Raw genomic sequence first — 144,179 nt, 5'->3', positions numbered from 1 at the left:
GAAATCCCATTAGCTGCATCCATGTTACCCTCGTGCCAGGCCACGAGTTCCCAATTAACTGTGGGTCGCAGCACGGCTGGAAAAATTCCTTCCGCTTCCAAGCAGGACTTGAACCTGGTACCCTCTGTTTCTCAATCATGGTCTTAGACCATCCCACTATGCCTGCCTGCATTGGCTTATACAAGTGATAATATACATGACTGCACACTCAGGGAGAGGTGATCGCAGCTCGAGAGAGTATTCGATGAACCTAGGTGCAGAGCCTTACACACATACGAAGAAGGAAACAAAGCGTTTCTGCTGTATCTGAGTTTCACGCTGTGTTTGAGCTGCCTGATAATCAGTAAAACCGAGAAACTCGGAGATACTCAGTATACCATAAAGCGTTGTTCCTTCTTGTTATGTCTTCACATGACTGCATGCACTGAATTTATATCTTCCAATCTACCCAATGCTGTAGACAGCAAGCTGTCGGCCATCTAGGCCGCATCAGTACAGCTAAGAGCTTTAGGGAAGCCGAGCTACCAGCCATGGTGCAAAGGAGGCATCACAGACATTAAGATAGCTCGTCGCTCTAGGGCTAGAGTGCTCCAACTACTAAAAGAAGTGGGCAATGCGTATTGCAGCAGCACTAGAGCATCCTACCGAGAGTGCGCAACAAGACGAATGTCGAGGAGCATAATACCTTATCTTCCAATCTACAAATTTACAGAAAAGAAAAAGGACCAAGGAACTACAATCCGAGTCCAATCTACAAATTGTAGGGTATTCTTGAATGAGAAATGTGTGACAGTGACAGACGCAGGTGAGTGCAGGAATACTACAAGGGTATGTGTAAATGCTTGCAATGCTGCCTCTCCGGGGGCTTTGAAGAAACATGTAGTGGTAGCTACCTCGGATATAAAAAAGGCGCTAGAGGGACAAAATGTTACGAGTTATGACTAACTGTCCACCAACGTAACCAGATCTTATACAGTCAGCGAGTGCGACAAGATAGCATAAACCTGAAAAGTAGTACTGAGACATTCAACGACCTGACACCTAGCTTTAACACTTCTACGAGGCGCAAACCAACAACCTTCCAACTTGGAAGGCTCAGGTTAGGAAGGGTCTAAGAGGGGAAGGAAAGCGCAACGAAGAGGAGCACAAACTAAGTACTAGTATCACGGCAGCAAAGAACGCCGACCGTTACATGGATGATGACGAAACTGAGTGAAGTACAACAATTGGATGTGCGTAACCTTTCCTGAGCCTTCCAAGTTGGAAAGTCGTTGGTTTCCTCCTCGTAGAAGTGTTAGAGCTAGGTGCCATGTCGTTGAATGCCTCCGTTGTTGTGCCTTCATGTCGCACTAGCTGACTGTATAATTATGATCTGACTATGTTGGTGGACAGCTAGTCATAGCTCGTACCATTTTGTCCTTGTCCATTTTATCCCATGACTACATTGGCTCACCATCCGAGTTGAAATACCTCGGACATGCTAGCTTAGTCTCAACATTGGTGTTGCGGTGTTTCGAAGTGTCGTTCGCCCAGATATTGGACTGTTGGTGTTGATTTAGAACTAGTACAAGGACACACCATCGAGATCGGTGCATTGAACGAACAACGAAAACTATACTGACACATAGGCCTTTGCGGATAATGCCGGCAGAAGAATTGGCAGAATTCGGTACTTTTTCTGGTAAGTTTCATGCATTTTTGGTATGTGGATAAAGAAATGGAGCAGAATTCGAGGAATTACCCGCCATAAGGTTTGTATGGTTCTGCCAATTTCACTGCTTTTCAAGCAGAATCTGCCACCTTTTCGAGCATTATCCGCCAATGCCTACTGATACATGCAGATCCATCTGGCATAATAATGATGTACTGAGATTGAGCGAGTAACGTCCTCGCATATGCGTGATCGCACTGGCTATCAAACCTTAGCTTGGGATGCCATCGTTTTGACACTCCATGCAACCCATCTGCACGACCCATCTGCGCCTCTGTCACTGTCATGTCTGCTACTTTGAGGAATAGCTATTCTTTCAGGGCTGACTAATTCCATTTTGTCACCACCTGTCAATTACGACATTTTAAATGTCTATTATCGCAATGAATAGAGCAAGATTGGCACCAACACCAAGGACCATGGCTTATTCTAACGTGTTTGTTTCCTGAATACCGGTAATACCGAATCAGTATCACGTCCATATTAAAATTTTCCTGAACATGTGCCTTTCCTCATGGCTTACTGTATCAATGTTTTGATTGTGCAAGATCGTGTGCTAGCAGTGGTAATCATAGTACATACCGGTAGTGCGTTTTGTCCAGCTGCAGTTTTCCTGATGCCTGCCTCATCAACCTGGGGCGAGCGTGGCCATGGTTACAAGCATAATTATCCATGAGCACTCTGTCTCTGGCAAGGTACGTTCGGGCCTGGCTTTGGAAATTTTATTTTTTTTTGCGATCAGGTTCCGCCTCATTTTCTCTGTGATGCGCTGATGAGTCCACAAAAGACGAAACAATTCTGTCCGCAGGGAGATGAGTTATACCAGTATTAATCGGCGGGGGACTAGTAGCGGCGTTGAACTCTGAAACGCCGGAATATAAAATGATTTCCATCACGGATGAGCAGATGTTTTCGAGATACAATCATGTAACTTGATGTAAGCATCAGCATGTGAAACAGTCCTCAGGGCAAGTTTCACCTTGACTCCCAGCTGGCAGCTGTTCATTTACACAAACCGTACGTCATCTCTGCGTAATGGTTCAGTACCTGTTATATAGAAAATACAAGTCAGAAGCGTTGTGTGGGTAGAGCTAGAGAGAGGAGTTTGTATACAAGTTCAGTAATAATAATTATTGAACCTGTCACGGAAGTGCCGAGCTTGGAGAACGACGTGTGTGACTATGGATTTTGGAAACCGTGACTCTTCAATGCGACCACACAGGCCTAGGCCCAGGGCTGAATAATGGTGTAAATCTCGGCGGTCATGCCATGGCATGGCTTTCTCAAATGAGTCAAAGGCCATGTCGATGATTGATCCGCAAGTCCGGTCTTTTCGAGCTGCTAGTGCTAGCGATGTCGTCGGCTCAGACGTGCCTGGATCCTCCTCGCTTTGCGGCGAACCACGACAGCGCGGACACGTGCAGCTGCAACAGCTTTCCCATGGCTCTTATTATGTACACAGACAGTTCACTCGAAAGCGGCTGAGCCAGAGGCAGAGGCAGAGGCAACGCAATCGCAGCCCTAGGCCTGGGTGCTGGGCCAGGATAGCACAATCATATACTTGAACACATTCTGCACAGCTTAGCGACCCGAATTTTCTGCATCTCTCTTTCAATGGGCGGATTCGAACATAATAAACACACGATCAGTTTCGTTTGCCGCAGAACACGAGGTTTGGGTAAACGCTCCATAGTCGTACTCCAGGTCTTGAATCTCTCCCAAAAGCCCCTCTTTAGGCTCTTACTGCTGCCGAGGGCAAGCTTCTAGCTTGCCTCTTCGGAGACAAGGACGTCTGGCACAAGTCTGGGGGAGATACCCTGTTTATCATTTTGTATCAGCGAGTGTTTGGACTGTGACGGCTCGCCCTGTCGCATGTCGCATGGTGTTTGCCGCTCACGCTCTCTGAACTCGATCCTATGCTACGTGTTATTGGTGAACGAATGTTGCGCATCCGTGCTCGGTGAAGGTAAGCTGAATGGTTAGGCGGCCGATCATGGCATGGGCATGACGGGGTCTGCTGTCGTTGATGACAGAAATTCTTCGTAAAACATAGTAATATTCACTAACAGCTAAACGATCATTGGTTCCGTAAAAATCATGCACCTCTCCTGACTGGTCCCAAATGGAGTACCGGTATCATCACAGACCACATAGACACGGTCAGCTGTTCCCATAAGCATGTCGCAGTCTGGCAATCATCAGCCAGAGCAGGAAACAACCATGCAAATAACATTACATGGGTCACAGCAGTGATGTTGCGCAATAGGTATGTGTGTATGTAATGGGCCATGTGGGCAGTGCTCAAGAGTCTGTGCCTCCCCCCATTCAGTCAACCCAAGTGCTGTCCTGTCTGGCCAACACCATGGTTGTCTGCATGCAGTGACTGAGCATCCAGGCAGGCTCAGAAAGTCCAGAGACATAATGTGGCAGAGCAGAAAGCTGCATGGGCGGATATTTGGCATCATGTATAATCGCATTGCTGCCACCACAATGACAGCCTGTACAGTGTAAGCACTATTGAAGGGGGAACGATGGACAAAACACCTAATTTTCAGCCACAGAGGGTCGCTTTGCAGTTAGACAACTGTGCTGGCTATACTGTGGCATGCGTGGACTGTGCCCGTAGAAGTCGACTATGTCCTAAGCTCTGTCTATTATAACATTGAGCATTCTCTGCAGCTCGGGGGATCAATGACACTGTGTAGGCTGCATGCATCCATGTTTACCCGGCACAGGTAACATGATGGCAGCCAGTCACGGACATTCTCCAACCCCCAAGTATTTCGCTGGCTGTAAGGACACGCCCACTTCTATACAAGCAATACAACACTCACACCACAATGACACAATCAAGTCCTTTTCTGCCGTTACTCAGAGTTTCGTGTAAAGAAGCACTCATCAGACAGCATGGTGTATTACAGGCTCTGTGCACTGAACATAGAACACTATACGCAGCCTGAGGATCTTAGACAACCGTCTACACAAGCAACGTACATCAGGGCTATCCTCTACTCAGATCTGTATCTTTGTACGGTTTTAACAAACTATCTTCCACCATGGTTCCTTGCCACTCACAACCAACAACATCGACTCTGCCGCCTTGTATGCTACATGAACATCTTTCACCCAGCAGCCAATGCAAACTGTACAGGGTACTTCCATTCCATGTCTCTATTGTATGACGCAGCAGCAGCAGCGGCAAAGTATTGCCAGTCGGGCTTGGACAATTTCCATGCCATTTCACACTAGAATACAGGTCTACCCTCGTTAATACGACTTCGATTATAAGAAAAACCTCATTAGTATTCAATGGTCCAAAATTCCCTGACACCATAAATTCGGACATTCAATTCCGCATAGTAGATAATACTCGCTAAAAGACAAACATGTTGAAACCCCCGGGGTTGTCTACTTACGAGGCTAGACCTGTATTCGGAAAGCCAGGTGTAAGGCCTCCAACAACTGGATGTTTTGTGTTGTGTTCATATACTTCTCTTGCAATAGTCATGTAAAAGCTAAAAGTAAAAATAAAATGTTCACGGTTTGCGTGAGACTCGGCTGTAAGCCGAGTTTTCCGCATCCGCCGTGGGAACGCCACCACCCTCTAGGATCAAAGGCGTAGCTGCAGCGCCTAAACGTAAAGCTAAGATTCATGATAAATCAAGTATGACTGTTCAGTGGCAATATGCTTCCAATTCCAGTCTGTTCACATTCATATTCCTGTCTGTTCACATTCATATTCCTGGAATTGACTTTCATAAAGAGTAGTTGGAACATTGTTTTTAAAGTGTGGTATTGAAGAGGGCAATCCGTGTTCAAAATGTATCTCCTTAGCCCCCCGTCCACCTCTGAGATGTGTCCTTTCTATGTTCAGCACTGGGCGTTACAGTGATGTGTCTATTAAATATGTGCATGTGCTTCCAAAAGTGTCCTTCCTATAAATGTCTTTCCAACATGACCTTTGATTGTGCTCTTCCAACATGCATCCTTCCAACATGTGTCCTTCCTACGTGGCATTGTGTCCTTTCCAGATGTGTGTAATTTCATTTGTACTACAAGTACCGTTATGCTCTCCAAATGATAACTTTTACTTCAAAATACTCCAGACAGGAATTTGGTTAATTCCTATCCTCCACTTTACCATGCACTAACATTGGGGCAGCTAAACGGCAGGTCGTAGAATGTCAGCACCACTTGTCAGGACTGTGCCAACAGTCCTACATGCTGGTTCAGTTTCGAACAGCTATGGATAATTATTTACTTGTTAGGCTCTGGTCTTCGTATGTAAACGATTAACCGACGCACAACTTTAAACTACATGATTGTATTCATAGTGTTTTTTTATTACACTGTTCTATGACACAGGAAGGACATCCGCACTTCACTATCCGGCCAGTCTGTTTTCTGCAACTTTACTCAAGCAGGCACGTCCTCGCGACTAATGATATGGAAACATTACCGCCACGCACAGCCAGACGTAGGCCGCAGTCACTCCATGGCCATGCCAGCGGTCAGTATCGTGAACGTACCAATTCTGATCCCAGACTGGTGATGCAAACAAGCCCTCACAAGGATCCGTTCACCGTGCACCAACGAGGGTCATGCCGGCGAGTCCATAATGTAAGTTTATAAGCCATGTACCTTCCCTCAGTAAACTTCAGCTGGAAATCTTCCTGAGTCCCTTGATTGTGATCTTGTTAAATGGTCACTGCAAGAATACTACTTTTGACCATGCAACGGATCTCCAGGTTTTTCTGTTCTGATGCAGCACCAATGGCACATGTATTTTTCATTGCATTTGTCGGGAGCACACAAGAGCACTCCCACTAGCCACACAGGAGTACTCCTTTGAATTCTAACAGCTACCCACTACTCAATAAATCTGATTCCTGCTTGGTCGAAAAGCTCTGTTGGTACACCATGAAAATTTGCACAGAAAAATTGTGAAATAAGCTTCTTGAGACCAAAATGCAATCACAATTAGGAAAAACAAAGTTCAGTCTCCTCACAAGCAACGTTTTTTGATAAACTCCGCCTGATGAGACAGTACATGGGTGGTAAAATTTCGAATATGTTGTTTATCAGTAGCCTGAATATTTGTTCTTTCCCTAAGCGTGATCCGGGAATGCATGCAATGTACCATTATCGTTTTCAGAGTGAAGAACCTCCGCTTGTTTCCAGCAGTCCTGTTCCACCGCCGAGAAGTGCTGTGTCTCTCAGCAGCACAGATTTGGACAAGACGAATGGCGTTGGCCCGATGAATCATCCAGTGTCAACACAGAAGGTGTGTGCTAGAAGGAGTGATGATCGAGTTCTAGGTGCTCTACATACATGCAATGCTAATCACTTGTGCTATTGCTCACCTCTTTATCAGTCCAGGACTTCAAAGAGATACCCGGTGCCATATTTTTATGGGACTCTGAGTGCAGGCCTGTTCATGGGTCAAGTAACTCGTTAGTTGACAGATAACTACATGCAGCCTAGCCTAGTTCTCTTCACTGTCAAGTGATGTGCTTGGCCTGGCCAGAATGGTCAGAGTGCAGCATGCTGACTCCAATGTGGGTTATTTGTGCATTCCGTGTTTTTGTTAGCAGGCCACCCTGGATACACCTGCACACCGCATGACCCGATCTGCCAGCTATGGACATCAGCCACGGTCACACAGTCGAGAGGAGCCCCGCCATGAGCCAGTAGTTCATCGACAACCGCATCACAGTGCTGGAAATGTACGTATACATGTACACCTTTAGCAGGGAACGTGTACCCAGTTGGTTAGAAATCCTGGAGCAGACACTGTACTGCCCTGTGTACACAACTCTGTGCTGTGCTCATTACGACACTAGTCAGGGTTCTAGCCAGGTCAAAGTAGTGGGGAAGGGTGGGGGGGGGGGGAGGGCAGGGAGAACAGCTACCCAGTAACCATTTTTTTCCATTTTCAAGATACATGTAATTGTCTGGCAATGCGAAATGCAATGTACGGGGCAAACACCTGACTTCACCCCAGACAAATGTGCCTTTATGAACCCTGTAGTACTGGCTATCGACTGCATTTTCATTGAATGGCATGAAAACACAAAAACGGAAAAAGGAGTAGGGGGGCGGCACTTTTTCACAGGGGGGCACAAACAGAGTAGGGGATGGGGCACTGCCCCCCCCCCCCCCTACCCTTTGGCTAGAACCCTAATAGTTCTGCATGTTCTAGGATGGCCGGCTCTCAAACATAGAATTATTTAGAGAGTGGCCATAGTGTTGGTCTTCTTGTATTGATGCGCCTTGATCCACAGAGGGTGGTAGCGTTCCTACGGATGCGAAAAGCTCGGCCTCTAGCCGAGTCACACGCGAACCGTGAATTTTTTGTGTGTTGATCTTCACCGCAGGTGATTGTATCTTCTCGCATGACCAGGTCGATCAGTATGAGTAGTGGTCCAAGCTCACGGCTATCGGGTCAGGACATGAACCGCTACGGCACTATGCCGGCCGCGGTGGACACAAGACCACCGTACGGTTCCGGGGATTCGGACCTGCTCGATGAAGCCGATCCTGGGGCATATTTGGACTTTCAACCTGACGCTGATGTGAGTACGCCTGCGGAGCAAGTCTGAGTAGTGAATACCGTATTTTCCGCAGCAGAAGCCGCACTTTCAATACATACAATTCACCAAAAAATTATGGGTGCGTCTTATACTCCAAAGATCAAATTAACGGTAATAAATAGGGTAGATGTCTGTGTTTCGTGGCAACAAAAGGGGGGGGGGTGCGGCTTATACCCCGGAAACTACGGTACTAGTATATAAAGTAAAGACCATCAACCTCTGTCTTACACTTTTATAACTGCATCTCTGCCATGCTCAAAAGCCTTCATCCTACTCTTTCTCTTCTCCCACCCCTTTCTTTTTCCGTTTCTTCCCCTCTCTCTGTCTGTCCCTCCATCCATTTTGCCGCTGGATACTTCAGCGGTGGCAACCGGAATCCGACCTCTGTTTCTTTGTTTAATGTACAAGCTAAATGAATCATAGCAAGGGGTATAACAGCTTCATGCGCCTGGAATGCCAGCAAAGCATGAAGATCACTTTCTGGCACTCATTTTCTGATTTTGCATATGACTCTGTACCACTACGAGCCTGTGTACCACAGTACTGCGAACCTCTCCATATCGTTTCTAGTGTAAATGAACTGATACGGCATGGATACAGTACAAACGTTCAGGTTTATATGCATGCACTGTCCATGCTTTGAGGCTGGTGTTGTCGCGTGCCGTGGGAGTGCACCACTGCCGGGGTTGGAGTATACCACTGTAGTTATAATCTTAAAGGGGAAGTGCATCGATTTTTTTCAAGTAGGGTTCAGATGAAGGACAATTTTATATCGGTTCGAATTGCATATCTCTCGCTGACATACGATAAGCCAAACTCGCCAAATCGCCAATTGTATTATATACGTTGCCATAGCGACCAGCGCAGTGATGACGTACGATCGGCTTAGCTACACCAGGGAAGGGCGATCACTACGAGAATGTGGTCATTTTCAATTGTCTTATTGTATTCACGATGTGAAAGAAGTGCTGCGTTCAATGCTGTCAGTGCCGTGAACTGTTTATCGGCCTTCTCCTGCATTTCCCGCGCCTCAGCTTTCTCCTGTGGGTGTCACGTCCCAGTACACAACGGAGAGGGGTACTACTTGGCGATTTGGCAAGTTTGGCTTCTCGTATGCAAGCGAGAGATATGCCATTCGAACCGATATCAAATTGTCTTTCATCTGAGCTCTACTTGAAAAATTGATGCACTTTCCCTTTAACAAAAGTAGACTTTGGGGTTAGTCTCCAGGATATTCTGGATGTCTTCAAGCGACATAGAGCACTTTCCAATTTTACATGATGCTGCTGATGTTGTTAATTGCAGAAAATGTCCAGTACAGGCAGCATAAACCGTAAGCCAAGTTCAACCAGCTCGGGCTGCAGCTCCAGCCCGCGGATGTTGAATCGCGACGGGTCCTATCCCGGACTGGTGGCACCCAGACCAGAGCCAAGACAGCACCATCTCAGCTCAATAGACTCGGGCGTGGTGGATGCACCTTGGGTTAGTACTGAGTTAGTCACATTATTGTAACTCTTGTGCTTTTTAACCTCTCTCCATACAAAGTGAAATCAACACCTTACAGCAAACTAAGCTCCGCTATGTTGATGAGAACTCAGGTCGACCCATGCATGTTGGAATGTCCATATTGGGAGTCTCAAGCTGCATAGACTGTGGCTATGGCAAGGCATTTGCAAATATTCCTTGTTCCAGAAGGATACTACACACTAGCACTAGCCATATAGTGAGCAACATTAGAGTTGTAGAATCAGTTATTATACATTGCTAAATGAATAGAAATGAAAAATCCATACAATGAATAGGTTGCCGTCAACAACAGCTGCAAATCAGGTTGAACTCATCACCTACATCAGAATCCCTGGTTATTGTGACCTGATCTGGGATGCGAAAACAAGTCAGCAACGCGTTCTCTACTCAGTCTTTCTTGTACTCATTCTGTACTGGTTTCACGAGTGGCTGATCTCTCTATTGTCTGTGTTCATCCATTTTATATAGCATCAAGGACATAGTCAGAGACTAGCCACGGGCTCAGGCAGCTCCCAGCCTCTGCCCGACACAAAGCTGAGTCAGAACCTGGATGAGGAGGATGAGGATTGCGAGGACGCGTTTGACCTCGCTCCAAATGCGGTCTTCTCGCCACGCCCCGGCAACAAGCCAGTGCCGAGCACCGCGACCAGACAGACATTTGAAAACGGTGGACGTCCTCACTACAGACCTCTGGACTCGGACCCAAGCAGTGGCAGCACTCGCAATCCGGCGTACGTGAGTGCCAGAGGGATCACGATGGATAATTCAGAACGACGAGGTCTCGCCCGACCAGTCACCGCCGGTGTCATTCTGCAGGACTCGTCGACGCAAATCAGCAGAGATTCCAAGTACAGCAACCCAAAGGAATGGGCTAACGAATGTTTACAGGATTTTGATGATGAAGAAAAGGAAGAAGAGGCGGAAGAGGTGAAGGAAGCGTTGGGAGCTGAATGGCATGAAGAAGGGAGAGGTCACACATCACCAGCTTGGGATGACGGCAGACCAAGTCTTTTACATGATGAAGGTAAGCATGCTGCTTCTTATGTACTCCTCCTATCCTAGTGTGTTTTTAGTCCGCCTACCTGTACTTAGTAATTCATACTCTCGGCGATGTTGAATTAGTAATAATTGCCATAAGTGATGCTTCCTTCTAGTACTGCAGAAACGGGTAATTTTAGCGACGTAAAAACCCTAGCGAATTTAGCGATCGACTCATTTTCGCTAAAGTTTCAAGTCGCTAATCCGTTGAGCCATAGTAGTGCACCGGTGATCCGTGAGTAAAATCGCTGAAAATCGCTAAAATAAAACGTCGCTAACTGGTTGACAATGGGAAAACGCTAAAATTAATAGTCGCTAAAAATTACCCGTTCCACAGCACCTGTGTTAGTTCCTCTACGTGAACGCACTCATTGTATCATATCTAAGAAACTCCGTCCTGGGTCACTCCACACCTATTCTGTTTTGATATTGCCCTAAAATGAATGGCTCTGCCATTCCCTCCCTTGCATAGTCATTTGATACCAGCGCTGGTCTATGAACCTCATGTTGAAGACAGAACAAGGTTCCCTGCCCAAAGAAGAAAAACCCTGTTCTGCCTTCTGTGCCTTAATAAGAAAGCTCTAGCCATTGTGGTATTTCGTACTGTGTGAACAGATAAAGTAGTCTCTACTGAGTATGCACCTTATGTATAGTACATACGAGGTTCAGGGCTTTTCTGGGTAGAAGAAGTCTATGAGACATACAGTAGTGTCTGCCTCATGTAGAAGCCTGTCTTGAATACAAGCCTGATTTTCAAGACACACTGTGGGCACATGAGCCTGGTTTTAATGTTGACACACATAGAATACCTGGTTTGCATAGAATCCTGGTTTGCATAGTATCCTGTTGTGAATAGAAGCCTAGCCCTGACATCTGCTTCTACAGGAATAAGCCCGGCTTTGATATGCGACATTACAGTAAGCAATGGCTGTCGGCGTTGTGTTTTGTTTTGTATTGTTTGTGTATTTACTGGGGCATTCCCAACAGACCCTAAGGTCTTCTTACAGGGTGCCCAAGGTGAATGTATGTATTCTTCTCTGCCCGTCTCAGATTCCGGCCAATCACCAAGGGAGCATTTGATTCTGGAGTTCATTCGTTCAGAGGAGGAATACGCACACGACTTGCAACGCTGTGTTAATGAGTACTTAGAGCCACTTGAATCCACAGTAAGGTTGCAATGTGTGTAGCTATTCTTGAAATTTAGGCTTTGTCCGGACAGCAGCTCCGTTTAGCCAGCCAGTTGACATGGTCCAGTGTAACATTCTGGATTAGTCACAGCTCTGCGAAACAGTACCTCTCAGTGTACTGTCCACGTACACATATGCGCTGTTGCATCCCTTGGCCACCTGAGACGTTCATGATAGTAGAACATTGTGTTATGTCATGCATAATATAGGATGTGCCGTTTCCCGCGAGGACGTGAAAAGGACTTGGCGGTTGTTAGTTCCCGTGCATGAGTTGAGTTAAGTCAGGGTTTTGTTGATTTGTATCACGTAGGAATAAGGAATGCCACACTCCAGGATTATAATGCTAGCCAGCTAATGCAAATTCAAATGTAGTAACCACTAAAACAACTTAAGCCATGCCTCCCTACGCTTTGCGAGAACATTCTGGCCGAAGTCTTAAGATTCCGAGATTGTGCCACGCCAAACATGTCGACCCAATGTATAACAACCCCAACACTACTGCACGGGTGTGAGATCATGCGTAACTGCCATGTACATGTACGTGAAGAGACATGGGAGGCAATAATCATCGCACAAAGCTGCTAGATCTTCACAGCAGGCGTAAAGTCATTGTTCAGAAGCTCTCTAGTCCATTCCACCAGTGGATACATATGGGTTAGAGACAACAAGTGAGAGGAGTTCAATATAATTATAAACCATGGAGTGATAACACCAGGTACAACCGTTAAACCTTCATTCACTATAATGTCATGGAGAAACACAGAGGATAGAAATGGCAGAAGTTTCTAGACATCACCCATTTCCTTGCTCTGTCTCATGTTCTTACATGTGTGTATGCTTTTGTGCATGCTTTTTTTCAGGAATTTGTTATGACGGAGATTCTCTTCGGCAATATTGAGAACCTTCTCGAAGTTGCGCAAACGCTGCTGAGGCAACTGCGGAGGAGTACGCAGCATGGCACAGGTGAGGACTGGTGTATTGGCAACTGCTTCACGGACATGCACCGGAACCTTGCCATCGCTTACCAGATGTACTGCAGCAACTACAGCGAGGCCTGCAAACTACTGTGTGAGGTGAGGGTGCCCTTCAAGAGCCGCATTAGCTACTGCGAGGAATTTTCTTGTGTGCCATTGTGTTTGTAAAACAAGTATGGCCAACTCGGTATCCAGCAGCATACATGTACATCGACATACCCAGTAGTGCACAGTAAGGTCTTAAACACAGCTGTTGTTTCTACAGTATTATCTCTAATATAAGCACAGTCTCCAATAATAGCACATCTCCAATAATGGAACACCTTGGGGCGGCATTCAAAAAACAAAGTGCTCAGTCCCCATTATAAGCACACTGTGTAAATTCATTATCTGTACCGGCGAAAAAAACCCTGACATGTGTGTGTCATACATGAATTTGGCATGGCAACATCAGTGTCTGCTCCAGCGCCGGGTGAGCCGGGTAATTCACCCGGTTGGGCGGCGCTTGGACCCGGTTGAAAATATAGTACCGGGTCACCTGTGACCCGGTTGGTACTTTACACTTTCGAACTTTGAAAGAACTGACCACATGGCTTGTATGTGTCAGATACTTCTTCTTCTTTCGTACTTTTATAATTCCTGTCCTGAGTGTCCTCTCTTTTCTAAATGCGGCTTATCCATTCGCCTTTATATCATTGGGCCTAGTTCCCGTTTATTGTCCGAATTAAAATAAACCAACCAACCGGTTAAAGCATGTGACTCGGCTGGTGAGACAGCGCCAGGTACATGTGTACCCGGCTCCGACCCGGTTGAAATGGTTGCACCAGGTACACGTGCACCCGGCTGTCCTACAATCCTAGAGCAGACACTGAACATGCCTCTGAAATGAGGTTGAAATAATAATGGAACAGTCTCCAATAAAGGAACGTCTCCATTAATAGCACGGGGCGGAGGTACATTGAAAAAATAAAGGACCCTGCTTATATTAGAGATAATACGGTATGCAAGCCTGTATTTGCACGAAAGCAAGGCCTGGGTTTGAGATAGACATTTTCAAAAGAAATCTTTCTCCTATTGATTGTTGGGTCGGTTAAATTAGCTTACTGTAAAAGCAGAAATTTTCGGTGGTGTTTATTTTCGATGCAGGCAGGCATAGTGTGATGGTCTAAGATCATAATTGAGAAACAGAGGGTACCAGGTTCAATCCCTGCTTGGAAGCGGAAGGATTTTTTCCAGCCGTGCTGCGACCCACAGTTAATTGGGAACTCGTGGCCTGGCACGAAGAAAACATGGATGCAGTGAATGGGATTTTCGGTCTTTGACCACTTGCTGGTGAGCTGATCTACTCACCTCCCACCGCTTTAGGAGCTGCATCTGCGCCTTGATCCTTGAAGGGTGGTGGCGTTCCTACGGATGCGGAAAGCCCGGCTTCCAGCCGAGTCTCACGCGAACCGTGAATTTTTATATTTTTTATATTTTCGGTGGTGTTTATTTTCGGTAACTTTGGTTAATGGCAATAAATAAGATAAATTGTGCACTCATAACAACAGCAAAAATGAAGAAAGTCAAGTTCCATAACGTTTTCTTGTGACTGTCATCAGTGGAACGCTGTCACATAAAAATGTAATAACTAAAACACACACTTATATACATGTAGCTAATATGGTTTCAGGTAGAAATACAGCAGCTAACAAGTACAAAAAGCGAAGTTTGCACCTTTGCAATGTGTGAATATAGTGTATGTGAGAAAGGTAGTGGCAGATGAATGTGATACTGTGTGAATGAATGTAATGGTGCGTGTGTATTACTTGAAGAGTGTGAGTGATACAACATTTTCTTTCTGTTTACATAGCACAGGGTCACGAGTACGAATATACACAGCTTCCTACACCTGCAATTGCTTGAAGAAACGTGCGCAACGAATAACACTAAACCAGGAATCGTCAAACACCTTACGACATTCTGGACTGGACACCAAATGCTTGTACACTGCAGACTTCCTCTTGTCAACATCAAACTCCTCCTCATCACTACTCTCATCCTCCACCTCCATTCCAATGCCGCCGTCCATCCCATCGCACTCGTATTCGTCGTCATCAGTCTCCATCTCCTCGCGACACCGCTTCCCTCTCCTTGATTCGTTCTGTGCCGTGCCTGTGCTTCCTCCTGCGTCTCCTTGCCTTGTGTTCTCCACTTGTCTCAGTCGTGCCTCTGCTAGTCTCTTGCTTCTCCTCGGTTCTGCTCTGTTTTCAAGTTGTTCGCCTTCCGCTCTTACCGTTGTAGCAACATGGTTTGTCGAGGAGCGACCGTCCGGCGGCCTCCCTTGCCGTGGTCCGGTTTCCGAGGGGGGAACCAGATTAGTCTGCTCGTTCTCCATGGAAGTAGTCGGTGTTTCTGTTTCCGAATTGTGAGCCGTGCTAGGTGTAGAAATAGGCAGCGGATGTTTTCGTGGTCTCCCACGCTTCGGCCTGCTTAACCTGGCAGCCTGGGACAACAATGATAATGGGACGTGCTGCTTGATGCGTTCGAACAAGTGTTGAAGCGTCCTGCCAACATACCGACTACCACATTGTCGGCATTCAAATTGATAAATGAGATGGCTCAAATGGTGGGTTGGCAGGACGTCCTTCAACACTGTGAACGAACGCACCGTTGTAAAGACAGTAACTACATTCACTGCATAGTATGTCTTTTGCACGATCGATTTTCTTCAAGTAATACACACGCACCATTACATTCATTCACACAGTATCACATTCATCTGCCACTACCTTTCTCACATACACTATATTCACACATTGCAAAGGTGCAAACTTCGCTTTTTGTACTTGTTAGCTGCTGTATTTCTACCTGAAACCATATTAGCTACATGTATATAAGTGTGTGTTTTAGTTATTACATTTTTATGTGACGGCGTTCCACTGATGACAGTCACAAGAAAACGTTATGGAACTTGACTTTCTTCATTTTTGCTGTTGTTATGAGTGCACAATTTATCTTATTTATTGCCATTTTACGACTATTGTCTCCTCGTCGATTGTTTAAAAACTTTGGTTCCGGCAATTTTTACTGATAATAAAATTCAGCGAAATTTTCGGCACTACCGGTACTGTGTACACGTAGCACTAGTACACTTACCTAGAAAATGGGTTTTACCGAAAATTTCCCTCCACTGAACCGCCGATTTTGGAGAACACTGAAAATATTACTGAAGTACACCACCGAAAATTTCTGCTTTTACAGTACTCTGTAACAGTACCTTCAGGAGGTATTCTTGGCTGTTCACTGGCCTTTTGTCATGCTTCAGCTGCACTTCAATCCAGACTTTCATGACGCATTGCTGAGGCTGAATGATGAACAAAGTGATGATGGCAGAAGACAGCAGCACCAGCATCAGCGGAGTGCAAGAGACCTGCGGAGAAGCTTGGCACTGCCCACGCTCCATTTGCTGATGTACCCGATGAAGTTGCAAGAACTGTATGAGGTTAGAGTGAAAGGAGACAGAGTTCTTGTGTGTAATATCAGCTGCAACATTTTAAATTATGTTTAAAATCACGATTTGCTGTTGAACAATGTTCTTAGAGAAATCAAGCTTATACTTGCAAGACAAAGTACAAATTTCAAGCTCTTTACCGTCAAGAATTTCAATAACCAGTTTCATGCTTTCCCATCAAGTGAATTACTAGTAACCAGAACCAATGACACATTTCCTATTGCCCCTTCCTTTTGAAAGCCATTTAAAAAATGGCAAATTAAATGTGTGTGGGTGTACCCATGGCTAGAAGGTGAGAACATGTTCCCTACACGTTTATGATACACTTACCGAGTGGATCACACTGGTGGCACACGGTTGACGGCAACCTAAATGCTTAGTAAAAGTGGATAATAAAATGTACGCATTGCTAATTAGTCGACGTGGAGACAACAATATCTAAAAATAGAAATAAAGTTAACAAATTCTGCCGTCATTGCCACACAACAACGAAGTCATGATTTTTTCCCAAAATCGATTTTCATGTCACATTCATCACTGGATTGCCATAGCTGAAAGCCATCCATGCAAGAAAATGATGTTTCAAGTATACATTCGAAAATGTGTTACGACAATCCACTGATGAATGTACACATTGTCATTTATCTTTGTCTGCTTCATGATGTGTGCTTTCAGTTCACACCCAAGACTCACCCAGATCGCAGGGTGCTGAGGGAAGCCATTGTGTTCCTCGAGGACATGTCCTTTGTAATAACAAGCATCAAGAGAAGGAAGGCACTGCGTAAGTTCGGTAGAAGTAGAAGTTTGTGCTGCAGGGCATGGCAATATTCATTGTGTCCATTGGCATGCAGTGCAACTGTTTTAGTACACACCCCGAGTCATAAGACATCATCAACATAAAAGACGGTATCGTATTTTCCCCATAAAACGTGCATGTCTCCAATACTAGTTTACTGCACGTCTCCAATTATTGCAGTACATGCTCAGTGTGGATCAAAAATATAAAAGGACACGTCTCTCATAGTAGTACAGGCAGACCTCGCTTAACCGCACATATCTGTTTTCCACAAAAATATCCGGATAGGCGAGGGAACCGGATAACTGAAAACACATACTGTATATGCATGTGGCATGTCAAAAGCAGTGACATCGTACATACATGTACATGTGGACTAGACGGGTCCTTTGCAGTACAACTAGCGTGCACAGTATGTAAAACAAGCGAGAAAAATGACAAGTGCATGCAACTGAGTGCTGTCCGCATGCACCCAGCAGGTCAAGGACCTCATTTGCTTGCACAACTCCCTGATTCTAGCTTCTGCAAGCCACATGCAACCGGATACGACGAAGCTTTTTGTACACATTTTTACCAGTTTGTACACAAAATCATGCACCGGTATGCGGATCGCGAGGTCCGGTTATGTTGTATGCATAACATATGCTGCACATCGGTAACCAGCGATTTTCTTCCGGATGGCGAGGGATCCGGATAAACGAGGGCCGGATAAGCGAGGTCTGACTGTACAGGCCGGAATGATGTGATGGGCATTACTGGGGTACAGGGACTAGGGTCCACTGTACTTCGTTCTTCTTACCCGTTCATCATCATTGTGTCTTTGTACACTGATTTTTATCATGATTGGACTTATGTACAGCCTTACAGCATCAATATCACGAGTTATTTGCGACCCAACCCAGGCAATCAACCTTTCCAGAAACAATAAAAGTGGACGTCTCCAATACTAGTATGGTCTCCTAAGTATAGTAGTGCAGGTCTGACCACCTTTGACAAATTAAAAGTACTGTGCATTTATTGGGGAAAATACGGTATGTCAGGATTAGAAGTATGGCTAATAATACTACGAAGTAAGTGCACTCTCCTACTGCCCATGTGTGTGCGTCTTATCAGAGATCCACTGTGCTTTCTATACAATAGCATTAGATCATCAGAAGCACATTGGTTTGACCTCCACCATATGTTCTAAAAAGCCAGTAAAAAGATTACATTGTTTGGCTTTGCATTTAGACCAAGTAAAATTGTTGAATGTTCATCACCCCGAATTATTCGTCCTCCCAGCCAGTTGGTTATACATTTTTAGCGCCTGTATATGTGCTGAATGTATACAATCTACGATGTACTGTAAATATACAAATTCTCGGCAGCTATTTAATTTCGGCTATATTCGGCACCGACCCAAAACACCTAAATTAAAACGCCGATGACATTTTTCACAGCATCTGTCGCACTATACCATGCCCTCTACCCCACGCCGAAAATAAATCGCCGCCGAAATGTCAAAAATCGTGAAGTGCCGAAATTTTGCAGCGCCGAAATTTTGTATATTTACAGTATGCTTTCAGTATTGCACTGCCCGGCCTGCACTCATGACCTCTACTCAGCATAGCTGGAGATCTTCGAAGGCAAAGTGCACAGATTGAATAAACCATAGGCGCTGTGGGCTTGAAAAAGTAAACCTGATTTGCCAGAATGATTTCTTTGTTTGTCCGAAGTAACAAATTGTTTCTTGTCACTTTCACCACATCCTCAGGAGTGTTTTGCGCTGAAATGCTATTCATGGCTGACAACTTGGCGGCATAACATCGATTTATCTCATTCAGCACCAAAACGGCTTCAAAAGGGGAACTTCGGACTGAAGAGAGAAAAGTGACATATCTGGGGTTGTGAGCAGCCACTCTACAACTGCCAAAAAATGAATCCTCCCGTCCGGCCCGAACTCTCGGGAAAATCTGACGCTAGACAACTTATGCCGGTTTATTTTATATGACCTATTCTATATCATTCACGCCGGAACTGCTGCTGCATAGCCTCAAGTCTAAAGACTTAGCAACTTCACGCCTGCACCTGACTCGTGCGCTATGATTCCCCTCAGTACTTCTCACCTTGCTCGCCCTTATGTTCAGGCTGCCCGTTTTGGAGCCATCAGTTGCCTGATGATCGTAGTAATACGTGAAAGTCAGAGTTGCGACACAGCTTCCAATCTCTCTCTGGTGTATTATACATGCCCTTAACTTAACAGAGGGTACCAGGTTCAAGTCCTGCTTGGAAGTGGAAGGATTTTTCCAGCCGTGCTGCGACCCACAGGTAATTGGGAACTCGTGCCCTGGCACGAGGGAAACATGGATGCAGTGAATGGGATTTTCGGTCTTTGACCACTTTGTGGTGGGTCTCATCTACTCACCTCCCACCGCTTAGGAGCTGCATCTGCGCCTTGATCCAAGAGGGTGGCGGCGTTCCCGCGGATGCGGAAAACTGGGCCTTTGGCCGAGTCTCAAGCGAACCGTGAAAATTTAAAAATTTAACTCAGGTATGGTGTAACTCAATGGCAGCAAGTGTGAGGTGGGTGAGGTAAATGAGTGTTGCTTTTAAGCAACACGTCTCCTTCCCAACATAAAATTAATCATGGGGCAAGGAACGAGAGAAATATAATTACGATGTTAATGTTAAATGGCAATAAATAAGATGTTAATGTTACGAGTTGTATTCTATATTTTGCACTCTGCAGTAGAGGTGCGAAGTTTGACAGTTTCTCGACTAATCTTTCTGCACCTATTTTTTGTTTTTTCTCTTTTCCCTGTGCAGGTGATGGGGACGATGTCGGAGTGGACAGTGTATGCTCTAAAGAATTCGTGAGTGAAATAATTATGAATTTAGAAGTAAATTCAACTCAGATGGTGAGCTAGATGTCAGGTCTCCGAATGTCTCAGTACTCCTTGTCAGTTTTGTGCCATTTCGTCGCACTCGCTGACGGCATAAGATCTGGTTACGTTGGTGGACAGTTAGTCATAACTCGTAACATTTTTTCCTTCTTCTTTTTCACCATAATTTAGAAGTAGTGACTTCGGCGATATTAGTGGACAAAATTGTTTGTTCCTACATGGAGCTCACACTTCCCGCTGCCTGTTTTTCAGCGGCTTGAGGAAAGAGTGATGCTTTCATGCAGGTTACCGAGTGGGAGGCTTGAAGGACTCCTCGTGTGCTCTGGATGGCGACCATGAGTCAGTCGAGTGTCAGTTTGGCAGGAACCTTGTACCCAGCATGTGTTTGATCAATTCTTCCACCGCCACCGGATTTTCCATGCTTGGCTCTGGGTATTTTTCTCCATTAGCGTTGCTATGGTTGCTCTAACTAGCATGTATGCACTAGCAGTCTGCTGGACACTCTGCAGCTGGAAGCATATTCCAGATAAGCAAGGGTGAACAAGATTGCATCCTAACCAATGCACTGAATGCCATATCACCTGGTCTCATCCATATGTGTGTGTGTATGTGTTTGTGTATATTTGTGTGTGTGCACGCGTGCATGTGTGTATGTGCGTGTGTGTGTCTGTGTGTGCATGCGTGCATGTGTGCATGCATGCATGTGTGTATGTGTGCACGCGTGCATGCACGTGTGTGAGTGTGCATGCATGTGTATGTGCATGTGTGTATGTGTGTTCCACTATCCCTGCCTAGGAGCGGGTACTGGATAACTATGTAGCATCACTGAGCAGCCCACCGACTGACAAGACACCCGCCGGATCTCAGCGTTCATCCACTATAGGACGGCAGGCTAGCCAGCATGCATTCAGCTCTCCACAGAGAGGGTAGGCACGAAGTAATAGGTGTATTTTTTCAGTTTCACATGGTTTCCTTGCTGCTTACAGGTTTGAGATATTCAGTCTAATGAGTTCACGTTGAGGAAGAAAACAATACTGTCTTCCAATTGAGAAAGGATTAGTGCTTGCAAGCTTCCATCCTGATGATGAAAACAGACGAATTCGCGTGACATTGGACCAGCGATCATTGCGCTGTCTATACGACGCATTGCTAGTTGTAATTTGACAGTTGTAATTTACCTGAAGCTACCAGTAGCTTTTCTCTTCCTTCAGAATGCATTTTGTCAATTTATTCTCCTGTTCAATACAGGCTTTCCGATGTGAGGGAGGAGAGACTGAAGGGCATGGAGAATGATGTTCCACCTCCGACAGCACCCCGCATCACGGGCGGCGACCGGTTCCCACCACTGCCCGTGCGCCAAGAACGCCCAATGTTTGCAGACGACGGCGTTGAAGAAGTGGAGCCGGAGATGCATGAAGACCCATCTGCATGGTTCAACTAGATGTGCTACGATCTAAGAAGGACAAGTAGACTGAGTTGAGGATGGCGTGGTGACTTGTATTCTCTGTGAGCTGTATGCTACTAAGCTGTATACTGTAAATTTACAAAATTTCGGCCCTGCAAAATTTCAGCACTTGAGGATTTGTGACATTTCGGCGGCGATTTATTTTCGGCATGGGGTAGAGGGCATGGTATAGTGCGACAGATGCTGGGAAAAATTTCATCGGCGTTTTAATTTAGGCGTTTTGGGTCGGTGCCGAATATAGCCGAAATTAAATAGCTGCCGAAAATTTGTATATTTACAGTATTTGTCCACGCCGGCCTTCACTTTTTGTAAACGTGTGAAAGTGAACGTGCAAGCAAGTTTCACAATTCACACTGTTTACTTTGAAGTACTTCAGTAGATGTAATGCTTCTTGTAATGCAGGCAGTTTGGGCGCACAAAGCCAATCACATTTTTCACTCTAAAACTTTTCATGTGAGTGGTATTTTAGAGTTTATTTTTATTTTTTATTTCTTGCCTTATCTCCCAGGTAGATACTGCTGACTTGATCAACTGCATCTTCAGAATATTAACTCTATCTAAACCTTGCATTTCTAGCCCACACGCTCAGGCTATACATTTGAACGGCTGTGACCTGGAGTGCAATGGCTACACTATTGTGAACAGAAAAGTTACATTTACTTCAGTAGGCTAGGATTTGTAGATAATATTCACTGGTTTGAGGGGAAGACGCAACAAGTGCTCGTTAATCTGCTATTGTTGTGTTTATTGTTTTTCTTCTATAAAAAGCTATTTACATTGCTTGCGCTGCTATCGCTGCTGCTTTTTTGCCATTTTGCTTAAATACAGGTTTCACTCACTGTGTTTTGATGGGAGATGCTAACGGAGGCGTTCATTGTTATTCTTACATGTACATAGAAAGGAAAAGGACATATGGAAACGAGTTTAAAAGAGTAACTCTCCACCACTGTAACTAGATATTATACAGTCAGAAAGTGCAACAACTAGGCACAAAACTGACAGAGTACTGAGACATTCGACGTCCTGACACCTAACTTGTTAGCTTCAACACATCTCCGTAGCGCTAACCGACAGCCTTCCAACTTGGAAGGTTCAAGGTTATGGAAAGACCAAACAGGGGAAGGCAAGCGCAACGAAAACGAGCACAAGCTACAGTCCCAACGGAACAAAGAATGTCGATTGTTACTGGACGATGCACTTTCTGACTGTATATAGTATCTAGTTACAGTGGTGGAGAGTTACTCATAACTCGTTTCCATAATTATGTCCTTTTCCTTTCTACTTTTATTATTGACTCAATACCCGAGTTTCAATTAATTGCATATTATGTACATGTTGATCTATAGTGAAACCTGTCAAGGCGACCACCCGGATAAGGCGACCACCTGTCCCAGACTGCCACAAGGGACTGGAGGATAATGCCGGCAGAAAATTCGGCAGAAAACGCCACACTGACGAGAGAGCAGAATTTGGCAGAACTGACCCTTGAAGAAGCAGAATATCTATCCCGAGTCCTAAGACTCCAGTCCTAACGAACTTCAAGGCTTTCCCTTGCTCTCAGCTGAGTACCTTTTTTAGCACTGCAGTTCAAGCTATCGCTTGTGCTTGACAGAGGGCGCTAGCACTGCGCTTTTGCCAAGTCTTGGGGCCGACACACAGCGCTACATCATCCAGTCCGCAAGCCGCAGTACAAGTGGCAGCCACCGGTGCTTGACTTCGTGCTAGCGTCCAAGTACACATGTACTTGCACACGTAAAAAAACCCATCTACATACGAGTACACAGTAAATCCTGTTGCAAGACGACCGCGCTAGCGCTCAAAGCCAAGGTCCTCGGCGAAAGAAGCTGCTTTTCAGTCTGCTCGATGGACATGGGCCATAATTATTATTATGAGGTTCTGCTGATTTTTATGCTCAAAAAGTGCTCACCCGATTGATTATTATTATCCTACAGTCATAATTATAATTTATATTTAGAAAAATTGAGGAGCCGCCATATTCAGTGCGTGGTAGACCGTACATAATCATGATAATGGCGTAGTCTATCGCGTGAGTGCTGAAACAGACATACCGGTAGTCAGTGCAGTTTGACCACTGGCACTGGACTGAACTACAGCATAGCATGCTAGATGCTGTACTTCAGTACAGAGGGCTTTTTTTACTTCTATTCATTTCATCCATGCACACTTCACACATCCTTTCAAAGCATTCGTCTAGGGATTCGTCTAGGGATTGAGTTGAATCTTTTACACAACCTTGTTACATTTGTGAAAAGAAGAAGGACAAAATGTTACGAGTTACTAACTGTCCACCAACGTAACCAGATCTTATACAGTCAGCCAGTGCGACAAAATGGCACAACCTGACAAGGAGTACTGAGACATTCGGCGACCTGACACCAAGCTCCAACACTCCTCCGAGGCGCAAACCAACAACCTTCCAACTTGGAAGGCTCAGGTTCGGAAAGGTTCAAGAGGGGAAGGAAAGCGCAACGAAGAAGAGCAGGAGCTACGCATCACGGCAACAAAGAATGCCGAAAGTTACTGGATGATGACGAAACTAGTAAGACTATTGGACATACCGGCCTTACTACCTGAGCCTTCCAAGTTGGAAGGTTGTTGGTTTGCGCCTCGGAGGAGTGTTGGAGCTAGGTGTCAGGTCGCCGAATGTCTCAGTACTCCTTGTCAGTTTGTGCCATTTTGTCGCACTGGCTGACTGTATAAGATCTGGTTACGTTGGTGGACAGTTACTGAGTTAGTCATAACTCGTAACATTTTGTCCTTCTTCTTTTCACAATTATTTAATTGGCTCACCATCCGAGTTACATTTTGTTACATTTGCCTTGAGTTTCTTTGGATTATACTTTTTTCAAATTTTCATTTTGATTTCATCGTCGAGTTTCATCCCTTGAATCTTTGGTTTTCTTCCTTCTTTCCATGTGTGTGTGTTCCATGTCGTATTGTTTGAATAAATCCGCTTTGAGTAGTACAGAGGTCAAAGTTCGTTTGAGGTTTTCATGTAGAGTTTCTCGTAGCGATGCGGCCACACGTTTCTTTGGAAACGATTGGTTCTAATTTTGACCGTTCTGTCTTTGGAATGTTTCTTCGCGCCCCGTGCGTTCATTTCGCCCCAAACCTGGCCATGCAGAGGAGGAAGACGAGGCAGAAGGCGCTAGGTCCGTCAATTACTGCCTGGAAGATAATAATTATTATTATTAATTTTGGCCATAGCTTGCTGTTGGCGATTTTTGATTTCTTGGATACGACAGCTCTTGGCTAAAACTGGGCCTTGGACGGTCTTTCGTGGATATCAACCCAGGACGTGCCCCATTGGGCGTGTTGGTCATGAACGTATCGCCATCGCTTTAATTAAGCCACACCCTTCTGCTGATTGAAACCAATGGCGAAAGTAAAGTTCATCGCAACTGCTCTGCTGAAAGTGCGAACGCAAATTGCTTCGCAAATCTTTGTGCACTTGCATGCAATTTTCAATGCGACCAAAACGATTCGCTTGCTAGTTCCTTTGTCCAGGTGTACTCCACAACGAGGAAAATAGAATTCTTGAAGGCAAGAGACCTCAGTGCATGATTCAAGTCTAACGACATTCTGCATGTTCCGGAGACAACCAGTTTGCCTATCGTGCCAACAGCTCCTGTAAGGACTGCCTGGCCCTAGCTGGTGATGAATGGGTAAAGGCTCTTGATGAGATCGAGTTCTGTGGCGTAGTATGTGCCCACATGAGCAAAGCAAGATTTGACAGAGGGAACCATCAAGGCCTAATCAATGAACTGCAGAATGCGGGGATATCTGGCACCGCCCTTGCATGTTTTGCAAGCTACCTAACAAACCGCGTTCAGAGAGTTAGAGTGTGACAGGAACTTGGTGATGCCCGTCCATGCACAAGAGGCGTCCCTCAAGGCTCCGTGCTTGGGCCATTGCTCTTTCGTATACTACATGTGTACATCCGCGATGCACCACAATGCTTCAGGCATTCATCTTACAAACTCTTCGCAGATGATAATAATAGCCTTCCATATCCGTAGCCATTCCTGTCAAACAGTAACTACTCGACTGCGTGAGGACCTGGCTGCTCTCGATGGCTATCTTGAAAGGAAAGGACGTTATTTAACTTTATTGAATCCATCTAGATCCAGCTTTTAATACTTCGTCGCCCTGGTAAAGAGCTGCACCTGGTACAGCAGCTCTCTGTCGTGATACACCCATTTCCCCCTCTGCTTCCGCCCGCTATTTAGGAATATTGGTTGATGAGCATCTATCCTGTTCTGACCAAGTAGCAGCCATGTGTACATCTGTTAACAAGAAAGTAGGAGCCTTTGTGCATGCAGAACAGAATATCATGCAGTATCTTTGGCAAGCGACTGTTCTACCTCTCTGTAATTCAGTCTACGCTTGAGTATGGTAGCACTGCATAATATTACACTGTTTGTCGCAAGCTCTTTATAATCAACGTCTTGCTGCAAGCCGTTTAGCGCTAAAGATAATTTTTTCCTTGGATAGAATGATCCCAACTGGCCTTCGCTACAGTCACACGAATGTATACACCCTTGAACAACGCCTCAATTTCAAGACCCAAGTATTTGTGTATCGCTGCATGAATGGCCTTGTTTGCTCTCTCCTTCAAAACCGCTTTACTCTTCGTGCTCAAGGTGCTCACGCTGCTGCCCTTACCCGTGGTCAGGTGTCTGCTGCGTTTGTTTTAGCCCCTGCTATAGCACACGCTGTGGTTTCAGTGCAATGTCTTACTTAGGCGCTGACAGGTGGAATGCACTGCCACCTGCTTACTGGCTGTCTAATTCACCTGCTGAATTTCGATCATCCATCAAGACTTTCTTAGGGTTCCCTGTAAAATGGCGATAACGCCTGTGGAGAATTCCCTAGGAAAAAAAATAAAATAAAAATAATTGTTAAAAGTAACACTTCTTTGATATCGTTCAAGACCAGTACGGAACCAGTAACATGCATCAACACTTCAAGCTTCCGTTGTCACTTGAGGCCCATATACGGTTCGGATTAGGTAAAGCAAATTATCATGTCCGTTCCCGAAGTGAACTCATCATGGCCGCTAACATCCGGTAAATTCTAGGGGCAGATGCAGCGCCTAACGGTGGACAACGGTTCGGATTGCCACTCAGTAATTCGGCAAAAGGACTGTGCAGCTGTTCTGGTCAACGTCTTGAAGTCAACCCTGCGATGATTTGCCTGGCATGGTGGTCGCAGAAGCGACTTTCGGTTTTCACGTATCAACCTGCTTAACCAGCAGCACACTGCGCTCCCATTGACATTGGCATTGTTGGGTATGCCGGGAATGCCTAGCCTGACTAATTGGTCTGCGGCAAGTTGCTTGGCATGTGGATGCAGGTCCAAGTCGGTGCGGGGGTAGTCGCCGTGCTTCTGCTTGTCCATGTCCACCGTTATCTCGCGGTAGAAGTTACAGAACTGCGGCATCATCACCGCCATGTAGGCGTTTAGCATGTATGCCGACGCCCACCAGGTGACGTTGTCCAGGCGTGTTTCGTATGGCGGCAGCACGTCGACGGCAGTGCGATGCATCGCCACCAGCATGTGGTCCTTAACGCAGCGCTGTACACATGTTGCATTGTCTTGGTCGTCCTCGATAACGTCGTTGTCAGATATGCCCGCAACAAAAGGTGTATCTTGCATCAGCAGTGTGAGTAGCCGTCGAAATGCGAAGTCGTCATTCTCTTCCAGGACTATTGTTTTGAAGCGTCCAAGGTTTCGGACACCCAGCGAAACATCTTCGTCGAGGTAGATGACAAATTCGAACCGCCAGCCCTGGTCCACTTCCACGTCCTTCATCAGCTCCATTTGCCGATTTCGTGCAGTTGCCCAGGTACTTCTTGGCATGTATAAATATCTGAATTTGGGCCCCGTGATCCTGTCACGGAGCAGTGATCTTGAAACATTCTCTCTCCAGGAGACGTAGACAAGAGAGGTTCGTGGCCATCTCGAGCGTCTCACCCACTTCTTGGCAGGGTACGCTTCTCCCAGGATCAGATAGGCAAACGATCCATTGCAGATCTGTTTTGTGAGCCCGGCCGCCTCGTCTTGTTTTGCAGGCTGATGCTGAGGTCGCCACCGACTACTAGATGTATTGGCAGAAGTAGCTGCAGGCCTGGAACTTCCGAAGCTCTGCCATGCGCTATTAAGTAGCAACAAAAAGCACAGCGTTCCTGCGAAGAGTATGCCTCTTGTATAGTACCCCGGCCAGTAATTCATCACGACCTTGTCTGCAAAGCGCCTGGCCTGGCAGGGTCAACACTACCTCGGCTTGCAGAATCAGATTCAAGGCGCTTACAATCCTGAATAGTGCCTGCTTCTCTCATCAAGTCAGCAAAACAATACTGCTCTATGATCAGAGCAAGCTAGTGAAGTACTACAGGCTGCGTTATACTTATAGGCCATTCACACTGCGTGATCATGCAGCCGCGTCAAGTTTCTCGGTTTGACTGCTGTGCGACTGTGCGGCAGGGACATTCACGCCAGCATTTGAAACCGGGTGCGGGTGTGCGTTTTTGTCGCGACTGACCAAGTACGTACTACTACTAGTTTAGTAACTACTAGTAGTACTAGCAAGAGTACATAACCAAAAGGGTTATGTACTCTTGGTACTAGTTGTAGCTAGTTCAGGGCTCACAGTACTACTACTAGTACTAGGCATGTAGCAGGATGGACAAAAGCGTCGTGCAAGGGCGGGTTTGGTATACTGCATATCACCTTATTTTCGGTGTTGTAAAATTTCGGTGAAAGCCAACCCCTGACCTTTCGGTGTAAGGATAAATTCGGTATGTGGCACCAAAAAAAATAATAATAAAAAAATAAATAAAAACGGCTCTTGCACTAATACTGTAATAGGTAGGTTCCACATCCATGTACATGTACAAGTTGTTATGTATAATTATGTCATGTACTATACCAGTATACAAGTTGATTTTTTTTTAATTCGACAGTGATTTTCATGATTTTACATATTTTTGGTATTTTGGAAAATTTAGGTGTAATGTTAAATTAGGTGATCCAAGTCCAGTACCGAAGTTACCGAAATTTAAATTACACCCAAATAAAGGTGTTATACAGTACGTGAGTCGCTGTGACCCCGAGAGAGCACCGATCGTGTACATCCCACGCATCCCAACAGAACAGAGAAGAGAAAAAACCTTGACTTGCAAGCTTGAGTTGAAGCCTGTCATGTTCTCGTAGTCTTACTCTTAGTCTTAGGGTGCGTTCTTAAATTCTCCAGCTTCTAGAAGAAGAAGAAAAGAGAAGTCGAAGAAACTGGGATTCTTCAAGAACGGGTCTCGAAGAATTCGGAGATATTTTGCAGATGTCAAGCAAAATGGAGCGCCAAAGGGACCGTGATCTTGAGTGCCACGAAAATAGTATGCGCTGTGCGTATGCGAAAAGGGAAATGCGTACACTCATGATCAACACGTGGCTTTTAGCCTAGTTCGCATGCGCTGATCCGAAACCGCGGGAATCTCCGAGTTTCAACCACCTCTGAAGCTTGGAGAGCTTCGAGAGCTTTGGAGAGCCTCCTAAAATTCGGAGAGGATATAAGAACAGCTCTCGAGCTTTTCGGAGAGTCTCCAACTTTTCCGAGAGGATTTAAGAACGCACCCTTAGACTGAGCCGATGTTCGCGATAATTTTGGTCGGACCTGTCGTTTCCTCGCTTCTCTCGGCACGCAGTGTAACAGTTTTCCTCTCCACGCTATGTTACCATGGTTATGTCGTGCCTTTTAGGCCTCTACGGGACAAGTATGCCTTATTTAGGTGTCTAATTATTTATCTATCTCCCGTAAACGGGTTCATAATCGTCTTTATTTTATATCTTCACACAAGGCCTGGGGCCTTCCTTATTTAGTATACGCTGTTATTTCCCCACATGGCTCCCGCTCTTTATGCAACAGTTTTTTTTGTTTTTGTTTTTTGTTTGTTTGTGTGTTTGTTATTTTTTTTATTTTTTTGTAAATTGACCAAAAAGAAACAAAGAAAAATGATGGCACCTATGTACAGGGGATGGCCCACGCCTGGTATAAAGTAAACGTAAAAGAGAAAAAAGAAAAAGATGAAGGAAAAGAAAAGATAACAAAGAAAGAGAGGTAAGCAACTCCATGTACATCCACCGTACTTGTGTCATACGCTTACAATGAACACTCAGCAGCCGCCAGAACAGCCGAGTGAACAGGGAGTGGCACTGAAGAGCGCCGGTAGCCGCGCAGACTAGCAACCATGGCTCTCACTAGGCTGAAGGACAGTTTGGTCCGGACGAAAGCCATGGTGACGGAAAAAAGCTCGTTGCGCTTGTTGCTCAGTTTGCTGGCAATCCTGGCAAACAGCGCAGATGAGGCCTTTCCCTGTCCACCAGTGGTGGAGAAGACAATGGGCACAAAGGAGGAGTGCTCTACCTCCAGAACTCGCCGCTCATATTTCCTCCGCTTCTCCTGCTCATGCTTTCTGTAGACAGACGGGAGTGTAAGGTTTCGATTTGAGGGGACAAAAGGGTTGAACACCCGAACATCAAACATTGTCCTCTCAAACCTACTCCCATACAACCCCCGCGCTGCCACATCCAGCCTAGCATGGTCTTCGATGTTGGTCGACCGAAGAGGGAACATTTCACCGGACAGGGGCTCCAGTGCAGGCTCCACACAAACATCGTGGGCTACTTCCCGCAGCAAATTGGCGGTGAGGTCGCGAATCTCATTGTGCCGCATTCCAGGGAAGCCACCAACCGAACACGACAGTGCATGCGTCGTGTCAAACTGCTTGCCGCAGACGCAATGAGTCGGCAGTCGGGGAGGTGTCCAGCCGTATCGTAGGCACAAGGCATCGCGAAATCCCGACTTTGGCATTGTGAATTGAAAGCGGCGAGATGGCCGACACGTGAGCCAACTTGAGGCGCCCTTCTCCGCAGCCAGATCCAAGATCCTTTGATCGTCCAGGCTGAGCTGGTCCCTGAAGGAGGACAGGGCCACAGCTTGATCATGGCGTGCGGTCACACGTACATCCAACTTGGCGGCTTTGATGGCAGCAAACACGTCTTCAGTGGATTCCTCCTGCTTCAGTAGCCTCTCCACTAGTGGTTTGGTGATGGAGACAGAGGCGGAGTACTGGCTGGATAAACCGGTGGGGATGATGAGTCCCAGGCCACCATTGTGACAGGGGAGCGATAGCATCATGCGCTCGCTTTCACCCGGAGCTTGGCGACCAGTGAGTGCTGGCAGAAAGATGAGGCGGATGGCTTGTTCCAGGGGCACAAGGAGATCAGAGATAGCAGGCATGGTCCTGGCCAGAAAAGACCACTTGTGCCGTAGGGCATGAGTGAAGACGGCATAGGCTGCTTGAGGCTGGGATGCTGCGTACTTGGCCAAGACGTGTATTTCGTTGCACCACGATGCGACCTTCTGGGACACGTACTCAGAGCAGAATTGATCTGTGCCCAGACCAGCACCGAGATGACGATAGCCATCCGTCCTGATGTCAACCCCAGTGTTGGCAAAGAGTTCTCTTGCCAATTCCAGGAAACGAGGCTTGACAAGCAGGACCGACTTGGACGGATTGATGTTGTAACCGTACTTGCTACCTCGATCAATCAGGATGGACAACCATGTACGTATCCTGCGCAGGAATCCAGCTGATGTGGCATCATCTGCATACCATGAATGTATTGTGCCAGCAGTTGAGGCTTCCCTGATGAGAGGCACCGTACCTAGTGCATACAATGGCATCGCAAGGGGGTCGCCCTGCGTTGTGCCTTCCGATGACATAATAACTTCTCCTCCAACATAGAGTTGAGCAGGTGACCGGTAAGTGTTGATAAGCGCTGGTGCCAGCTCCGGACATAGTCGCTGCACATTGCGCAGGCATACTGCACGGTTGATGCAGTTGAAGGCGTTGGCTGCATCTGCGAATAGGACACCCTCCGTCTCGTCATCATCGTAGGTCGATTTGATTGCATGGATGGCAGCCTCTACACCACCCGCTTGACCTCCACATAGTTGTAGGCATCCAACAGCACTCTCCACTGCTGGTCCAACGACTTTGAGGATCGCCTTGCCAATAATGCGACGGACGGTTCTCGAAAGTCACGCTCCCCTGCGTGAAGTCAGAATCTCCACCAGGAGGACTCCCCCGCCATGGTCCGACCGTGATCTATTCCAACTGAACATGCGCAAGAATAGACTTCACCGAAAGTGGCTACGAGATAAGATTAACGTGCATCTACATGAGGAGTACAAGCGAGCCCGTGCAGAAGCCTCAAATGCTTACCGGCGAAAACGCAATCAGCATTTCCAACAGCAGTGTCGTGATCACTCCTCCAACCTGCGGAAGATGTGGTCCGTGATCAACTCTGTCACTAGCCGTTCTCGTCAACATCATCAGCCAACGTGCGACATCACAGAAGTCTCGGATGCCTTCCACAGCATTGTACATGATCCGTCCCGTCCGGCGCAGCTCCAGATTCCCATTGGTCCACAGCCGCAAGGCTCAATGCTGACCTTCCAGTCAACTACCCCAGATGAGGTCAAGCACCTCCTGGAACGGACAAATCCCTGCAAAGCCACAGGCAGTGATGGGATTCCTGGGTGTCTGCTACGTGCTTGCGCTGACCTGTTGGCTCCATCGCTTTCAGTGCTCTTCAGCTCATCGCTGAGGCATGGTGAAGTCCCTCTGGCTTTCAAACATGCTGTAATAAGCCCTCTCTTCAAAGCTGGCGATCCATCGGTAGCTGCGAATTATCGTCCTGTGTCGCTCCTGCCGATCGTATCCAAACTACTCGAGAAGATAGTCCAGAAGCAACTTGTTGCACATCTAGAGCGATCATGTGCCATACCACCGACTCAGTTTGCCTTCCGCCGTGAGCACTCCACAGAGGACGCCCTAGTTGTAGCAACAGATGCCATCTTAAAGGCCCGGGACGACAAGTTGACCACAGGCGTCTGCCTAATCGACATGTCAAAAGCCTTTGACAAGGTCAATCACAGCCAACTGGTCCGGGACCTATTCGATCTTGGCCTGGACAATGCCTCCCTTCGCTGGTTCTGCAGCTACTTAAGCGATCGAACCCAGCAAGTGCGCATTGGCCCCACCTACAGTGTTGCTGCTAAGTGCTCATCTGGTGTACCTCAGGGCTCGGTCCTAGGTCCGATCCTGTTTAGCATGTACACCCGTGATGTCCCTGCCATAGCCCATCCTGCTCCATCTCTGCAATTTGCCGATGACATTGCAGTGCACTGCCACAGAAAATCAGTGCTAGCCACATCAGCCTGCCTGTCAGGGGCCGTCACCAACGTCGCTGACTGGCTCAAGCATCGACATCTGCTACTAAATGACAAGAAGAGCCAGGTCCTGTCAATTGTACCACAACGCAATGCGGGTCAGCATGTCGCTGTCCGCTGCAACCAGACAGAGCTTCCCCTGAGCCCAACAGCAAGGTACCTCGGCGTGACCCTTGACGCCGCTGTGAAGTGGGACCCCCATGTTGACGCGATGGCGAAGAAAGTTGTGCAGAAGATTGGAGCATTGTGGCGGTCCCGCAGATGTCTGAGCCTCAGTAGTCGCATCCAGTATGTGAGGTCAGTCATCATGCCTGACCTCCTATATGGGTCTAACGCCTTCTCTTCCTCTCTCAAGGTTTCGCAGCTTGATCGCCTTCAGGTCCTGCAGAACCGAGCGGCGAGAGCGGTATACGGTTTGCCGCCTCACACCTCGGCTCAGCCTCTGCTCGAACGGATGTCCCTGTACAGAGTTCGGGAGTGCTACGCCCAGAAGCGGCTCGTCCTGGTGTGGCGCTGTGTCAATGGGAAAGCCAGCAGTGTCCTCCAGGACCTATTCTCACCATCAGCTGGCAGCACCACCCGGCACCAGGTTTCCAGGGGCCTCACTGTCCCCTCGGCACAGTCAGAAGCCGGCAGATCTCGCCTGGCCTTTCAGGCAGCCTTGGCCTGGAACGCTCTCCCAAGGAGTGTAAGGGAGATCAAGGCTGCTCAGCAATTTAAGCTTGCCTCCATCCCCTACACCTTGCAATGAATGCTCTGTCTGACTTTTCCCGTCCACACACCACGTCATTTACTCTTCTCTGCGTGCTTGTGCGCTTATGAACTCTTTGTGTTCCCTCTGTTGACGCTTCAAAATCGCTCTATTGACACTGCAAAATCGCTCTGTTAACGCTACAAAATTGCTCTGCGTGCTTGTGCGCTTATGAACTCTTTGTGTTCCCTCTGTTGACGCTTCAAAATCGCTCTATTGACACTGCAAAATCGCTCTGTTAACGCTACAAAATTGCTCTGCGTGCTTGTGCGCTTATGAACTCTTTGTGTTCCCTCTGTTGACGCTTCAAAATCGCTCTATTGACACTGCAAAATCGCTCTGTTGACGCTCCAAAATTGCTTATCATCTCCCTCCCTCCCCCTCCCCCTCCCCCCTCTCTCTCTCTCTCTCTCTCTCTCTCTCCCTCTCTCTCTCTCTCTCTCTCTCCCCGTAGCTCTCTCCCTTTTGAAATTCGCTTCCATAGAATTGGGCACCATTGCCCGTTTGGCCTTGCGAAGCAAAATAAAAATCAACAACAACACAACTGACCACTTCGCCTATTCCGATCGGCCGAACACCAGGCTTCTTGTCCAACGGCACCAGACGACAGGCCACATATGTGTCGTATCCATACGATTGGCACGTGCCTTTTAGGCCTCTACGGGACAAGTATGCCTTAATAGTTGTTTTATTATTTATCTATCTCCCGTAAACGGGTTCATAATCGTCTTTATTTTATATTTCCCCACATGGCTCCCGCTCTTTATGCAACAGTTCGTACGCATATTTATTACGGTGATACGCTATTGCATGCGGGACCAGGAATCTCGTGGCCATGGATTTCCATGGCCACAACTAGATTGGAAAGGCTTCCTGTCTGAAGCCTTTCCATACTGGTACTCGATGTTCCAGTTTTGTAGGGAGGTTCTGCTCTACGTTTTGGGAACGCGACGCAAAGAATCACGCGAACTTTCTTCGCGTTCCCGTAACGTAAAGAAATCCTGTTCTGCTCTACGTTTCACCTAGAGAAGTCACGTGGAATGTGTACTGGGATTTTCCCCTTCCATATTTGGCAATTTTCTGCATGGCAGTAATCGATACCCAGCAAATCCGTACGCATTTTCTCTGCGTGTGCCACAACGTAGAGAACCTCATCTCCGCGTAGAAATCTGGAGCCAAAACACGCGAAGCCGTAGACTCTAACCCAGACACCTGCTCTCTACGTGATTTCTCTACGTTTCACGTATAGCAGAACCTCCCTTGTGACACGAGAATGGCACGAGAATTAGTGTACCGCTGAGTGTACCGCTATACACGTGGTCTACACGTAGTCGACACTTTGTTGATACTTTTTTGACACGTGACCCCGTCAACGGTCTGCTTTGTGCCAATGCCACTCGGTAAACGCCGATGTCGCGTACGACAAAGACGACTATCCCGTACGCGAAATAGTTGAGAACTGCATGACGTGGACCTGACGGCAAGGACAACTGCGAGGAGGCCCCTTTCGGTACCCCTGACGGGAAGGAGAACTGCAGAAGTCGACGAAGTCGAACGAGGAGGCCCCTTTTCCGTACCCCATACTGCAAAGTGCCATTGATGGATACCTTTTGCACCTGGAACGACCCCTTAAACGCTGTCGCGGCGACTATCCCGTACGCGAAATAGTTGAGAACTGCTGACGTGGACCTTTTGCACCTGGAACGGCCCCGTAAACGCTGTCGTGTCGGCGGAGTGAATGTGCAGGGTACTAGGGTGAAAAGAATTGCTGCAAAGACGTCCCCTCTACTAGGCTCTAGGCCTTTGCCTTTGGAGACATCGTCGGCGAACTGAATGCGCAGGGCGAAAAGAATTGCTGCAAAGACGTCCGCTCTAGGCCTTTGGAGACATCGTGGGAACTCCTTCCGGTACTGTACAAACTGCTGACGTGGCCGTGGACATGTACATGGAGAGTCATGGTGGGACTTCATGTACATGGATACATGGTGGGAATTCCTTCCTGCACCCCCGTACCGCAAAGCCAACGGTGGGGAAGGAGAAGTGCAGACGTGCAGGAAGACGAACGAGGAGGAACCAGGACGAGCGAGCAATGGCAGGACTAACTGGACCGTAAGTAATAGCTGAATTGTGCATGACAACTTGACATCCATGCGGCACTCGCCACTTGCCACTGCATATTTCTTGTCCACTAACAATGTCTCTCCTCTGCCCCCTGTGTGTCCACGGCCCTGTTTCTGAATTGGCCCGATGAATCGAATGTCTTCCGCAACTGGAACGGCCCCGTGAACGCTGTCGCGTCGGCGACTGAATGCGCAGGAGGGAAAATATTGCTGCGAAGACGTCTCCTCTAGACGACGGTAAGGCACCCCATTGATATGTTGCCAGTGTGTGCCAGGGTATCGCGCGATGGTGAATGAGGAATGATGAAGGGTACGGTGGGACTGTAGACCTGTTACCTTCTACTAACACGTTATCAGGTGGAGAGTGTCTTGTACTCACGTTATCAGGTCGAGAGCGTATTGTAGTCACTCTCTCTATTCCTGTACTTCATTACGTTTAAGGTGTACGTATAACTTCTCAAAAAAATGTAATGGTCTACAGTCGTGTCGGAAGGGTACGGTGGGACTGTAGACATGACGTTACCTTCTAACACGTTATCAGGTGGAGAGTGTCTTGTACTCACGTTATCACTATTATCAGGTCGAGAGCGTATTGTAGTCACTCTCTCTATTCCTGTACTTCATTACGTTTCAGGTGTACGTATAACTTTTCCAAAAAATTTAATGGTTCACGTCTTCAGATAGAGAGCGTATTGCACCCACTGTCTAGTCTCTGTAGTGCATTGAGATTTTGTTGATCGAACATGAAATGGATACACAGACAAAGCCAGGCCAAGTACATGGCGAGATGTCGCCAGAAGAACGTCTTCAGGTAGAGAGCGTATTGCACCCACTGTCTAGTCGATTTTGTGGATCGCACATGAAATGGATACACAGACAAAGCAGGCCAAGTACATGAGAGAGTGGACGATGTGCAGATCGACACGGCCTGCGGGTACTTCATTAAAGTTACCCGTGACATAACTAGGATACAAGTTAATCACTGCAAAAACATTGCCAAGTATGTGAGCACTTTGGACTTGACAGAAGAGTGCACGGGCGACGTTGACAAAACATACCGCGGTGACTGTCACTATCATGACAGCAGGGCAGTAGTAAGTGCGGGGCAGGTTCTGGCACACTTTTTGACCTTTGACCTTTGGTCCAAATAAGGCACACTGTGTCGGTCGTGCTGGGTCTGGCCCCGGGATCCCCCAGAGTTTGACCTTTGACCCCTGGCATGCCATAAATGTCATTCTTAAGGTTCTTTTCGCCATAGATGGCGAACGTGCACTTGTGCACGTTCGGTGCATTCGCACTGGGGAGTAGTAAAATACGTACTATCCCCTGATTTGCACATCGTAGATGTGCATTGCATGCAGTGAATGACATATTGCGCATGCGTGCATACGCACGCGGAGCGTGTGACCTTCAGTGGTCCTATGCGTGTGGAAAAGACGCAGTGCAACACAAGGTGTACAGTACACGTGTCATTATACTACTCCCTGATTCGCACTTCGTAGATGTGCAGCAAACAAGTTCACGTTCCGTGCATTCGTTTTATTTGCACATCGTAGATGTGCACTGATTGACAAGTTGCCCATGCAGAGCATGCCTAATCGGCTTTTCGATCGGTTAAGAGAATGTTCAAATTCGGCCATATTATGAGCCCCAAGATCAGAACTCGGATCAACGTAGTACTTGAAGTCACCGTTCCCATTACGTCATGTACATTTACACACACACTCTGTTGAAGCACTGAAACATCGGTTTTCGGCTAATTCAACAAGCGAAATTTGAAAATTCGGCGAAAAGATGGGTAATTTCTTCAAAACCACTTTCTTCGGCGAATTTTTCGGCCGGCCGATTTGGGAAATGCCTACTATCCATGCAGGTGCATTAGATGCATATTTCTATTTTGATCGGGATACAGTAAGAATCAACCGGCTACGCCCGGAGTATCATGCATCAAAACAATTATTGAAGGGGTGTCACAGTGAAGCAGTGTTGCTACGCACCGCAAATCCCCTCTGCACTGCACCGAATCTATACTGGAGAATCCAGAGTGACCAGCAAAGAGTCACAACCCGCACGTATCCAGTCACACTAAGGCATATCCACCATTCCCCACATATTCACTGTAACAAAACACAATACTGTTTACTATAATGCACTTTTATTTAAATGGACTTGGATGAGTCTGTAGAAGAGAACACAATGCACGCACACGCATGCATGCGCGGGCACACACACACACACACACACACACACATCTAGGTTATAGTGCTATACACATATCTAGGGTTTAGGAAGCACGAGAATGTGTCGAAGCACCCACACATACCCCTTCATGCAGTGTACTTCAGTAGCCCAACACATTACGACTGCACAGGACCATCACAAAACACATTACGACTGCACTGTTACTACACTACACACACAGTTACTACACTACGCCTGTTACAAGTACTTACAAATAATTTTGAAACAAATGGCACATCCCGAAGACGGCAGGTCCAGACCTTCATACATCATCATCATCTGTAAAACCAAGCATGAGCGCACACAAACACTATTAGTGTCACGAATACGGAAGCAGGGTATTAAAGACAAGAGGATACGAAACAAGTAAGTATCGCTATAACGAGGGGGATAAGTATACATGTAGACAGAGCAGTGCTTACTTACAGGGTCCTAATACGCTCCACGGCGTCCCGGTAGTCGGACTGCAACAGCAGCCCGACCTGCCGGCCCTCCCAGTAACGGGTTAGATGGGCCGCACCCGCCAGGTGTGCGGCCACGGCTGGGCCTCCCACCAGCCTTTCTCCACTGTAAAAACGAAAGAAACCGCAGAAAGCACAGTGTCATAGAGCTCTTTTGTCGGGGGAGAGAGCTAGGAGCACTGCACACTTACCATTTGTCACAATATATGATGAGAAAGAGGCGGCGCTTGACGCACCGCCTCAGGTGCTGGAATAGGGGTATTACCCCTGACATTCGAACGCTACAGTGACAAGTGAAAGCCATTTGGACTGTAATGATACTGAAGTGAAGGTGTGAACCGCAAAGCAAGACCTTTACCTTCTTCCTGTCGAATTCGCTCCCCAGCTGCATACCGACATCATCCGCTAAAACCCAATCATACCAAGTAACGCAAAGGTCATCAGTTGACCTCTTGGACTTTTCAACTCTTATCCAAAACCACCAAGAGGAAAAAACCAGGATGAAGAAGACGTCAGTTGTAGAAGCGTTTGTGGAGGAGTTGTTACATTATTCTCAGTAAATAGATATGGCTGATACATTCGGTGTAGACGTGGACGACCGGTCGTGGTCTCTCACCACGGGTCCTTTACTAATAGAAAGGCGGACGCCAATACGAACTGTTGTGGAGGTGGCAGATCAAAACGCGCAGCAAGAAATTTGGCACGTCGATGGTAGACTCCATCGGGAGGACGGACCAGCTCTTGTTGATAGTAGGGGAGTGTCCGCCTGGTGCTATGAAGGTCGCCTTCATCGCGTTAATGAACGGGCTTGGATAGGACGGGGTAGCATCGAGTACTACCTCAACGGCGCCTAGAGCCGGCGGTCCTGCAGCCAGTTATTGTGACGCCACATGCTGTATTCTACGGTGGTATCACCAAGGAAGGCTCCACAGGGAGAATGCGCCAGCGGTTATACACAGGGAAGGTAACAATCGTGTACGGGAGTGGTACCGATACAACCTTCGGCATAGGGAAGATGGACCTGCTTTCATCTCTCAGGAGGAGGAGGGTGTCTATCAGTGGTACCTCAACGGGGTGTATTATGGTGACCACCATCAAGACCAGGCAATACACCCCATGGAGCTGCAGTACATCAATGTAGTGCCTGCTAAGGTAGACTCGTCAGCAATAAGTCATGAGTCCAGTTGTGTGATTTGTCAGGATGCCCTGGATCGTCCTCTATCCAAGTTGGAGTGTGGTCATGAATTTCACTTCCACTGTATCAAGGAGTGGATCAGTTCTGCCCCCAGCCCTACTTGCCTAACCTGCCGCTACTCCATGACTGCTGAGGACTTGGTTGAGTTCTTGTAGTAATACATGACACAGCTGCATGTAGGCGACTACGAATGACCAGTCATGTGCTACAGACAGACACGGACACGCCACCCTAAGTAGCCATGAGCGGCTCTTTGGACAAGGGCAACAAAGCACCCCGTGGGTGGCCAAGGTTGACACTAGCCACAAGTCTGCTCGCTCAGTTGAATAAGCTGGGTGTGCCCATGAAGACCATGGAAGACCTTTCCAGGTGCCGGCAACAAGCAGAGGACAAGACAGACTGGAAGAAACTGTGCAGCTCGACACTCGAGGACAAATCAGTATCAGCAGCTACTACACCTTGCTGATGATGCTCACAAGACAGAAGTGGGAAAAACACTGAATTTCTTTATTTAGTGCTCAACTACGCGAAATGTGTTATTATTATTATACATGTTCAACTGTACTCAGTCTGGCTGACTGCCATTCTCTACCACACATTACCGGACACTGTTGTGGGTGTCGTCGTTATCGTCGTCGTTGTTGATGTTGTTGTTGTGGGTTGTTGTCGTCGTTATCGTCGTCGTTGTTGATTTTGTTGGTGGCTGTTGTTGTCGGTTGTTGTCGGTTGCTGTCGTTGTTTGTTGTTGGTTGTTGTTGGTTATTGTTGGTTGTTGTTGGTTGTTGTTGGGTGTAATTGTTGGTTGTTGTTGGTTGTTGTCGGTTGTTGTCAGGTGTTGTTGGCTGTTGTTGGTTGTTGTTGTCGGTTGTTGTCGGTTGTTGGGTGTTGTTGTCGGTTGTTGGGTGTTCTTGTTGGTTGGTGTTGGTTGTTGTTGGTTGTTGTCGGTTGTTGGTTGTTGTTGGTTGTTGTTGTTGGCTGTTGTTGGTTGTTGTTGGATGTTGTTGTCGGTTGTTGTCGGTTGCTGGTTGTTGTTGTTGGTTGTAGTTGGTTGTTGTCGGTTGTTGTTGGTTGTTGTCGGTTGTTGTCGGTTGTTGTCGGTTGTTGTTGGTTATTGTTGGTTGTTGTTGGTTGTTGTTGTTGTGTGTTGTTGGGTGTTGTTGTTGGTTGTTGTCGGTTGTTGTCAGGTGTTGTCAGGTGTTGTTTGCTGTTGTTGGTTGTTGTTGCCGGTTGTTGTCGGTTGTTGGGTGTTGTTGTCGGTTGTTGGGTGTTGTTGTTGGTTGGTGTTGGTTGTTCTTGGTTCTTGTCGGTTGTTGTCCGTTGTTGTCGGTTGTTGTTGTTGGTTGTTGTTGGTTGTTGTTCGTTGTTGTTGGCTGTTGTTGGTTGTTGTTGGTTGTTGTTGTCGGTTGGTGTCGGTTGTTGGTTGTTGTTGTTGTTGTTGGTTGTTGTTGGTTGTAGTTGGTTGTTATCGGTTGTTGTTGGTTGTTGGATGTTGTTGTCGGTTGTTGTCGGTTGTTGTCGGTTGTTGTTTGTTGATGTTGGTTGTTGTTGGCGATTGTTGGTTGCTGTTGGTTGTTGTTGGTTGTTGTTGGGTGTTGTCGGTTGTTGCCGGTTGTTGGCTGTTGTTGTTGTTGGTTGTTGATTGTTGTTGGTTGTTGTCGGTTGTTGTCGGTTGTTGTCGGTTGTTGGCTGTTGTTGTTGTTGGTTGTTGATTGTTGTTGGTTGTTGTGGGTTGTTGTCGGTTGTTGTCGGTTGTTGTGTTTTAATCGTTATTTTGTTCATTATCCAGGAGGATGTTGCTATGATACAGTACCATTTTTTCGCATATTTGAGACAAGTTTGTGTAACGTTAGTGTGACGTGGGGTATGCTGATTGGATGTGAGGTGGTGAGAGTATGCTGATTGGCCGATAACAATTAGTGGAAGGATAAAGTAATGCGCTGCTTGTGCAGCTTAACCAAACACATGGTCTGTGGGAAACACCTTAGTAAAATAAATATAATAATAATAACATGAATTGCCACCGGCACCTGAGAGACTCGAGCCCCGCAACCTTGTTCAAATCGGACTTGGTAGCTTCGTACTGGAACTTAATCTTCTTCTTTTTGAGGTATGACCATACAAAACGCGCTTGGATTTTTTCATTTATTTTATTTTTTATTTTTTCATTTTTTTTTTCATTGCGACATTTTTAGCAGATGTCCACTCGTGAAACAAAGGTGAATCTGGAACGAATAAATGGTCCATGTCAAAGGCATGACGAGTCTCGAAGTCTTCACATTCATGATGGAACCTTGTCATGATTGACGCATTCCTTGATGGTGCGCACATGAAATCACCCTGCCCCATCTTTTCCAATTCCATTCTTTTCACATCCTGCAACACATACCCTACTAGTATCAGTGGGGGGGGTGCTAGAATCAGAAGAGGCAAGGCAGCACTCTTCCGTGGATGTATTACTCGACACAACACCACCCATACTTGTTTTCTAGAAGTTTTGACTATAATGATATATTGCAGTAGGAAGTAGTATATAGTCAAATAGGATAGGATAAGAATGAATGATCAGCTGTCTGATAAAGAATGCAGTTCATTAAAGACTTATTGGAAGCTCTCTACCAGCTGATCGTCTTGTTGGACGGCGACACTGCATAATGATATGAAGCTCTCAGTTAGCTGTTTCAGTTCCGTGGTAGAAAGTGTCATGTGCGCGTCCAGAGCAGGATGAAAACATCTGGGCTCCACGTGGATGCAGACGATTGGAGCAACAGTAAGACGTACCTTCAACGCCTGCTCGTCAATGTCGAGGGAGACTGCCCCGGGGTAGATGAAAACATCTTGTTCCACATCCAGTTCGAACGAGCTGGTCGGGACTAGCTTGCTTTCACCGTTGATGTACACCCGACACTGACCGTAGGACGAGCGTGATGGGTAGAAGTTGGTCTTGATCTTCTCCACACGTCCTCTTCGGAGAGTGTCACGGAGCGATGGACAAGTCTTGATCAAGTTCGTAATGATGAACTCAGTGGACTCATTCAGTTCGATGTAAACCTGTCCTTGAGCATCTTTACGAGCTGTTGCCGTACTACCACAGGCTGGTAGAGCTCCTGAAGGGAAGTACATCTTATAACCAGGCTTGTAGAAGGATCTTCCTGATGACTTGTAGGACAGTTGCATGTCCTCCTGAAACCCATCCACCACAATCTCTTTGTGGAGCTTGGTAGGAGCAGGTGGCACATAGCGACGCTTAGCCGGTACTGCGTTCGAAGAGAGCACAACTTGAGGAGGGTCAGCAGGAAGAGCGGAATTCTTCCTCACCCGTCGCTCGTATAGGGAATCCATCTTCCAGGAAGCGAAGGCAGAACAACTCATCAGCACTGTATTCGATGAACGAATGACTCAACTACAGGACAACCATCTGTATTTATACAAGTCAGAGACGGGGGCGGATTGAAATGTTAAAAATATGTGTCAGCTAGATCAACCAATCACCATCAAGCCCGACACAAACATTTGCCCAATCAGCATTGAGCCCGCCAAAAAACATTTGACCAACCAGCATCAAACTCGCCAAAAACATTTTGTCCAGTCAGCCCACCAAATAATATCTCATCTTAAAGATTCCTTACATGATACAGCCACTTTAGTGAACTGATACAGTATGCAAATAAGATCAAAGTCAAACGTGTGCAAGTTCTGAATCACGTGATCAAGTGAATAGGTTTCCCAACAATAGGCATCAATCAAAGATGTCATAAGAGATGTATCAGATGGAGATAAAATCAGCAAATTCGTACGCAACGTGGACAGTTGAGATGAAGACACCATCCTAGTCGACTCCATGAGATGCAGTACATATAGGAGTGGAAAATGCTGAGGAAGAGGTTCCATGATTCGACTGAACCTCAACCATGATACATTGCTACGAGGTGAGTAGGAACGCACTTTACGTAGTACATCCACATTCGTATCGTATACTATGCAGGATAATGCTATAGCATAGTTTATACTCTTGTACAAACAGGATTTTTTCATCGCAAGTATCTGCTCCCGAAGAGGGTGTACGCAAAGCTGATCGGATAAGAGTTGAGTTTTCGAAAGAAAATGCAAAAGATGACGATCCACACCGCATAACCGCTCATGTACCGCGTAACGCTTCTTCATCAAACTACATCTCCTATGCACATCATCTTCAGGGAAGTAAATCACCGCCATGACAAGTCCACACGAAGAACACACGTATCTTCCTTCATGTAAAACATGATCAAGATGTTGACACTGTTTTTTTCAACACGTCGACGTGTTGGCGAGGGTATGAGGTCATCTACCCCAATGGTTGTACAGCGGAATGTAGAAGTTGAAGATGGATACTGCGGAATGTAGAAGGGATCTGGCCAGGGGCCAGTCCTCGCAGTCCAATAGATCGGAGCCAAAAGAAGAAGAAGAAGAAAAAGAGCAATATGGGGAGGAAAAACAGTGTCAACATCTTGATCGAATACAGTGCTGATGAGTTGTTCTGCCTTCGCTTCCTGGAAGATGGATTCCCTATACGAGCGACGGGTGAGGAAGAATTCCGCTCTTCCTGCTGACCCTCCTCAAGTTGTGCTCTCTTCGAACGCAGTACCGGCTAAGCGTCGCTATGTGCCACCTGCTCCTACCAAGCTCCACAAAGAGATTGTGGTGGATGGGTTTCAGGAGGACATGCAACTGTCCTACAAGTCATCAGGTAGATCCTTCTACAAGCCTGGTTATAAGATGTACTTCCCTTCAGGAGCTCTACCAGCCTGTGGTAGTACGGCAACAGCTCGTAAAGATGCTCAAGGACAGGTTTACATCGAACTGAATGAGTCCACTGAGTTCATCATTACGAACTTGATCAAGACTTGTCCATCGCTCCGTGACACTCTCCGAAGAGGACGTGTGGAGAAGATCAAGACCAACTTCTACCCATCACGCTCGTCCTACGGTCAGTGTCGGGTGTACATCAACGGTGAAAGCAAGCTAGTCCCGACCAGCTCGTTCGAACTGGATGTGGAACAAGATGTTTTCATCTACCCCGGGGCAGTCTCCCTCGACATTGACGAGCAGGCGTTGAAGGTACGTCTTACTGTTGCTCCAATCGTCTGCATCCACGTGGAGCCCAGATGTTTTCATCCTGCTCTGGACGCGCACATGACACTTTCTACCACGGAACTGAAACAGCTAACTGAGAGCTTCATATCATTATGCAGTGTCGCCGTCCAACAAGACGATCAGCTGGTAGAGAGCTTCCAATAAGTCTTTAATGAACTGCATTCTTTATCAGACAGCTGATCATTCATTCTTATCCTATCCTATTTGACTATATACTACTTCCTACTGCAATATATCATTATAGTCAAAACTTCTAGAAAACAAGTATGGGTGGTGTTGTGTCGAGTAATACATCCACGGAAGAGTGCTGCCTTGCCTCTTCTGATTCTAGCACCCCCCCACTGATACTAGTAGGGTATGTGTTGCAGGATGTGAAAAGAATGGAATTGGAAAAGATGGGGCAGGGTGATTTCATGTGCGCACCATCAAGGAATGCGTCAATCATGACAAGGTTCCATCATGAATGTGAAGACTTCGAGACTCGTCATGCCTTTGACATGGACCATTTATTCGTTCCAGATTCACCTTTGTTTCACGAGTGGACATCTGCTAAAAATGTCGCAATGAAAAAAAAAATGAAAAAATAAAAAATAAAATAAATGAAAAAATCCAAGCGCGTTTTGTATGGTCATACCTCAAAAAGAAGAAGATTAAGTTCCAGTACGAAGCTACCAAGTCCGATTTGAACAAGGTTGCGGGGCTCGAGTCTCTCAGGTGCCGGTGGCAATTCATGTTATTATTATTATATTTATTTTACTAAGGTGTTTCCCACAGACCATGTGTTTGGTTAAGCTGCACAAGCAGCGCATTACTTTATCCTTCCACTAATTGTTATCGGCCAATCAGCATACTCTCACCACCTCACATCCAATCAGCATACCCCACGTCACACTAACGTTACACAAACTTGTCTCAAATATGCGAAAAAATGGTACTGTATCATAGCAACATCCTCCTGGATAATGAACAAAATAACGATTAAAACACAACAACCGACAACAACCGACAACAACCCACAACAACCAACAACAATCAACAACCAACAACAACAACAGCCAACAACCGACAACAACCGACAACAACCGACAACAACCAACAACAATCAACAACCAACAACAACAACAGCCAACAACCGGCAACAACCGACAACACCCAACAACAACCAACAACAACCAACAGCAACCAACAATCGCCAACAACAACCAACATCAACAAACAACAACCGACAACAACCGACAACAACCGACAACAACATCCAACAACCAACAACAACCGATAACAACCAACTACAACCAACAACAACCAACAACAACAACAACAACCAACAACCGACACCAACCGACAACAACAACCAACAACAACCAACAACAGCCAACAACAACGAACAACAACCAACAACAACCAACAACAACAACCGACAACAACGGACAACAACCGACAAGAACCAAGAACAACCAACACCAACCAACAACAACACCCAACAACCGACAACAACACCCAACAACCGACAACAACCGGCAACAACAACCAACAACAGCAAACAACACCTGACAACACCTGACAACAACCGACAACAACCAACAACAACACCCAACAACACACAACAACAACAACCAACAACAACCAACAATAACCAACAACAACCGACAACAACCGACAACAACCGACAACAACCAACAACAACCGACAACAACCAACTACAACCAACAACAACAACCAGCAACCGACAACAACCGACAACAACATCCAACAACAACCAACAACAGCCAACAACAACAACCAACAACAACCAACAACCGACAACAACCAACAACAACCAACACCAACCAACAAGAACACCCAACAACCGACAACAACACCCAACAACCGACAACAACCGACAACAACAACCAACAACAGCCAACAACACCTGACAACAACCGACAACAACCAACAACAACCAACAATTACACCCAACAACAACCAACAACAACCAACAATAACCAACAACAACCAACAACAAACAACGACAGCAACCGACAACAACCGACAACAACAGCCACCAACAAAATCAACAACGACGACGATAACGACGACAACAACCCACAACAACAACATCAACAACGACGACGATAACGACGACACCCACAACAGTGTCCGGTAATGTGTGGTAGAGAATGGCAGTCAGCCAGACTGAGTACAGTTGAACATGTATAATAATAATAACACATTTCGCGTAGTTGAGCACTAAATAAAGAAATTCAGTGTTTTTCCCACTTCTGTCTTGTGAGCATCATCAGCAAGGTGTAGTAGCTGCTGATACTGATTTGTCCTCGAGTGTCGAGCTGCACAGTTTCTTCCAGTCTGTCTTGTCCTCTGCTTGTTGCCGGCACCTGGAAAGGTCTTCCATGGTCTTCATGGGCACACCCAGCTTATTCAACTGAGCGAGCAGACTTGTGGCTAGTGTCAACCTTGGCCACCCACGGGGTGCTTTGTTGCCCTTGTCCAAAGAGCCGCTCATGGCTACTTAGGGTGGCGTGTCCGTGTCTGTCTGTAGCACATGACTGGTCATTCGTAGTCGCCTACATGCAGCTGTGTCATGTATTACTACAAGAACTCAACCAAGTCCTCAGCAGTCATGGAGTAGCGGCAGGTTAGGCAAGTAGGGCTGGGGGCAGAACTGATCCACTCCTTGATACAGTGGAAGTGAAATTCATGACCACACTCCAACTTGGATAGAGGACGATCCAGGGCATCCTGACAAATCACACAACTGGACTCATGACTTATTGCTGACGAGTCTACCTTAGCAGGCACTACATTGATGTACTGCAGCTCCATGGGGTGTATTGCCTGGTCTTGATGGTGGTCACCATAATACACCCCGTTGAGGTACCACTGATAGACACCCTCCTCCTCCTGAGAGATGAAAGCAGGTCCATCTTCCCTATGCCGAAGGTTGTATCGGTACCACTCCCGTACACGATTGTTACCTTCCCTGTGTATAACCGCTGGCGCATTCTCCCTGTGGAGCCTTCCTTGGTGATACCACCGTAGAATACAGCATGTGGTGTCACAATAACTGGCTGCAGGACCGCCGGCTCTAGGCGCCGTTGAGGTAGTACTCGATGCTACCCCGTCCTATCCAAGCCCGTTCATTAACGCGATGAAGGCGACCTTCATAGCACCAGGCGGACACTCCCCTACTATCAACAAGAGCTGGTCCGTCCTCCCGATGGAGTCTACCATCGACGTGCCAAATTTCTTGCTGCGCGTTTTGATCTGCCACCTCCACAACAGTTCGTATTGGCGTCCGCCTTTCTATTAGTAAAGGACCCGTGGTGAGAGACCACGACCGGTCGTCCACGTCTACACCGAATGTATCAGCCATATCTATTTACTGAGAATAATGTAACAACTCCTCCACAAACGCTTCTACAACTGACGTCTTCTTCATCCTGGTTTTTTCCTCTTGGTGGTTTTGGATAAGAGTTGAAAAGTCCAAGAGGTCAACTGATGACCTTTGCGTTACTTGGTATGATTGGGTTTTAGCGGATGATGTCGGTATGCAGCTGGGGAGCGAATTCGACAGGAAGAAGGTAAAGGTCTTGCTTTGCGGTTCACACCTTCACTTCAGTATCATTACAGTCCAAATGGCTTTCACTTGTCACTGTAGCGTTCGAATGTCAGGGGTAATACCCCTATTCCAGCACCTGAGGCGGTGCGTCAAGCGCCGCCTCTTTCTCATCATATATTGTGACAAATGGTAAGTGTGCAGTGCTCCTAGCTCTCTCCCCCGACAAAAGAGCTCTATGACACTGTGCTTTCTGCGGTTTCTTTCGTTTTTACAGTGGAGAAAGGCTGGTGGGAGGCCCAGCCGTGGCCGCACACCTGGCGGGTGCGGCCCATCTAACCCGTTACTGGGAGGGCCGGCAGGTCGGGCTGCTGTTGCAGTCCGACTACCGGGACGCCGTGGAGCGTATTAGGACCCTGTAAGTAAGCACTGCTCTGTCTACATGTATACTTATCCCCCTCGTTATAGCGATACTTACTTGTTTCGTATCCTCTTGTCTTTAATACCCTGCTTCCGTATTCGTGACACTAATAGTGTTTGTGTGCGCTCATGCTTGGTTTTACAGATGATGATGATGTATGAAGGTCTGGACCTGCCGTCTTCGGGATGTGCCATTTGTTTCAAAATTATTTGTAAGTACTTGTAACAGGCGTAGTGTAGTAACTGTGTGTGTAGTGTAGTAACAGTGCAGTCGTAATGTGTTTTGTGATGGTCCTGTGCAGTCGTAATGTGTTGGGCTACTGAAGTACACTGCATGAAGGGGTATGTGTGGGTGCTTCGACACATTCTCGTGCTTCCTAAACCCTAGATATGTGTATAGCACTATAACCTAGATGTGTGTGTGTGTGTGTGTGTGTGTGTGCCCGCGCATGCATGCGTGTGCGTGCATTGTGTTCTCTTCTACAGACTCATCCAAGTCCATTTAAATAAAAGTGCATTATAGTAAACAGTATTGTGTTTTGTTACAGTGAATATGTGGGGAATGGTGGATATGCCTTAGTGTGACTGGATACGTGCGGGTTGTGACTCTTTGCTGGTCACTCTGGATTCTCCAGTATAGATTCGGTGCAGTGCAGAGGGGATTTGCGGTGCGTAGCAACACTGCTTCACTGTGACACCCCTTCAATAATTGTTTTGATGCATGATACTCCGGGCGTAGCCGGTTGATTCTTACTGTATCCCGATCAAAATAGAAATATGCATCTAATGCACCTGCATGGATAGTAGGCATTTCCCAAATCGGCCGGCCGAAAAATTCGCCGAAGAAAGTGGTTTTGAAGAAATTACCCATCTTTTCGCCGAATTTTCAAATTTCGCTTGTTGAATTAGCCGAAAACCGATGTTTCAGTGCTTCAACAGAGTGTGTGTGTAAATGTACATGACGTAATGGGAACGGTGACTTCAAGTACTACGTTGATCCGAGTTCTGATCTTGGGGCTCATAATATGGCCGAATTTGAACATTCTCTTAACCGATCGAAAAGCCGATTAGGCATGCTCTGCATGGGCAACTTGTCAATCAGTGCACATCTACGATGTGCAAATAAAACGAATGCACGGAACGTGAACTTGTTTGCTGCACATCTACGAAGTGCGAATCAGGGAGTAGTATAATGACACGTGTACTGTACACCTTGTGTTGCACTGCGTCTTTTCCACACGCATAGGACCACTGAAGGTCACACGCTCCGCGTGCGTATGCACGCATGCGCAATATGTCATTCACTGCATGCAATGCACATCTACGATGTGCAAATCAGGGGATAGTACGTATTTTACTACTCCCCAGTGCGAATGCACCGAACGTGCACAAGTGCACGTTCGCCATCTATGGCGAAAAGAACCTTAAGAATGACATTTATGGCATGCCAGGGGTCAAAGGTCAAACTCTGGGGGATCCCGGGGCCAGACCCAGCACGACCGACACAGTGTGCCTTATTTGGACCAAAGGTCAAAGGTCAAAAAGTGTGCCAGAACCTGCCCCGCACTTACTACTCAGGGCACATCGCACGCAGCATCGCAGATCGTGTCGAATTGCGCATCATAATAATTATTGCAAAATTGCTCCTGTGCATGCAAGTGGATTTCATTGCACTTCTCAGTTTGGGAAATGCTCGATTATGACAATTCTCCGTGTGAGTGCACTAGCCCTGAACAGACATGTAGGTGAACCGTTTGTGGTGTCTCATAGCCTACCTCACGACCTTCTGCTTTCTTTCTTCATCACTTGTATCTTGCAGGTATATCATCCCGTGACGACCACATTGAAGTCTGAATTTGAAGTGTGAAGATGCTTCAGCAACCACATCGTACTTTTCCATTGCTTTCATTGTGCTTCTACTGTGCATGTGTGTAACTTGTGGGGTAAACATGTGATGACATTGTATGCTGGCGACACGGTCAGATGTTCATGCGTCTAACGTACACCTGCATGTTATGCATTGAAAAGGGTTTGCCACTTGCGATCCTGGGACGAGTATCAGGTCCGCTTTGTCCTGTGTGGGCTGTATCAGATTGCTGTTCACTTCTCTATCTGTTGGATATGTGACTTTCTGCAAGTTTCTGGTGTATGATGGCCACGTCCTTGCTTGTCACTTTGTATGATATTACATTCTGTATTCGCTGCTTCCATGGCATGGTCTGTAAACTGCAATCCTTGGGCAAATGTCATGTTTGCTATGTTGTGCTTTGGCCGTCAGCTTGTCTACACGCTGTAGTTGAATTATTATTTTTTGTTTCACAACTGACTTCCTCAAGTACGGTGGCCACTGCTTTGCATGGCATTATACATGAAGAATTTCCTGTTTGTGTCGTGTGCATGTGCGTATGTGTGCGTGGCCACGTGTGTGTGCCGTGTGCATACACATGTTTGTGTATCTGTGTGCGGGGTAGCGAGGCGGGGAGGGCTGGTATGTATCAGTGTGTTCTTGCAGTCGCATGGCTACATACAGTACATCGCGTGCGTGGTCATCATGTTTACCTTCGGGGTTGGGGTGGGGAGGGAACGGAAAAAGAGCTGAAATTATCCATATAAAAATCGCTCTGTGAGCGGTTCTGAAAAACCTTTACTGGTACTGCCCCGTCGTAAAAGTAAGAAATTAGAACTGGCCCATTGTCCCCCCAAATGCGAACTGATCCACCTAAATCGCGAATGACGGGACCCGAACGCACCAGTAGCACGAGGTTCCTACCTGTGGATGCAGATGGGGACGTTGGTCCGGACCATAGGCCATGTACTGTACTAGCGGTAGGCTTCCCTATCAAAATAATAAATTCTACTAATACTGGTATACCCTATGATAATTGCCGTGATCCTGTGCCCTCCCGACCTCGTGCTACTGGTGCGTTCGGGTCCCGTCATTCGCGATTTAGGTGGATCAGTTCGCATTTGGGGGGACAATGGGCCAGTTCTAATTTCTTACTTTTACGACGGGGCAGTACCAGTAAAGGTTTTTCAGAACCGCTCACAGAGCGATTTTTATATGGATAATCATATTGCCTTCTCCTTGCTTTTCTCTCTCTCTCTTGCTTTCCACCTTCAGGCGGAAGTTTCGGCTTCCGTCTCTCTTGCCTTGTGCTTTCAAGATCCGCTCTTGAACTAAGTATCAGTTAGCTCCTTTCAAGATGTGAGTCAACCTGAGCTGAACGCTGGTGTGAGTGTAGATCTACGTGTCTGTATATGCCTGAGTGTGTGTGTGAGAATATGTCTAGGTATGTGTGCGTGCGTGCGTAAGAGTAATTCTGTTGGTGGACTCTCTCCAAGTGGCCACCACTACACGGCCTGGTAATGTGAAGGTTTATTAGTAAGTTAGTTCATGTCGACGACCGCAGCCTTGGGGTCTAACCCCGGGCCGTCCGGATACGACATTTGGCGCAGTGAACAGGATCCGACACCTTGTGTGCTGTCAACGAGAGAGACATTGATGAGTATGACATTGTGATGCCCCGGTTGTTCGAATGGACGGGCAGTATGGAGCTTCCGCTGCCCGATCCGCGAATGACCGGACTTCTACGAGATCTCAAGGATATCAAGAAGAAGGTATGGTTGTTCTTGGGCTGTTTCTCGTGATCGTAAGTTTGACGAAAATTCCACGTGGCGTCGTAAATCCATTATTTTGGTTTGTGTCACTTGGTATGGACATTCGCATTCTGGAAACAGATGTGGAGCGCCGCCAAGTCAAGGGTTTGATCATGGCGTAAATGGAGAATTTGACCTGTATGACGAAGCTGGCACAGTGGCAGCAGTTTTCCTGCTGTCCTTGTGGTTTGTGTTTTTTTTTGTGGTTTTGTGTGTTGTGACCTTATGGTTCAGCAGGTGCTGTGAAACTTGCTTTTACCTCCTGCGCTGTCTCAGCAGCTGCTCCTGCTCGTGCAGCTATTGTAGCTGAAGCCATTGCTGTAGGGTTACTACCGCCCCATCGGAGGGAGTGGAATCGACGCCCCTACAGTGCGATCCTCTCTGGTCCCCTGACCTTGTCGGTAAGGAAGAATTGGAAAAATACGCCAGTTTGTATTTGTTGCAAATTGACGCATTTGCAGCGCTTGCTAGCTCTGTGCTTTTGGCTGATTGCAGACTGATTGTTGCTGAGTCCTAGGCCTTGCGAGTTCCCAGAAGAAACCTATGAATTGGCCTCTGGGATGTAGCTGATGCTATTACCGCTCTTTAGAGATCGGATAGCTCTAGTCTAGTGCCCTTGTTCTGCGGGTTCTCAGTTTGTGGGAGTACTTACTCCGAGAGTTGTCATTATTAACAAAAGAAGGGAGGTCGTTTGCATCTGCTTTTGTAGATTTTCTCCGGAAGTGGAACCCTGGGGTTGAAGTCAGTATCTGCAAAAACTTAGACGGCTACAGAAAACAATAGCCTGATCTATGTGTTCTATCTTCATTGAACATGCGAGTGAGCGTGCGGACATGTTGGTGCCTGGAGCGGTGAATGGATGTCCAGTGGACGCTGTGATTGATACAGGATCCGCCGCTACATTGTCAGAGGATTTTGCCGACCGCCTACCTAAGGAGCTGGAAAAGGAAACCTCTGACCAAGGCCCGAAGTTGATTGGCCCCAACGGGCAACCACTAGAAGCCGTGGCGTCAGCAATTGTTCGGTTGGAACTCGGAGATGCAACCTGTTGGCACCGGGTAAGAATTGTTAAGGGGTTGCCGCGTGATTGTATTGTTGGCCGGGACGTATTATCCCACATTCCTTGCACAATTTCTTCGGGACAAGGGCGAATGTTCTTCTCTACCTCCCCCGCCTCAATCGGTACTGTGGGTTCGGATTATGGAGTGTTGAAACTGAAATCTAAAGTGAAAGTCTTTGACCGCCTCTTGAAGGCAGATCTGCGGTTGAAGCCCAGTAAGTGTTTCTTGTTCCGCACAAGTGTTGAGTTCCTGGGCCACATTGTTACCCGGGAGGGGGTTAGGACCGACCCGGGTAAGATCGAGAAAGTCAGAAACTGGCCTACCCCTGAAGCAGTTGGTGAAGTGCGTGGTTTCTTGGGATTCTGTGGGTATTATAGGCGGTTTGCCCAAGATTTTGCCACCATTGCCCGCCCCTTGTACAGCCTGACGAAAACTGGCCAAGTGTTTTTGTGGACTCCTGACTGTGAATCCGCTTTCCTGAATCTGAAGACAGTGTTGACAACCGCCCCAGTACTAGCTTACCCCAGGTTTGGGCAAGATGCATCACCATTTCTGGAAGACGTAGATGCTAGTGGACTAGGGTTAGGAGCAGTGCTGTCTCAGGTTCAGGAAGGTCTGGAACGGCCGATAGCGTATGCTAGTCGACTTCTGGCCGATACAGAAACACGGTACGCATCCACGAAAAAGGAATTGTTGGGTTTGGTGTGGGCTGTGCGACATTTTCGTTGCTACCTGCTTGGTAAACAATTTGTGATTCGTACTGATCATCGTTCTCTAGAACACTTGGCTAATTTCAAAAATCCACCGGCGATTGTGGCTCGCTGGCTGGAATTTTTGTCTGAATTTGAGTTCACCATATTGTACAGGGCAGGTCGATCGCACGCTAACGCTGATGCATTGTCTAGCCGCCCTGACGCTTCGACGACGCTGTTCGTAGGGGCCGTGAACAACGACGTTGGCAACATCCCCACACCCCTCATCCGCCGTTTCAACTGGCCGTGGTCAAGATGGGAAACGGAACAGGAGAAGGACCGAGATCTCGCCCAAGTAGTGTCCTGGCTAGGTATGGACTCTCCGCCTTGCCCACAGGACATGATAGGTAGCAGTCCTGAGGTACGTATTTTGTGGAAAAATCATGAAATGCTGGTTCATCATGAGGGGGTGTTGTGCCGTCGTTGGGAGGACCCTTGCCCCGGTAAGCCGTCTATCTTGCAAGTTGTTGTTCCCCGGCATTTACGTTCATTGGTTTTGCAAGAGTATCATGACCAGGGGGGACATACGGGTTCTACACGCCTGCAGAAGAAACTGACGCAACAATTTCACTGGGTAGGCATGAAGAAAGGTGTCTTGGATTGGGTTGCAAGTTGTTCTTCCTGTAGCCAGTTGAAGCGTCCCGTTGGCAGAGGGTCTGGCGCTCCCATACAGTCTTCCGGGACGGGGTATCCTTTTGAGCGAGTAGCAATGGATTTGATCCCCAATTTGCCGGAGACAGCGGAAGGGAACCGCCATATTTTGGTTGTAGTTGACTATTTCACTAAATGGGTGGAAGCTTTTCCGCTTCCGAGAATGGATGCTTCCACTATTGTTTTGGTGTTTGTCAATGAGTTTGTGTCACGTTTTGGTGCTCCTGATCGGTTGCATACCGGTCAGGGCAAAAACTTTGATGGCTCTCTGTTTCGCAGTGTTTGCTTTCTGCTTGGCATAGATAAGACCAGGACAACTGCGTACCATCCACAGAGTGACGGTCTGCTTGAAAGATTTAACCAGACGCTTGAGCGTGGCCTGGCGCACTATGTCTGCCGGAATCATCGAGATTGGGACATCAAGTTGCCAGCCTTCTTGATGGGATACCGCTCGACGCCGCAGACTAGTACCGGCTACAGTCCAAGCTATCTGCTCTTTGGTCGGGAGCTATGCCTACCTCAAGACTTGGCATTTGGATTACCGCCAGGAGCAGCATCCGCAGTAGCGTCCTAGCCGGAATTCGTGAGTGCTCTACGCCGACGCTTGGAGGACGCTCATGCGCAGGTTCGGGCGCATATCCATGATCGCAACGCTAAGGCGTGACGTTTGCAGCTGGTGACGCAGTGTGGCTTCTGGTGCCGGCCATTCCGACGGGTACAACCGCCAAGTTTTCTAGACTGTGGCACGGACCGTACCTAGTCGAGGAGAAGCTCTCCGCCGTCACCTACCGCATCAAGCTGTCTGAGCCCACGGCACGTCGGCTGATAGTGCACGTCAACCGGCTGAAAAGTTGTCATCATCGACCGAGTCGGCTGCAGGAGGTCCACAAGCAAAATGAGTCGGACCCACCGCAGCCCATGGCATCCACCCTGACTCCGTCCTACCAGCCTGATGCCACTGATGCTGCCGCCCGAGACGAGGAGGACACCGCTCGGGTATTCGACAGTGCTCCGCCAGTTGGTGTGATGGAAAGGCGAACCCCGCGTTCCCGCCATCCACCTCAGCTGTTTGGGAGTCCCGTCTGGCACGAGTAAGGATTTCAGTGGTATTGACTGGATTGGTTGTGGCCAATATTACAACTAGTCTTTGAACAGTTTTTTGATCGGAACTCCAATTTTGACCTGCACTCGTTTAGTTAAATTGTTAGCCATAATTGAAGTAGTCTAATTTATTACGTTACTTATAACATGAGGACGTGTTCTTTTCCGTGTAAGCGGGGGGATATGTCGTATCCATACTATTGACACGTGCCTTTTAGGCCTCTACGGGACAAGTATGCCTTATTTAGGTGTCTAATTATTTATCTATCTCCCGTAAACGGGTTCATAATCGTCTTTATTTTATATCTTCACACAAGGCCTGGGGCCTTCCTTATTTAGTATACGCTGTTATTTCCCCACATGGCTCCCGCTCTTTATGCAACAGTTCGTACACATATTTACTACGGTTTGATACGCTATTGCATGCGGGACCAGCAATCTCGTGGCCATGGATTTCCATGGCCGCAACTAGATCATATTGCCATCTCCTTGCTTTTCTCTCTCTCTCTTGCCTTCCGCCTTCAGGCGGAAGCTTCGGCTTTCGTCTCTCTTGCCTTGTGCTCTCAATAATTATCGTCTCTTGAACCAAGTTAGCTCTTTTTGAAGATGTGAGTCAACCTGAACGCTGGTGTGAGTGTACGTGTCTGTATATGCCTGAGTGTGTGTGTGAGAGTATGTCCAGGTATATGTGCGTGCGTGCGTAAGAGTAATTCTGTTGGTGGACTCTCTTCAAGTGGCCACCACTGCACGGCCTTGTAATGTGAAGGTTTATTAGTAAGTTAGTTCATGTCGACGACCGCAGCCTTGGGGTGCAACCCCGGATACGACAGTTACAACACTACCTGTACGCATCTAACAGTAACACCTGTCCTTACTTCTTAGTTCAACACTAACACTAGCACCTGTCAACACGCTCTCTTCAGTCTTCTGATCTATGTGCTAAGCTTTCACCTCATCCCGCCGCTCTTGCTGATTGGAAGCTGTGTTGCTTTGATCCATAGTTCTCTGCTTATATTATGTAGTTTAGTTTGGTTGTCTTATTCTGAGTGTCGCTCAATACTGTTACACGCAATGTCAAACCATTCTCGTTTCCATTCGTCTCCGTATTGTGCTTTTACGATCATGCACACTCCAATGGAAATAGATTGCTTTATTATTTGCGCTGGAAAGTGCACCGCAACACTGAACAGTTACTGCTAGTTGTGCTTGTCCTCGGCAACGAATTGCCTTTCACTGCGCCTTGTAGAATTGGTCCACTAAAGGAGAAGGCGAAACGCAACCTGTGCTAGTCCCAAGAAATACAACACGTCATGTAGCCGCTGTTCGACCAAAAGCTGATGCCACAGGTAAGAAGACAAACAAACGAGTCCTAGCTCGCCAGGCAGGTAACGCGGAGAACATACCACGAGGAGTTGCTGATCGGATGGAAGTGAACGGGACCAGCAAATCCGCCAGGCGTTAGTCGAGGGTCACAAAAGGGCCACTAAGGTTTACTACGGTACTAGTTCCGCTGCATTGACAGGCCGACACCCACCTGGCCATCAGGAACGAGCCATCCTTTCCCTGCATGCCATGTCGTGATGGTGGTCTTGCAATCTTGGACCCGCAGTCCTTGAAACGACAACACCAAGACTCCATAGATATTACGCGGCCACCGCTACGCGCTCCATCAAAGCAAATGTCAAGGTGGCAATCCGCAATAATGCTCCGCAACGAGTCACTGCTCTGACGGAACAGCTACATGTTAGGTTGAGAAGATTTGTACGCCCTAGATCTACAATGTAGCAGCAGAAAAGGGAGCGTCAAGTTTTAGTTGGCTCACCTGCCGACCATCCCGAAGACACGGATTTGCCCTGTCGAAGGGCAAATCAAGCCTAAGCTTGCGGTATGGTTGGCGCCCTCCTTGTCTGCCCAGTCAATGTGTTTGCGGTGCTGCATTTATGGTATCACACAGCCTCTCGTGCCCAACTGGGAAATTTCCCTCCATACGGCACAATGAGGTACGCGATGTTACACAATTTCAAAACTCGAACAAAGTGTCATGTTTCGTGGTGATGTCTGCGGAATTCATACTTTTCATAGCTGTTAGTAAACTTTTATCTTCAAGTAGAATATTTTATCTTACCGTGTTCATTGCTTTTTTACTCGTCTCGTTGACTATTCAGTATTCATTTTAAAACCGATTGTCAATGTTTTCCTCTTGCCTTTGTGGTATAGCTCTCTATCCTTGTGATGTTGAGCACTCTACCCAATCTGTCAAGTTCCGCTGTATTTGGTAAAGAATGCCCTAGATGCGCATCATGTGTCACCAATGACCGGAAGTGAGATGTCGGAGCTGAGGGCGACTAACTAACCTTGGGTCAGCCACTTGGAATCGCGCTGAGTAGATACATGTGTACTTTTATACTTACCACAGTGCAGGCAACTGAAATCCGACCCCCTGAGCAGTGGGTTCAGTCTCTGTTTCGTAGTTTTACCATCCTCTGTTGGGTCTTTGCGATGTGAGCGCACGACTGAGGGGTCGGATTTCAGTTGCCGGCAATGTACTACACGTACCGGTACTACTACTGTACTGTAGTATGAAAGTCTCCTTTGTGCTTTAGGAAGTAATAGTTTAGTTTTTTTTTTTTAATTTTGGCCAGTCGGCTACTATCATTTTCGTCTTGGGGGTTAGACAAGGGGAAGTAGCCATGTAGGGGCGTTAGCCCGCGCCTTTCGGCACCGGGAGTTGCAGCTCGCTCGACTTGACTCTACTGAGTGCAGAGGACCCACACCTTGATCTGGTGAGCTGTTTTATTATTATTATTATTTTGCTTGTTCGCGTTGGCATCAACCTGCATAAAGCAGGTATATAGCCTTCGCTTAAGCTGCCATAAAAAAGAAAGCTCATCCTAAGCGAGAGGGCTAGAGGGAAATATAACGATAACGAGATACCAGGGCCGTAGCAGGCGGTCCGGCAGGTCCGGCAGCTGCCGGACCAATGTTCGGCAAAAAAAAAAAAAAAAAAAAAAAAAAAAAAAAAAAGGGGGAGCTCACACATTATGTGCGCAGCTCAGGATGTCCACCCATGATGATGTGTGCAATAAGTAGAGGTAGTACATGATATCAAGTGTATAAACCGGGAGGGGGGTTACATACTCTTGATGTCATGTACATGTACCATGGCAGGAGGAATGGCATGGCAGGAGGTCACAGCACAGGACAACACCCACGTAGATCTACATGCACAGACTCACTATAAATTACTGGTATACGTGTGACGGTATCTTGTAACATGTACATGTATGTCACATGCCTTTTCAGTGCATTGTGAACTGCTACTGACTATGTACTACATCTGATCATTGCTGACGATAATATACTAGTAATTATTATCACTTTTCACCACTGGCTTGTGCCAAATAAGTTAGTTGTGGATGTGCCCACTTCCTGTGCCCACTTCCTGCACTTCTTTGCAAGTAATAGTTGACATGATCGTTACATGTACATGTACATGCCTTGGAGTACTGGACAGTCATGTCTGTGAATGTTCCTACTCTGTACTTCCTGAAATGTATGGATTCTTTTCTTCCCCCCAATTTTTTCTAGATCCGCTTTGTAACAAAGATATTCTATTGCAATGTCCTTTCTCCTCCTCCAAAGATCCATTTTGGTACTTGTATCACATGCATTTAGATACTGTTGCTATGCCTTCATAGGCTTCAATAAGTTCTGTTTGGATGGACACAACATGCTGATGCCCTTTTTCCTGACTCATGCAGAAGATCCTTCTTCCTTTTCTCGCCATATGTCACTCTGCATGGTCACGATTACATACACATACACGCACAATCATGTACCGTGATGATTTTGTACATGTACCGGCATATGTATGAGTGTGGGCTTGGGGGGGGGGGGGGGGGGGGGGGCATCGAGGTCGGATCTTGCCGGACCAACCAAAATGGGGCTGCTACGGGCCTGGATACAGAATACAAAGAAATCCAATGAGTTCAACGTACAATTCAAAACAAGAAAGAAAGGAAAGAAAAACAGAGCCGAATCTACCGATTGATCCATCAATCGACAAAGGGGACTAATCCGTTAGTGTTGCAAAGTAGAAGCTGATTATAGTTGCAGATCTCCAGGCCAGGGCCAGCATATTGCCGATTCTGGATAGGTCTCCGCAGCATTTGATGTGGTAATTATCATAATGTTTGATAAAATTGTTAGAGTATCTAGTATCTAGAGTACCGAGTATCTAGTATCTAGAGTATCTAGTGTAATTGTATCCGTTATTATTGTTAAGGGTATCTAGTGTAATTGTATCCGTTATTATTGTTAAGGGTATCTAGTGTAATTGTATAACTTCAGCCATTACACACAGCACACATTAGTTCCTTCCACTTTCGACGATCCTGGGCGAGCTGCCTCAGTGCAACTAGATCCTCGTGTGATGTGAGGGAGTTTGTTGATCTGGAATTTTTCAGGTCGTTGTTGATGGATCGCGGGAGTGTTGTTCTCGGGCGGCCTCGGAACCCTGAGCTTCCTGGCTGAAAGTATGCTGTTTAGTTATTTAAAATAGCGTGTATCTTCTGCTGCTGTAGAAGCGCCCGTTGTGGTGCACAACTCGAGAACGGCCGCTCCATGGTCGCACCTGTAACCGAACCATACCTAGGCTACCGAAAGTACTGTCTTGCTCCCATCCCTGAAGAAGTCCCTCATGGGCGACAAACTAGAGACACGAAATAATTATTTGAAATCGAGTTACAGCGTCTTGAAGGCAGTCGGCTAGTCGTTCCCCGGGGGTCTAATACGAAATACCGAATACCTGCATGCTCTAGGCTGTGGCGCAATGAATCGTAAATGGATGACGGGCGAGCTGATGTCTACACTACTAGTACTACTACTAGACATGGCTAGACACTACAGGATGCTGTCCGCCTGATATTCGAGTACAAGACGTCAAGAGTACATAAGTCGGTGCGTGACAAGCCAAGCCCCAGTAGCGGTAATGCAATGCTGCAAAATAATGCAAAATATGGACTGACTGAGCTTGACCTTGTAACAGTATTTGCGTGTCAAACTTGTCAACCCGTGTTGTTCACTCGCCAGTGGGGGAGGTTGGGCCTATGCCAAAATAGTTACAGCCTAGTCAGTGCTATGCACGGCGTGACACAAATAAAGGCGGATGCAAAGCTTAGCTAGGGTGTCCGATGCATCATCGCCTTTTAGCTTGGCTGTCAGTTGTGTTGGCTTTGATATGGCATATGCACAGCTACAGCTATCGCAGGACACCAGGGTGTGCTGGGAAGTTTTCTTACTTAGCCCTAGGCCTTGGCCTAGGCCTTCGGGTACCTACAATGACAATGTATGTGGAGAATCGTGACTTGACAATCACGCTGTCTCGCATGCACGACACGCGATTCATTCAATTCAAACAAGGAAATCAATCCGTACACGTCTTACCTGCTCCCTAGCGATGTTTGTCACATCGAATAATCTTGGCCCTCAAAGAAGAAAGTTGTGAGAGCGAGGCATCTACGGATATGTGTGTTTTACTAATAAAGTAGGCCCAATGGCAAGCACCAAGCTGGGATTTCCCTTCCATAAATAGATGATTCTTATTCAACAACAGTAACTGTTACTATTACTTCAGTCTTCTTCGACTTAGTGTGGCTCAGCTGCGAAAGGGATATGGGTCTCTGAAATATCTTTCTGTCGACACCAGCAAGTAACACATGTGACGGAGTGTTGTGCGATATCCACGGGCCTGGAGTATTCTTCGGCCATCTGCTGATGTTGTCTATGTTGCTCGTATAGCATACAACTAATTACTTACACGCTCAGGTGCGCTGGTTCATTGAACAACGGTACTCGCTCGCGGATGATTTGGAGGTGAGGTGAAGAAGGCACTAGAACGTCGGTGTTTGATCGGGATGTTCAAAATCACAGCCCAGTGATACAGTGCTGGTCGGCTACGTAAGACATTTGCCAGTGATTGAGAGGAGGTTTGCTTACCACTGTTGTTGAGACGTAGATCTGGCCACGAACTTCTGCTGCACATTATTCCACAGGGCCCGGGTTAAAATAGGCCGGATGAAAATGGATCGCATTCTCAAGGTAAGGAGGCGGCGAGGTAGTCCCTCCACCTTCACCTCCTACATAAGCTCAAGCTTGTCTGAGGAGGATGCTGACGTGACTACCCCAATATCGGCATCGGTGCCGACATCTTCACTTCCATCAGCTGCTGAACGAAGGCAGAAGTATTTCAGTCGTTCAGAGACTATGTGTCAACCCTACGCCACAATACACCTAAAGAAGACCACTGGTACCGGTACGCAGGAAGGCGTGCAAGATGAGTTGCCCTGGAATAGAAAACCGTCCATATCAGCACCTTCACTTCTGGTAAGACTACGCTACATTAGTGTGACAGGGAACAGAGCAACATAAGCAGTGAACAATCACGATACAGAGAGGGGCGAGGGACGAACAGCGCAGGCCAGCAAAAAGCCAATAGAGTGAGAGACCGACGCGCAGATGGATAACTGAGTCTTGCGCTGTCTAAACCGTAGTAAACAAATCCTAAACCTGGACACATAGCTAGAGCGTGGGACTATACCATGCGGGGAACTGAAACTATACCATACGGGGAACTGAAACTATACCATACGGGGAACTATACCATACGGGGAACTGAAACTATACCATACGGGGAACTGAAAGGAGGAAGAAAATGAAAGTCCGTTGTGCTATAATAATGTATATCTTCCATTATTCTAGGTGGACTTGTCTTCAGTGCTGCTGTAGTATGGTTTAGTCGTGGAGATTACTTAGGTTACCGGTACACGTGTTTACACTACTACTAGTAGTCGACACGTTTCCAAACACTAATAATGATATAATTATGCTTTCCGTCCTCTTCAACAGCCCAAGGCAAGGGTCTTCTAGAGGATACGGAATGATGTGGGGATCATCATGATCACCATGATCACCATGATGGAAAACTGACAAAAAACAAAAAAACAATGATTATCCTCATCACTTTATGCTGGTCATGATAGTTCCCTTACCATTCGAGATGAATGCATTTGGTTGGTGTGGTGCGGCTTTGAATGTGTTCATTCTTCGTGCTCTTCCCTACAGGACGGAGAGATTGTGGCCTGCTCACCCCACCTGTATAACAGTATCCCGTTGGATGGTGTTATGTACAGTTTCGAATTCCAGACAGAACCGGAGCATCTTGATGGTAAGAGGCAGGCACATGGAGCCTGTATGTATGTGTGTACATGTATGTGTGTTTGTACATGTATGTGTGTTTGTACATGTATGTGTGTGTATGTGTATGTGTGTGTATGTGACATTGTGTGTGTGTGTGTGTATGTGTGTGTGTATGTGTGTGTGTATGTGTGTGTGTGTATGTGTGTGTGTGTGTGTGTGTGTGTGTGTGTGTGTGCGTGCGCGTATGGTGTGTGGGTGTTGAGGTGAACGTTCCCGCTCGTGTAGTGGCGATACTGGAACAACCCAGGGTGGAAGATACACCCAAGCATTATTGTATTGCTCCGAGGCTCATTGGTGCATGTACATCCAATCAGCACCTCCGCATTCCATTCATCACCATGTAACTCATTCTGGGCATACTTGATGGTTCGGGTTTGCGAGAATTATTATTATTGTTATCATTATTACACCTTCCAGTGGCTAAAGATGAGTCAATGCCAATATACAGTAGATGAGGAGGGAGCGTTTGCCAGCCATGGCGTAGAAAGAAAGTATAAGAAGTGTGGTGGTGCACCAATACCATGGTAAAGAACAGAGGAAAGGGAGCAGTACAGCCGACATGAGACGACCGAGACTAAATCATCTAGCCCTCTGTCCTACCTTATGCTGCAATGTTGTTCAGCAATCTTCCTCCTTTTGTATTGAAAATTCAAATATATGTACAATCATTAAACTAAGAAACCTCACACCACTATTACGGATACCCAGCACCTATCGCAATCATCTGGTGTGTTCAAAAGGGAATTGAGTGCTGTCCTATAATATCTCTTGCATTGTTTCTATAATAATCGCATTTGTTCAAGTGTCCTGGGTCCTGGCTGCAAATAGTTCTCTATGCCCTGAGCTAGGGCAGAACGCATGACACAAAGGAAAAAAGAGGAGAGACCCAAATTTTCTTCCCGCAACTCTGAATTAAACGTTTTAAAAGTTCACGTTCACTCTGATTAGAAAGACACTGTATTCATGTTACACTTTCTACAGTTAAACTTGTAACTACAGACCACCGTGACTAGCGACCAGCCTGCTACTACAGACCACCGTGACTAGCGACCAGCCTGCTACTACAGACCACCGTGACTAGCGACCAGCCTGGTACTACAGACCACCGTGACTAGCGACCAGCCTGGTACTACAGACCACTTCGCCAGGCATGGACGGTCTAACATTCATATCACATGGTTGTGCGGTACAAACCTCTAACTAAGGACCACCTGCCACTAAAGACCGCTTTCTCTGGCCGCAAGAGGTGGTCGTTAGTCCAAGGTTTTACTGTAAAAGGAACGTGGCTACGCACAGATACACACATATACTACACCAAAGACACGGAGAACTACATGTAAACCATGATCATGTATAGGCTATGGCCTTCGGAAAATCCTGAACTATTTTTTTAAAATAAAATGATGATCAGCACATCGCATTGCATTTCACACCAAATGTGCATTGTGCACTGTGCATGATTCTGCCCAGATACACCTGATATCGGTCCGCTGCATTTCAGGGGCCTGCCCCATCCTCGGTACCAAATACTTCAAGAGTTGCTGACCGCCGAACGCAAGTATGTTGAAGAGTTGAGAAGATGCATCACCGATTACCTGATTCCACTTCGTTCGCAGGTAAGTCATATTTATAGCCCGCTCTCAGAAGCTGTTCTTTGCCTTTCAGGACTGAGCATGAGGAAGTGTGTAGGTAAAAGGTAAATGTAGCCCATGGCCAATTCCGATCACAGGGGCATGCAGGGAAAGAGATTCAAAGAGCTCGACATGGCGAGGGAAATGCTCAGTTCCTCTCAAATTGTCGCATTTGCCTCCTGAAATAAGGTCAGGTGACCAATCGCAGATGCATCTTTGAAGGGTGCAGCACATGGACATCGCGGGCGCCGGCAATCAAACCCACAACCAACACTGTAGCTCATGTTGGGAAGGCCAATGTGCAAGTAATCGAGTGACATCTAGGGTGAAAAGCAGAACGACTGAGATCAAAGTTGAACCAAAAGTTATTTTGCTCGCCTTGTACTGTTACTCAGCCGTCTTTACCTAGGAGAACGTTCAAGGAAATGTTATCCTTTTGTAACTTTACTTTTCCTGATAAGAAAGTACCAGGTGTCAGTACTTCAGTAGATGGGAAACATAAATGGGCATTTCCATGCAATAATGGTACCCCGTAGATCTACGTGGCAGCAATAAGCCGTTTATAATCTGTTTCGTATTCTCTTTTCTGTAACCAATCTAACACTTTATTGTAGAGTGTGTTCGACACGGACATCCTGTTTGGAAACATGGAGAATCTGTACACGATTGCCAACAAACTTCTCGCCAAGCTGCAGGAATGTGTCACTGGCAGCAAGATCGAGAACGCTCCTATTGGCCAGTGCTTAGTGGGGATGATTGGAGACCTGGCCATGACATATCAGCCATATTGCTGTAACCATGGCGATGCCTCTCAGCTATTATCCACGGTGAGGCAGTGATTTCCACGTTCGGAATTTATACAGCATTTCTCCATTCTCAAATCCAGGAATTAGAGAAGTTATCCGTGTAAATGCTAGGAATAACAGCACAATCGCAAGACTCAGCTCGAGCTGTTTCAGCTCGGCTCCGACTGTTGTCTTAGGGTCGCATTGAAGGTTGAAACTCCTACTTCCGAAGTATTTTAATAAAGGACAACTTAGTTCTGCCTTGTCCGTTTGGGGTTCAGCCACGAGCAGGCTGTGATCACATTCCTATCTCTAAAGGCCCCTTGGACCCATTCAAACACGTGATACACGGCCACGGCGGAATAGCAGGGTAGCGAGCTCAAGCCTCGCAATCAGGATACCAGACAGGCTCAAGACGAGACAACAGCACATATGACAACAAAGAACTTTATTGAAAAATTGAAAATCCATGATAACGTGATCGGAAAGATGGTTAGAAAAGTCCAAAGACAACGCATGCTTACAAGCAATTATTACTGAGTCGCAGCCATTACTATCAAAGCAGATCATCATTTTGCCATAGCACAACATTGCGTTACTTTTGCATGTGTTGTGGCTCCACAGATGACGACCAGTAACGTGATAAGTTTGCATGAATCAGAGCAGGGTGCAAACTGCATTCAGAGGGGTTGGTGGACTGAGGGGCACTTTGTCCCACATTTATTAGTAATTTACTTAAGTATACTGTTATACAAGTCTGTATCCATTTGTGCACACGTTTACGAATTCAACCCACACAGCTCTATTTCAGTATGGAGTTTCAACGGTCACTGAGCAGCATAGCGACACAGGGCATGTCCGACGGCAGAGCTGTCAGTGTGATGGACTTGCGGCGTCTTCTAGTGTCGCCAGTTGAACACGTGGCCGCCTACCCCCTGCTACTTCTGGAACTGAAGAATGTACGTACGGTAACATGCTCACCTACATGTAGCTGCATCGATTCGCTTGAACTAGTTGAAGTACGCATGTAATGAGCTTAAACGTACATGACTACTTGGTAATACACAATATATTACAATTTGGCAAAGTAGCATGCACTGAGTTGTTGACGCAAGCTTCACACCTCCAAAGTTTCACTTCACGCTTAAATAATTGTTCGCAATTCTTTTAATCCACCATTGCACACTCAGTATTTGACGGCAATATTTGCAAAACCATCAACAGGAGAAACTGATCTCATCAGGCCCTGGTTCTTTCGAACTTCACTCCATTCTTCAGTACACAGATGAGCTGAAAGATGGCTGTTCGCTGACGAAGGCAGTGGAGTTCTGGGAGGACTTATCCAGGACAGTTATCAAGTCACGGCGGTGCCGAGACAGTGGCGACACTGGTACGTTTATAACAGTGCACAAGCACAGGACTTATTATCTTGATGTTGTTTGTTTGCATTCTGTTGGCCATGCAATGCAGCATGCGAGTCGGGTAATAATATATTGAATTATATTCCTTTTCGCCGCTACAATGGCGCTTCAACTGTGATTGGGGGTACAGTGTGCAGAACTTGATCATGCACACACCACCCATACCAGCCACAATGTGACTGCAGCCTAGGCTAGGCTATAGGGGTAGGGTCATGTGCAACATTTTAAAAGTGAAATCCTGCACATCGGGATCTCTAATTATGGTCAATGGCTGATGGACAGTAGATCAGTTTTTTGTCTGTCTGATTAAATTTTATCTGTCACCCTGCAGCGCAAAGCGAAATCACTCGAGCACATAGCCCATCAGGCCTGGTGAGTAGTGGCATGTACTTGTAGTTTGCAAATAAGTGTCATTGTGGTGTCCGTCATGGGACACAGTGGATTAGGGTCCATATCTGTACTTTGTGCTGTTGAGGCAACGAACTGAAATAACAAAAACCAAACCAACCAAACCAAAGTGTCTGTACGATCGACTGATGAAGACCACTCCATTTTTCCATGTCAGTCTACAATTGCAAATTCATCGGTTTCAGTTCTACGTTCCACAGGATTCAAGTATGCATGACTATACAGACACTCAGTCAAGCAATATGGACACCGTGTTTCATACATGTAGTACTTATTTTCACTGATGAGTTACCATAGATACACAGTTCAGGCAACACTGCCTGTTTGTTCTTCGACAGTAAAAAAACCAATCCAATCCAATCCAATGTCCTGTCATAATGAGCTACCGAACCCCTAATAAGTAATGACTGAAATGACCATGCAAAGAGGGGAAGGAAGGAACCTTTGAACCTTTCCTAACCTTAGCCTTCCAAGTTTCAAGTTGGTTTGCGCCTCGTAGATGTGTATAGGTGTCAGCCTGGTCGGTGAATGTCTCAGTGCTCCTTGTCAGTTGTCTTGTTGTTGTACTAGCTGGCTGTATAAGTATGATCTGGTTACATTGGTGGACAGTTGGTCATAACTCCTAACATTTTCTCCTTCCTTTTATCCAGAATCATTATTGTTAATATTATCAAGCAGCGTATCTGATGCGTGGGAACAGCACGAAATCATTGACAAATGACAGGCATACTCCGTTCTGTGCTCTGCGTTTGTCTAGTCGCAGCATTGCGGCGGCTCCGTGGTGCAGAATGGAGCTAAGATGCCATTATCACAGTGTTCAACATCGTCCACGGATGAAAGGTAAAACCTATGCCCTGGCTAACTATAATGGCTATGCAACTCATACGCACCCTAGAATATGGCTTCATGTCAACAGCACGTGCATGTATATTATGTACATGTGCATGAAACGTTGTAGATGCAATGAAACCTTATACACAGTTGGCCTTTGCTCCAGCATAAACGTTGTACCTTGCAGGCTAAGGTGGTCCGAGCGGACGTCTGTATAGAGATTGAGAAACTTAATATAACACATACATGTACATTTAAATGGAATTATGCTGACCTTTCATAAAAACTTCCAGTCAACTTGCCCATCGTGCTGGCGGGTTGTACTGGGCATATAAACCTCATACAAACCCCATATAGACCGTTTCCATAGAAGGTCAGCATAAGTATAATACATCCCACTAGTACGCTTGTACGTGAAATATAAACCATCACACAAACCTCGGCTTCGTCTCGGTTTGTATGTCGGTTTATATTTCACGTACAAGCGTACTGTTGAGTTGTATTATATACGTATGTCTGGCATGATTCCACAAAGCTGCTGTTCATTCATATTCACACCGAAATGCAGCAGCTACACAGTACCAATCTGCCACATTTACTCCATGCTTGGTGGATACGTGCATGATAATGTATATGGATGTTGCAGCATGCTGCATATTCCCATCGCTGGAGCAACTCTGGCATTGCAATACACAGTAAAACCTGGTTAAAGTGACTACCCCACGGTGCAAGCGAAAGCGGTCATCATAGTAAAGCCAGGTGGTCTTTAGACCCAGGTCCCACAGTGTCTGTGTAGAACTGTCGGTGGCATGGAAAAACGGTCGTTAAGAGCAGGTGGTCGCTAAACCCAGAGGTCACTTACGCCAGGTTTTACTGTAAGTGGAAGTCGGATAGCCCATGGGGAGCAGGAACTGATAGCCCATGGGGAGCAGGAACTGATTGGGCTTAGTATCCGAGCTACTTCCTGTCTTACAAGTAGAATACATATATACACAGAAGCCTTGCTTGGTAGTTTAACATGTTTTTCGATTTTGACAGCATGTTACAAGGCGAGGACGCGTAGTGCTCCTCACTACAGCCATAACCTGGTTGGCAGAGTCCCGGTCTTGCGACCATTTGACCGAACCTGGGTTTTCCCAATACGGTTCAAATGGTCGCAAGACCGGGACTCTGCCAACCGGGTTATGGTTGTAGTCAGGAGCACTACGCGTCCTCGCCTTGTAACATGCTGTCAAAATCGAACAGTAGAATAGAATACTTCCGTGTGGATCACTACATGCGTTCTCCAGACAATGTACGTAGAGTCTACTAAGCATGCATGTCTTACTAGAGTAGATGCTAAGTGAGCTGCACTGTACTTCATGTTCTGTGCAGATTGTCAGATGAGCTGGAGTATCTGTCGCTAAAGAATGTTACTCTCCCACGACAAGGTCAGAACCAGGAAGCCAAGGATTGAGCATTTACAGCTACTACTAAATACCCACAGCAACCGGCTCAGAAAAAACTCGTATCGCCGATCGGTGAAACAAGATAGAGATTCATTTATCTATATTCTAGGAAGAAGAGGTTGGTGCGATTTCGGCGATAGTTGGGGAAGTGTGTGTTGCTCCCTACATGGGAGCTCGCGATTTTCCTGCCGACTTGAATTCTCACTTGACTAACTCACGACTGCCATCCAGATACATTATAGGAGATAGACTAACTTGGCTTGACACTGTTGACAGATGCGTCGACTCTGCTCCTGTCTAACAGGTTCAGGGAAGATGCGAGCTGTATGTATAATATTATTATTACTATTCTATTTGACTAATCTTCGTGGGCAGACTGGTGTACTGCCATGGCTGGCCAACAGTCCACAGTTGAGCATCATTTTCACGCGAGAGAACTTGAGCATAGTGCTTCTCCGCTTAGCCTGTCGTATCACACTTACAGCACAGTATTCTACCTCTGTTGAGAGTCTTGAGAAACATTAACTTAATGATAATATAATATGGGTAATATAATTATGTCCGCAGATTGAGTATAATTTTAATTATAAAAATTTCGAAAGAAAATGTTGATAATGTAAGATGTCGGAAACCGATACCATTCTTTTTCAGTTATGAGAAGATCTTCAATGCCTGCCTCGCATAAACATTAATCATATGTAGTATTGTATAGGACGCTGCGAAGTTCTGCAGTAGAAATAATTATGATTTCGCTTTGTTTCTTGCTTAGCCTTCTCTGGAGACCATCTGTCATGCCATTATGTATCAACCATCCGTGAACCTGTCAAGTGTTCTTGATTCACTGATTGCTACTGATTGAGATTGTTACAATGCAATTCTAGGCATGCCCTTCACACCTACACCCCCCCCCCCCCCCCTGCCCTGACTCCCAGTTCCAATTCCCTTCCTACCGAACCGCTGAACAAACAGAGGCACGTTGAAATATGCCAGGTGAAGTGATACCTTGCCCTGAAAATAACTATGCAGTCATGTACACACCGGCCCTGGCCAACTTCTACGTCCTGTATCGATCCACCCCCCCCCCCCCCCATATCACAAATCCATGTGCCATACACATAATAATATACCCACGGGCTGAGTTTATACCCGGACAAACTTGATGAAAACCTCACAAATGCCTATCAGTGTGTGGGATGATCATGAGCAGTGAAAGGCGAGAGCAAATGTGTAAGATGCTATATAAGATAAAAAGCAAAAAAATGTGGACCAGCCAGTCTTTCCCGCCAGCAGGAAAGCCATGAAGAGAGCAAGAAAGAGCAGAAAAGGTTAAACAAAACTAAATACCATCCAGTAATATATTACTCCGTGAAGTCACGTAGACGAAACAAAAAACTTCAATAGAATAGTTCATCCGCTGTTTGCGACCTCTCTAGTTCAAACAATATCTATGATATCGGCGTATAATAGACATAAAATGGTAAGTTATCATACTACGTTTGGACAAATACGAAGACCAGTGCAGCACTAACATGAAATATCAATAACTATGACTAAAGAACTGGAGAGCAGTGTTGCAACAACAACAAGAGACAGTACTCAAGTCTATATTATATTCTAGACAAACAATCAAGCAGAAACGAGGTCGCCAAGACACGACACGGCGACAAAAGCAGATAGGGCCGACAAGACTGCAATGGACAAAGCAGTATGGCCGGCAGACTGAGTATGTACAAATAATTATACAGATCTTTTTCGGAAAGAATAAGTTTTCACGGATCGTTCTCTTAGTTACTTGACAACCAGTGAAACCAGCGAGCATATCGAAGCCACTGCAACACTGCAACACTGCAACACTGCAACACTGCAAGTGACACTGCTAACTGTCGTCTAGCTACGTCTTCTGCTGCTGCTGATTGTACTGCACTCAGATCCATGTGAAATATGTATATTCTGACCCTCATTGTGCTAAAAACTGGTTCGAAGTGTTTCATCGTTACCTTTCATCACGCACGGCGGTCATCCATTCTTTCTCTTCTTCTAGGCATGATGCTATTTGATTCTTTCGACATCGAAAGGTCCAGTCACTTCTGCAATATGGTGATGGTGAGTGCGTTACGGAATGCTACGCAACCAAGTCCTCGAGGTAGGCAGCCGGTATGTAGCCACGACGTGTTGGGTCCTCGCAGTCAGTGGGCATGACCAGCCACCAGTCATTGTTGCCTGTTGTATCATGGTCCGTCAGCACTTTCACAAGCTGCATATACACACACACACACACACGACAGTCATGCAAAGGTTCTGCTGTTACCAACGACGTGGATGCCTCCCATGCTACGTTCATGACACATGTACTCTTCTTTGAAACATACACACACACACACGCACGTGCGCACACGCACACACACACAATCATGCACGCCAGTTTAACCGAAACCAGACAGATTCCGGCATACTGTTGGGGCACCACGCACAGCAATTCCCAATTCCAACACTTTTGATCACTCTACACATGCTAGTCACCTCAGGACCGTGACCATCCGCGCCCAGCAGCGCCTCGGCTTTCTCCGACGAGCGGCCCACATTCTAACGCCAGCTGGCCGAACCACTGTCTACAAGGCATTCGTGAGGCCCCTGATGGAGTATGCCCCGCTTGTGTGGATGGCCAGCCACATCCAACGTCTGGATAATGTTCAACGCCGCGCACTGCGCATCATTGGCCCTGGTGCAATTCTCCCCAGTCTGGCTGTCCGCCGGACTGTTGCTGCTCTCTCGTGCATGTACAAATTGCATTTCATTACTGGTCCTCCTCAGCTACTTGCTGTATTGCCACCGCATCGCGTTTCTCCAGCCAACCCCAGAACCAGGAACCAGCACAATAATGCCACTAGCCACGCCTATCAACTGTCAGACACGCTCCCTGTCTCAGCTCCATCCGTCGTGAAGCGGTCGTTCCCATACTGCTGTATTGGCGCATGGAACTCCCTTCCTGACAGGCTGCTGTCGCAGCGCCCACACAAAACACGTTTTCAGTCATTCAAGACAAAGGTCTACCGACACCTGAGAGAGAGCAACTGGTACTGGGCAACAGATTCCCTGTAATTTTTCGAGCTCATCGCTTGCCGGACCCGCTAATCCGCGTACCTGGCCTTGCTCAGAGTGCTCAGCTGTGTTTTGCATACATGGAAAAACTTGTTATGATTCTTTTCTTTTCTCTGTTTATTCTTTTACCAGGCGTGGGCCATCCCCTGGATTATCAAAATGGGTGCCTTATTATTTTTCTGTTTTTTAGCTTGTTTTCTTTACACTTCTTTGTGCGAGTTTCGTATCAGATCTATTAAAAAAGTTCATGGTTTTGGTTGATGAAGTTGACATGTACATTGTACATCAGTCCAAACACTGATAATAAACGATTCATCTTTGCATCTTGTTTTTATTTTTCTTAACACCTACCGGTACTTTTACCCATTCTACTTCCCCATAGCTAGATCTAGCTTTGCTTCACATTTCTGTTTCTTTTTCCTGGTGCGTGCTTGTGGCATTGAAGCCGAGACCTTTGGTCGGTGGAACCCCTGGTACCTCACCATCACTGCTGCCCAGTGCAGCCCCTGCTCAGTAGCTGTTTGTTTTTGTCCACATATTTATTTATTTTACGAGTTGGGTTTGTGAATAATAGTAAAAAAAAACAAAAAAAAACAAAAAAAAACACATAATGCAGTGTATGGCGGTCTCCATCGAAAACAGTCAGGAATAGTGGCACTGAGTACAGATAACGCTCCATTTCATCACCATTTCATCTAGCGAAGCGAAAACTTGATATGTCCCCTCCGTATTTCTCATCATGCTCCCCCTTATGTTCAGGCTGCCCATTTTGGAGCCATCAGTTGCCTGATGAGTAATACATGAAACTCAGAGTTGCGACACAGCTTCCAATCTCCGAGTCTCTCTTGTGTATCGGACAGAGATACTCGTACATGGAAGACGTGGTCTCGCAGCCAATAGCACCACTCAAGAAATTCCAGGATAAGGTTTTCCCCTATACCTAAGTCTTCATGTTCACATAATAACACAGCATGCTTTTGGCTCATGTCTATGTTTGAAGAGCAGAGCTTCAGATCGGGTTTTTATGATATTCTTCGAAGATATATCTTGTAACTTGGTAGTCAGGACCCTGCACAGAGAATATGTACTTACTTCGCCTTCTTTGAGAGTGATCTCAGTCGCCGATTCCGCTTCAAAGTCATACGCCACCCGATGCACAGGCAAGTGTGCATGCATGCTGCTCACTGATACCTTGGATGATCGAGAGTCTTCCGCACGCTGAGCCCCTGCGTTGAACGCGACCGGCTCAGGAGAGACGCTCGGAGTGCTTGCGACAGAACTCGAAGCACTCTCTGAATCGGTGCCGCTCGTAATCAATACGTCCACCGCACGATACGGATTGACGTCACCGACACCCGATGTCTTTCGGGTCTGTGATGGCCGGGCTGCTGCCGCTTCTGCGTACTCTGGTTCCTCACGCGACTTCTTCGGGGCAAGGGGTGGTGCATGACGAGGCTTGCCCGGCGAGGAAGTCATTGACGAGTTGGAGGACATGCGGCTAAACGAACCCACATCCGAGATGCCAGAATCACTGAGGTAGGCCGCTGGCACATAGCCTGATTTTTGACCTTGCTTCACCTTCCACCAGTCAGCACTACAGATATTGTGCGTAGGGGAGAACAGCACAACAACATACTGTAACAGGCTACACTGTAACTGGTACGTATGTCAATTTATCTTGCCACAAAGACATTGCTTGGAAAAGTACTACAGTGATACTAAAAGGAAGACGCACAACAAATTCCGCACATCCTATGTGTTAACACAAATGTTGATGGCCACAGCTTTTTCGGGTAAGGAGAACATTCCACACAGTTGAATGATGCCATTATCTGTTCTATACGTGCTCATAAGATTCCAATATCCAGGGTAAAAGTTCACAAACTTCGAGTAGCACATCACAAAGCAGCTGCCCACTGTGAAATATGGACCCCGATTCAGACTACACGTCCTATACACCACTATCCTTACTTGTTGCTGGTGTCAGTTTTCGCCAGGACCTCCACGAAGGAGCCCCGGGTGACGGTGAGCTCAGTGTCGTTACCAGCTTCAAAGTCACTGACAACGGATGCCTGAGAGATGGAGGACTCTTGCTGCATGTACTGGGAGAAACAAGTAGCCATTGGAAATGTCAGTCAAGCTACATGCCCCTGTGCTTATAAAACAGAGAGGTTCCAGGCTGTCTAAGAGAGTGCTCAACACCGAGAGGCAGAGCTAGTTCAAACAATAAGAGGACGGAAAAAGTGTTTGAAAGTGTTTCGTCCCCTTATTGTTTGCTCCTGTGCTTAGTCAGAGAGCAATTCATCACTGTAGGGGGCACATGATTGATTCGGATTGCCAAGAAATATCACATGACCTGCCACCCAGTGCATATCTGACTAGCCACTTCATACGAAAGTCAATCATCAGTTGTGTGATGACCCGCATGACGATGGGAAATCAACTAGGAGATGAAACAGTCTGCAATGCTATGCTGAAGGGTATGGCGGCTGCACATACACTAAGATAGTGTACTAGTAGTCAGTAATACTATGAAAGGAGGGACTGGGTGGTTGCTGTACAGACAACAAGACACCACACAGTGCTGTGCTAACTGGTTTTTTTTTTTAAATAACGAGAAACCACGAACCTCGAGAACAGAATACTGCATGATAGAGGTGGTTGCAGACGCAACTGTGGTGGTGAAACTGGAGCATCTCGGTTGCTGTACAGACAACAAGACACCACTCAAGCAGTGCTCTGCTAACTCCAATCCAACTCACCATGGGTATAGGGGGACGTTTGCGAGCCGTACTCTTCAGATCAAACGAGAAGTTGCTGTCGATGGACAGGTTGCTGACGCTAGACGAAGCAAGACTCTCCGCTGATGTTCTGCGACCAGCCGTGAGGTTAAGTGCATCCAGGGACCCGCTCATTGTTGATGGCTACACCAAACACACACGCACGCACGCACGCACGCACGCACGCACGCACGCACGCACGCACGCACACACACACACACACACACAGTGTGTGAAGAGGCAGTTTAGCTTAACAATTCACAGCACAAGGGTCCTTGTACTAGTGGGATAGTTTGTTTGTACAGCAGTACAGGCATGCAATAATGCTGAGATAATGCTGGCCTCCTACTGCCACTAGTATCTATGGTGGTGTTTGACCGACATCAAGGGAGAACTCGCCGTTGCTTCATCAATTATTATGGCCGCGGACAGTACAGAGCACAGTCAATACCTCAACTATTACATTTTTTTGGCATTCCTCTGCCAGAAGAGGATGGTCATCAGAAATGATGTCAAAGGAAAAAGACAGTAATAACGGTAGTTGGAGACGCAGAAAATATGCCAAATGGCACGAGAGCAACAATATTCGAATAGAGCCCCTATGCATTTGTAGGATTCAGAGGCATCGTATGAACCAGCTAGAGTCCTATGCCTTACCATCCGGGAGACACGTAGTGATCCGCGGTTAGTCGGTGACGCCAGCGACCGTTCCACCCATCCCTTGGGTACGATCTTGAAGCCTTTCCACTTGTCATAGAGACACAGTAGTGTCTGAGTGTGGGTGTAGGTAACATCATCATCATTCTCTGCTCCAGATGGAATCATGTCCAGCTGCCAGGGAGAAAGAATGAGAAAACCGGCAAAACAAACCCGGTTGGCATGAGACCCAGCCAGACTGAGTGTTCCACAAACCTTAGGAATGCCATCACCTTGAACGACCAAGACACAGATGCACCCCCCAAAGCGGTGGGACGTGAGTAGATCACACCCAGCACAAATTAGTCAAAGGACCGAAAATCCCATTCACTGTATCCGTCTTTCCCTCATTCGCTGCACCCATCTTTCCCATTCACTGTATCCATCTTTCCCATTCACTGTATCCATCTTTCCCATTCACTGTATCCATCTTTCCCATTCACTGTATCCATCTTTCCCATTCACTGTATCCATCTTTCCCATTCACTGTATCCATCTTTCCCATTCACTGTATCCATCTTTCCCATTCACTGCATCCATCTTTCCCTCATTCACTGTATCCATCTTTCCCTCGTGCCAGGCCACGAGCTGCCTATCAACTTTGGGTCGCAGCACAGCTGGAAAAAGCCTGCCGCTTCAAAACGACTTGAACCTGGTAACCTTGGTTTCTCAATCATTGTCTTAGATCACCCCGCTATGCCTGCCCGTTTAGGGAACATAGAGCAGAGAAAATAGCAAACTCTTGGACCCCTTTTTTTAACTGTGACCCTAAACTCAAAAAGATAACAGAAACAAAGTCATATCTTTTGATAATGACACCTCCCATGAAATGGGAGCTTGGCCGCTACGTGACATGCAACCACAGGGCTTCCACGTTACATTTCATCCATTTTTGCAGCCATAGTAAGTTGAACTTCTGGAAAAATCTCTCTCGGCTCCCACCCACCACATAACACAAATGAAGAGTACAAGTTGCAATAATTCAACCTCTGTTATATGTCGACCCCCCTCCCCCATACTTGGGGCCCCAACAAAGGTCTGTTCCACCACAGTGATGGAGATGCCGAAACAATTCACCATAAACTTACCGTGCTAAGTTCCGTCAAGATCTGAGCGCAGTTCGCACAGTATATCTGCTGCAAATTCTCCCAGGAAGCGACAATTCCCAGCATGATCTTCAAGCTGACGGTGACCAGCTTGGGGAGATCTTCGAGCAGCTGGGCATTCATTGCTTCGTATTCTCGCTGTTTTCTCTTCAGTTCCTCCTTGAACTGAAGCATAAACATGGAAAATACCAGTACAGCATTGAGCTAATAATACCTACCTCAGATGATCCTGTGCACACAGACCGTGAATATGGCACCTAGCAGTCAAGATGCGCAACACGAACAATGGGCCATTGCGAGCGAAAGCATGTTTTTTGGTGCAAATTATGCTTTTCGAGAAGAAAATCATCTTTAATGCTGATGCAACAGTTTTGACTGCTCTTGCTTGTGCAAGCATTGTTCCCTATGATGACCAGGTCTTGCTTGCAACGGCCCATATGATTGTAAACTCGCCATCGCTACTAACCCAAGTTAGATGTGACTACAGTACATCTCTCACCTCTTTCAGCCTCTCCGGGTCGGCCTTGTACTTGTCCACACGATTCTTGCAGGAGTCGTAGTCGAGTAGTTTATCGTTTCTCTTGTCGATGAAAAAGCGCGGTGTTTCGAACTGCGAAATAAGCCTTTCAAGACGGTCCACAACACCGGTCTTCAAGTCATCCATCTAAGGGTAGAACGTAGAGAACGAAACGCGGGACAGGTTAGGCTAAGGGAAAACTTTGAATGTATGAGATACTGTGAAGGAACCATGTACAGGATAACACATGAAATTCATCCCTCTCTCAGCTCTTTCCACAGCTCCGAGAATGGTGCTAGAGAAATCACAGGGATTGCCCCACCCTCCAAACCAAGAGGATTCCAGCAATGACAAACACCGGGGTTATTATCAGTGTGAAGGTTGGACCATAGCAAGGAACATAGATCCCAGGCCCATGCAAGCGACTAGACCAACACTGCCTACGCATCTCACACAATCAAATACTTCACTAGAGTAAAAAAATACTCACAAAGCTGCCGAACGAGCCACCTATCTGGAAGTTGCACGCTTGGAGGTACATGCCAAAGTTATTGTCTGTTGAGTCGCCGTAAAAACTCTGAGAGGACAGCAGTACTTTCTGCATGACAGCATTCAATTCCTGTCAGTAAATCACCGCAAAACAAACATCGCCATTGTGAGATCCGTGAAACATAGAACGCACGAAACATCTTCCAAACAACAGGCTGGAGCCACTCGACTACAGAAGCATAGAGTAGAAAACAGCAGTGCTTTTAAAATACTGGGTAAAAAGTCAAATGTGCCTGTAAACAGAGGTTCTCCAGCATACCAGAGGAAGCAGTCATCCAGGAACAATGCTAGAAATATGGGGACTGTGATGAAGTAATTCATTCGATGCACACACTGAAAAATCCAGACACGTCCACCCACCTGTGTAAACTGTACGTGCTCCTGGACATTCTTTAGTAACTGTTTGGTGGCCTTCTCCAGTTCACGGAACAGTGTTTCCTCATCATGAAACTTCTTGTCAATGGTCTGCACACACCAAACAAGAGCAGTAGTTAGGACCATTAGTGTCGCAGGATGAAACCGCACGACCTACTAGTACTTGCAATACAGCTGCTTTTGGCACTTGCTCAGACTGGCACAGGCCAATACACACCCCTATTAGTCATAAACACAGTGAGTCACAAGTTAACTATAGCTTGCTGTGCTCTAAGAAAGGCCATACTGGAAGGAATACCTGAAGGCACAACACCCAGGTGTGTCACACGGAAACCATTGCACAGATAAGCCTGTGAATGGGTATGATAGGTTCAGGGTGGGAGAGACCACATTCAACTTGAGCCAAAAGTACTTACAGAGGCTGTGAATCCAGTGGCCTGGCCGATCTTCTGTGTGAATCGCGAGGTCTTCTTGGTGACTGAGTGCCAGCTAAGCTTTCCCATTCCCACTTTAGCAGCTTCCTCAGTTGACTTCTTGTATTTCAGCACTGCAAACAGTAATTGACAGGAAGAAAAGACCGAATACCATTAACCGCCATCAGAGGGGATTTTGGAGGATGAATCGTTTCCGTAGTAGAAACGGTACATTTTCTACAGTACTCGGAGGCTCCACTGCTAGAATCGCCAAAATATCGCTGGCGCTAAAATTAGCTGTTTACAGTCATGCACTCCTTGGCAGCATATGAAGCCAAATAATGCAACGAAACTTACTCAGGTCTTTGCGTCGCTTGAATTCGTTGATTTCACGTGCCACTCCCTCCATGATCTCCATGGCCTGTTTGAGTTCTTTCTTGTCTGGATGGCTGAAGTCAGTATACTGAACACAAAGATAACAACACAGCCCTCGTAAAATGAAGAGTACATATCCCCCCCCCCCCCCCCCCCCCCCCCCCAGAGTGTGCAATTCCCAAATACCCTGCTGTCCCGTCAGGATTTCCAGTTGACGTCATTGTTATGATGCAACGGCCCGGTCTTGTTCACGTTTGTCCAGACGTCCACACAAGGGTAAAACACAGTCACCTTTCTCTTTGCTTGCGCGTATTTCCGTGGGAATATTATTATGCTCGTCTGTATTCGTGGATCCCTGTAAATATTGCACAGGCCACGAATACTCATCCGGCAGATGTGTTAATAATACTAATATTAAAAGACATTGCTCGGTGCCGGGCATGAATGGCAGACACCCTCTAAAGGACATGCTAGCCTTTCGTTAGGTGGAAGGTCAACTCTGAGCGAATCATGTCCAGTCACACATAGTATCACCGTTTTGAGATTGTCATCATTCTCATCTGATTGCAATTTGAGGGTTGCTCCCGAGGTCAATCCACTCAAATGAACTGGAATTGAACTGACATGCTTGCATTGCCATTGCATCCATATTAACTAGCCAGGAACAGATACTGCTACGCATAATCTACTGAGAGCTCATCAGCTTCATGAACAGCAAAGCCATGCCGAGGAAGTGTATATCTACCTTGGACAGTTCACGTAGAAGTAAGGGGTACTTCAGTACGCGCTGCACCGGTTTGATCAGGAAGCTCTGCAAATCCCACGCCTTGGCGTTGTGTAGCGTGCGCACATCTTCACTCAACTGACTCATCCGCTCTTGATGCTCTGTTGTTGAGTCAAGCTGCAACAAAAGAAAAAGGAACACAACAAGGGAGGATACTAACTCACGCTACTCACAACCGTTTAATGGTGTACTAGCTGTGCTAGTACTTGCTAGCAACAATCCGAACTAGCGCACACACTGCACTGCATTGCTTTGTACTGCATGGACTGACGTCATGCGCTTTGTTTTGCTGCGTAATCATAAATGGCACCAGCCCGTTTTGCTGAAAAGAAAAACAAATTTTGCTTGCCCTGTTGTGCTCTTCCAGACAACGGATCGTGCTTCAGCAGTGTTTCTTTTGAATCTTTTCCCACCATCCCTCCCTGTCCAACTTATTCACACCATCATTATAATTATCGTACCCACTAATCGGGTCCACTCTCACAACTGGTATTATCTAGCTATTTGCTGCGGCTCTGCCTTGCGCTATATTACATCCATTTAGCATTGCAGCTCTACGTTGAGCTAACAGCAGCTCTACTTTTAGCTAACCGCAGCTCTACTTTGAGCTAACAGCAGCTCTACTTTGAGCTAACAGCAGCTCTACCTTGAGCTAACAGCAGCTCTACCTTGAGCTAACAGCAGCTCTACTTTGAGCTAACAGCAGCTCTACTTTGAGCTAACTGCAGCTCTGCTCTGAGCTTACAGCAACTCTGCTATGAGCTAACTGCAGCTCTGCTCTGAGCTAACACCAGCTCTACTTTGAGCTTCAAACAAGTTGTTTCGAAACCAGCACTCCTCAATCCAAAGATGCCTCTTTGTTGACTTGTTTGTGTGAGGGATGGGGCTAATTCAAATATACCTCCGGCATTTACTACTTTATCCAGTGCTTGGTACATCGGCTCAAATCACATCATCCAAAGCAATACAATGATACAAACCTTCCAAAAGACACACACCACACACAGGAAGAGAATGAGAGAGAGAGAGAGAGAGAGAGAGAGAGAGAGAGAGAGAGAGAGAGAGAGAGAGAGAGAGAGAGAGAGAGAGAGAGAGAGAGAGAGAGAGAGAGAGGGAGGGAGGGAGGGAGGGGGGAGGGGGAGGGAGGGGAGGGGAGGGGGAGGGGGAGGGGGAGGGGGAGGGGGAGGGGAGGGAGGGACGGAGTGAGGGGGATGGAGGGAGAGAGAGAGAGAGAGAGAGAGAGAGAGAGAGAGAGAGAGGAGGTTGGGATAGCAAGCTTGGAACTCATCAACTTAACTCCATCACCCGAAAGTGCAGCCCAGCCATAGGCGCACCCACTCACCTTCATCATCAGATCACTTGCATCATCATGATTGCGACAGTACTGAGCGTACACCTGTGACAGCTCATCTCTCATGTCAGTGAAGCAGTTTGCAAGCTGTGCCTCTTCACCGCTCTCCACGGAAATGCGGCTCTCCAGCAGCTCTAGAAAGTTCTGTGCAACCTCCACAAGCTCCTCCAGATTTCCGAACAACTGTTTGACATCAACAGCACCCTGTCCAGCACAGCACAACGCAGCAGCAGCAGGTTGAGAAAGTCCAAATCTTCCTTTCAGGAGAATTGTAAGACTACGATCTTCTTCAATGCATATTATAATCTTTGATAACTATACAGACTTGGATACCAGGGCTAATATACTGGTTTCCCAACAATATTTGAAACTGGCGACAACAAGAAATGCAGGTCACCACTGTTTTGTGGTCGAGATGCAGCAGTACGTAGAGTCTCTAGATCATGTTTCTGAATTGAGCACCACCGAAGGCTCACTAAGACACATAAGATTCTTGGCGAGTTATGACTCATACCTCTTCACGAAGGGGATTTAGGAACCCTTCCACACACAGTTTCATGTCGTTGATGAAGGTTTTCTCCGTCGTCACCAGCTCATTGATCACCTGCTTGCGAAGGCGTATACGCTGCTCATTGTCAATCTTACGCTCGCCAGACTCGATTTCTGTTACACAGTAGAAGTATATAATACTATTGGCCATCATTGATTGGATCAACGGCATGGGAACAGATGTAACTCATTTCTCAAATAAGAACTGTCTCAGTCGGAAATCAACTCAGAATAATCAAATATGTGTGAGAGTGCATAATTATTAGGGCTGAGTCGGGTAGCATTTTCTTCGGGTATCGGGTCCGGGTAGTTTTCCACGGGTGGCACGGGTACCCGATCGGGTAATGTTTCCATGGTAAGACCACAATGCACACCGGCCCCTTCCCTTGCGCATTGGGTAGACATGCATGAATTATTTGTACACGTGCACTGTACATGATGTCATCTGCGACCTCGGGTTTTCGGGTACTATTCGGTACCCGACTACCCGAGGTCCTAACGGGTAGCACGGGTACCCGACTACCCGTGCACACCACTAATAATTATATCGATCATACAACTTTACCCGCTGTCCACGTAGAGCGGGTGTTTAGGTTACGGCAAACTATCATTATTTCACAAGCCATTTTGACACAACATGCTGGTGTGTTTCAAGAGAAAACATAAAACTATGGCAGGTGAAATGCGGACCGATGACCATCTGCAGCGCCAATGTTGACATCCTGAACGCAGCATCCGCAGCTCATCAGTCGCACGAGATCATCAGAATCAGTTTGCGGTGCAGAAGTGTACATGGCTTTTCTAGGTTATACTGGCCACGGTTGTAGTTTGTTCCAGTCAATGTAAGTTTCTGCATTGCTCAATCTCCTTACAGCTAGCTGTTCCAACCTAAATTTTGCAAGGGTAAATCCCAGAGTGACTGGCTGAATGGTTCGCAAATTCTAGAATTATAGTGTGAGTTGAAGAGTGGCCTATCACTGACCTCTCAACTTTGCCAATTCCTTCTCCAACTCGGCAATGGCAGCCTCGTTCTTGTCCATCTTCTCTGCCACGTCTATTGCCTTGTCGCCGTCCAAGAGTTTGAACATTTGCTGGAGGCTACGCTGTGTTTTCTTCTCCACCTGGACCGTGAGAAGAGTAGCAACATGGCGGCATGATCACCACGGGGTCACAATCAGGAAAAGATAATACAGTGTCATCTCCTGTTCCATAAAGTACTACTGTGCTTGTGTTTTTCAGGGCAATATTCTCTCCTCTTCGACTCTTTCGGTATTGAGTTCTCATCACATGATATTATTATTATTATTATTATTCAAATGATCAGTCGGGGAAGTGAACTGCCTGAAAAGAGAAAAAACGCCAGACCCACCAGGCGTTTTTTCTCTTTTCAGGCAGTTCACTTCCCCGACTGATCATTTGAATTTGAAGTTCTCCCAATCCTTTCCAAATTATTATTATTATTATTTATTCATATTTTACTACAGTCCATTCAGAAAAAGATGGACTTCTAGCTTTTGGCCATAAATGGGTCAAACGTTGAGTTTTTTTAGAATTTTTTTCTGCAACCCCCTATGGAATCCTCTTCCAATTATGTTTCTGAAGTCTATTTCTCCAAAAAGCAAGCCATAGGAAGAATAAGATTTCGGCCAGGTTTTGCCCCAAGAGCACTGAATTGGGAAAACCCATCAAAATCCCGGCTGTTTGACCCAGCCTGCAACAGTGCATTGTACGGTTCGAACCCCAGTTCAGGTACCCTTTTTGGACCCTTTTTCAAATTTAAATTTCAAGTTTCACAGCACTGCACTGTGTACGATAAAATCTTGAAAATCGCCTAATACGGGAGCTCGCCAGAGCCAGGGCCCATCTTTTTGTGAATGGACTGTAGGGCAGTCCCCACAGACCTATGATCTTCTTACAGGGTGCCCTAGCCACGAGAAGATAGCGGAGCGAAATGCAGCAGGCAAGGATATAATTTATCTTATACACAACCTTACCTCCAGTTCTTCATCCAAAGTTTTGATCTGCTCCTGTAACTGTCTCTCTTCTTCCTCAGTGAGGTGAGGTGATTTACAAGACGCGGTTTCCGGGCTCACCGACTCAGATCGCTGAAATTGAGAAACGCACAAGAAACACCACGTCAAAGTGGAGCCCAAGTAACGTTACACTCACATCGTATGCACGTTACTACTGGCAGTAGTTTGCCACACCAAGCAGTTTGACTGTTCAGACGTGGTTTCCACAAAGTAGACAACGGGATAATTATTATAACAAGCACAACCAAGAACCTTCCCAGGCTTGGCCATATGCTGCAAGATACAAAAGCGTACTCAAATCTATCTCTAAATAGGCAATCCATTTACCGGCTCTTCGTTACTGCCATCCTCTTCCCGTTTGTCCTGTGCCAATTGGTCATCCTTGCCAGCTGCCGCCCCCGCTGCTGCTGCTGCTGCTGCTGCGCCTCCTCCAAGCTCGGGTATGCATGCATACATTGGTGACTCCATGTCTGTGATGGTGCGCACACCGTATGCGCCTTCACTAGCCAGAGGAGCAATGGGCAGAGATGTGTCGGTGTTTTGCCTCGTAACGGGGTTACGCTTTGGCAGCGGAGGCGATTCCGAGACCAGATCCGACTCCGATGCGGCTTTGGAAATGGCAGGTGCTGTTCGTTGTGGTCTGGCTCGAGGCTTCGGTTGCGGTGATGTGGGCATCGTTACATCCGGTGATGGGCTCTTCTGTAGTAAGGGTGATGATGGCATTGATACACTCATTTGCTGAGAGTCGGCACTGGCGTACGGATTGACGGGCGACGGTGCTTTCCTCTTGATAGAACCCGACCGCTTACGTGTGGCGGCCAATGCGCCAGGTTCTGGAACGGCAGGAGCTGGCACAGCTGGTGCGGGCTGTTGGGGTGGTCCCAAACTGGTGGCGGATTTCTTGCCTTGGGTATTGCCTTGAGCCTGTCCTCCTCCGATCTCTGGTATCATTGCATACATAGGCCCAGCAACTGGGGAATCCAGAGGACTCGGCTCGTCGGGGAATTCAGCAATCGGCGGAGGAGATTTCAAGCCCCTGGGCGGTGGTGGCGCACCTCTCCTGGACCGACGGACCGTTGACACGTCTTCTTTCCCTGACTCCGAATCAGTGGGATGTAGCTCCAGCTCCATTCGGCTAGAGCTACGACTTGAAGTGCCGAGTATGTCCTCGTTGCTTCCAAGAAAGGAAGTGTTCTCACCAGCTGGAGCAGAAAATGACATGACATGATTATCACTGATGCTACTTGGCAGCATGCGATCGTCAACTGTGTTGCTGCTGCGTCGCGTGAGTGGCGATGCCGGAGGTGTGGACAGACTACGTGATAAGTTCCAAGTTTTCGGTGATCCACTTCCGGCTGGTGCGGGCTGGCCCTGGGGGGAAAAAGAAAACAGACAGAACAGCAGTGAGTTAGTTTCAATGATAGCACGGCAAACACATGGTGCTGTGTAGGATATCGAGTTCACACACTCATGCACATGCACCCACGGTAGTGGAAAGGCGGCTCTTGACCCGCCGTCCTGTACGCGAACCCATGTCATTCCCCTTACCCATTCACATCCTACAAGCTCACCCCTAATAACTCGGTGATGGTTCGTTACAGTATTTCATATTTGCCCCTGATCATGTGCAACCAGGACGGTTTACATCTACATAATATACACCTGGTTGAATGACAAACGACTTTATACACTGGGTTTGGTGCAAGTGAAACGTACACTTGAGTAAAAAAAAACAAGCTTACCACACTTCAGTAGAAACCGAGCTTACCTCTTTCACAGTGAAAGGCCTGACATTGGCCGGGGGAGTTGGTGCACGACGCTTCATGCTACGACGTGTTGGCGATCTGGACCGAGACGAGCTTACCTGAGACATGAAACATATTAATATAAACATTCAAGCGAAAATTACATGGAGGATAAGATACTAGTCATGAAGCCTCATTCACCAGTCTCTGTAAGGAAGCTCTGTCCATTTGCGGCATGAAGCACTGTGGGGACAGAGAGCGTACTCTACTGTGGACTATCATGTCATCCTGCCGGCAAGTGCCAACAAAAACTGAGAGTAAAAAGGTGGTTGCCAATGGGCACGGTTGTGGCTTTCTTCCCTTCCAGATAATAGATCCATGCCAAGGCGAACAACAGAGTTTATGTGATTACATCATCAGTTGAGCTGCCTTGGCAAAGACACTGCACATGGATGCACTAGCGACTCACATTGTATGCATAGCGCTAGTAAGCAGTTCCGCTGACTCACCACTATGACATCATTCACATCACTATGACATCATTCACATCACTATGACATCATTCACATCACTATGACATCATTCACATCACTATGACATCATTCACATACTAGTGACCTCGAAAGGTGGATGTACTGGCCATCCACTTACCTCTATGTCATGAACAGTGTCCTCTGGGGACTTGCGCCGGCTGCTCCTTGCATCCGCTTGTGTTCGCTGTTCAGGCTCAGCCTGAGTATCGTCTGCACTATTAACACCGTCAGCAGTAGTAGCAGCTTCCTTGTCTGGGATATCTTCCGTTGGCGACTGGAACTGCAGCAGGATAGATCCGGTTGGAAGTGACTTGGATAGTACTGCAGCTGATGGCTGCGTGCTTGGCACACTCATGTCCTCGCCACTGCTAATAGCCTCGGCAATACCCAGTGCGGCATCCTGAAACAAGATTCAACAGAATGTGGTTCGTAGACAAAGTTAGAAATTCGGGCATCTACATGTACGAGTATGTCCTGTATGGCCTGAGATACAAACTGTGACAACAAAAGACAAGGTCACTTCCAAGATTACCACAATTAACACCAACACCTTTAGAATGGCAATCACACCTCAGTGCACCGCCTCAGTTGTGTGAAATGGCAGGATTGCAGCAGCTCTCGAAATACAAACCGCATTAATCTAAATCCTACGCAGGAACAGCAAATCTTACCAATTCAGGAGAAGGGCTCGTCACAGACGTGCGCGTTCTCTTCCTTGGCACAGGTGATGATGCATTGCGGGGCGATGCCAGAGGTGACTAGTTACAGGAATACACAATATACACAGAAGTTTCCAGCGCAAGATACTACAGGAATACACAATATACATATACGCAGAAAATTCCAGCACAGGATACAAAATTTCAGACTTGCATGATAAGATGGAGAGGAGCAAAGGTCAAAACGTACGTACTTATACTCTCATCAGTCACCCACCATTCAATGTGTGAAAGTAGCCCCCCCCCCCTCGCAAAGCAGTGCAAGTAAGTTTATTTATTTTATTTATTTATCGTCTACACTTCATGGCACATCATAGTAATAGTACATAGCCAATACAAGAAAGGGAGGGTGAATCCAACCACGGAAAATAGCATTAACAAAAGAAGAAAAGGAAGGGAGGTGACACCATTGTGTCAACAGCAAGCTGAGGGATTAATCCTCTCCATCACGCTAACTCTGAACTTAAAATGCTCACCACGGTGCGTATGTTATCTCAAATCTCTCTCTCTCTCTCTCTCTGCTGATAAAAAAAGTACAAATAAAGTCTTCTACAGTGCTGCTCAATGAAATCCAGTCGGGTCACTCAAGTACGCGCCGGGCGTTGCGCAGCCCTAGATCTGCCAACACTGGACCGCGAAATGGTGCAAGGCGTAAACTTGAGTGACGCGACTGGATTTCATTGAGCAGGACTGTAGAATTGCAGATTACACTGCAAAGACATACCATGCCACCTGGTGATGGAGATGGTGACTCTGACCGGACCATTATCGTTTTCGAGCGCTGCACTCTCGCTGGACTGCGGGGAGCGCGTCGATCTTGTAAATCATCTGTTGTGGCAGATCCTGTAGTAAAGTTTGGCTGTGGACTAGGAGAGGACTCTGTCTCATCTGATTGTAGATCTGGGGATGCTGTCGCAGTGTGCACTTTTTTCGCTGGCTTTGGTGAGCGCGGAGGGCGAGGGGATGCGCTGGAGGCAGTTTTTAAAGAGGGCACTGGCGCAGCTGGAGGTGTTCTTGTTGGTTTGGGAGAATGGCTCTGCGCTGGGGTGACAATAGCACTGGTACGCGAACGCTTCTTAGCAGGCAGTGGTGGAGTAGCTCTCCCGCCAGTGCTTGCCATGCTCTGCAGACAACACAATGAAATTGACCAAGCAATTGACCACACCGATTAGTGTAGTACAATTAAGGACTTACGAAGAGGAATATTCCATATGGGAAATCAGCGTACTGCTCACAAGGTTTTTTTTACTTGAAACCACGCACCCAATTAGTAACACAAGAAAGAAGGAGAAAATGACAAAACAACAGACTAACAAGACATTGACTGAATGGGGCTGGAAATGCAACGCAACGGTGGTGATGGGGTGCCGCAGGCTCCGCCGACCAATGGTCTCGGCATCCGCGCCTACTTCACGCATCAGAAAATCAGGAGAAGAAGAGAAACAAACGAGATTGAAAAAATGGCAGAAGGGAACACACACGGAATTAGATCAGGATAAAAAATATCAGAAAATGCCAGTTAACAGTCCAGTGTTGCGGTAACAGTGGACTGTTCTTGGGCAACTTGCCACCAGAGCAACATTGACATACCACCTTGCCTAAGAGATCACTAGCGCATTGCACCCAAACCCGCTCACCTCTTCTTTGACATTCGGCTTCGAGGCTGTTTCCGTGACCGGCGAAGCTAGCGGTGATGGTGACACGATTCCTGGGCCATGGGGTTGCTCGGAGGTTGGACTCTCTGCATCCAATCCCATTAATGCTACTTTGCGAGCCAGTGCTGGTGACACAGTACGAGGCGCGGTGTCAAAGTGTCCGTCCTGAAAGCACGGCGGGCAGTAGAATACAGACCAACATCTTCAGGATGAGCACTAAGGGGCAACGGTATTTGTTTGCCATAACGGGAGCTGTCCAAACCAGTACACATAATTAACAACCTTTGAAAACACAGTTTCGACTTGTCCCGCACAGTCACAAGTACTACATGGTTGGACAAGACACACAACTGACTAGTGATCAGGTAGATCAGCTAGAACACACACACCTGACTAGTGATCAGGTAGATCAGCTAGAACACACACACCTGACTAGTGATCAGGTAGATCAGCTAGAACACACAACTGACTAGTGATCAGGTAGATCAGCTAGAACATACACAGCAAAAGGAGTAAGGTGATGATACCAGCGTACGTAGAAACATAACAAATCCTACAGTAGAATACAGAGCGGCGAGAGTGGATATCTGATGATCTGAATATCGCCCAGAGTGTGAAACTCAGAGTAGTAACTACAAATCTCCCCCTGTCTCCCTACAGTGTTCACTCCTGTCTCCCTACAGTGTTCACTCCTGTCTCCCTACAGTGTTCACTCCTGTCTCCCTACAGTGTTCACTCCTGTCTCCCTACAGTGTTCACTCCTGTCTCCCTACAGTGTTCACTCCTGTCTCCCTACAGTGTTCACTCCTGTCTCCCTACAGTGTTCACTCCTGTCTCCCTACAGTGTTCACTCCTGTCTCCCTACAGTGTTCACTCCTGTCTCCCTACAGTGTTCACTCCTGTCTCCCTACAGTGTTCACTCCTGTCTCCCTACAGTGTTCACTCCTGTCTCCCTACAGTGTTCACTCCTGTCTCCCTACAGTGTTCACTCCTGTCTCCCTACAGTGTTCACTCCTGTCTCCCTACAGTGTTCACTCCTGTCTCCCTACAGTGTTCACTCCTGTCTCCCTACAGTGTTCACTCCTGTCTCCCTACAGTGTTCACTCCTGTCTCCCTACAGTGTTCACTCCTGTCTCCCTACAGTGTTCACTCCTGTCTCCCTACAGTGTTCACTCCTGTCTCCCTACAGTGTTCACTCCTGTCTCCCTACAGTGTTCACTCCTGTCTCCCTACAGTGTTCACTCCTGTCTCCCTACAGTGTTCACTCCTGTCTCCCTACAGTGTTCACTCCTGTCTCCCTACAGTGTTCACTCCTGTCTCCCTACAGTGTTCACTCCTGTCTCCCTACAGTGTTCACTCCTGTCTCCCTACAGTGTTCACTCCTGTCTCCCTACAGTGTTCACTCCTGTCTCCCTACAGTGTTCACTCCTGTCTCCCTACAGTGTTCACTCCTGTCTCCCTACAGTGTTCACTCCTGTCTCCCTACAGTGTTCACTCCTGTCTCCCTACAGTGTTCACTCCTGTCTCCCTACAGTGTTCACTCCTGTCTCCCTACAGTGTTCACTCCTGTCTCCCTACAGTGTTCACTCCTGTCTCCCTACAGTGTTCACTCCTGTCTCCCTACAGTGTTCACTCCTGTCTCCCTACAGTGTTCACTCCTGTCTCCCTACAGTGTTCACTCCTGTCTCCCTACAGTGTTCACTCCTGTCTCCCTACAGTGTTCACTCCTGTCTCCCTACAGTGTTCACTCCTGTCTCCCTACAGTGTTCACTCCTGTCTCCCTACAGTGTTCACTCCTGTCTCCCTACAGTGTTCACTCCTGTCTCCCTACAGTGTTCACTCCTGTCTCCCTACAGTGTTCACTAGTAGTGCGTGCAAGAATCTCCTGTCTCCCTACAGTGTTCACTAGTAGTGCGTGCAAGAAGATGTGCGATCAGCGCGATATCAGCATTGTGGTAAAAATGGCCAGCGACAGGCGGGCCAAACTAACAACATGTGGATGCCCTATCGAACAGCAGAATTATGCTCTTCTAGTGTCTATCACTATTGCATAACGCCGGAATATGTCATGCTTCTGTGTGCGTGGTCATCATCACTTTGCCGTCTTTCTGTGTTTGCTTTCGCTAAACTTCCTCCTGCAGCTTACATCACATGTACGTTGTTGTACCGGCTTGTTTCTTCTTCTGCCTTTATCCACTTGAAGAGAATGCAATGCCGGATAGTGCTGGTGGAACTTTGGAATGTTAATAGTAAGAGCCAGAAGTTTGTTCTACTACTTGGCCTAAGGAAACGGGCCAATTCAAAAGCATGTCTGAGGAACCACTGACATTTCAATGCAAGACGCGGCTTCCCGTGCAATTGGTGATGCAAGGGACAAGAGACCCAATGCCCTGCAACCAAACCATTGTCGAGCCAGTGCGCGTGATGTGTGATGATAACATTAATGTTGTTCACACTCACCGGTGAAACCCTGGACAATGACAATCGCCAACCAGAACGAGACTCCTCCGGAGTACCTGCACATTCAAACTGCGCTGACCTCCGTTGCATAATAGGTGATGCTGGCTTGGACTGCACAGATTACGAAGGTAATACAGAAAGCCGTAACCTCGTATACAATACACCTTTTAGGATAATTACATGCCTCGGAGCAATTGCTACAGAGATTGTGTGCAGGATAGATCCAACGGATAGTAGCTCGATTGGGAGGGGAAGGGATGCAGGTAGTTTTCAAGTACAGAGTGAGGCATATAATTGCCAGTGGCCACCCACACACACATCATACACTTACTGCATTGCATCGTATCAAACAGAAGCACACAACACTAAAGTGTGTTCAGAAACCTGTTGCATTGCCGCGGCCCACTCGTAAGTACTAGCGTAATACAGCACAAGAGCAAACTGCCCTTGCTCCAGTGGCTGCGTTCGATTATTCACTTGAATCGATTCATGAATCTATTCTCATGCATTCAAGTCGTTCGATTTCATGTCATGAGCCCTGGAATCGATTCAGAATCCATTCACCCTATTCACATGGGGTGATGTGAATAACGCGAATCGATTCATGAATGGATTCATGAATAGATTCGCGGGCGTAATCGAACTCACTCACTGTAGCACTGCAGTGCTGTTGGGTTCTGAAGAACGGAGCGCCGAAGAACAAACAGGCGAGGGTGTTACCAAGCACAGCATAACCAAGTATACACAGTGATTCAACTGTGCATAGACTGTAGTACATGTACAATTCTGCTCGACGAAATCCAGTAGTGTCCTTAGTTTGCGCCTTGCACCATTTCGCGGTCCAGTGTTGGCAGGTCTAGGGCTGCGCAACGCCCGGCGCGTACTTGAGTGACGCGACTGGATTTCATTGAGCAGCACTGTACATGAAAATACGAACGGCCTAGGAGGCTGACCCCCCCCCCCCCCCTCCCTCCCAGCTCTTCGGCACCCGGCAGTACTATATGTCATAGTACAAATGACCCTGTTTACCGCATGCCAGTAATGCCCTGGCTTACCGGCTTGCCTGGCGTTGATAGTCGATTTTGAGATTGTGCCAACGAGGACGGACGTAGATTCGGGGACGGTGAACCTTGTATCGGACTGGACTTGGCAGCTACGGCCGGCTTTGGCTTCGTTCTGACCTTTGGTGGTGGCTTTAGTGGAGTGGCACCAGATGCTCTTGGTCTGGCAAACTCCTTACTGGGAGGACTGGCTCGGGATTTGTCCTGATTCGGCGATGACGAATGTAACGCAATTGACCTACTGGTAGTTATTGTTTCTGAATGGCCAGTGCTCTGTTGTGATGCAACACCTTCTGGTGTGACGGCTGATTGAACCTCCGGTTTTGACTCATTTTCACTAAGTGCATCGGACTTCTTGAGTTTGTCGTCCAACTTGAGCGATTGTCGACGTGGCTGCATCTCAACTGTCTTACTAAACGAGTTGCGATTCACTCCGCTGGCTGCTGCGGGAGTGGGCTTTGCCTTCGGCACCACGACGGGCGCCTTGCGTTTCGGCACGCTTCCGGATCCCGTCCTCTGTCTGGATAGCGGTTTCGACTGCCCGGGCGGCGACTTTGATGGTACCTGATCAGCGGTGTCACGGTTCTGAGGCTTCTGCTCCGGTGTCTGGGTTGAGTCGCCATTACACTTGCCGATCGGTGTGCCCTGTTTGTCACTGCTATGCGCTGGCGCTGGCCGGCGGACATTGAATGGACTGCCGGTCGGGGTGCGACTCTTGCTGTTTTCCACCAGTACCGACAGCCGTGCTTTGTCCTTGGGCGGTGGCGGCGGTTTGGAGGTGCGCCGCGACATGCTCAGCGTGTGCGATCGGTCACATGCCGACGACGAGCTGGCATCCGCTCTGGCGGCGGGCACGCTGCTGCGTACGGGACTACCCGGCGTCCGGGCATTACTCGTGATCTCCGACACCGTACGTGCCGGTGACGACGATACCTGCGAACGTGCTCGCACAACAACGCCGGGTGATGAACTAGTAACCCCCTCAGCAACACCTGGTGTATCCGGACTTTCAGAAGTTTGGTCGTGGTGTATGTCGCTAGCGTTTCCAGGAGTGGATGTCGTTTGCAGTGGATCATGTTTCCCGTCGTTACACTCCACCGATTTCATCGATTCCCTGGTCTTCTCAGGTGTTGCAGGCACTGGTATTCTACTGGCCCGCGATGCAGGTGTGGGACCAGCGTCTCGGGGAGACCGTTCCGATGGCTTTCCGATCGTGCTGCGGCGACGAGGCACAACAGCAGACACCACGCTACCCGCAGATGACGACTGTCGACGGCTGACTACTGGGGCGCGCGGCCTGCGCTCTCTGGGAACAGGACTAGGCTGACGAACTGCTGCATCGTGACATTCATTCACCGTCAGGCCGGTTGTGCCGGATGACTGAGTGCCACTCGGCTGAACGCTCGCACTAGCACTGGTGTCCGATACCGGTTTCTCGTCCTCCATGACGCACCGGACATACACGGACACCACAATTTACAGGCTGCCAAGACCTATCTTTTGACTCTTCTTCTTGAGAAACATAAAAATTCATCGCCATATCACCAAACATGAAACAGCTACATAGTTACGATGTGAAACTTGATAACTCGTCAGCGCTTGTTGCCATCGCATGCAGTCGCTACACAATAAATAATTGCAATGAAGACCAAACGGTCCAGACCAAAGACTGTGAAACCGAGGACTATGAAAACCAGTACGAAAGGACTAGGAGTACGCGTGGGATAAAAGATAGCAAGGGAGTAGAGCGTTTTCCTGGCCAAAACAGGATTGAATCTATCAGCTGACGAAGGTTGGTCTGCTTACGTTTGCGCGAACGTGTAGTCCGGCCCAAGCCTGTCACAACTGAAAATAAATTTGTGTGGTGCATCGATCTGGCAAGTAAAGACTGTCTTCATGGTCTTTGGATGCATTGACGGTCGAAAAAGCATGGACGGTCGGTGTATGTGCTGCGCCGCATCGGCCTCCGCCAAACCCTAAGCCATAAGGGCTAGGTCTAAGCATGCAATTATCATGACCATGATGACTGCGCGATGTGGCGGATCGCGGATGAGATCGCGGATCCGCGCCCATTCCGCGGAGGCGAAGCTAGCCTGACATCAGTCAAAGTTTTATAAAGTGCAGACTCACATTTTCACACTTTTCCACATGATAATATTATTATTCTGTTGTACTAATCTTGTACTAAGTTGTAGCAGTATAACTATCAATATAGTATCATGCATGCACATCGCTGTGTCGTGAGTCGGATGAACCAATGACAATGGGGTGTTTTCAGTGGAAATGATGGCGAGGGATGGCATGACATGTGGATCGAGATCGTTGAGCTTGCTAAGCGGCCTGGATCATGGACAAGCTGGAGATCTGAAGTGGTTTTACAGAAGATGGTGAACTTTGAACACTGAATTGAAGCCTTGAAGTGGGTGATTCACGCTCAACACGATTCGCTGAGCTTCTCAATTCAGTGATCATGAAATGCCCCATTCCTTCCCATTTGTCCCTGTTTGTGTTATTTCTCCTTCTCTGCCCACTTTGCATTCTCACATTCTCATCCTAACTGTACAGAAATGGAGACCCCTCGCCGGATAGGCCTAAATCATGGCCTCTGGGCAATCCTTGAAATAAATTATACTGAACTAACTTTCTTTTGAATAGGCGACGAGGAGACAATAACTTTATTAAGGCGATAAATAGTATAAGTGAAGCGGACATTACAAAAATGATCAATGAGAATACATGTATCAAAATTGATGTTCCTAATCGATTTTCTTGAGACTATCATCAGGGAAAATTTGTCTCACAATAGAGGCTATGCGGAGAAACAAACTACGTATACGTCTATAGGATAGTGGGAAGTATACAAGGTGAGGTGAAAAAAAACTTAAGTGGGAGAGAAGACGAAAGAAATTAGAAGAAAAGATGTGAGAGTGTTCCAACGGTGTGAGCTACTACAAAAGGTGAGTGAAATGAAGGCGTGGAAGCAGGTGAATGTGATAGAGTGAGGAACTGTGACTCTGAGGTGTACATGTAGGTGTATGCAAATGAATACGTGTGTGAATGCTAGGTGAAGAGTCTCAGTTTTGTGACATTTTCTTTCTGAATGCATAGAGTAGGATTGTGTTTACGGATGAAAACAGCTTCTAATAACTTTCTTTTAGTGTTGAAGTCAGTAGTATAGGGGGAGGGGGTTCTGGCTCACCTTCCAGGTGAGCCAAAATCGACTTTGTCGATCGGCCCTTCGGGCCTCCCTCCAAAGTCTCCCCCTCCCCCTATACTACTATAGCACTAATTTTACCACTCTAACCACTGATCCCATGTTGGCTCAACCCCGTTCCAGAAAAGTGAGTCAACTTGCTGTCTCCGAGAAAATCGAAAGTGAGCCAACTTGAGCTTTTTCACTTACCCCATCTTGGCTCACTTCGAGGACTGATGTGGGGTCGGTTTCTGAGCCAACTTCGGGTGATTCAGCTTTGGATGAGGATTCACCACCATCAAGCGGTAACTCATACCCATTTTCCATCTCGTCATCAACAATATATTTCCCAACTTCTAGCTCTCGTGTTATCTTTTCAGCATACTCAACTGTTTCCTGTTTTAGTTTTGCTAAGGGATGGATCAATTCCGCATTTATCTTTTCATCATACTCAATTGCCCCCTGTTTTAGTTTTGCTAAGGGATGGTTCATTTCCTCATATATCTTTTCTTGTTTTTCATCAGCTTTTTTTGTAATAGGGGGTTTCCATCCTGAGTTGAGTGCTGCTCTCACCTCAGCAAGGGTTTCTTTTGTGGGTATGTAAGGCTTATTTTTCACCTGATCATCTTTACATGAGGTGGGTGGTTTCGTGAGTAAGAAGGTTCTCATCCTTCTTTCTATGATATTTTTTTTTATTTGTCTATGAAATCCAACAGCAGCAATGGGGATGAGAAGAAGAAGGAAAAGGAGGTATATCAAGTTGTTTGATTTTCCCGATGTATTTCCCGATGTTCCCGATGTTCCCGATGTTCCCGATGTAATTCCCGATGTATTTCCCGGTGTTCCCGATGTAATTCCCGATGTTCCCGATGTAATTCCCGATGGTGTCGGTGTAAATCCCGATGTTCCCGATGTAATTCCCGATGTAATTCCCGATGTTGTCGGTGTTGTCGGTGTAAATCCCGATGTTCCCGATGTAATTCCCGATGTTGTCGGTGTTGTCGGTGTAAATCCCGATGTTCCCGATGTAATTCCCGATGTAATTCCCGATGTTGTCGGTGTTGTCGGTGGTATCGGTGTTGTCGGTGGTGTCGGTGTTGTCGGTGGTGTCGGTGTTGTCGGTGGTACAGATGCTGCTGGTACATTAATAGGTGGACTAAGATGTGTAAGCGGAACACAAATCCAGAATGAATTTTCTTCCCAACATTTGTTTATTACCAACCCATTCACTCTGACACAATGAGCTAGAAAAGCAATTCCTATCAAGATCATAAATTTGTTCATTCTTACTATATCATAAACCGTTTTCTTTCTCCCCATCAGACTATACTAGTTACATCAAAGGTTGAAGGTGATTTTGGTAGATTGATCGTACCAAGCACATCTGGTAATGGCATCGGATTAAAATCTAACCTAGGCTGATGTTGTAAATTTCTTGGATCATTTTCAGGGTCAACACTCATCGAACAGCTGGAACGTTTTATGAGATATACAACAGCACCAACTATAGGAATAACAATCAGAGATAAAAGATAAAGATTGGGGTCTGTCAAATGAGGGTTATCCCCGTTTACTGGTTTCGTCTGATCGTAAGGGGGTTGTGTAGTGATATGGTCTGTTGGTGGTGATGTTTCACTAGGGATGTCAACCGGAGTTGGTCTTTCACTTTGGATGACAGTAGGAGGTTTCGTTGTCAAACAGAGTCCATCCTTATCCAACGGATCAAGAATACAACCAAGAGTAAATGGTAGCATGGTCAACAGTATTAACAAATGAGGTATTTCCATTTTTTTTATCTACATATAGTTAAGATTTTCAGTACTCATGATAAACCAGCTCCCATTCATCAATGAGATTGTATCCACTCACAGTTGGTAATGTCAATGTGTTGTTGATGAAGGTCAGATATGCCGTTGTTATATCATGTTCAGTAATGTATCGGATTACAGCTTTTTCTCCCAACACATCTCGATATGATAGATGAAAACGTCTTCTGCTACCACTTGTTTCTTGACCGACTATGAAGAGATCCTCAATGACAATCAGTTTGTTGGTTGGACTTTTGTAAATAGGAAAGACATGAAGTGTGGCTTCTGGTGGAGTGGTTGATGAGCTCGGGATGATATTCTTCATTTTTTTGACTTTCACCTTTCCATCCTTTCTGTCAACATACTCCTTTGTTGTTGCTGAGTCATCCTCTGTTGAGTCTCGGAGATTGATGATGTGTTTCAACCCCATGTTAAGATTTCCTTTCATCTGGTTGAGCCCACTAGTCCAGAGAGTCCGACTTTGTGTTGTGTTGAGATATTCTGATGTTACCACAGATGTACTTCTTGATGGTTGCTTCACATTTACAATTTCCATTCCACCCATGTCAAGATTTCCTTTCATTTTCAGTGTGCCACTCACCTTCAGTCGTGTTTCATCATCATCAACATGCTTCCTCAATGAAGTATCCACTTTTCCTATCTCACTTGTAACCCACCCAGTTGGTGCCGCACAAGTGGTACTTATTCCATCATAACCAAGAAAGCAGATGCTATGATAGTTCATGTCAATATGTCCCTCCACATCTCCACCAGCTTTATCCAGCTTTTCTTCACTGATGACAAATAACTCCCTTTTTTTGGCATAGGAATCAAGATTGATCGAATTAGCTTCCAAGGCTGTTCCAAATTTTGAACTCATCTTCCTTATCTATCTATATATTCTTTCTTGAGAGTGTTGGAACAATAAAAATGATCCTTTATAGGTATAAACCATGGAAATGATCAACTTTGATGAGCACAAGGAGAAACCAACAAAGCATCACTACTTGCTTCCTGATTGTCACTACATGATGATTGGACAAACGGGATGTGGGAAGACAAACACCCTGTGTAATATGCTTCTACAATCATGGTTGAACTGTGATAAGGTCATTCTTTACACAATAAATCCTCAACAACCAAAATATCAACTTCTTGATGGGTTTTACAATGGAATATCTCCTGGTAAACTTATCATTGAACAACCAGACAAGGTTTGTCCAGTGGAGGATCTCGATGATCAGGAAAATAAGGTGATAATTTTTGATGACATCAAGATTGACAAAAAGAACATGACAAAGGTGATGGAATACTTCAGTCTTTCTCGGAACAAGAAATGTAACTGTATTTATCTTTGTCAATCATACTATGATGTACCGAAATATATCCGGAGGAATACCAAGTGCTTCCTCCTGTACAAGGGCTTAGACAACAGAGATGTCCAATGTCTAGCACATGATCACTCCAAAAATCTTAAGAAAACCGAGTTTGCGGAAGCCTATGAAATGGCAACAGAGAAACCACATTCATTTTTCATGCTTGATAAAACAGCAACATATCAGCCAGAGATGTACCGATGTGGATTTGATAGGTTCTTGGAGAAGTGAGAAGAAAAAAAGATATTGGTAGATAAGCATGCCACATTTTACTCAAGTAGAAAATCCTGAACATCGGAAGGAAGTCATTGACACCTTTCTCAAAAATCGAGAAATTCTCAAGCAACGTCAACTGGAAAAAAGGATCGGCAAGCAACAGCAGGAGGAGTTTGTTGAAGAGTTCCAAAAACCTGTTGTTAAAAATTTAACCAAACAAAGTGAGGAATACGATAAACGGCAGGATGCACTCCTTGGACAACTTCAGACTAACCAAGCAGCAATCACATCAGCCCTCCATCAAATTCCATCTGTGGTGGGTTCATTCATCAAACCCATCCGAAGTAGCACTCCAGAACCATTGGATGGTAGAACTTCTTCTTTCATTACTGAGACTAATAAATCATTCAACCAGAAAAATATTGACCTCATCAATAAGTATAAGGGGAGCAATCATCCATTATAACCAGCAGGAGAGATCAAAGAAGGTGAGGACTTGAAAGAAATGAGGAATATTCTTGGAAGAATAAGGGGGGCACAAAATCGACCTAACTCATCAAGTGATAAAGATGGAAACAAGAAACTTGTGATAAATTCCATAGACAAGGTGAGGGAATGGATAGACTTCATGATCAATGCTAACAGTAGAATACTGAAACCAGTACAAGTTACGAAAGCAGACCAAGCAACTCAAACATCACCACAGTCCACTAAGAAAAAGAGAAGAAACAGAAGGAAAGGTATCAATCCAAAAAGTCCAGAACTCTCAAGTCCAGTTCCAGATCAAGCAACTCAATCATCATCACAGTCCACTAATTCATTTTTACCGTTTACTAGATCAGAAGGAGAATCGTACAATGATGTATACGTCTCAGGCAGACCTTTTGAAGTTGACGGTTCATCACCAGATTTCCCAGAAGGATATATATACTCCGAGATGGACATGGACCATACCCCCTTGAAAGGTAGTGGAATCAGATTTTACAAATCACATGATGAGTTAGTAAAACGACTGAGTTTACTTTGCGCTTCCCGAGAAGCAGGAAATACATCAAAGAAAGTCATTAACGAACTAGTTGAGATCTTGGACCGTTTGTTGAATGATAAAGTGATAAAAAAGAGTGAATACAAGAAGATCTATAAATCTTATGTATAGATAGAACCATGGAAACCATTCTATTTTTTGACAGTCACAGTTCACAAATCACAGGGACAAGTCAAAACTTTCAAGCATCTTTCAACCCTCCATTACTACTTGATGAAAAGAAGACCTACTTCGAAGTATGAAATTGCTCTGATCAATTCTACCATCTGGTATAGTTGGTTCAACATCAACACCACAAACAACCAAATTCGGATTTTTGATGGGAAAGCCTGGAAAACTCATGTCATTCCAAGAGGTGCTTACAACTTGACTGACATCAATCGATATATCCAGAGAAAAATCGAAAATGAGGATGGGATAACGATTGAGCCAAACTTCAACACTCTACACAGTGAAATTTACCTCAAACATGGATACAAGGTTGACTTTGACATCCCATCATCACTTGCTCCTGTGCTCGGATTTTCCAAGAAACTGATTGATACAACTTCTACATCTGACTTCATTGTGAATATCACTGACACTCACAACATCCTCATTCACTGTAGCTTGGTAAGTGAGGCATATCTCAATGGTAGAACTGGTGATGTCATTTACTCCTTTTCACCGGATAAACCTCCTGGATTCCAACTCAACATCCAACCGAATGAGAAGACGTTTTTACCATTGACGAAAACTGACAGAATATCAGATGTAATAATGAGGATAACTGATCAAGATGGAAAGGAACTGAACCTCAACAATGAAAGAACCACGTTCAGTCTTCATCTCCGGGAAAGAAAATAAGACTAGATAGATGACATCATGTTCTTGAAACGAAACCAGCTTACCAGACAAAAGGTTATCGGCGGAAGTCTTCTTGGAAATCTGTACAACAAAGCCAAAGGTGTACTATACAACACCAGCAAAATCTTAGCACCAAAGGTCAAATCCATAGGAAAAATGACAGCTCAGAAAGCTTTGGAAGCAGCAAAAGAGCAGATCACTCCAGACATGGTCTTTGATTTGGCAAAAGATCTTGCTAAGGGTGACAGAAAAGGAGTAGAAATGAAAGTAAAGAAAGAGGCAAAACAGCTTGCTACTACTATTGGTAAAGACAAAGCTATCAATCCACATGTTAGAGATACCATCAATCAATTATCAAACAACAAGGACATCAAACGAGTTTTGTTGGATAAGAGTAAAGAGCTTCTCCAAGATAATCAGAGAGCTATCCTATCAAACATCATTGCTGGTTCAGGAATGAAGAGGTTGTAGAAAAAAAGAAAAAGAAAAAATATATAGGTAGAAACTATGGCCTCTTACACAAGTCCACATTTCGATCTTTTCACAGACCCACCAAAGGATGAATCAACAACTGAGTATGAGTATATAGAATATCTACCCAGGAACAGCAATGACATGAATAAAGATCAGCATATCATAGAAACCAAGGATCTTGATGAGTACCTCCTTCCTCACAAAGCACTGCTTGAGGTTCGTGGGCGTCTCGTCAAAGCAGCAGATGGCTCCAATTATGATCCTGATGATATCATCACTCTTTCCAACAACGGATGGTCACTCTTCAAGACTGTTGAGTATCAACTTGACAACAATATGGTAGTAGTAGTAGTAGTAGATTTTATTATTTTACTAGGGGAGTCCCAACAGGCGTTGCCTTTTTACTGGGAACCCTAGGTGAATTTTTACCATGTTTACATACAGAGTAAGAGACGGGGCCTGACGGCAGTCAGTGGGAAGAGCATTCCATCTGTCTGCCGCCAGGAAAGAAATAGAACGCATGCCATATTGCGTAGAAACAGGCGGAAGAACTAATGCGCGCTGTGCCTGGCCGCGCGTGCGAGCCTGGTGTCCAGGCACAGCAGCCCTAAGCTGGAACAAGGATTGGAGAAGGGGACTAGCAAGATGTGGGGTCAAGCAGCGGTACACGAAAACATAGAGTTTAAGATTTGTGCGCTGTTCAAAAGAATAGAGATGATATTTGCGGAGAACAATTTCAGTAGACATAGAGAGAGTTGATAGTCATGTTCCACAAGCTTCTACCATTCTCAATCTGGTCCAGTTTAGTGATGATTATGGGAGAAGTTCTGCTACCAACATGCTCTGGTACAAGGACACAGGAATCGGAGGAGCATCTCCTAATGAGTTCAGTGCTATCGCTGATATGGTGACAACAACCAATATCCCAAACGCAACACAACTTACTGGAGCAAATTTCAGACAACATTTTCAGACAGGAGATCTGAAGAATCCTGCTTACAATACCGGATTCAGAGCCCGACAACTCATCACGACTGGAAATAAGGATACAACCATGTTGCTTCCTTTATCATCACTGTTGGGTTTTTGTAAAGATATTGATACGGTATTCATGGGAGTCAAGCATACACTCAATCTTACTAGAGAATCAGCAGCCAACTACATTCACAGAGTAAATGGTGTTGATCCAGGAAGGTTTGACATCAAACATCTTTCTTTGTGGATACCAAAGGTGAGACCATCACTCCAACTAGCTAGTAAGATCGAAAGTAAGTTGGTTAAGTCCACCCTCCGAGATCTGTACTTCGAGCAAGTCCGGGTTTATAGAAATCAGTATGGATCAACGGAGACAAACCCATCCTGGAGAGTGACTACTCACAGCAATGAGGAACTCCCAACTCATATCTTCTTTGCCATCCAAGCAGCCAATCGGAGTGGGAATCAAGAACAGAACAACCAGGTTTTCGACAATGCTGACCTCAGAAGCTTATCTGTGTACATCAACAGCGATAGATTCCCAGAACGTGATTTGGAAATGAATTTCAGTCCAGCTACTCGGAATTATACAAGAGCATACATGCTTTTCCAAGAAGCCATCCAAAAATATGCTGACACAGACAGTGGAAGTCAGGTAAGTGTGGAGGATTTTGCGTCTTTGTACACCATCATTCATGTAGATGTGAGTAAGCATAAGGAGAAGCTGAGGAACAGCTCTGCTGATATCGAACTTCGATGGAGACTTGGAAAACCGTTTGAGTTTCCCACTGGTACAGCGGCTTCTTACCAAACCATCTGTTTGATTCTCTCCGAACGTCATCTCAAACTCAATGGTATGAATGGCAAAATGAGTGTTGTGGTGTAAGAAAAAAGATAATAGTAGATAGGAACCATGAATGAGTTGGAAAAGGACATTGAGATTTTATTAACAAAGGAACTAACACAGAAGAAAGGTGGTAGTATCGGTTCTGTGATCGGAAGATTGGTTGGGAAGATATCTCCACTTGTGATCAAGCATGCCCCCAACATCCTTGGTACACTTGGACTGGCTGGTATTTCTGGTGCTATTTCTGGAAGCACACACAGAGCCACAGCTGGTCGGGGGATTGGTCAGTATGTAGAATATGGATTGATGCTAACTCCGAACCAAAAGAAGAAACTTGGTAGTGCCCAGGATGGAATCACACTCCGGCTAACAAAAAATCAGTTATCCGGAAATGATATGCTTTTGCTCACAAACCGACAGGTTACCAAAATCAAAAAATCCAAGCAAAAAGGAGTAGGAATGGATCTCAAGTTATCCAGTACTCAACTCAAGAAGCAAGGAGGGTTTCTCGGAGCATTAGCAGCTGGATTATTAGCACCAGCTCTGGGAAAAATGATAGGTTTAGGAAACACCGGTGAAGGATTACAACTTCCTGGAACACGGAGGGGTAGAGGGGTAAAAAAAGACCAAAAAGGAAAGGGGTTGCGTCTACCAGGAACGTGAGACCACTGACCAACTTTGACATTGATGAAATTCTGAGATCTATTCCACATTTCAGAGGAACTTTTAGCAAAGATCAGCTTCCACAACCTCTATCATCAAAGGATTGTTTGGTAATCAATCTCCAAGATTTCTTGGATGGTGGTGGTACTCACTGGGTTTGTGTGTTTGGTAATGAATATTTTGACAGCTTTGGCTTATCACCACCAGAGGAGGTAGTCGGGTGGATGAAGAAGCACCATAAAAAATGTTGGTATAACTCATCAAAGATACAGATGAATGATAGTGTCCTGTGTGGATACTACTGTATACATTTCATAGAAGAAAGAAACAAAGGCAGAAGTGCTCTTGATGTCTTGTTCGATTTCACTCAGCACCCCAGTCAAGAAAATGAGCAGTTGGTATTGTAAAAAAAAGGGAGGAAAAAAAGAGATAAAAAAGATAAAAAAGGAAAACACAAAAACCTTTTTTTCTTTCACTAGTTCCTTTTTCTTTTGGTATTCATTGTATAAGCATCATCAATTTTATCATTCACGGAGCTTGTGGAACATCGATTTTTCATGATGGGATTTGTGGTTTCTTGGATAAGACTTCTCACATTTCTCACAGACAACTCTTTCATTGGCATATTGTCTGATTTTCTTGTGATTATCTTGATACCACTCTGATACTGATCTTCCAGGCTTGTTTTTATTCACGGTATCCAGTTTTTCGATCCAGTATCGTTCTCTCCTCTTAAAGGGGAAGTTAAGGCAAAAATTAAAATTTCACCAGTTGTAGTCTTCGGGGTGCTGAGTCGAATGGTCTTGGTCCGAGAAAGCTGAGACGCTCCCTTCCTACTTGAATCCCAATCGAACTCGCGCACTTCCACCGAAACTGGGTGACTGCGCCCTACGAGATGGGGATTTGTATGCAATATGTCACTAAAAGCGCCATTTCGTTCTTATAAAAGCACGGATGACCGCGATTGGCCCATATGTTGTAGTCTTTTGGACGCTGAGTCGACTGGTTTTGGTCCGAAAAGGCTGCGATGCAGCGTTCGCCCCTAATTCCCAATCGAACATGGTTGAACAAGCGGTCACGTGCTCCTGCGTACACCAGTCACCTGGTCACCGTGCCTGCAGGGTACAACTTACAGCCTGTTTTGACCTTTTTTGGGTGCAGTCCTGTCACTCGAGTTGAACCTTGGTGTGAAAGTTGTCGCCTGCTGGCGTGGTGACCAGGTGATTTTGGCACCCAGGAGCACGTGACCGCTTCTTCAACCATGTTCGATTGGGAATAAAGGAGGAACGCTGCATCGCAGCCTTTTCGGACCAAAACCAGTCGACTCAGCGTCCAAAAGACTACAACATATGGGCCAATCGCGGTCATCCGTGCTTTTATAAGAACGAAATGGCGCTTTTAGTGACATTTTGCATACAAATCCCCATCTCGTAGGGCGCAGTCACCCAGTTTCGGTGGAAGTGCGCGAGTTCGATTGGGATTCAAGTAGGAAGGGAGCGTCTCAGCTTTCTCGGACCAAGACCATTCGACTCAGCACCCCGAAGACTACAACTGGTGAAATTTTAATTTTTGCCTTAACTTCCCCTTTAAGCTCATCTTCATCAAACATTGACAGAGAGTCGATCTGGACAATTTCTACATGTCCGAGATCAAGCAGAATGAATGAGGTCATAAAACCCCGTTCACCTTTTTGGTAGGCTTTGTAGGCTGATCGGTGACAGTACATCCGATTTTTCAGTGGTAGAGAAGTGGAGCCAACGTATACCTGATCGGTGTGTTGGCTCACAAGTTTGTAAATCTTACAAGGGGAAGTCATCTTTGCTGATAGAAAATCTTTGGAATTCTCATCGGTATACCTCTACGTAACAGGGTTCATATAATCGTTTATGATGACAATTCGGTGAAGAAAATAAAGATAGATAGACAAACATGAAAATGTATCACATAATCTCCCGTGGGACAGTTGGGTTTGGATACTCTCTCTCCAACATTCCACATTTCCGTGAAAATATTCTGGGGGTGAGTTTGGAACTCACGAAAGATGATCAGGAGCATGGCACGATCAACATCCACATATTTACCAATAATCCACAGATTTTTATGTCATTGACAAAGGCAGAGCTTGACAAAATGGATAATGGAAATTTCAGACTTGTTTGTGCTGAAAAGATTGATGAGAACATGGAAGATCACTGTGAAAATATGGGATTGTTGGTACATCTTTGTATCCATGAGAAATAAAAAAGTAGATAGATAGATAAAGATGAATGTTCATTGCCTATCGTGTAAGAAAAAGCAACAGATGAGGGGAATACAAGGAGAAGTCACATCAACTGGTCAACCATATGTCAAGGGTAAATGCTCAGTATGTGGTCGATCGTGTTCACAATTTTATCAAGAAATCGGAAATCAGAGAAGGTGGATTCCTGTCTGGTTTGTTCAAGATGATAGGTTTAGGAGTAAAAAAAAAAAAATAGATAGGAAATGGACTGACGATCTGGCTGATGAGTTACACAAACCAAAGCGTGTGAATTTCACTAGGAGACAAGTGACTGTGAGTGAGATTGATGAAATCTGGTCCGCCGATCTCGTGGATATGACAGCTTTTCGTAAATAAAATGATGAAATCAAATTTCTGCTTACTGTCATTGATCTGTTCAGCCGATATGCTTGGGTTGTTCCACTCGAATCCAAGAAAGGTGTTGACATCCAATCAGCATTTCGATCCATCGTGAAAACTAGCAGCAGGAAACCACGTAAGCTGTGGGTTGATCAGGGTACCGAGTTCTATAATCGAACGTTCAAACACTGGCTTGATGAGAATCAGATCACGATGTACAGTACTCACAACGAAGGAAAGGCTGTTGTAGTTGAGCGTTTCAACCGAACTCTGAAAACCAGGATGTGGAAATACTTCAGTGCTAACTCCACCAGCAGGTACATCGATGTCCTTCCACATTTGGTAGAGAAGTACAACACGACAAAACACAGAGGTGTTCGGATGACACCAACTGAGGCATCACGGGAGAAGAACGCTGATCTAATCCGTGACTCACTGGGTGAGAAATCTCCACTATCCAGGTCCACTAAATTCCAGATAGATGATCATGTCCGACTGGTGAAGCAGAAACGACATTTCGAGAAAGGATACACTCCGAACTGGACTGAGGAGGTATTCAGGATCACCGATATTCTCCCGACCAGACCCACTACGTACTCTGTCAAGGACCTCGATGGTGAACCCGTTGATGGGTCGTTCTATGAACAAGAGCTCCAGAAAACTACTCAAGAAATCTACCGGATCGAGAAAGTGCTCCGAAAGGACAACAAGAAGAAACAAGCCCTTGTGAGGTGGAAAGGCTACTCGGCAAGATTCGACAGCTGGGTGCCGTTTGATCAACTCAGCTGGTTGTGATCACGGATCACAGCAGCAGATTTGTTGGTAGAAAAAAAAAAATCACGGGGTAGACCTACATGTAGTATAACTGTCAACAGCACCGGATTCGGACTCTTGTCAGTACTAATAGACATAAACAACTCCATATGTGTTTGACCCCGATAGCCTGGTTGGTAAATCTACTACACACAGGATAAGAAATCGAGAGTCACGGGTTCGAATCCCGGAAACTGAGACCACATGCCACAATGCGCATGTCTGAATCCTGTTTCACAACAAGAAACTGAGACCACATGCCACAATGCGCATGTCTGAATCCTGTTTCACGAAACTGAGACCACATACCACAATGCGTATGTCTGAATCCTGTTTCACAACAAGAAAATGAGAACACATGCCAATGAGCGTGTCTGAATCCTGTTTCTGAGAACACATGCCAAAAAACACCAAACCAAAACCGAGACTCGAACCCACGATCTTGTGATTCGGATTCACGGTCAAATCTATCCTATATTAGAGGGTAGGGATTATACAGTAATGCTATCACTTGAAAAAATCCTTGTGTAGTGTAAAGATGGAATTTGACCTAAGCAAACTCACCATCACCTAAACTCCAGACTGAGAAACAACTCCGGTGGATTCACAAAAAATTAGAGCAAAGAAAGAATCGGGAACTTCTCAAGAAACGGATTCGGAAGAATCGAAAGAGGAAACCGATTGTCACACCACCGTTCACAGTCTCAAAGTCAGTACCCAAAGGGATTCTGAAATCGTTCATCTATGAACCGAAAGAGAATCATCCAGATCTGTATATATTCTTTGATAGTATCAACATCCCACTGAGAACATTGATACAGAAAGAACTGGAAAATCTCAAGGGTGTGAAAGTCAGTCTGACATTACAAGTAGAAATGGAGAAAGGAGATGACACAACAACCACAGACACACCATACTTCAGGAGTGGACCAATGACAGTCACAGCATCTCATGAGATTGATGACGGTATTCGAACGGCACACTCACAAATTCATAGAAATATCGATAAGTGGATACAGAATGGATCAAACTGGCACATCAATCATATCGTCGGATTCTCCGTTGATGTAGCAGCATATCAGCCAATGAGAGGTAAATCCTACATTGATTTACCGAACGAGCTCAAGAAAAAGAAGGCAATCATCAATGTCAAGAATAAGGATGATAAATGTCTGATGTGGGCACTGCTCTCAGCTCTGTATCCAGCAAAGAAAAATAGTGACAGGGTAACTCAGTATACAGACTATAGCAACAAACTTGATCTGTTCGGAATCGATTTTCCAACACCACTGAGTCAAATTTCCAAAGTCGAGAAGCAAAACAGCCTAGCTATCAATGTTTTTGGGTATGAGGATAACGTGATCTATCCACTACTGCTGACAAAGAAAAGAGGTGAGAAAGTGATCAATCTTCTACTATACCAAAAAGAAGATCAGAATCACTACTGTTGGATCAAAGATTTCAGCAGATTGTGCTACGATCAGTCAAAGCATAAAGCCAGGAAATTCTTCTGTACAAGATGTCTCCAACCACACAACACAGAGAAATCCCTGAGCAATCATCAGGAGTATTGTGATAATGTCACTGGATTATCAGCACACATGGTACTACCAGAACCGGACGAAGATGGGAATCAACCAACACTGAAGTTCATTAATCATCACAAAATGCTACAATGTCCCTATGTAATCTATGCTGACACTGAGGCACTGATCAAGAAAATTGATGGAGTGAAAAGCCAACAAACCAGCCGGGATTCACAACATGTTCCTTGTGGTTTTGGTTACGTCGTGGTGCGTTCTGACGGAGTGATGACAAGTCAGTGTTTCTACCGGGGTGTTGATGCCATGGATGTATTCTTTGATAAACTCAAAGATGAGGAGAAGAAAATCCAATCAGCACTCAATAATCCAGCACCGATGGATCTCACTAAGGAACAAGAAGAATTGTTCAGAGAGACAGAGGACTGTTGGATTTGTAAAAAGAAACTTGGTGATGACAGAGTCCGTGATCACGACCACATCACTGGTGATTTCCGCGGTGCCGCACACAACGACTGTAACATCAAACTCAGAATTTATCCATACAAGCAGCACATCCCTGTGGTTTTTCACAACCTGAAAGGCTATGACAGTCATCATCTCATCGGAGCAATCGGTAAGACAGATGTTGAGACCGTCACATACACGGATAAGGATGGTGTGTGTAAGAGTAAAACTGTGGGTGAGATATCAGTCATTCCCAACAACATGGAGAAATTCATCTCATTCACATGGAGACAGTTCCGGTTCATCGACAGCTGCCAGTTTCTCAATGCGTCACTCGATAGACTGGTGAAAACGACACCAGATGAGTCATTCACTCACACCAAGACGTTGCCAAACCATCAGCTGTTGATGAGGAAAGGGGTATACCCCTATGAGTACATGAACAGCTTCTCCAGGTTCGATGAGACTCAGCTACCAGCACAGAGTAAGTTCTATTCTTCTCTGTCTGATGAGGGGGTGAGTGACGATGACTACAAACATGCTGAGACAATGTGGATGAAATTCGACTGTCACACTCTTGGTGATTATCACGACTTGTATCTCAAGACCGACGTGTTTCTCTTGGCTGACATCTTTGAGAATTTCAGAGTAGAAGCTGTCAGAACGTATCAGCTGGATCCAGCAAATTACTACACTCTGCCTGGATTTGCCTGGGATGCTCTGTTGATGTACTCAGGTGTGTCCTTGGAATTACTAACAGACTATGATCAGCACTTGTTTGTAGAATCAGGAATGAGAGGCGGTGTGTCGATGGTCTCACAACGATATGCTGCTGCTAATAATCACTATCAGGAGAAATTTGATGCTGATCAGCCATCGTCATTTATCCAGTATCTCGATGCCAACAATCTCTATGGTTGGGCAATGTCACAGCATCTCCCAGTGTCTGATTTTCGGTGGGAGAAACCATCCGAGAAACTCCTGAACAAGATACTGAACACTCAAGATGATTCCTCATCGGGGTATATCGTCGAGTGTGATCTGGAATATCCACACGAACTTCATGAGAAGCACAACGATTATCCAGTTGCTCCGGAACGTCTTTCCGTCAATGAGGACATGTTATCTCCATACCAGCAGGAGCTTGTTGATAAACTCAATTCTTCAGGAGTAGATGCTCTCAAACTTGTACCAAACTTGAGGGACAAGACAAAGTACGTTCTCCATTACCGAAACTTGAAACTCTACACTCAGCTCGGACTACGTTGTGTCAAAATTCATCGTGCTCTGAAATTTACTCAGACACCGTGGATGAGAAACTACATCGAGAAGAATACAGACCTCCGGAAGAAGGCACAGGATGATTTCTCTAAGGACTTCTATAAACTGATGAACAATGCGGTGTTCGGGAAAACTATGGAGAACGTTCGGAGGAGAGTCAACATAAAATTGCTGAGAAGTCGTGAGGAGAAAAAAATCAAACAGCTTGTTGCCAAACCAACGTACAACCGCCATGTGATCTTCAACGATGACCTGGTCGGGGTACAAAGCAACAGGACAAAGGTCGTCCTCAACAAGCCCATATATGTTGGGATGTCGATTTTGGATCTCTCAAAGACACTCATGTATGACTTTTACTACAATCACCTGAAAGTGATGTATGGCTCTGATGTGAGACTCTTGTACACCGATACAGACAGCTTGGTTCTTCATTTCTTTACTGATGATCTGTTTGATGACATGAGTGAGTTTCTTGATAAGTATGATACAAGCAATTATGATCAATCACATCCGTTATATTCCGAGAAAAACAAGAAAGTTGTTGGCCTGTTCAAAGATGAACTCGGTGGGAAACTGATCACTGAGTTTGTAGGACTTCGCTCCAAGATGTACAGTTACTCTGGTGAGGAAAGTGGAAAAAGAGCAAAGGGGGTGAAAACAGCAGTGCTCAAGAAAACTATCACACATGATGATTTCCGAAATTGTCTCTTGGATCAATCCGTTTTCCATCGAGAAATGACAACACTCCGGAGTCATAGTCACGTTATTTTCGGAGAAACGGTTAATAAGATAGCCTTATCACCATTGGACACAAAACGATACATCACAGAAGATGGATGTAGCACGTTAGCGTTCGGGCACCATGAAATACCAAGATATCTGGCTGAGGAGGGGTTTGATAGCAGCATTTCATTCATGAGTTATGCTCCGGATATGATGAAGCAGTTTGTCCAGTGATCATGAGAAAGAAAAAAAAGATATATTTTTTTTACTTTTCTTATACATTCGATTCTCTATAGTTCTTCCATATGACATCAAGTCTTTGTTGTGATTTTTTACACTTTGGAATGAATGGTTTGATCTTGATCACATCATCTTCATCAGCAATGAGTTTCGAAAGTAGGAATGGGTAACTCACTTTAACTTTTTTCTCTTTATTTGCTACTTCCTTGATCCTCTGAATTTTATCAACAAGATTGTTGAATGAGGTTTTGCTAAGATATTTTGGTAAACCAACCTTGTTCAGGGTTATCTCCAACCTTGTTTCGATTCCTGTTCTGGTTTTGGATTTTTCTATTTCTTCGAAGAAAGATGTGGTATCATACAGACCATTTTTCTTCATCTCATACACCTCAAGATCCTCTGGAGTTACTTCATTTTCCAAAATCATCAATTCTATATCTGTAGGAAACCATTTCTGGTTTCTATAGTCAATGTAGTCCGCTATCATCTTATCTTTCCTGGTAGAGTGTTCATCATCTATCCATGTATCCATCACCTCTTCTTCTTTGTTTGTGGAGTAGTCGTCATCAAACCACGCATTCATGATTTCACTTCTAAAAAAATATATTTTACTTTTTTGTTTTTGTGAATTGTTTGACTATTTTTTACAAATCGTTTGCTGAGAATTTCACTTCTTCTTTCTGGAAATGCTTTATAGCAACAACAACAAGTTTGAGACTGAGAGTGTCATCAGTCTTGTCTTTGTAAACCCACTTCAGGTGAACGATACCATTGACGGTGTCACCTTGCTTGATCTTGTTGGTTTTTGATGGTTTGTTATCCTCATCAAAGATAGCACAATCAGGAGAAATCTGGAGAAACAGTATTGGGTGGTCACACTTTGCTGTGTTAATTCTGCTTCTAACCACATTTCCTTCGGATTCTATCTGCTTCTCGATCCGACGGATGGATTTACAAATGTCACTGTCAGAAGAAAATTTCAGAGAGTCCTCTTGTCCTTACTTCACAACATTCATGATATTTGTCTCATCAGTGAATTTTATGTATGGTTCCTTACCATTGATTGTCAGTGATCCACATTTATTCCCATCCTTGATGATGATTCGACAATCAATGGAGTCAGTGAGAACATCAGCTGTGGCAAACGGGGTTGGCTTCTTGCTTGTCATCTTGGAAAGTTTGTGTAGAATCGTTGTTTATACCTATGACAACCGTTCCTCTAATATAGAATAATTAGGATCCTCATCCATAGCTGAACCACCCGAAGTTGGCTCAGAAACCGATCCCACATCAGTCCTCGAAGTGAGCCAAGATCGGGTAAGTGAAAAAAGCTGAAGTTGACTGACTTCCGATTTTCTCGGAGACAGCAAGTTGACTCACTTTTCTGGAACTGGGTTGAGCCAACATGGGATCAGTGGTTGGAGTTGTAAAATTAGTACTTGGAGGTGTAAAATTAGTACTTGGGTGTATATCCTTTAGTATAGTAGTATAGGGGGAGGGGGAGACTTTGGAGGGAGGCCCGAAGGGCCGATCGACAAAGTCGATTTTGGCTCACCTGGAAGGTGAGCCAGAACCCCCTCCCCCTATACTACTGAAGTCGATGGGCACGTAAATCATACTAAATGTACATAATTGTATGTTACTCTATTTCCTTTTTGTGTATCAGAGTAAAGTCAAGTGTTGCAATCATAATAAATAATTGCCTGAACGACGCCTCATTAGTGTAGATCGACCACTACCCATGGCATTGGCTTGGGTTACCACTAACGAGTTACCATGGTTACCAGGTTACGTTGTGGGAGGAAGTCTAACAGTCAAAATCCCCGGCCCCCTGGCCTGGTGTCGCATATCAGTGGGTTTTCTGGATCCGGAGTGGGTCAGCACTCTGTCTCAGCAGGCCAGGTAAGGCCATGTGACACTCACACATGTGACACTCGCACCCACAGCAAGATATCACAGTCATAATAATTAACGAGAGAGCTTGGAAGCTCAGCATCAGGGCCCTACGCTATGCTTTTTTGCCTTGATGACCTAGACAAAAAAAGCATACGGATGTTATAAATTCATATAAATTTTTCCTTTTTTTTAAGACATAACCTGGGATTCGAACCCGCACTATCGCCGTGCATGCAACCCCCGATACACTTCGCATACATGTACATGTACAAACTAATTCTTCCAAGTTGGTTCACGTTATGATCTTGCATTTGAAAGCCCTATTTGAATATGCATTGTGGCCAGCCGTCTTTGATAGCACGGTACGGTACGGGACAGGTACTGGACAGGTACGGTCGAGGGTAATACGACACCGTCTACCGCCTTGATGACCTAGGCAAAAAAAGCATAGAGATGTTTAAAAAAATTCAATTCTCCTATTTTTTTAGCATAACCTGGGATTAGAACCCGCACTATCGCCCTACATGCATTCCCCCATACACTTCGCATTCATACTCTCCTCTCCCCCATTTCCCCATTTTTCTTGCGATATTTATTTATTTCACCGTCCAATGGCAGAAGCCAATGCAAAGGAGGGGGCGTTAGCCAGCCATGGCAAAAAAAAAAATGAAGGAAAGAAGATGATAATCGGAAGAAAATAATGCATCAGCGGGGTGAAATGTATCACTATGTTGACCATGGTGGAGAGCGGCGAGATAAGCTAGCAAAAGAGGCGAGCGAGCCTACAACGTGGCATGACATTTAACATGGTCTATGAACTGTCTAATACTGTACAAGCAGAAATATTCGTCTGGAATTTAATTTCGTCTTTTTCGTCCAACGAGCTGTTAGACTAAATTAAATGCTGGACTAATATTAATTTGTAAATAGGCGTCGAGGCGACAATAGTTTTAGAATTGCGATCAACAGAACGAGCTGAACCGACATTTCACAAAGGCTTTTATTGTTTTCAAAAAACGAGTGGATACGAAGGCAGTGAAGAACGTGGAAGAAAGAAAAAATGTGATATGGAAAAAAAATGATGAACAAAAAATTTGTACTTCGAACTAGTTTTCGCACAACACTCCTCAGGAAGCTACGTTGTACTAATGAAAAACAATCCAGAAAGATACTAATAAAGAGAAATGGAGTGAGAAGAAACAACACCTATGAAAATGATAATCCTAGCACTAAGGTAATAACAGGAAAAACTGCGAAAGCAATTAACGAACTTGTAAGGACTACTAGTATACTGTGACACAAGATATGACACCATGGCCAACCAGAGCCAAACCGACAGAACAAGCTGCCACTAAAACAATTTCAAACGAATAATGCTGTCCTTCTGGACACACAGATCAGGCTTATGAATACGTTGACAAACAGCTTCTAACACACTCAACTGCAACTTATAACCATGACGAGCACGGCACAAAACAGAAAAAGAAGAATCAGAATACACCTTGCAACAATCAGGACGAGATGCAAGATGCTTATACACTGATGACTTCCTACTAGAAAACACACGCTCGCACCCACTCTTACTCACACAATCATTCTCGCTCTCACACTCACCGGAATCACTGGACTCACTGGCCGAATCCTCCTCAACGACGTCCTGCCTCGGAGCAATCAGGTCCCGTCTCCTCCCATCCCTCGTCTCACGTTCCTGTTGTGTATTACGTTGGCTCGGTACTTCCGTACTGAAATAGGTCATGGTGTAATTAGCAGTTGTTCTTCTGGGTCTCGTTGATATTGAGGTAGGTATTTTTGTCGTCTCTGCCGGTGATGCAGCAAGCGATGCTGATGCAAACGTGTCTGCATGCAACACACGTGGCGTCGCCGAAGCCACATCCACCTCCGCTGGTGGAGGGAGTGACTTGGTCATGGCCACGGGAGCCAATGGTGGACTTGCCGAGTGGGACGCTAGGTCCTGTGTTGGCGGAGGTAGTGGTTGTTTACGGGGTCTTCCCCGCGTGGGACGCTCCAGTTGTGCGCTACGTGGGATAATGTGTAAAGGAGTGTGTTGCTTGATGCGTGTGTTGTGCGAAAACTAGTTCGAAGTACAAATTTTTTGTTCATCATTTTTTTTCCATATCACATTTTTTCTTTCTTCCACGTTCTTCACTGCCTTCGTATCCACTCGTTTTTTGAAAACAATAAAAGCCTTTGTGAAATGTCGGTTCAGCTCGTTCTGTTGATCGCAATTCTAATAATATTAATTTGTCCAGCTTTTCAATACACTCTTATGATCCATGGACGAAATTTACAACCGGACGAACTCCCTTTCTTTGGAGTTGGACGAAATTATTGACCGACGAAATTTTCTGCTTATACAGTATTGGATATTGTCTTCATTTTCATGGGCAGCTTGAGCCAATACGAGTATGCAGAGAAAATAGGAGATTTGGTAAACATAGTTGACAAAGCTCTGGGAAGTACTATGCCATTGCGAGTGTCCCGTGCGAAAGTAAACCAATTATACTTGGTGAGATGTTCAGGGACAATGTTCAGTTTAATACGATGGACCAGAACGCATGACTGTCTCTGCGACAGGATAGAGATGGGGCTGGTGGAGGCCAAACTATATAGATCAGTAGAGGGGAAAAGAGAGGGTTTACGAAAAATAATTTTCAACACACGTTTATGATATATTTCTAGTGTCTGTACAGCAGATTTACTAAGCAGGGAATGCCAAGCAGTGGCGCCGTAGAGAAAGATAGGAAGGAGGTAGCATTTATAAAAGAGACGAATACATTCGGGGGACAAGTGGGAGCAGTGAGACATCAGGCAACCTACAGATTTGCTAACTCAGTTGTTGCATACAAAATCTACGTGAGAATTCCAGGACAATTGCGAGTCAAATACAACACCCAAATGCCTGTGTGTATCTACAATATTAATGTTATTAATAGCCGAATCAAGTCCGGGAAGGGTAAATGTGGGAGGGTGGTCTAGTTGAGGGAGAAAGACTTTTTCTGTTTTCAAGATATTGGGTTTCAGACGCCATGACAACATCCATTGATGAACAACATTGATTCCATTCTGAAGCTTCGTACACAGGTTTGCAATGTCGGCGTCAAACTGAATGAGGGCTGTGTCATCAGCAAAATAGTGACAAACCATCTATACAGTCAGGTAGATCGTTTATATACAACAAGAATAGTAGAGGCCCCAGTATAGATCCCTGGGGGACTCCCGACTTCACAGGCAGTGGGTCTGAGAGTACCCCTTCGACTGACACTGATTGCGTTCTATCTGTTAGGTAGTCCGTAATCCACGCCAGAGACGCTCCGGAAACATTGTACATCACAGATAATTTAGCTAGGAGTCCACGGAACCATACCGTGTCAAACGCCTTTGCTAGGTCGAAAAAACACATACCGACATGTTGGTGGTCATGACGAAGGGCCACAATGTCCTGCACAAGGCGTGTCAGCTGCATGGTGGTTGAGTCTCCTCGTCGAAAACCAGATTGGACTGGGGCAAGGGCCGGCGACACATGAGCATAAAGCTTATCAAAGAATAATCGCTCACATAGTTTCGATACACAGGACAACAAGGAGATAGGACGGTAATTGCTGGCTTGTGACTTGGAGCCTTTGCTCTTGTAAACCGGAACAACCTTCACGAGTTTCCATGCTGCTGGAAATTTACCCGTCGAAAAGGACACATTAAAAATACGGCAGAGGGGGTACGATATCGACGGGGCAAGTTTCTTCAGGACATCATTCGTAATGGTGTCCAAGCCAGGACTGCGGCGAGACTTTAGTCGGGCGATAGCCTTTCTAACATCCGCAGTTGTGGTGATGACCTGAACAAATGTTTCATGAAGTTGGCTGTGGGCACGAAGAGCTGGAAGTGATAACGACGGATCATCCGGCACAGCAACGGAGGCGAACTGCTGGTTGAGGACTGTAGCCTTGTCGAAACTGCCAGAAACTGGATGACCGCCTTCATCAATGAGGTGAGGAAGGCCACGATCCTGCTGACGATTCCGCTGAGAACGAACAAACTGGTACATGTCAAGGTTACCTGACGCCATGCTGGCCTGTATAGATGCCAAATAGTCACGGTGAAGAGATCGAGATAAGTTTCGTACTCTGTTACGCTGAACTTTGAAGGCAGACTGGTTAGCTGGGGTTGGGAACTTCCTATATCGGCTGTAGAGTTCGTACTTCAACTTAATGGCAAGTACTAAATCTCGATTTACCCAGGGAGGATATTTCCTAGATACAGCTCGCTGGGTGGAGGAAGAGATTTTCCGATAAGGCGACAGGTAGTGGGAAAATGCATCATTCAAGGAAGAGGAGAATCTGGCTAATGCGTCGTCGACATCTGGTGTGTCCATGAGATCATACCAGTTGAGCGAGGAAAGATACATATTTACTGCTACCCAGACAGAAGGTGGCACTTGCGCAAAATTGTATGGAGTGGCTGGGGAACTACGGGCAGGATAGCATGGTACTTCCTTTGCAGGCGTTCGGGTTACAGTTCTGTAGAAAAGGGTGGTAACTACCTGTGAATGGTCGGACGCACCAAGCGGGGCAGCATCGTCGACAGAGAATACTGATTGAGGACGATTAGTAGCGAGCAAGTCTAGGCACGACAGGGTTCCGTTAGGAGAGGTGTGAGTGGGAAAATCTACCAGCTGGGAGAGACCGAAGCTGGAGAATATATGCGAAAGTTCCTTTCCAGCGCGTGATGTAGCGTCACCGCTCCACCAGTCAGAGTTGTGAGCATTGTAGTCACCAGTGAGGAATATATCAACGGATGAGAGGTCTACAGACCGTAGGGTATCCGTCATCATGTCACAAAATGAGGTAAGTTCAGGTAGGGATTGCGAAGGAGGGCGATACTGACAGCCAATGAGTATAGGATTAGCACCCAGGTCTGCAGGAAGTCCAAGCTCAACCCATATGTTTTCGCATTGAGGAGAGTCAAGGTCTGAGCGCTGGGCTGCATGCAAAAATGTCCCATCTCGTACAAGGATGGCAACACCACCATAACCTCGGAACTGGGCCCTTTGGTTTGCTGGTATTGGCGTATCTCGACGGAAGCACGTATAACCGGGTACACTGAGCATTTATGTGGGAGACTTCCGTGATAAGCATCCATTTGCTTTTGGAGAATCCTTTTAAATAAATACAATAGAAATACAATACAATACTCATTCTACCAAGTTGCTTCACGTTATGATCTTGCGTTTGAAAGCCCTATTTGAATATTGCGGCCAGCTGTATGGGGCCAGGTGTGTTTGATGGTACGGTACGGTACGGGACAGATACGGGATAGCGCCAGGCGTGACACAAACACACAAACACCAAATTAAAGCTGTCTGGACTCTGGCTAGCGCCAGACGTTACTGAAGTAACGTCTTCTGCATAGCTACGGGAATAATACAGTCAGACCTCGAATAACCGCACACATCTGTTTTCCACAACAAATATCCGGATAGGCGAGGGAACTGGATAACCGAACGCCGTTTATATTGGACGCATCACGTATGCTGTAAATATGTAACAAGCTATTTTCTTCCGGATGGCGAGGGATCCGGATAAAAGAGGACCGGATAAGCGAGGTCTGACTGTAATACTAATTATTATTGTACAATCAAGTACCGGTAGGCGCCAGGCTACTAAATTAGTTACTTGAAGGGCTAGCTAGGGCCTCAGTACTACAGTAGATCAGCTGAGTCGTGAAATCAGCTGATCTACTGTAGATCCTGATACCAAGGATACAGAGCCCCGGTCTTGCGACCATCCGAACCTCCGAACCGTATGCATGGTTCTAGCCCTGGTTCTGACCCATTCATTATCACTATCAGGCTAGGGAGTCGGTTGAGTCATCCTGCCATTGCAATGTCAGCTGTGTATTCTCTGTTCGCTCCTGGAAGTCTTCTTCTTGATACTCAATCCTTATAAACTAGTCTTTGTAGCGTTTGTTCTGTTCTCCTCTTTTCTTTTTTTCCAGCTTCTGCCATTGGCGTCCCTCTCTTAGCTCGTCAGCTGACAACAGTTATTGTCGCAACCATGACACTGTCGTGAGAAGGCGCTCTCTGTAGACGACAGGGGCGTAGGCAGGGAGGGGGGGGGGGTCCTTTGGGTGCCAAAGCACCCCCCTCAAAAATTACGATCGTGGTTCGCACCTGGTTCAAGAAAGACCGTAATACGCGGACCGCTGATTATACATGTATGTGCAACTCTGCACATCGCGCACTGTCGCAAACCTTGTTGTTCAGATCAGGAAGTAGTAGGTATTGTATTACTGCAGTTCACTATTTTGCCTGACGATTGGCCATTTCGCAATGGAACTTCTAGTCAAGGGCAACTCCGCGTCATACCTGCTATGCCGTTCTGCAGCTTTACGTCAGACCTCAGCAGACTCAGCACATGCCCAGTGATTTGTATCGCACTCCACATGTTTGTTAGAAGCAAAGAATTTTACAAATACTGTACGCCATGGGTAGAAGTAGCAACACAGTCCATGGAAAACACACATCGGGCATAGCAGTTTGCTCGCGCTATGTTTTGTATAATGTACATGTACATGTAGTTCTGACGGGTTTTTTTTTTTTTTTTTTTTTACTATGTTCACATAACCAGTTGAATGAGTGTTCGCATTGGAGGTTGTGAAAAAGCAAAGAAGATTCTTTCAGACATGTTTTTCAAATGTCGGTACAGCAGCAGAGCAGTGAAAGTAACGTTGAAGGGGAGTTTGCGGTTTTTGTGGGAAATATGGGGTACGTTTGATCAAGGATGCCTTACTGCACTATCAAACACGAGGAAGAGAAAAAGGGTTGAGAAATCTAACTTTAAAAGTTCGATGGAGAGTGTGATAATTTTGGAGAAAGCAGCATCCAGGGCTAAGCTCATCATTAGTTGGAGGCAGGGAGTAGTAAATATTACTACTACAGTGCTTGGTTGGAGGTTTGCCATTCACTGATTGAAAGCCATTTGTGGATAATGCTCGAAAAGGTGGCAGATTCTGCTAGAAAAGCAGTGAAATTGGCAGAACCATACAAACCTTATGGCGGGCAATTCCTCGAATTCTGCTCCATTTCTTTATCCACATACCAAACATGCATGAAACTTGCCAGAAAAAGTACCGAATTCTGCCAATTTTTCTGGCGGCATTATCCGCAAAGGCCTACTGATTGATTTTCAGCGTCAAATGTGGGGCTGATTTTGCCCCCCCCCCCCCCACTGTATCGCGGATCAAAAGTTTTGTGTGGAGAAAGTCGTGGCACCCTCCTTGACCACTATCCTGGCTACGCCCCTGGACGAGGTTGATGATGTTCCGACCCGGCCATGGGTAGGCCTTCACCACGTCGGAACGCAGCGTCTACACGCTAGTGTTGTTCAATATTTGCACATCAAAGTTGCGTTGTTGTTGTTGTTGTTGTTGTTGTTGTTGTTGTTGTTGTTGTTGTTGTTGTTGTTGTTGTTGTTGTTGTTGTTGTTGTTGTTGTTGTTGTTGTTGTTGTTGTTGTTGTTGTTGTTGTTGTTGTTGTTGTTGTTGTTGTTGTTGTTGTTGTTGTTGTTGTTGTTGTTGTTGTTGTTGTTGTTGTTGTTGTTGTTGTTGTTGTTGTTGTTGTTGTTGTTGTTGTTGTTGTTGTTGTTGTTGTTGTTGTTGTTGTTGTTATTGTTGTTGTTGTTGTTGTTGTTGTTGTTGTTGTTGTTGTTGTTGTTGTTGTTGTTGTTGTTGTTGTTGTTGTTGTTGTTGTTGTTGTTGTTGTTGTTGTTGTTGTTGTTGTTGTTGTTGTTGTTGCGGCCGTCGCTATCACTGTTGCCGTTCACGGTCGCTGTTGTAATAGTAATAGTAGCTATAAAGAGAACAAATTCTGCTGTCATCGCCACACTACAACAAAGTCATGAAGGTTTACCAAAATCGATATTCTTGTCACAATCATCAGTGGAAAGCCGTGACTGAAGAATAACCATGCTAAATCAATGATTTATATACATTCAATAATGTGTTACGAGAACAAAACAAAGTGCTAAAATAGAATGAGGGAAGGTGTGACAATAGAAGTGAAGTGAGAGCTAAGTGCAACAGGGGTGAGGAACTAATTGCAACGCTAGAACTGTTTAATGAGACAAACAATCATGCTGTGCACCTACGAAAACAATCTTAACGCAACTACATGTTTCTTCTGCTTACAAAGATCAGGCTTATGCAAACGAATACAAACAGCCTCAAGTACTTTCAACTGACTAGCGTACCGTGCACGACAAAGAACAGAAAAACTAAAATCATCATACACCTGCTGACACTTAGGGTGAGACAACAGATGAAGAAAAACGGCAGACTTCTTACGATCACAATCACCATCCGATTCCTCGTCTCCACCAACCGCAACCTCGTCCCCCGTCTCATCTTCCAACTCGTCCTCAGTGTCGTCCTCCGTGTCATTCTCCTCATCAACACCGATCGGTCCCAGGCTCGCTTCATGTTGCTGAGCCTCTGTTCGTTGACTCGTCCTTTGATCTTGATGGTAATTTGTTACCATTGTTGTTGTTGTTGTCATTGTTGTTGTTCCTGTTGTTGCTAAATCTTCTGTTCCCAGTGTCGTCGCCGGTGCTTGACATCCAGTACTGTAATAATTCATTGAATAATTAGCCGTTGATCGTCTAGGTCTTTGAATGTTGATCGTGTTGTTTTCTCTGTTGAATTCCGTTTCCTTCAGCCTTCTTTCTTCTTGTTCATGTTCAGTGCTTACCTCATCCATATGTGCCCGTGTCAGCGACACCGCAGACTCAGCCCCAGCACTGCCGATGACAGATGCAGGTGGCGGTTCTGGGGGAGGCAACGGCAACGATGGCGATGGGGGCATCACCTCATCGCAGCGTCCACTTTGGTCTTGAGCTGGATGTTGTTGTGGTGTACTCTCTTGTGTTGTTATGGTGCATTGTGTTATAGTGACAATGTGCACATTATCCATCTCCACGGCTCTCGATACGGGTAATGGAGGCACTATTGCCGACGACGGCAATTGTGCTAACGATGGCTGTGATCTAGGGTTCTTAGGTGGCCTGCCGCGTTTGGGTCGCAGTGCCCGTGCCGAGCCAGTCAGCATGTGCAGTGGGACGTGCTGCTTGATACGTGCGTTCAGATGTTGAGGAGTCCTACCAACGTACGGACTACCGCATTGTCGGCACTCAAATTGGTATACCAATTTAGATGCGAGTTGGGTTGGTAGGACATCCTTCCTCACCGTGAACGCACGTACAGTTGTGAAACGGGTACAAAATGTACCGCGTAGTACGTTTGTTGTACAATTTTCCGGACCACGCGACTCATGGACAGTGAGAGGTTACCTTTCCAAGGGAGAGAAAGATACGTGGGACATTTGTCCGGGCCAAAACGTATTTCCTTTCTATGCAGCCTTTCGCTCATGAGCTCCTTCAAGAGATCGTCGGGATACCCGTTCTTTAGAAAAACTGACTTTAGGAAGTCCAGTTCCTCATCTAGTTTGGAAGAGGAGCAAATACACTCTGCTCGATCCACCAAGTTACGCACTAAATTCACTTTGTATTGGTACAAACAATACGAGTCAAACATTATGTACTGGCCGGTGAATGTAGGCTTTCTGTACACAGATGTTTCTGAACCCTGACTAGACTTTTCCACAAGGACGTCTCTCTCCAACAGCCTTCCAACTTGGAAGGTTCTAAATTTATAGAAATAACATAAGAAGGGGAAGCCACACAAGTTGTGTGATATGATCAAGAGTACATAAACAGGTTTAAACAGGTTTATGTACTCTTGATATGATGATATGCGTATTTGAATCGTGGTTTGACCGTTTTTGTCTAATGGTCTTACCAGTATCGTCCTCGACGTCATACTTGTACATCCGCCAACGTCCTTCACAGCTGAGACTTTCAGCTCGTGCTTGTCTTGGTCGCTCACCTTCCCCTCCTTTTTGTTATTTCTATAACTTAGAACCTTCCAAGTTGGAAGGCTATTGGAGTGCGCATCCGAGATGTAATGCTTTTCGGCTAGTGTGTTTCTGTGGTATAGCGGACTGAAGAATAGTAAGCGTGTTTTGCAATAAATGTATGAAGCCATTTTGTAATCAGTATGTTCCCATTCCGTTTTTGCTTTGGTGTAGCCCTGAGGTTGATTTGCTTATTTATTTCTACCCTTCCTCTCTCCGTACTTCTGTCCCCTCCCCCTCTCTCTCATTCCTTCTGTCGTCCACATGTATCAAAGGAGGCGAAATCGCCTGTTTGTGGTGCGACGTTAAATAAACTTCTACAACAACAACAGATGTGCTAGAGCTGATTGCCAGCCACATGTACATGTACAACCATGGTATTAGATAAACCACACGCTATAGTTCACACATGTTGTTGGTTGACAGCATGAAACAAGGTGGAGGACACCGTGTTCGGAAACAGTGACCTTTCTACAACCATCCACGGTTGGTAGAGCCCCAGTCCCATACGGTTCAGATGGTCCAAACGGACCGGGGCTCTACCAACCGGGGGTGGTTGTAGTGAGGTCACTGTTTCAGAACACAGTGTCCTCCACCTTGTTTCATGCTGTCAAACCCAACACCATGTACAACCATGGTATTAGATAATCCAATACTTGTACAGTACTATTATTGTAGAAAGGAAAAGGACATAAGGATACGAGTTAAGAGTAACTCTCCATCACTGTAACTGGATACTATATACAGTCAGAAAGTGCAATAACTAGGCACACAACTGACAAGAGTACTGAGACATTCGACGTCCTGACACCTAGCTTCAACACATCTCCGTAGCGCTAACCGACAGCCTTCCAACTTGGAAGGTTCAAGGTTATGGAAAGACCAAAGAGGGGAAGGCAAGCGCAACGAAAACGAGCCGCAAAAGCTACAGTCCCAACGGAACAAAGAATGTCGATTGTTACTGGACGATGACGAGTCCAGTACGATATTTGACAAAGCGGTCTAACTACAATTCGAAGCAGCAAAGCAGCACACCACCCAACTTGGACGTCGAATGTCTCAGTACTGTTGTCAGTTGTGTGCCTAGTTATTGCACTTTCTGACTGTATAATATCCAGTTACGGTGATGGAGAGTTACTCTTAACTCGTATCCTTATGTCCTTTTCCTTTCTACATTTATTTATGGCTCAACATCCGAGTTTCAAATAGTACTATTATTATTAGTAATATCATTATCATTATGTGCTTGTTCGCGTAGACATCAGCATGGCCTGCAGCTGCATGAATGGGCACGCAAATCATGCAAACCAGCCAAAAGTGTTCGCTTTAAAAGCCACTTCGAATAGATACAAAAGACCACAACAGTTTCAGAAAATAGAAGAAATGTGCGAAACGAAGACTAAAACTAGGGTGCCGACACCACTCGGGCACAGATGCCTACTCAACCGCTTCGGTCAGCAGCAGGGGCACGGAACGCCTCCAGATTGACTTTGCTTGACAAGGAAAGTCCAATCCGCTTGGCATCATCTTGTAGCAGCGTTGGTAGTGTGTGTCTTGGTCGTCCCCTCCAGCCCGCTGGACGAGGTTCTGCGAAGTACGCTCCCATGGCCAGTGATGGTGGCGAGTCAGCCGGGAGCCGGAGGACTTGCCCAAAGAGCCTCCACCTAGCTCTCAAGATGATAATACATGTACCGTCATCTTGAGAGCTAGGTGTACAGTACTACAATCAGATAAACCTTGCTATAGTTCACACATGTTGTTGGTTTGACAGCATGAAACAAGGTGGAGGACACCGTGTTCGGAAACAGTGACCTTACTACAACCACCCACGGTTGGTAGAGCCCCGGTCCCTGCGGACCATCTGAACCATATGGGTGTTGAACCCGGTTCTGACCCTCATTATGCTAGGGGAGTTTTAGACTTCTCCTTACGTCCGTCCTGTATTCTTTGATCGCTCCTGGATGTTGTCCTGATAGTCATAAATATAAGTAGCTATTCTAACCCGAACTGTCCTTCCTAACTCCTTTTTTTCTGACAAGCTGAGAGATGGACGCCATGGGCAGAAGTAGGAAGAAAAAAGGAGTTAGGAAGGACAGTTCAGGTTAGAATAGCTACTTTCATTTGTGACTATCAGGACAACATCCAGGAGCGATCAAAGAATACACGACTGACGTTAGGAGAAGTCTAAAATCTCCCCTAGCATAATGAGGGTCAGAACCGGGTTCAACACCCATGATGGTTCAGATGGTCCCAACGGACTGGGGCTGTACCAACCGTGGATGGTTGTAGTCCACTGTTTCCGAGCACAGTGTCCTCCACCTTGTTTCATGCTGTCAAACCACCAACATGTACAACCATGTACAACCATGTACAACCATGTACAACCATGACCATTGTACTGGTAACAGTTTTTACTGTTACTGTTACCCGACTGTCCAACCGTCCTGCTTTGGACGTAAACATTTGTATACATTTACATGGGACACAATTGCCTTTGTATACGTCATTATGCTGTGGGTGTCCTGCTTTGGAATGGTGGCAAGGTCGGACAGACTGTGTTACTTCTCTCCGTCCAGGAGCGACACCAAAGTGACTCACGCTACTACACAACCTGTTACCATGGTTACCATGTACATGTACCTGGTGTTCACGAGGTGTTTGTCGCGCTGGAAACGGAGCGTCTCAGTTAGTTTGTATCCCTGGTGCACGGGTGATGTTTGTGCCTGGAGCAGTGGATCACTATGAGTGGTGCTCTTCAGGCACAATCTTCCTCCTCCTCAAGCTCAACTGATGAGGGGTGAATTCCCCGAAACATTGTGTATTTGGCAGGGAGTGGTGCTTTCTAAGTTCTTGCAGGTTTGCCGAGTCGAAGGCTCGATGGACTTCTCTTGTGCTCTGGATGGCAGTCGTGAGTCAGTCATGTGTAAAGTCAAGTCGGCGGAATAGCGCGAGCTCCAGTGTGGCCCTGTGGGTAGTGTGGGGTAGCAAACCCATTCCAAACCTATCATCGCCTAGGCTAAAGTCGCCACCACTATTTCGATAATACGTGTACCGGTACATGGATTACGTAGATCTACGTGTACTGAGTGCAAGTGGGCCACTGCATGCACTGGATCATAAAAATGATTGTTATGACTGTGTTACACTTACAAGTACAAAGTAACTAGTTACAGTCAGTGCGTAGATCTATGAGTATGTCTATGACCCGGCCTGACTCATCATGCCTTCACTCTTCAGTGATGGGCCATGGGGCCACACACACACGTCAGTCGCGATGCCGTCTTCCAAGACTGCACGTGCGTGTTCTGTGCGTTCAACACGCGATACGACCCAACATTTACAACGTCAACAGAGCGAAGATCAGCACGCCACGTCCTGATATCCTCCGCATGTCTTCGGGTAACTCGTTCACTGCATGCAGAAGGAAGCTAACATAAAGCTTGGCGATGGAGCTTTCTTGCATTTATCGCCTTCCAGGGTAGCAGCAAAGAGAGGATCTCTTGCACGACGTTCGACTCGTTCATTGGTTTATCCGCGCGTCCTTTTGGACTGTCCCAAGGAGAATCTAAATCAGTGAGTACCTTGCATGACAATCGGATTATTTATTGTTTCCATTAGAATATGCTGCTTATCTGCTGTGCAATGTCAAACTAAAAATGCGATACTCTTCTATTGCCAACGATTGTGCGGAAACAAAAACGAGCAAGGTCGACATGACACGTAGCAGCTTGAGCGATGCATGAGACATGGCGCGTTAGCGCGTGGGATGCACGATGTAGCGTGCTAGGAAAGTCAAGAATGACATTTTGTAACACATCTGGGTGAAATATTGTTATCATTGTTATCTTGCTCTATGGCCTAGGCTAGGGTGACGGTGGTACTAGTATTGCAGACAGCTTTTTTGTATTTTTTCTTTGGCCGTTGAACGCACCTGAAGCTGATCACGATTGTATTGATAATGGTGGCCTAGTGACTTTCTCACATCGGCTGTCTCCTATTTCCTGGTCGTTGACCCATTCATTACCTGTACAAACATACAACACAGTTGTGTTGTGCACTGTGCGTGTGTGTTGTGTACTGCACTGTGTTGCAGAATTTATAATCGGTTTGGGAATAGTACTTTGGATAAACCAGCAGAAAGTCATGATGCTGTAAAAGGAGAAGGGTTTTTCCCAAGACGGTGTGTGTGTTCCAATACTGTACACTAGTAGTGATTGTGCATGCCAAGCTACGTAGGGGATAAGTTATCGGCAGCACATGTTCTTTTTAGGGCTGAAACGATTATACCAATTACTCGGTAAGCGATCGATAATTCCTTATCAATCAAGTAATCGTTACGTTATATTACTCGTTAGGGATTTTGAGTCCAAAAAGTACTGAAAACCCTCGTTTTGTGAAGTTTGGATCAGTTCCCACTGTGAGTCTGCAGTTGCCTGGAGCATGGTGCATATTCTGAGGTTAAATTGACTTCAAAACTGCCATGTTTCGGAGCTACCCTGTCACTACTGCAGATTTTTGGTATTATGAAGGCCTAGCTTTTGGAAACAGAGTAATTTTTGCACAAAATTCTGACACCATTTTGCTAACGATTATAATCGATTAATCGATCGTTGAGCAAAAGAGTAATCGATAGGTGAAAATACATGATCGTTTCAGCCCTAGTTCTTTTTTACTGACCATTCGATTGTATCCTGCCTAGCTGATACCGTACTTGTGAGAAGCCAAACGTTTCGTCATCCCGCTCTTCGGCGCTAGATTACTGTGTGGGGATCCAGAGGTCTAGCTTCATTCTCCGTAGAAGTGTCTTCTGTACTCGAGGCCAGGACATAATCATGTGGGTTGTGTGCTAGAATCCGCGGCTTGTTTTCCTCCCCCTCCTGGGTCGGTCCCATCCAGGAATCATTGATGTATTGCAGGAGTGCCGGGGCTGGCGTCTGCATGCTGTGAAACCTGTTTTAACTCTGCGTGTGTACTGTAAATCGAGTATATTTCGTAAGCGAATAATATTCGTAAACTGAGAAAAGGAACACTTCGTAGTCATCTGACTATCGTGAGTGCCATCGATCAGGGACTACTACGTGCATGTATACACTACTATACAGTGAGTCTGACACATTCTTAGTAAAAAAAATAATTTCGTAAGTGGCGGGAGCCTTATAGCCTTATGAACGAAAACACGTTTGTATAAAAGTGGACAAGCTGCCCATCGGATTCACACAGACAACAGGCCCGTGCAAATCTCGCATGCGTCTGTGTACTCGTGAACCTGAGTACCAAACTCAACTACTCTCGCTGTTTTTACACGTGCGCAAAGCACGAACGTGGACCTAAGACCGCCGATCAAGTTTGTCAAGATTTTGCACGCGCTAGGGTCATACGAGTAAAAAGAGTACCACACATGTGAGTTTGCCCGTCGTGTGAATCCCCTATTACGAAATCTGCGAAATTAAAACGACTACGATATATAATTGATTTACAGTATTCGAACCTTGTCATATTCTTGCTTGCAGGCAATGAGTCTCATCTGGCGGCGCTTCCAGAGGACCAACAAGAAAGCATACAAATTTGAGTTCACAGTCACCTACAAGTCTTTGCGACTGGCCTGTGCGGACAATCAAGAATGGTCAGTGACAGCATGTGCAGTGGCTTGCACACAGGATATGCTCAGTGGCATCGTTCTGATGCGGATCCAACCTCTTTATCCACCCCCCCCCCCCCCCCCCCCACACACACACACCCACCCACACGTCACTTCTACGGTTGAGGGTGCTGCTAAGTTAGCTGAAGAAACCCGTGAATGATGTTCCTAGTGCAATGTGTCACGTTAGCCAGTGGAGTACAAGTACTTGACGCTTCAGAACCGTGATCACACACACACACACACACACACACACACACACACACACACACACACACACACACACACACCCACACACACACACACACACACACACACACACACACACACACACACATACACACACACACACACACACACATTTCCTGCATGTTTCGGACGGATACTAGTACTGTCTCTGCTTTCTTCTCCAGTCCTGGCATGGTTATGGTGATGTTGCTGGGACATGATACTTTAATCATTGGGCCCGTGATCATTTGCTTTTCCATTTCCTCTCTTTTGCAGGAGACCCAACACTCTAGTTCTGACGTGGAAGCGCCGAAACAGACGGTTTCGTGCAGAGGTAATGTTCTTGATACTGAGCTTATGCAGGGAAATACCAGAGTTAATGGTGAGAAGAGAGAGAGAGATAGAGAGAGAGGGATAGAGAGAGAGAGAGAGAGAGAGAGAGAGAGAGAGAGAGAGAGAGAGAGAGAGAGAGAGAGAGAGAGAGAGAGAGAGAGAGAGAGAGAGAGAGAGAGAGAGAGACACACACACACACACACACACACACAAACACACACACAGAGGACAAGTGCGTATTAGCGATGTACATGTAGGTAAAACTAGAGAGAGAGAGAGACAGAGAGAGAGACAGACAGACAGACAGACAGACAGACAGACAGACAGACAGACAGACAGACAGACAGACAGACGGACAGACAGACGGACAGACAGACAGACACAGAGAGAGACAGACAGAGAGAGACAGAGAGAGGGCAAGTGCGTATTAGCGATGTACATGTAGGTAAAACTATACGTTGTGTGTTGAGGATCTTGTATGCAATCCTCTTTCCCTTATTCAGGCATTGAATTGGCCGAATGTGGAGGGGATGACCAGTACAATTCTGGCATGGCTTGAAGAGGAGAGTCACGTGGCGGACATCATGATGTTCAAGGTAAACTACGTTCATGATCTGAAAGTATACATGGGAAGTGCATGTCGGACGGGGAGAGAAGAAAAATATGAATTTGTTGCATTCAAATCACTATCAGTCACCACCACCACCACACCAAGGTCGAAAATTTGAAGATTTCATTTCTTTTCGATAGAATTTGCAGCGTCAACGACATTGGTGTGATGGTGGTGACTGATCGTGATATGAATTGGCTGCAGTGGAGCCTTCGTGTTCTAAAAATGTTCCATTCAAAGTCAGTTCATGTTTGCATGCAATCATCAACTAACTGCTCTGCTTGTATATGGAATCTATGTAAATCTATGTAAAGAAAATTTGATCCATGGCCATAGTACTTCATGTACACTATTTTCCTTTTTTCTGCAAACTCGATTCCATCTAACTTTTCCTCTGTGTGTGCGTGTGTGTGTGTGTGTGTGTGTGTGTGTGTGTGTGTGTGTGTGTGCGTGTGCGTGTGTGTGCATGCGTGTGTGCGCGTGTGTGGTGTTGGGTTGTGATTCGCCTAACCAGGAAGGCACTGCAAAGGAGTTTGATCAAAAGGACTGGGAGTTCAGCTTGGAAAATGTAAGCGCATGCTTGTCATAATAATACTAGTACAGGTCATGCCATGTATACATCTTATGTATTCATTATGTCGTCACATGACCTGTACTAAAAGCTACGTGTTGGCACTCTCTGTCTGGCCATCTATTTTAGCATGACACACATCCTTATCTGATTTCACACCAATAGTAACAGACTGTGGACCTCGTTGCATTGCTTACGTTGGTGGTTTATCTCTTCTTGGCAAAGCCTACTGGTGCTTGCCCACACTTATACTGCGCCTTTCTCGGAGACAAATGTGCAATAAAACTGATAAAAGTATTATAAAACGTCATTTTTAGCAAGCCCCGGGCTCCTTGCAATCAACATCCTCAAATCTCTTCCACCAGTACCTTCATTGCCTTCTCAGGTGGAATACAGGCAAAAGAAACTGGCCAAGCACAATGAATTGTTTAAAAGCTGTTGTGATTGCGCACTGGCACCAATTAGCTAGTGGCGTATAGGCACGCTCGGAAACAGAATAATCGTTGCTGTTTGATGATTCTGCCGTGCGTGTAACTTGACGGTACAGCGAAACAGAATGCTGCCTGCCATATTTTGCTTTTTATAATGATTATAGGTACGTAGCACTCCTATTGCTGCTGCCGATGCTGCTGCTGCCGATGCTGCTGCTGCTATAGTTCCAACATCTGAGCCAGTGTGCTCCTCATTATTTGTGCTATTCCTTATGTCAGTGAATTGGTTTGCTCTCCGAAGGGCAATCTGACTATAATCATGGCTGTATTCTGATGATCGCCACTTAATGCATGAAACTCGGAGTTCATTAAAAGTTTAAAACACGTTTTTCATCCTCTCATTATTGTTTGAAGCTCTGCCTTTTGGTATTGAGCACTCTATTGGACAGCCTGGACTGCCTCTCTGTTTGGAGAGCCTGGAACCTCTCTGTTGGAACCTCTCTGTTTTGAGAGCCTGGAACCTCTCTGTTTTTCATGGCTAAGATAATATGGATTAGAACCTACGGTGTGTAGCACATGCTGACATAGCGCCGTGTGTGGGTCCGGGATCGCATCTTTTACATGTGCCTTTTCACAAAGGTTTTCAATTGCTCCACTTGTGCTTTCCGTTGTATGCGTGCCGCCAATCAGATAACCCCCAACGGACAGCGTAAAGTCATTGGTACCTGTGTGCTGAACCTAGTGGACTGTGTGGAGGATGTACTGTGTGAGAATGAGCTCTCCCTCAAGTTGACACCGTGCACATCCAAAGTCAAACAAATTCATCTTGACATTGTCATCGTCGCCAAGTTCGTCAGCGCACGAAAAACAAGGTGAGTGCTCTCACAGTGCTGCAGCAATCCCAATCCGCCATCATTTTTGGCTTCTCAAGCCGTGTGTGCGTGTGAATATGTGTGAGGTTTTGGATTATCTGTGAGTTAACTGTACTGTCTGTTTTACAATCTGCGTACATGTATCCACAGTACAAGCTCCTACGTTCCTGCCTTGCTCCGAAGAGCTCTCGTGTGTTATGTGAGGTACTACGACGATAATCAGCGTTGAGTATTGAATGAGTGAATGTCAGTGCGTTAGAGGTCGTCCATTGTGACTTTCGTTGTGTGTACATGTACGTCTCGTATATGTCTTTGTGTATACCTTTGTGCACCTGTGGTGTACTGTGTGTGTACTGTGTGTGTACTGTGTGTGTACTGTGTGTGTACTGCGCTCTCTCCACCATAGGCATTGAGCATTCTAGCAGGCTCACGCCTTGTACACGTACCGTAAAGTACCGTTGATCCGCCCCCACGCCATGTCGCTTCCCAGCTGGGTTTTCGGCAGGGGGCGGGAATTAGATCGAGGCTGTTAAGTGCAGTACGATGTACAACAACGTAGAAGTTCAGACTTGATATGCTGGATTGTGCACATTTTCATCCTGGATTGGCAAATTTGTGTACAGCAGTGCATGCGTCGGTTCAACATCGTATTTTCGTTGTATACGCCGAAGTCGTTTCACAGGTAGAAAATCGACAGGGGGCGGGAATTAGAGAGGGGGCGGGAATTAGAGAGGGGGCGGGAATTAGAGAGGGGGCGGGAATTAGAGAGGGGGCGGGAATTAGAGAGGGGGCGGATCAACGGTACTTAACGGTATATGTCAACATGTACAAATCTGGCTTTGGAAAATTTATTTTTCATTGCTACTAAGTTCGGCCTCATTTCCTCGTTGCTGCGCAGATGAGTCCACAAAGGACGAAACAGTTCTGTCCGCAGATTGAGTATGTCAACATTTACGTGTATTTTACGTTCTGAGGGGAGGGAGGTAGGTGTTGGGTTGAATCGAAATTATTTCGTTTCCTGGTGAAATACTGACACTCGAGTATTATTTTACTGATGGCCTCTTAACTAGGATGCCATCACATCACTGTGTGTGTTTGGTCTTCTGCTGTCTTCCATTGGTTTGCAGCACTACCGACGACATCAGCTTGGACAGCTTCACTGACGACCCAGCGTTCGAGGAGCAGCATCGTGTCGGGTATGATAGCGATACCAGTCATGAGCTGCCCAGCGGTCCGAAGAGTCGAGTCACTGTCGGTGGCCGCCGGGCGTCCAGCCAGTCCGAGAGCAAGTGTGTCATGGAACACAAGAAAACAGTGACCACGGCCAGGCAGAAAGCTGAATTGTAAGAGTTTAGCAACACGAGAGAGCAACACGAGAGAGAGCTGTGTTCTCACTACCCTGATGATGGGCAAGGCCGGAAAAGTTTGGTATAATATAAACTTTCATCGCAGTCACAGAGACCGTTTTGTAGTTGAGGAGTGAAGTTTCATGAAATTAATGAGATACCTGTGGTGGCTATCAACCTCCCTTTCCCCTGCCAAGCTTGCCTTCATCAGAGAGTTCACACACCAATGTGCAATGGCTGGAGAGGCTATCATTGTTGAGGTGTTGACACTGTTTCAATCCAGAACTAGTCTGAACGTGGAGCTGCCCCAATTACAGTGAATGTTTAGTGAGTGTTGCTAGCACAAGTTTTCCCTTGTCACAATCTAACTCTATGTATGCGTGTGTGTCTTGCTTTTCCTGCTGCATTTAGTCTGTTGCATGATGATAGTGATTCCACAGACAATGACGACGCGTATTATACAACTCCAATGGTGAGGGTGTTAGGTAACAGGAGTTTTATGGTAACCGATCAAGCTTTGGGTGTTAAACCCATAGCTAGATCCTGATTCACTGTACAGTGTATCCTCCTTCACTGCTGGATGAAGTGGTGTTCATAACTGGCTTGTGTACCTGGTATGCTTGCTCGTCATGCAAGCCTAAATGCACGTTCAGGCTGTCAAAGAAAACAGCAATTTGAGTGTATGTTAGGTTGTGCGACGCCTTTGAGTACCACAGGCAATTTTTGGCTGACATGTACCACCACATATGCACTACAAATACATCGGTTGGAACTTTCACTTTGGCGTGTTCGATGCACATGATGCCCCCAAAGCCAGCAGAAATAAGCATAATGCGAAACCGAATGCCTCGGTAAAACAGCACTGTACTTCGACTATGACAATTTAGATGAAGAATAACAAGCAGCAGTTTCACACGACGATCGTTTCGCATAAGTGAGTGGTTTGAGGCATGCACGTACCAGTTATGCACACAGCATGACAGTGACAGTGCAGTAGGTGGCAGTTTCTTTTGCCTCACCAATCACCAGGCAGGCGAGGAATGCGATACTCGTGTAACAAGACATATGCATTAGTACATGCTTGGCTGCAAAACCAACGGATGGTAGCTCATCCCCTCACCCCGACATGCAGTTCACCAGTCAACCTGGTGCCAAGCATTCGACTGTGTTAGTAGAGCCCAAGTAATTTCACTGAAGATATCACGTCTATGTGGCCTTTCCTATTGCTGTGATGACATCATGCTGTCATGTTCCCTGACTCCATTGCAGAGTGAGCTACCAGCTATGGAGATTCCAGGCGAGGCAGAGCTCCTAGGTGAGGCTTACCAATAGCAATTTCTTGGGCTATTTTAATAGCAGTATGACATCATGTGTGTGTATAGCATGACATCATGCCTGTTAAGTATGACATCATGTTCCTCTATGTTAGCGTGGCTCCTATGAGATTGTTTTCAGGTCTCCGTCGAATCCCAGAAATATTTCCGGTTTATGAGATCGCTACAGTGAATGGAATTGAATTGTGAATACCTACTGAGTCTACACCCCCTATCGTGTTGCTTTGCTATCACAGGCCATCTGGTTTTCGTTTGTGAACTTGTGCTTTTTGGTGAAAATTCTGTGCAGGCTGGAGTCGCCGTGTTACTAACGGTTACCGCAATGTTCACATCAAGAACATGACGACGTCGTGGAGAAGTGGACTTGCCTTCTGCGCTATCATCGACCGATTCAGACCTGGTGTAATGTACGATATACATTCATGTAAATTTACAAAGTCTCTGAATTCCTTGCTGCAAATAGTGCTCAATACCCTAAAAGAGGGAGAGCGTACTACACAAGGTAGAACTCGGAGTAAGGAGAAAGCTTTTTGGTCTCTGTTGTTCTGCCTTGTTCATGTAAATTTAGCCAGCTTCGCCACTTTGTAAATACATTCTTGGTTGGCCCGCTCTGCTTGAACATCACCACCACTGTCGCCACCACCATAGAGAATACCATCCTGCTGAGATACTGATATTGCAAGACCGTCCATCGTTTAGCTTTGGAGCAAGAAACAGCTGCCGGGAGGGTTTTGCCATATTGGTGTCTCAAGCGAATTGCTCTTCTTTTAGGGCAGTAGTGCTGGTGCTGGTGTAAGTACTGGCAGTGCTGGTACAGGTGCTGTGCAAGTACAGTTCGTCTACCGAGGAAGCATTATAAAATGCATTTAGAACTATTCATTGGTTTGAGGAAAAGATGCATTAGAAATTGTTGAAGGCTGAAATTCTAACTTCCTTATGGACTACCCCACAGTGTGCAAAACGTGATGGAATCAATCCAAGTCCTTTCCAACAGGACATGTGCAAAAAAGTGGGATATCTCAAATTGCTTCTGCTTCTGTTTTGCAGCAAAAACAATGATACAGTAAATAGTGGATATAACGTGCCCCTTTGATTTTCGATAATTTATCACTATATCCGGTGCATCACTATAGCCGATTTGCATGTATGACTGACACATGGCACATGACTGTGCATGAAATGATGCGTACATGCTGGAAAAAGAATGAAAAGCAGCCACGTGTACATGTGGCTGCTTACAGCATACAGGGAAGAATTTTCTCTCAATCACGTCTGCTGCCAGATGCATCCATGCAACAATGGATCAGTTTTGGAAGAAATGAACTAAATTTGAAGAACAATTGTTTTGTGATCATCACTCTTAAGAAAGGTTTGCTCCCCACACCGGAGCTTGCGCTATTCCGCCGACTTTACTTGACACTTGACTGACTCACGACTGCCATCCAGAGCACACGAGAATTCCATCGAACCTTCGACTCGGCAAACCTGCAAGAAAGCACCACTCCCTGCTCAATACACAGTGTTTCGGGGAATTCACCCCAAGTGTCAAGTAAAGTCGGCGGAATAGCGCAAGCTCCGGTGTGGGGAGCAAACCTTTCTTACAAAATCATCGCCGAAGTCGCAACCACTACTTCGTATCATCACTCTTGATCAGTATATACGATATTTTCCTGTGCATTTGATATGGTTTGCTTCCTGAAGCCCATCACAATAAGCGATATATCGGTATAGCCGATAATAGTGTGTATAGTGATATTTTAGCTGTATTTTTTTGTGATTTGATTTTGATTTTGGCGAGTTCTATCATTATAGCCGGTATATCGTTACACCCGGTCACTTTATAAACGATACTCACTGTACTCTTTTCAACGGTCTTCATTGACTGTTCGTATGGTGAGGTGTGCAGAGTTTATGAAATGTCTGCCAAAACGTCCTCTTGCATTTGTGTGTACGAGTAAACTAAGCTATTCTCTGTGAACACGTATGTTGTTCTGAGGTGCATTTGTCCGTTCATTGCTATCCACCTCTTCTAAGCAGAGTTGTGTGCTTGCATTTCACATACATTGTGTTTATAACAGTGACTTTCCTGGTCTGTCTCCATTGGATGTACTGGAGAATAACAAAAAGGTGGGAAGTGTGATCTTTGGCATGTTCTCTCTCTCTCTTCCTCTTCGTTTCTCCGTGTTTTCTCTCTCTCCCTCCCCATTCGTCTTTTTCTCTCTTTCGCTCTCCTTCTCTCTCTCTCTCTCTCTCTCTCTCTCTCTCTCTCTCTCTCTCTCTCTCTCTCTCTCTCACACACACACACACACACACAAACACACTCAGTTCTTTGGTGTTGATAAGTTACTGGCATATACAGTGGCCGTCACAAGGACCACATGTCTCTTCACCCATAGAAGCTATAGGTCAACTCATGTACACCACTGAGTTCTGAGTTTAGTGTCATTATTAGTCATTATACGGTAATATGCATACTCATGTTTGTGTTGCAGGCTTTCAAAGCGGCTGAGAGCATCGGAGTGCCGCGCGTCCTAGATCCCGTAGAGCTGGCAAACTGCGAAGCGCCAGACAAGCTATCCATCATGACGTATGTATTTCAGCTGAAGATCCACCTCTCCGGCAACGACTCTAACACATCTGATGGCGCTACGGCAGTGTCACACTACTCCAAGCAGAACCGTGAAGCAATCGAGCAGGCAATCTTGGCCGAAATGAGATCATCGGACGCTGAAAGCCAGGAGGATTCTCCAGCTAGCGAGTACACGTCCGACAGCTCTGAAGACAGCGACAGTAGTGACTACTCCTCCGACGATTGCGAGGGTGACCTTGTGACGGGTACGGACAAGTGGAAAGTGCAGCGAGCACCTCCACCAGCATCCGACACAGCACCGGCAGAAGACGGGGATGCAGCAGCGCAAGAAGACAGGCCATTGGATGCAGCAGCAAAGATTGCCGGCGACAATAGTGAAGATGGGGTGAAAAATGGCAATGGAAGTAAGACCAACGGCAGTTCAACAGCTGTGAAATTCCAACCTCAACAAGATGCACAAACCGCCATTGCACAGGAAACCATACCTCAGGAAACTACTCCTGCACAAAAGAAATCTACCAGCCATCCTGATGCCCTAACGAGCCAGGTGAAGCCAGCACCAGTAAAGAAATCAATGTTTGACAAACTTGAGAGCGACGACAGTGGAAGCAGTCCTGAAGTGCAGGTCAAGTCTCAGCAAACACCTAGTTCAAGTTCTGCTGCTGCTGCTACTGCAGTTGCAGGTCGTTTGGAGGATAGCGATGAATTGGAGCGCTTCACGGCGAGTGGCTCAGTCATTGCGGCTACACCCAAAACCACTCACTATATCCCCAAGGTGATAACTAGGCTAAAAGTGTGTTGTGTTGCTTAGCAACTACATTGTACACGTTAACTAGGGCAAGCAAACAATGAGCTGGACTCTTCTCTTCAACTAGGCAACATTGAATAGAAACGTCCAGTGTACGTTTCTCCTTGTTCCTATGTGTTAGATATTGATTGATGCAATTGGCAGGTGTGTGGGTTTTTCACTCTTTTCAACACTTAAATGTGTACTTGGTCTAGCTTCACATTTAGGATGCATGCTCCCCCATCCCTGCTATTCCGAATCAAGGTATATTTGCGTTCGGTGAAACACGACCCAAAGTGCAAAACTGATGCCATGGACCAGTTCGTATTACATCGCAGTAGTTCTACATTTGCACGTCCAGCAGCAGTCATACCATGTCTAGGGCGTCAAGGACCATGCAAGTCCGGGGTGCTGGATATTCACCGGATTTGGGTTAGATGGCACCCACACAACTGTACCGTATGTTATCGACTGTTGTCATGGCCACACAAACTTATACTGGTGGATTGTGTGCTTGGTCTCCAGCATAAGAAAATTATGCACTTCACAGCCTGTGGTCCTTCGTTTCATCTACCTACAACCCCTTTCTCTATATACGTATGTATGTCCATTGTCCACACTGTTGCAGACTCCAAGCATGACGTCATCCGAGCCGAGGCCTACCAAACGTACCGCAGCAGTGAAGCTGACACCAGACCTCGCAAACTACAAATCCGAATCCCCGGTAAGTCCCTTGTTGTCAACCTATGCGTTTATGCCTGCATATGATTATCAATGAACTGCAGCCAGCAAAAAGAGACTGCGGCAAACTAGCATGGCGAAGGCTACCAGCTGTACCATCCCCAATGAAGACCCAAGGGCAAACATTTGGAAATATTACCCGACGGCGAGTGAATTGCAGCATCTAAGACTGTAGTGATTGTGAATTGCAGCATCTAAGACTGTAGTGATTGTGAATTGCAGCATCTAAGACTGTAGTGATTGTGAATTGCAGCATCTAAGACTGTAGTGATTGTGAATTGCAGCATCTAAGACTGTAGTGATTGTGAATTGCAGCATCTAAGACTGTAGTGATTGTGAATTGCAGCATCTAAGACTGTAGTGATTGTGAATTGCAGCATCTAAGACTGTAGTGATTGTGAATTGCAACATCTAAGACTGTAGTGATTGTGATGTTTTAAAGAACCAAAGGGCGCCAGCTCCTAACGTCCCCAGTGCCCAGTGCCCAGTGAGGACCCAATGGCCCCAGTGAGGACCCAATGGCAAACATTTGGAAATATCACCCGAGTGATTTGCGGCATCTAAGACTGTAGCGATTGTGATTAAGAACTGAAGGGTGCCAGCTCATACAGTCACACAATATTACATGGGCAGCGTTGAAAATGGCGATGTGTTTCTTCTCTTACAGGATGCTGTTCGTAAGCTGCAGTTGCTAGCAAGAGCAAGAAAGGTGGTGGAAGAGCAGGAGCGGATAACCGGCGCTGCCTTTGTCTCACCGTCAACCACCACCACGAGCAGCAGCACCATGACATCTGCAAGCAGTACAGCTGCCAAGCAGGTATCAGCCCCGGCCAACCAGACACGACAACAACCGCTGGCTTCACCCAAAGAGACGGACATCGATGCCGACATTTGTGGCAACCCTTCTCAGCCATCTCGTGCCAATCCATTCAATACCACAACCAGCGAAGATGCACAGCCGACGGAGAAACGGAAAAAGAAGAAGAAAAAGAAGAAAGCTGACACAGAGGAGCAAGGCGAAGGGGCAGTGAAGAAGAAAAAGAAAAAGAAGAAGAAAAGCTCGGACAACGCCGGCGAGAATGAAGGTGAACACAAAAAGAAACGAAAAAAGAAACGTAAGAAGGCTGAAGGGGAAGAGGAAGATACCAGCGAGCCATCGCAGAAGGCTGAGACCACTGTATGCCCACCAATCGCTGAAGAACATGTCAAGAGCACTGCTCCAGCCTCGGCAGCAGCTGCAGGTCAGAAAGGCAAAAGGACAAGACGTGTACGCAAGCCCCTGGCCGTGGCACGTCCGCAGCAGCAGGCACAGGTGTCAGCCAAGGACGAGGTACTGAAAATGAGACGGCTGTCCGAAGAGAGGAAACAGGAAGATGGGAAGATAACATTCCAGTCTGCCCAAGTAAGTGCTAGCTTGTAGCCACGTATGCCACGTCGAAATGCTGCAGGGGAGGTTGTGCCTCATGATGTCTATATGTATGTACAATGAATGATCAGTTGGTCCAAGTGGATCTGTAACTGGTTTGTTTACACAGGTGATAAGCGCAGAATGACATGACCCTCGCACAAGAGTAGCACTTGATGTGAATGCATGTACCACAGCCATGTGCCATGAGAGCGCCTCGTCACCTTGACCCCTTTATCATTACATTACGCTACGCATACATGTAAATCAGCTGACAGTCTGGGCCACTGTGTGTGGGGTTTTTAAATCCATAGTTTGTATTACTATTTTGCTAAGCATACTCATCAAGGTGACGTGCAGATACATGCACTTCGATGTATGTGTTCACGGAACTCTTATAACTGTACCGTGTCTGTGTGCCCTTGCTCTCCTCGTGCCCAGATGGCGGACAGTGAAATGGAAGGCTGGTTACCAGCTGCACGGTCTATTCCCAGATCGCCGACCACCGAATCGGATGTAAGTCACCTGTTGTTGCGCTGAACCTGTCTTCCGATCAAAAGTGCTGTGTGCATGGATTTACCCTGTGTGTAACCTTGTGTTGTGTGCATGGATTTACCCTGTGTGTAACCTTGTGTTGTGTGCATGGATTTACCTTGTGTGTAACCTTGTGTTGTGTGCATGGATTTACCTGTGTGTAACCTTGTGTTGTGTGCATGGATTTACCTGTGTGTAACCTTGTGCTGTGTGCATGGATTTACCCTGTGTGTAACCTTGTGCTGTGTGCATGGATTTACCTGTGTGTAACCTTGTGTTGTGTGCATGGATTTACCCTGTGTGTTACCTTGTGTTGTGTGCATGGATTTACCCTGTGTGTTACCTTGTGTTGTGTGCATGGATTTACCCTGTGTGTAACCTTGTGTTGTGTGCATGGATTTACCCTGTGTGTAACCTTGTATTGGCCTGCATGGAGCTACAGATATTCTGTAAATTTAGCCACCACTCGTGGTACGCAGAAAGTCCTTGCACACAGAGCAGTCGAGATGTAGTGAGGCGTGAGTGCTTTCTTACTATACCTGGGCAAGGCCAGGCTGTGTGTGCACTGATCATGTGATCATGAATAGTTCATCAGTAAAACTACTCTAGAGACCTTTGTAAAGTTCTGCCCTCGGCAAGTGTAGTGGGCTCTGTGTGGAATGAAGGGTGCTGAATATCATAGAACTCAGATGGACAAGTCCTAGAACAAGATGTACAATTATGTACGACGCCTTTTGCTCCACGTTGTATATCACGTCACACTGTTCCAGCATCAAGTTTCCAATTTCCGTACGCGATTTTAAGGTTGTGTTTCTGTTGCAACTGAATTGATTTCTTGTCATCATCATCGTCGTCAATGCTATTGCCCTGTTTGTGTGCTTCTCTAGTTCTTGGACACCTTTGAGTATGCACACTACAGCCTCAAGACGATAGAAAAGCAACAAGCAGAACTTGACAAGAGGGGTCATCGGGTTGAGAAACGGCTTCGCGACGCAATGAGCTCCGGTATGCGTTATGACTGCACTCTGTGCTTGTGTATGGTGTATGGTGTGTGGTGTGTGATGTGTGGTGTCTCATCGCGGGTGTGGTGTGTCATCGCATGCGTGGTGTATGGTTGAATTCTACATGGTGAAGATCCCGAATATCTCAAACGGTACATGCATAATAATGTGGCTGCAGGTGGATCTAGTTCTAGGCCTACAGTAGAGGCATCAGGGTATTCAGTCTACGGTACAAGTAAGAACATCAGTGCTGGGAGCATTCAGGCTGTGCTTGCAACCTATTCGCCACACTCCAGGTTAACAACACAGGGGTAATGATTTTCTTCATCCTCCCATTTCAACCCCCTCCAACTTATGAATTATTACTGATATAGCTCAGTGTTTGTCATACCAACCAGCCGTCATGGATTCTATTGTAAGAACATTGGGGGGGGGGGGGGGGGGGGGGGCATCAAGTTGAGTTTTGAAACGTTTTAAAAATGAGCAAATGTCGGACAGAGCCTCTCTACCCTTACCCTGTAATCTCGGTGTTACTGTATACCGGAGTACAAGCTTCTGAATAGTCCAGCTTACCCTGAATTCCAGTCCTTGCACCGGATAGTGTTGGCAGTCATAAACTACATGCATGGCATGCCCACTCTCTCTCTCTCTCGCTCTCTCTTTCTCTTTCTCTCTCTCTCTCCTTTCTCTCTCTCTCTCTCTCTCTCTCTCTCTCTCTCTCTCTCTCTCTCTCTCTCTCTCTCTCTCTCTCTGTGTCTCTCTTTCTCTCTGTCTCTCTCTTTCTCTCTCTCTCTCTCTCTCTCTCTCTCTCTCTCTCTCTCTCTCTCTCTCTCTCTCTCTCTCTCTCTTTCTCTCTCTTTCTCTCTCCCTCTCTCTTTCTCTCTCTCTCTCTCTCTCTCTCTCTCTCTCTCTCTCTCTCTCTCTCTCTCTCTCTCTCTCTCTCTCTCTCTCTCTCTCTCCTCCCTCTCTCTCTCTCTCCCTCTATCTATCTATCTCCATGTTCTGTAGGTGACCAAGAAGCAACAGCTCGACTAACACAGCAGTGGTTCCAGCTGATTGCTCAGAAGAATATCCTTTTCCGGCAGACAGAGGACCTTGATCTTGTGTAGGTGCATGTTCTGTATACGGTAGCTGCATGGCATTGCCTGGCAGTGCTTGCCTCTGGTTGCAGTGCAATACAAAGTATCCCGATTTCTGATGTTCAGCTGACCGGGAACTTCCAGCAACTGATTTACAAAATTTCATTCTACCATTTTTTTCCATTGCTTGTGTACATATGAGCACATTGTAAGATCAGCCAAGCAAAAGCAATCACATCAAATCCTCGTGTATAGGTAGCAATCAATTGGCACCCTTAGCAAACAACGGTAACGCTATTTTTTACGGTACTCGTACCTTGATCACCCAAATAGCGTTGAAGCTGCTGCGTAAAAACGTTATGGGGGCCTATTTATCGTTGTGACCAACGGTACGTTTTTGGCCAAATATTGCGTAGTCTGTACGCATTTCACCTTGTATCGCGTATGGTGACATAAATGGTTGTACAGCGCGAAATAAAAGCTATTCTAGTGGCAACAGCGTACTAAAAATAGCATGGATCTTGCTAAAGGTCGAACCCAAATCACGCTATTTTCCCCTTTACGGTAATACTGTTACAACATAACGTTTTTTGCTAAGGGTGTCTATTGTAAACACATACCACCGGTAGTCGGTATCCTCTTCAGCGTGCACCAGGTGGCAGTCTCTTCCAGAGCGTTGCGAACCCTGTTGCCGACCCCGGAACACTATGTCATGTTGTTCTGGTACTTGTGTTTCCATGGTTGCAATGTAGGAGCAAGGAGACTGAGCTGGAGTCTCGATTTGAGCTGATCAACAGGAAGCTACGGCAGCTCATGGCAGTAGAGGGTAAGCCCACATTCACGGCATTTCGCACCACCCGTTTTGACAGCTGGGTAATACTTCAGCAGTTAGAGCTTCCTTTGATGCAGTGAGGTTGTTCTTGCATATGAGGGTAGTAGTACGGTTGGTGGAGGCTATTTGGGTGTGTTTTCACCCTGTACGAGACCTCCTTTGATGGTCGCATCACATTCCTCTGTCATAGATGTGAGAAGAGCT

The 144,179-nt window shown here is 46.1% G+C and overlaps 5 protein-coding genes and 2 long non-coding RNA genes across 10 annotated transcripts in view; 5 read left to right on the top strand and 2 right to left on the bottom strand.

The window, feature by feature from the left end:
* Positions 1-3,218: 3,218 nt before the first annotated feature.
* On the top strand, positions 3,219-22,509 carry LOC135822898 (uncharacterized; the record flags this gene model as incomplete). 2 transcript variants are annotated; one of them, XM_065335736.1, is given in 14 exon segments in its annotated part: positions 3,219-3,677; positions 6,077-6,331; positions 6,867-6,995; positions 7,306-7,437; positions 8,089-8,286; positions 9,610-9,786; positions 10,300-10,855; positions 11,920-12,035; positions 12,917-13,129; positions 16,338-16,514; positions 17,199-17,304; positions 20,125-20,171; positions 20,997-21,127; positions 21,450-22,509. In XM_065335736.1, coding segments are annotated over 13 exon segments (2,349 nt in total). In that variant the 3' UTR covers positions 21,643-22,509.
* Positions 22,510-37,973: 15,464 nt separating this feature from the next.
* LOC135823934 (uncharacterized) lies at positions 37,974-38,930 on the bottom strand. Its single transcript, XR_010554803.1, has 4 exons — positions 38,748-38,930; positions 38,522-38,662; positions 38,308-38,374; positions 37,974-38,033 (listed from the first exon to the last, which is right to left on the bottom strand). It is a non-coding gene; the product is annotated as an uncharacterized LOC135823934 (long non-coding RNA).
* A 9,502-nt stretch (positions 38,931-48,432) lies between these two features.
* Positions 48,433-49,400, top strand: LOC135824013 (uncharacterized). Its single transcript, XR_010554815.1, has 4 exons — positions 48,433-48,626; positions 48,712-48,852; positions 49,000-49,066; positions 49,341-49,400. It is a non-coding gene; the product is annotated as an uncharacterized LOC135824013 (long non-coding RNA).
* Positions 49,401-61,614: 12,214 nt separating this feature from the next.
* On the top strand, positions 61,615-70,694 carry LOC135822901 (uncharacterized). Its single transcript, XM_065335738.1, has 9 exons — positions 61,615-62,460; positions 63,199-63,301; positions 64,804-64,949; positions 65,579-65,791; positions 66,550-66,708; positions 67,028-67,139; positions 67,502-67,542; positions 68,336-68,418; positions 69,784-70,694. Exons 1-9 carry the CDS (start codon positions 62,152-62,154, stop codon positions 69,863-69,865), a joined length of 1,248 nt encoding a protein of 415 aa, XP_065191810.1. The 5' UTR covers positions 61,615-62,151; the 3' UTR covers positions 69,866-70,694.
* A 298-nt stretch (positions 70,695-70,992) lies between these two features.
* LOC135822897 (mucin-2-like) lies at positions 70,993-94,526 on the bottom strand. 2 transcript variants are annotated; one of them, XM_065335734.1, is made up of 24 exons: positions 92,652-94,526; positions 91,597-91,707; positions 89,119-89,301; positions 88,206-88,604; positions 87,434-87,520; positions 86,881-87,162; positions 86,253-86,348; positions 84,812-85,855; positions 84,446-84,556; positions 83,434-83,572; positions 82,417-82,565; positions 81,894-82,106; positions 80,513-80,668; positions 79,750-79,855; positions 79,396-79,526; positions 78,965-79,069; positions 78,546-78,674; positions 78,038-78,202; positions 77,521-77,703; positions 76,394-76,567; positions 75,719-75,880; positions 74,928-75,049; positions 74,049-74,550; positions 70,993-72,111 (listed from the first exon to the last, which is right to left on the bottom strand). In XM_065335734.1, the coding sequence occupies exons 1-24, from the start codon at positions 94,101-94,103 to the stop codon at positions 71,980-71,982; spliced, it is 6,333 nt and encodes a 2,110-aa protein (XP_065191806.1). In that variant the 5' UTR covers positions 94,104-94,526; the 3' UTR covers positions 70,993-71,979. The 2 variants fall into 2 exon arrangements, with proteins under 2 accessions (XP_065191806.1, XP_065191805.1); XM_065335733.1 differs by having other exon boundaries at positions 74,928-75,058; positions 92,652-94,525.
* A 13,882-nt stretch (positions 94,527-108,408) lies between these two features.
* On the top strand, positions 108,409-111,759 carry LOC135823039 (uncharacterized). The gene has a single exon (XM_065335873.1). The coding sequence runs from the start codon at positions 108,409-108,411 to the stop codon at positions 111,757-111,759; it is 3,351 nt and encodes a 1,116-aa protein (XP_065191945.1).
* A 15,153-nt stretch (positions 111,760-126,912) lies between these two features.
* The window catches only part of LOC135822874 (EH domain-binding protein 1-like), a 19,827-nt gene continuing 2,560 nt past the window's right edge, over positions 126,913-144,179 (top strand). The window contains exons 1-19 of one of the 2 annotated variants that reach the window (XM_065335711.1): positions 126,913-127,216; positions 129,154-129,266; positions 129,786-129,843; positions 130,346-130,438; positions 130,967-131,020; positions 132,145-132,326; positions 132,477-132,530; positions 133,454-133,669; positions 134,084-134,144; positions 134,942-134,987; positions 135,296-135,413; positions 137,085-137,133; positions 137,499-138,371; positions 139,012-139,107; positions 139,792-140,526; positions 140,971-141,045; positions 141,951-142,068; positions 143,073-143,169; positions 143,896-143,969. In XM_065335711.1, the coding sequence (XP_065191783.1) occupies positions 129,157-129,266; positions 129,786-129,843; positions 130,346-130,438; positions 130,967-131,020; positions 132,145-132,326; positions 132,477-132,530; positions 133,454-133,669; positions 134,084-134,144; positions 134,942-134,987; positions 135,296-135,413; positions 137,085-137,133; positions 137,499-138,371; positions 139,012-139,107; positions 139,792-140,526; positions 140,971-141,045; positions 141,951-142,068; positions 143,073-143,169; positions 143,896-143,969 (3,109 nt within the window). In that variant the 5' untranslated portion in view covers positions 126,913-127,216; positions 129,154-129,156. The remainder of the gene's footprint in view (positions 127,217-129,153; positions 129,267-129,785; positions 129,844-130,345; positions 130,439-130,966; positions 131,021-132,144; positions 132,327-132,476; positions 132,531-133,453; positions 133,670-134,083; positions 134,145-134,941; positions 134,988-135,295; positions 135,414-137,084; positions 137,134-137,498; positions 138,372-139,011; positions 139,108-139,791; positions 140,527-140,970; positions 141,046-141,950; positions 142,069-143,072; positions 143,170-143,895; positions 143,970-144,179) is intronic. The other variant, XM_065335713.1, reaches the window with a different exon arrangement.

Source organism: Sycon ciliatum, chromosome 8, assembly GCF_964019385.1.
Source record: "Sycon ciliatum chromosome 8, ocSycCili1.1, whole genome shotgun sequence".
NCBI classification, from domain to species: domain Eukaryota; kingdom Metazoa; phylum Porifera; class Calcarea; order Leucosolenida; family Sycettidae; genus Sycon; species Sycon ciliatum.
This window is presented reverse-complemented; position numbering and strand designations above follow the sequence as displayed.

Excerpts from the sequence above, each read along its gene's own strand:
- LOC135823039 (XM_065335873.1), top strand. The coding sequence starts at position 108,409 with ATGGAGAAAGGAGATGACACAACAACCACAGACACACCATACTTCAGG.
- LOC135822897 (XM_065335733.1), bottom strand. The coding sequence starts at position 94,103 with ATGGAGGACGAGAAACCGGTATCGGACACCAGTGCTAGTGCGAGCGTT. Across the intron at positions 79,527-79,749 it reads CAAGCGACGCAAAGACCTGA|TGCTGAAATACAAGAAGTCA; the intron begins GTAAGTTTCGTT and ends TACTGTTTGCAG. Across the intron at positions 76,568-77,520 it reads TCTTGACGGAACTTAGCACG|CTGGACATGATTCCATCTGG; the intron begins GTAAGTTTATGG and ends TCTCCCTGGCAG.
- LOC135822901 (XM_065335738.1), top strand. The coding sequence starts at position 62,152 with ATGAAAATGGATCGCATTCTCAAGGTAAGGAGGCGGCGAGGTAGTCCC. Across the intron at positions 63,302-64,803 it reads AGAACCGGAGCATCTTGATG|ATACACCTGATATCGGTCCG; the intron begins GTAAGAGGCAGG and ends GATTCTGCCCAG. Across the intron at positions 64,950-65,578 it reads TGATTCCACTTCGTTCGCAG|AGTGTGTTCGACACGGACAT; the intron begins GTAAGTCATATT and ends ACTTTATTGTAG.